The sequence below is a fragment of the Sarcophilus harrisii genome, chromosome X, assembly GCF_902635505.1.
Source record: "Sarcophilus harrisii chromosome X, mSarHar1.11, whole genome shotgun sequence".
In the NCBI taxonomy this organism is placed as follows: Eukaryota; Metazoa; Chordata; class Mammalia; order Dasyuromorphia; family Dasyuridae; genus Sarcophilus; species Sarcophilus harrisii.
The window spans coordinates 73,231,655-73,375,833 of NC_045432.1; the positions used below are offsets into that span (position 1 = coordinate 73,231,655).

General features: G+C 41.6%; 1 protein-coding gene across 1 annotated transcript; it reads right to left on the minus strand.

Annotated features, from left to right (window-relative positions):
• Nucleotides 1–678: 678 nt before the first annotated feature.
• WDR44 (WD repeat domain 44) lies at nucleotides 679–83,674 on the minus strand. The gene is made up of 20 exons (XM_003775020.4): nucleotides 83,570–83,674; nucleotides 57,073–57,106; nucleotides 45,562–45,636; nucleotides 39,163–39,802; nucleotides 38,827–38,957; nucleotides 36,928–37,020; nucleotides 35,516–35,652; nucleotides 33,161–33,244; nucleotides 26,521–26,627; nucleotides 24,418–24,569; nucleotides 21,382–21,520; nucleotides 20,175–20,239; nucleotides 19,251–19,364; nucleotides 14,471–14,593; nucleotides 11,079–11,270; nucleotides 10,857–10,958; nucleotides 10,543–10,658; nucleotides 9,018–9,145; nucleotides 8,573–8,707; nucleotides 679–1,764 (listed from the first exon to the last, which is right to left on the minus strand). Exons 1-20 carry the CDS (start codon nucleotides 83,653–83,655, stop codon nucleotides 1,670–1,672), a joined length of 2,748 nt encoding a protein of 915 aa, XP_003775068.1. The 5' UTR covers nucleotides 83,656–83,674; the 3' UTR covers nucleotides 679–1,669.
• Between the last annotated feature and the right edge of the window lie 60,505 nt (nucleotides 83,675–144,179).

A 144,179-nucleotide genomic window follows, 5' to 3' on the forward strand; every position in this document is an offset into this window, starting at 1 on the left:
GAAGACAACGCTGGCCATGGCTGGAATGCCAGCCAGGTGAGCCCAGAGCAGAGGGGGTACAGCAGCTTAGTTGGTCACCAGGCTCACCACGTGCCTACAAAACCTGAGTCAGGAGGGCCCAAGCCCCAAGCAATAAAGAAATCACAAGTCAATAGAAAAAGCTAGTGAGCGGGGCCAAGCTCTGGGGAAACGTCTCAGGGCCAGACTAAATCTTGGCTTCCTGGCAAACCCAGTCATCCACAACTCCTCAAAATTACCTGTTGCTCCTGAGGCCTCTGATGACTTTACAAGCTGAAGATGACGACGGTAGGTACCGTATGAAGTTCTTGTATCCCAAATGGTCATTTTGTAACTGATTCTTAACTCTCTACTCTTCATTTACCATCATGCCTTAAGATCTGGTTCTGAGCATTTTTGTCCTCAGTTAATAGATTCTACTTACCACAACAAATTCAGCTAAGTCGATTAACACAGTAGAGAGTTGTAGAGAGAAAAGAGGCCTTCAAGAAAACCTAAGCCAATCCCCCCCTTCTCAGATGAGGAAACATACTCCGAGTGTCCGAGAGCCTTGCCTCCGGTCACCAAAGTAGCTCAGGAACAAGGCTGGCACTAGAAACCAGGTGTTGCAGGCCTGCTATGAGAAACCTGAGTCATTTAAAAACAAAATGACATTTACCAAATGTTGGTGACCAACTTTTAATTATACATTTTACTTTCTGAGACATAGGCTAACCATCAACAACACGCTTGGGGTTCGGCTGCCCCGATGTTATTTCATTGGTACAGTAGAGCGATATTTACAAAGTCCTTCAAATTCAGCAACTCAAATCAAAACAGCTTAATTTTGGAAAACTCCAATGCCTTAAAAAAATGTAAACAAATTCATTTTTACAGTGTTGTAGAAAAGAATTTCTAACGAGTGCAGCTTTTTTTTTTCAAGTGAGCTCTCATAGAGCCTACTGCCCACAAATAAGGAATGAAAAGTGTTCTTTACATAGAAACATTGTGCTCCAGTGTGCAAAAATGAAGAAATGCTATTTCTATATACACATACAAAGAAAACCCTAAAATCCACAACAAGGCCACAAAAACAATTGTCCTCAAATTGGGAAATTTATAAAAACATTTACATGGAGTTGTTGATCTACTGGAAATCTGTATCATCTTCTCCAAGTCATTCAAGAGTCCAAAGGGACCACCATTAAAAAAAACAAAAAAACAAAACAAAAAAAGGAATTCTGTGCAAAAGAAAAGTTTTTTTGAAACGCTAAACCAAAACCATTTTCCTGTCACTGAACAGCCAAAACAGCCTCTGAAGCACTGAGTTGTTAAAATTCAGGGCATGTAACCAAAAAAAGGCACACACAGGAGATTCATAGATGAATATATTTCATGCAGAAACCTTCGCATGTTGACAACTATATAGCAAAACCACAACCAGTTTGAAAATGTGAAGCCAACCACTGGGCAACTCTCCTCTTGCACAAACATATCCTTTCTAGTGGCCCTGGCCCAGTTCCTAGCTTCCTGACACTGCCTCCCCAAACATATTAGCTCTGAACAGCTTAAAAACAATGTTAGCCTGCAATACTACTCCAATGCTTTTTCACTCAGGATGCCTAGAGAAAAGGACTCATCGATGTTTATTTCAAGTTGAGGTTGTCATAAGTCAAGCGACATATTTTTTTTTGTTAATAAACACTTTGATGGCTCCAGTGAAATCGGCAGAGAGAAGAACTTCGGTATGGTCGGTCTTCAGGGCACCTGAAAAACATAAAAAAACAAGAAAGAGGCATTCGTGAATTCGAAAGAAATAGGAAACCAAAAGCCTTCACAGCCCCCTTCTTCCCTTCTCCTCGCGGCCTAGCATACACCACACATAGGATTCTCTTCTCTGGGAGTCCTTCAGTTTACCACCAGCCTTTTTTGGGTGTCCCAAATCCCTGGGATCATGGGATAGGGAAGCCTATGTATGCTCCTCCTCCCGCTTATGTTCTTAAAATGCATAAAATACAGAAGGAAACCAAAGGTTAGTGAAACAGAATTGGCTGAACCACAAAGGCCCAAGGTCACAGGTTCTCTGAAATCTCTACATGATCTGCCTAAGGGTGCCTGTGAACCCCAAGCTACCACTCCCCTAGCTTGCTCATCATACCCTGCTCACAGGTTTACCTTGCCTGGGCTTTGTCTTAGCCAGTTTCCAAAGAACTGGAGACAAGCTGTATCTTGCTACAGTAATCAGAGTTTCTAAACCAAAAGTTGGAACAGAGCATGACCAGAGTCATTCTCCTTTTGTAGAGCCTCTTTTAGCAAGCCACTAGCTTTTATTTTTCTTCTTCTTCTTCTTCTTTTTTTTTCTGAGGCAATGGGGTTACATGATTTGCCCAGGGTCACACAGCTAGGGAGTGTTAAGTGTCTGAGGCCAGATTTGAACTCGGGTCCTCCTGACTGGTGCTCTTTCCACTGCGCCACCTAGTTGCTCCACCACGGGCTTTTCTTGCCCCAGAAAATGGAAGCTATTCCTCCATCCAAACATACAAAATCTCTAGTGCTCTTGCTCTCTCTCCCTCCTCAGTTTTTTTCTTCTGTCTCTGAAACCCTTCCCCCAAGTGTCCCCCTCGGATTATGGAATGGCTCTAGGGTTTATTCCATTTGACCACAGTTTAGAGTTTCCTAAGATGACAGGAAGTTAGAGGCTTTCTCAGCCATAGAGTCAGTGGCGGCACACCAAAGTGAGCTCTAGCCTTTGGGTTCCACGTATTTACACTGAAACTGGAAGGCAGACCCAGTGCAGCCACCATGAGGGACGGTGAAGTCATTGCAGTGCATCCTGGCTCCGCACCCAGTCACAAGTCAGTTCGCTAAGTCTAACAGCATTGGATCACAGACGCAAGAATGCTTGCAGTTCACAGGAGGGAAATCTACTCCTCCCGAAGAAGCAGGCTGGTTGTTCCAGGGGGCTGAAGGGGGCACGAGTGAGCCACTTGGCTCAGCTCTGTCACAGATCTATTCTGAGCATTTGAAAACGTTTTCCCTTTCAGCTTTGATCTCTGGAATAGGGCATAAGTCTTTGGGAAATGTGAAAGGGGAAGAGGAGCAAGGAGACGAACTGGAGTGACACTGAAGTTTCACTTTTCCTCCCCAGACATGGGCTGCCAGGAGTAGAAAAGAAAGAGATCGGATATAACTCTCTGTGCCAGACCCTGGGATCAGTCAGTCACCCTTAGTTGGCTGCCAAGGAACAAAAAGAAATTCCAGAAAATCTATGAAAAGTTCTGCCTCTTGTAAAGAGACCAGAATATCCCTGAGGTTCTGGGAAGTACCAAAGGTGGAATCAGGCCCCAGTCCGAATCCCGGCTCTGCCACTTACTACCTTCTCTAGGTCTCAGCTTCTTCTTTTTGGCAAATGAGGGGGTTAGACTGGATCAGAGGCTCACAGCCCGGAGTCCAAGAAAAGAATTCAGGGTGGTCCACGAAGGTGGACGGACAAAGCAATCCCATCGCCATTTTCACGACCTTCTTAACTCAAATGTGGCACTTGCTTCAATTAAGAATGTAGGAAAGAAGCGGGACTGTAAGCAGGGGTGGGTGCAGAGGCTTCTTCAGCTGCCTGACTCATTGAGGGCCTGGGATACACAGAAAAGTGAAGGACCCCTGGGGATGAGGTCATTTCCAAGCGCCCTTCAATCTTTCCATTGAATGATCTGGTAAATATGAAGTGTCAAGAAAAGCTGGCCAGCTTAGATAATGAAGAGGGGTTGCTGGGGGGCTTTCCTCACCCTCTAATTCATCCCAAGGAAAACCATGGCCATGAAAGGAATGATTAGGAAAGACGATGCCTTGAGAACAGTCGAGATGAAACTGGAAGAAACTGAGTTGAGAGTGTTTATCTAGACATGAATCAAGTACAAACTCATCAACTGATTGTCCTAATTTGAAGTGGATAATCATTCTGACAGAGGCAAAGCTGATGGTGACTTCTGCTAGAAAACAATTATTGCTCCCGTAGATGATACTGCAAAGGAAATATCTGAAATTCTTAGGAAAACGAAATCTTTGACTAGATGAGAATAGAATTTAACAGGGGTTAAAGCCCCAATGGGCGAGAGCCACTGCGTGAGAATGGAAAGACTTAGAAAACGAAACTGGCCCTGCCTTCAAAAAGTCTGGGCTCTATTAGGGAGAGGGGCAGAAGCGTAAGCAAATAAATACCAAGCTACCCGAGGGAAAGAACATGACCAACCAGATGCGGCCAGGTGAAGTGAGTCTGAAGGAAGCAAAGAAGTCAAAGTCGGGGATAAAGCAAGGGTGCAGCTTGTGCAAAGCCACAGAGGTGGGAGAGAGTGAACCAACCAGTATGGTCAATTTGATATGGACCTTGGTGGGTAAGAAGTTGGGAGGGCTGGTTTGGGGCCAGATGGTGGTGTGAGACCGGGAGAGGTCTGATGGGCCTTGGGCCTTGGGAAGCTCTGGACAGCTATGGGGCAGACGGCTAGGACACAGTGGAGAAGCAGGGAAAGGATTGCAAGAAGCAAACAGGCTGCTGTTTGGCTCCACCACACTGCTGTTCCCAAAGGAGAACTGGGCTGCCAGTGAGGAAGAAGGACAATCGGTAGGTAGTGATGGTGACAAAAAAGGAAAAGACTTTCAATGACACTTAAACATAGAAGAAAGCAGAAGACAGAAGCAGTTAAGAAAAAGCCTCCCACTCTCTCTTACACAGACAATCCTCTTTTTGGACCCTCTGCAAATCTTGAAACGTTCCCGTATGATGATGTCCATCACTCACTGACCTAAAGGTGGAGAACAGCGATTGGCTTCAACGGCATCACTGAGTTCGAACTGAACCGGCCCGGTGACTGGCAGGAAAGGAGTAGTCAAGAGTCAAGAAGGGCCCCCAGATTGCAAAGCTCAGTGACTGGGGAAATCTTGGGGAGGAAACGAGCAACGAGTAAGTTGGGAGAAAGGGCTCATCTGTTCTGTTTTAGGGGAAGAAGATGAGGTGGTTTGGGATAGCCTGATGGAAGGTCTGACTCTGCTATCCAGCAGCTGGCTGGTTAAGGCGAGGTGGGAGTTCAGGAGAAAGAATATTTCCAAGAATCAAAGTTTTTCCTGGCATCGGGAGCTTCTGATAAGGAAACACCCTTTGCCAACGCAGATGAGCACTTCCTATGCAATTTCTTAGAGAGCTCCCCGGTGGCCCCCAAGAAATTCAGGGACTTTCCCAGATCAAATAGCTAGAGATGCTAGATGCAGAATTTCAACACAGGTCTTCCTGACTTTAAGCTAAGTCCTCTACCCACAATGCCCCACTGCCTCTCATGAAAGGTTAAAAATGTTCTTGTAGATTTGGGAATGATGCACTAGTTGAGTCCATGTTGGTGGATGAGATCAAAGGAGAAGAGAAAGATACAAGGGTAGTGAGAAGTCAAGAAAACCCAGGACAAAGCCGTGCCCTCAGAAACAAGAATGATTAGTGCCAGGAGATGGGCGATGACCCACCGAGGAAGACACAAGAGACACTGATGGGGATGGGTTCAAAGGCATGTGTAGAGAAGTTGACATTAGCAAAAAAGACCACCTATCGCTTAGACAATGGAGCCCAGGATGGTCTTCATTTCCCCTATCAAGCAGGGATGAGACAGATACCATAAGGGGCCTCAAAGACACAGCTTTTGCACAATCAGGGGGAATGATAATCAACTGAGAGGAAAATAAAATGATTACAGTAGAAGCACTGAGGTCTCAGTTGAGCTTAGCTGGAAGATTAGTACCGAGTGAGGACCTAGTCATCAGTGGTGCAACTTCCTCCACAAGTACCCAAGTAGCAAAAGATAAATAAGATGGTAGAGGCGATCTAGAACTGGGCTTTGGTTAAGACATGAGGGCAATGCAAGATAGTCAAGTTTAAGACTGTGCTAACAGCTTTGGGGACATCCCTTCTATACAGATGAACTAGTAACTATGGTCTGAACTTTATGGATGTGACACAGTGAGGGCAGAACAGGGGGAATGAAAAAACCCAACGATGATAGTTTACCAAGGGTTTTACATATAGTGTCTCATTTAATGCTCACAATGATAATGATGATGATGATGATGACGAACATACCCATTTTACAAATGAGGAAACTAAAATTGACCAAGTTTAAATAACTTGTCCAGAGCTACCTAGCTAGTAAGGGTCTGAGGCAGATTCTAAGTCTAGAGCTCTATTTATCTGGGGAAAACAGGAGGAGACACATGCATTAGAGGTTATGTGATGATAAAGAGCAGATTTAGGAGGAGTGAAGACAGGGAAAGATGGAAGAAAAAGATGTCATGGTCAAGAGAGAGAAGCTTCGAAGTAGGAGAGGAGGAAAGTGGCCAAGGGATGGTCTGTGGGTGGCTGGGTTAATGAGCAAGGAAGAGATAAGGTCATTGGAGGGATCAACTAAGACATCCTTAAGTCCTCAAGCATATGGGCAGGGGAGGAGGCTGGAAGCTGGCTGCCCTCAAACACTCACAGTGTTGAGCAGGCTGCTCTATAACAAGGAAGAGTTGCCACTGCATGCATGGTAGCTAAGTGAGTATTTGCAGGCAACCAGCTTCCAACCTCCTCGCCTGGCTTCGTGCATCTAATTTCCAAAAATTGTAAAGCTATTCTCTAATTCAAAAAGCTTATCTTTTCAAATGGCCTCGCTTCTAGTTCGGTGACACTTGGGAGACTTTATCGTATTTCTTTCTTCCAATTTCTACCCTGTTTTGCCCCACTGCACTCGGCACAGTAAGTGGGAGACAGGAGGTGCCCAATAAATACTGCCGATTCATCCTTCTCCATTCCAGAGCAAAGTGTTGTGGATGCGACCACATCACCCCTCGTCCTTGGATGGCCCTCGTCATTCAGACGTGGCCATAGGCCACAGTTTCAGTAACAAGTAGCCCCTGATGTCACGTGGCTAGGGATCAGCTTCTGATCATCTGAATGTGGGATGCTCCTTGTACCAGAAGGACAGCTGGCAAAGAATGGGGCTGGAGCTCCAGTTTCACTTTGATTTCCTCTTCTTTTTCTTGGTCCCGCCTCTCCCTGGGGCTAGCTCTTTCCTAATCTCCAAAGTGCTTTACCTCTAGCCTCCCCCGGGCTGCCTGCACATAGGCCCATCTCTTCCCTCAGAGACAAAAGAATCTGGGTAGTCGCTATCCCTTCAAAGACCACTCACCACTTTTTCCCTTTTGCAGCCCAACTCTGAGAAAAGGCTACATGTGTGCCCCCTGCCTGCACTCATTCACGCCTCAAGCCCTTGTGGCTTGGCTTCCAGCTCCATGGCTCAACTCAAACGGCTGTCCCAAGTGGCCTGATGGAACAGGCTCTTCTTGGCCCTCTCCACTGACTTCTCCCTCATCCCTAGCGTTGCTGACTACCTGCATCCCCACTGTCCTCCCAGACTTTTGTCTGTCTTTTCCTCTAACCTGTCCAATTGTTCCTCCTCGGTCTCCATTGTGGAACTATCCAACCTCCACCCTCTGTTCCAGGCCCTCTTCCTTCTATTCTCTCTACCATTAACAAAACAAAACATCTCTATAGGAATTTCCCATGGGCAACTCCACCTCAACGTGTCTAAATGAAGATTACCTTCCCCTTCAAACTCAATTTCTATCTAACTTGTCTTGTGGCAAGGATACCACAATCCCTTCAATCAGCCATGTTTGCAAACTGTGAGTCATGCTGTCCCACATCCAATTAGTTGCCAAGTCTTGTCAATTATGCCTTCTATATATCTTTCAGAAGAGGCCCTTTATTTTCATTCAGTTACAACTCTTGGGCTCTCAGCACCTCTAGTCTAGGCTATAGCAATGGCCTAATTCATGGTTTCCCTACCTTTATTCTCATCCCCTTTCCAAACCATCCCACTCAGAGCTGCTGAACGGATCTTCCTAAAATATAGGCTGAGCACAGCACTACCTTCCTGAAGAAGTTCCAGTGGTTCCCTATGGCTTCATGATCAAACAAAGACTCCTCTGTTTGACACTCAGTCAGTCCCAATCTAGTTATCTTCCCAGAATGATTTCACTTTCATCTCCCTTATACGTTCTAGGTTCTAGGTTTGAGCCAAACTGGCAACTCCAGCTTCTGGGCTTTTGTCAAAATGAGCCCCCCGTTCCTCAGATGCTCCCTTCACAGCTGAGCTCATAGCATAGGCCTTCTAACAAGAGGCCCCTCCTGATCCCCCAGTTTTTAGTATTTTCTCCACTACCTCAAAATTCTGTAATCACTCTGTTTTGTATAATTATTGTATTCATTGATCTATGTACCCTTTTCCCCTAAGGAGAAAGTGAGGTCCTCGAAGATGGGACCGGCTTTCTTTGTTTCACCTGACACAAGGCCTGGCACCGAATGAGTGCTTAAATGCTTCAGGAACTGAATGAAAAGTGTATTTCTGAGAAATGCAAACCTGAGAGGATGGAGACATGTAGGGAAGTTATCAGGGCTTGATAAATTCACTGCCCTGAACAAGCACGAGCCATATTGTTCATAGACACCTCTTACCAAAGGGACCAAAGTGGTGAGGTCAAATTCAGCGTAAGCACCTACCAGAAGGGATGGGATCTGAAGCTTGAGAATCAGTATCTTTATCATTAGCTTCGGCCTTCTCAGACGGCAAGTCCAACGACAACATCAAACTCGGGTTCGGAGCAAAGATGGCTGATGTGACAACCGCATTGTGTGCTAGAGGGAAGAAAGCCATTTCGGGAAGATTAAGATGCCGCCAGAAAACAAAGGCAGACTTTGAAACACCGAATGTTCTGGTGTAAACTGTACCCCATTTCTATAAAAATGTTCCTCAAAGTCAGCCACGGAACCATTTCTAAACATGAAGCCATAAAAATTCTTGAAAGGAACCTCTGAAAAATTTCTGATGTTCTAATGCCATCGAATCTGAATGAACTCAATCAAACTTTTGTCCTTCCCCTTTAAGATTTTTAATTGAAAAAAGTGAGAACTACTAAAAGTAGAGAACACAAAAACAGGACTTTACCTTTAATACCTTCCCAGAAGTCATTGCGATCTCTTCTAACTGATGTAAACTTGCTGAGGTCGTGGTAAGTACTCCAAATATAAACATATTTATCTTCTGAACCACTAACAATGTATGTAAAATCGTGGCTAAATTAAAAGAAAAAAAAAAACACCCCCACATTTAGTATCTAGCAATAGGACTTTTTTCAAGGCAGCACTATAAAAGGATGTCTCCAAAGTCTTTTTTTCAAAATTGGAAGCTTTTTTTCCTTTGACTGGATGTAAACAAGTACCTTGACTTTCACAGAAGCCACCTCTACTAAAACCAGACCCGGCCCTGTGGTTTTATCTAAGTAGAGGAACTCTGGTACTGAAGCTCCCTATACCAGCTGGGGATTAGCAACTTCTCTCTTTTATAGTCTTCAAAAGTCATTGGGAACCCTTGGAGACTGACTAATCCACAATCACTCAGCAAGTAGATATATATATAATAGGAAATAGCTAGTAAAGACGACTTGAAATCAGGTTTTACTGATTCCAAGCCTGGCCCTCCATCTACTATTCTGATAGCTTAGCTTTATACTTTATGATGTCCAAAAGAGAGCTTACAGGCTACTGAGTGCCACCCACCTCCCTTATTTTTCAGAAGAGGAAACTGAGGTATATACACTCTAACCCTATCAAGTGACTCGCCCAGCATCACAAAGCTAATAAGTAGCTCAAGCTGATTTGAACCCAGCAAATCCAGGGCACTAGTGACTTATCTGGCTATCCTACCCGAAGAAGGAAATCCTTGGGATCATGTGAAACTGGGATTATGTTGTTAATAAGGCTGAGATCACTCTGAGACTTCAGTTTTTCAGATCAACTGACATCATTCACATAGTACTTCTAGTTTGTAAAGGATTTAATAAACATTACCCTGTAAAGCAGGTGCTCTGTAGGTATAGATTATCTCCATTTTAGAGATGAGGAAACTGAGGATGAGAGGCTAAGCCTTTGTCCACAGCAAAGCATATAGCTTAAGTGTTTTAGGATGAAAGGTAATCAAAGCCTCCATTAGAGAAAGTTCCCTCTGCATCATCTTACAATATACATCCACTCATCCAATCTGCTGCAGAAGCACGGACTGCCTCGGGCCCACAGGTTCAGTGACTTGCCTGAAGCTTCCCAGAGAAGTTGGGCAGAACTAGAAGATATCCCTGGGGGCACCTGCCCAGCCTGGAGCTCTCTTCTCTCCAAAAGGTCCTGGGTCTACCCTCTGTATACACAAGTGGAAAATGCAGGGCCAGAGTTTGCAATCCCAATTAGGGATTGTAGCCTCAATCTTGTCAGGATTGTCAGTGCCATCTGGGGCAGGGCCAATCTTCTCTAGACCTCAGTTTGCTCTCTCTGCAAAATGGGGATAGTTTGTTGCCTACCTACCATCGGTAGAATAAAATGAGATCAGTGATATGAAAGTGTTTGGAAATATCAGAAACACCTTACTTTAGGGGAGGGGAAATGCTCTGATCCCATCTGGCCATTTCCCATCACCAGTTTACCTGAAACTTGCTTTGATCTGGCTGCTGCTGTTGACATAGCCTTTGTATTTCATGGACAATGACAAATCTCTAAGGTCATATAGCCTAATTCTGGAGTCATTTGAGGTCACAAGTATCTAAAAAACATAACAAATGAAAAGTTAGATTAAAAGCTTAACTTTTGGAGGAGATGGACAGAATGAAAGAGAAAGAAGCCCCAACAAACACATGCATCCCATGCTTTGACGGAACAAAGGGAAAAGACTAATAAAGCCCTGGACTTCCCAGCGGAAGGCCAAGACTGGGCAGACATTGGGGATATAACAATAGAGTACCTTGTTTTCTCCAGGTAAAGGTTCAATGCCAGTAATTTTTCTTCCCACTCTGTTGCGTCCTCTGGTAGATCTTACATGTATTTGTGTATGATATTTCAAATGCTAAAAGGAGATTGTGAGTCTGTTAGTTGTGACAACCTTTGAAAGTAAAACCTAGAATTTTCTACCTTTCTACAATTAAACGGCTACTTCCTAATGCCGCCATAGCAGCAAAGCACTGACCTCAGTGTCATAGAAGATACATCGTCCATCATAAGTGCCGATGACAGCATATTTGCCATTCTGACAGAAATTGGCAGCCGTGATCAGCTTGGTTTGCCCGTCCACTTCATTCCACAATGCCACTTTTTTGTCAGGAATGTTCCAAAGTCGAAGTTTTCCATCCAAGGACCCACTCAGAAAATAGCGGTCATCCTAAAGAAGAACAGAACTTTTCTCTTACTGCAGCAAGAGCCCAACTCATGCAAATATTCACTCTAATTGGGTGTGAAGAAGTGCAGGGAAATGGAAAGAGTTAGGGAAACAACAGCCAAGTCTGAATTCTGCTTTTCTGTACGTCAACTATCTGAGTATGGACACTTCATCTAGCCTCTCTGAACCTCAGTTTACCTCAGTGGACTCATTATAGTTGATAACAAAATAAAACTGATATAATAAAACGAGAAAGGTAGGGACCTTTTAGATCCCTTTTAGTTTGGAATTTATGATAATCTTTGGTAGAAGAAAAAAAATAAAACTTAAAGAACAAGAATAACAAACTGGGAATGGGAATTCTTACTATACATGTACTCTGCTGAAGACATACTTGTTGATGGAATCAATCTTCAAGACGGAAGTTCATTTTTATTAATTATCACAGCATAGATTCAGGGCTGGAAGGGAACTGACAGACCAAGCTCAATTCTGTCAATTTACAGATAAGAAAAGGGAGGTCCAGGAGACTGAACTGACGTCACCCAATGATTTGAACCCAGGTCTTTGGATTTCAATTCCACTGTTCTTTAGGCTGCAGACCAAGGCCTATTCTATCTCGGGAAGAGTTTATAGTAAAGCTTCCTACACTTCTCTTTAAATTCTCTACCCTGAAAAAAATCAAATGATTGTGAACTTTCTTCTCTAGCTCTGACAATTCTACCTGATTCACTTTAAATGACACAACAACTTGAGAAAATGTCAACTAGAATCCAAGTCAGTCCCACTTAACCCATGTTTTCAAAACAAAAGCCTGTTTGAAGTTCTAAAAAATTAAATAAACTTAACTGGCAAGATCATGATGAGCCATTTGTGAGGGGTCCCATCAGCCAACTACTAGTAGGCTCCAAATGCTGCCTGCCCCCCTGAGGGGCATCCCTGGCTGTGAAATAGTCCCATTCCATCTGAAGGCCTTTAAGGGCCCCACAGCCACACCTAAACAAGTCTGAATAAAAGTAATTAATTTTTCTATAAAAATCATCTTAATAGAGTCCATAACCTTCAACAGCTCTTACTTACTGAGCCTTTCAAAGTTCAAAGGATAGATTTAAAGCTGGAAGGAACCACCGAGGTCAGGTAATTGAACTCCTACAGATGAGGTAACTGAGGCCCAGAGAAGAGAAAGGATTTATCCAAAGTCATAGAAAGTCATGGAAGAACCAGAATTTGAGCCCAAGTCTTTGAACTCCAAATCCAAGATTTTTTGTTTTATTTTATCTTTACCTACTTAACCACTCTATTGTCCTTTGGGACAATTGATACCTGTGCGGCCTTGCCAGAGAGGAAGTTTAAGAAGAAAAACAAAACAAAACAAAAAACAAAACCCCAAATCTTAATCCGCCCTCAAAAATGAGATGAAGGGAAAGAGAGCAGGTCTTTTTAATATCCTTTGTTTTTTTCATTTCAATGATAGGAAACCCAAACTCTGTGAGGGAAAGTGGGAATAAGTGACACATTTCTCAGAGGGGAAAAATTGCATTTCTATAGCATTGCAGCCCACTGTTGGGGCCTTTTAAGACATAGGCGTGAGATGCTTCTAAGATGTACTAAGGTTTCCAAAGCTTTGTCTCTTCATATTTGCCCCATGAAAGAGTTGAAAGAAAGCCAACCATTATAACTGATTCCCAGGCTTGTACTGCCCCTTCCCACCCAAAACTTAATCATCTGAGAAATCTATTCAACTTTATTATAACTTTAACAAAGCCTTGAACTTCCATGTACTTTATATAGACTTTTGTTTCCATCTCTTCACTCTCTTTCTTCAGAAAATTGCCTGTTTCATGTCATTTGACCATTTATCATTTAATTGGGGAATAGCTCTTTTAAAAAAAATAAATTTGACTCAGTTCCCTATACATTTGAGAAATGAAACTTTTATCAGAGAAACTTGCTTTAAAAATTTTTTATCTAGGGGCAGCTAGATGGTGCAATAGATAGAGAACCAGCCCTGAAGTCAGGAGGACCTGAGTTCAAATCTGAACTCAGACACTTAATACTTCCTAACTATGTGACCCTGGGCAAGTCACTTAACACCAGTTACACCTCAGCAAAAAAACAAACAAAAATTTTTATCAAGTTTCCTGGGTTTTTTTTTTTTTTCAAATTTTGGCTATATTAGTTTTATTTGTGCAAAATCTTTTTATTTCATGTAATCAAAATTGTTTTACTTGCTGTGATCCTCTCTTATCTCTTGTTTGTTTCTAAACTCTTCCCCTATCTGCATATGTGACAGGTGTATTTTCCCACGTTCTCCTAATTTTCTTCCTAAATCCTTTATCCATCTTGACCTTATCTTTGCATATGCTGTGAAATACTGGTCCATGTCTCATTTTTTCCAAATTAATTTCCAGTTTTCCCAGCAATTTTTATCAAATGGTGAGTTGTTACCCCCAAGTTCGCATCTTTGAGTCTATCAAACACTAAATTAATATGGTCATCAATTACTGTGTATTGTGTGAACCCAACTGGTCCACTGGTCCACCACTCTATTTCTTATTCAGTATCAGAAAGTTTCTGATTATTGCTCTGTAATACAGTTTGAAGATCTGGTACTGCTAAGCTGCCTTCACATTTTTTTCCTTCGATTCCCTTGATATTCTTGACTTTTTGTTCTTACAGGTGATTTTTGTTCATATTTTTTCTAGTTGTATAAAATGATTTTTGGTAGTTTGATTGGTGCAACATTAAAATAAGTAAATTAATTTAGGTAGAACTGTTATTTTTATTATATTGGCTCTGCCTACCCATGAACAATTAATAGCTTTCCAATCTTTAGATCTGTCTTTATTTGTGGGGAGAGTGTGTATATAAAGCACCTGGGTTTTCCTTGGCAGGTAGACTCCTAAGTATTTTATAGAGTCAGTCAATTATTTTAAATTTCTCTTTCCAGCTCTTCCTGCTGGGTTTTGTTAGTAATATCTAGAAATGCCATCCTTCTCTGCCTCCTTTCTCCTATAACTTTGTCACAACAGAGACGAAGTAATCTTTTGTGTTACATTTACTGACTACTTTTAGGTTAGCTGTGCTCAAAAAGCAGATAAAGCCGAAAAAGTTTTGTACTTGCATCCAGGCAAACGCTTCTCCATCCCTACCCCACACTGAATTATTGAAGGTTAGGGCTAGAGTCGGGAGGGTGCACTTACTCTTGGATGGAACGCAATAGCTGTGACGAAGTCTATATGTTGAAAACAGCAGAGGCATTCTCTTCTTGAAATGTGCCATAACCTGACGGTTTTATCCATGGAAGAAGACAACAAAAAGTAGTTCTATGGAGAGAACCCAGGAATTGTTTCAGTGCTCTGGTCATAAATTATGCACCTAATACAAAATATCTGCATATTTGCACAGAAGCTTCTTTTAAAGGGATGATCAGTAAAAGGATTATGGACATAAACCAAAAGTGAAACAAGTAAATAGGGTTCTTCTGGTGCTTCCTCTGGGGTTACTAGGACAGAGCATGGGAATGTAACTTTTCTAGCTCCCTCGCACCTTCTATTTTTCTTAGACTAAATAATGACTTTAAAAGGAAAAAAAATCAAGATTATGAACTTTTCCTCTAATTTGGCCCATCAACTGAGTGGTCACCAAAAGACTCTCTCTTCCAGTGAAATGGTGACTCTTTGTTCTGGACTAACCACTGGCTGAAAAATGCCAGTAAGAAACCCTGAACTCCCAATGAAGAGAAGATCTCCTAGACAGCTGAGGTTGGCCAAGTGACTCAACCGGGATTGGTGAGGATGGACTTGAGGCCAGGTCTTCTGCCTCCAGAATCAGCCTCCATCCAATAGGCCATGCTGCCATTCCAAAGTAATGAATACGGAACATCATCAACATCATGGCTGCTTTCTAGTAAGTAGACAATTTGTTGGACATAAAGGAGTCTACACAGGTTAAGTAGAACAAAAATCATCTGAGAATCTTGCTTGGATCTAGTATCAAATTCAAGATTTAATTTTTTTAACTTAGCAAACATTTCAGAAAAGCTTAGCGTAATGTTAACATGCCGGTTGACTGACAGGGAAGTGATATTTAAAAATTTGGAACTGCAAAGTGAAAAATAATGAATCCAAAGTAACATTTCAACCTTTTCCATTCAGTGGCACTCTTGGAAATTTCCTGACAACAAAGTACGGTTAGATTGAAAAGCACCACCTGTGTCCAATGCAAGTTCCAAAACGGTTTCTGATTCTGGAAGCTGGAGGAGGAGGGAAGATGGATTGGGTCCCCAACCAGAAACAAGCCCAGGAGAAGCTCCAAGTAGGGATTAATGGGGGCCATGTCGCCCACTTGCCAAAGGAGCCGGCAGCATGAGGTCTTAGTCACAAACTTGTACCCGTGGACACTGAACTAAACACAGCCAGGCACATTCACAATCCATGACAGGATTTGCTAATTCCGTTCAAACTTCTCAATTAAAAGCTTGTCTGCTTTCACTCTTCAATTTCTGAGCAGACTTTGCAACTTGAAGGAAAGCAAAGGCAAGACAGGTGCTAAGAAACCAATGACCAAATGCCTCTGACCCAAAGCATCCCTTGTTAAGCCACATAATTCCAGTGGTCAAAAGAACCCAGGAGATCTGAAATCATAGGGATAACTCTCCGTACTATTCTGTGCACTGGAATGTGAGCTGCTGGGAACCAGGCAACCCCGAGGTGGCCCCAGGGCCCTTGCCACCTCCTTTCCTTCCTAAGTCCCACCCAGACCTGGATCTGAGTAAGAATTCTCTCGACTACACCCAAGCCAGTAGAGGGAAAGGCCTTTGCTTGAAGAGGGGGATCCCATATACAGGCCTCTTTGTAATCTCCAGCCACTGCTCTTCAGTGTGTCCTTGGGGGCCACGCACAGTAAACCAGGTTAATCTTCCACAGGACAGCCAGCTCTTCAAACATAGGGAGATAGCTTCAGATGCTCCTCCAAGTCAGCTCTTACCCAAATTCCAGTCTTCATGAAGTATGTCATCCAGCCGATCCCATGGCCATCTTGGCCTCTGCCTTGCTAGCTCCTGGACTGTGAGAATCTAGACTCCGGAAGCCAAGCCCCCAGTCCATAGGGAAAAGAATCCATGAATTCATGAACAACTGCTCTGGGACGGAGCTTCCCTGCTTGGTGAGTGAGTCTCAGCTGCTCTAGTTAGCCAGTTCTAAACCAGACCATATTGAATATGCCATCGACGCTCAGATCCCAGACCCTCTTGTCACCTCCCCTGTCCACTTACTTTCCACCTTATGCTCTGGGCACAGTAACCGCACTGATACTGCTTCTGGAAAAAATGTGCCAGTCACACTTAGGCCTTAGGATCAACGCACCATCCCTGTGACTCTCTAGACTAAAACTTCCCTCCTTGGCCACCACGCTCCTCCAGACTCTCTAGTTTTAAGTGATTTGATCTGCCTCCAGTAGAAAGTAGCTTCCTTGCGGGTAGCAACTGTCTCACTTTTGCATTTGTACTTCCTGTGCTTAGCACAGTGCAATGGCATACAGTAAGAGCTTAATAAATGCCTTTTCACTCATCACCTCACGGCACTCACTATTATGTCAGCCCTTCTCTGAATGGGGTCTGGCTCATCTGTGTTTTTCCTCAAATGTGGAATCCTGAACTGAACACAAAGCTCCATATGAGCTCTGCCAAAAGCAGGATATATCCAGTTTGCCCATCCCACCCTGCCCCTAATCGCATGTGCTTCTCTTAATGTAGTGTGAGATCACAGTCACTGCTTCAGATATCGCACCAAACTGGCAAGCAGTTGAGTTAGCAAGGCCAAGGAAACCATCCAAGGCTTTTTCAAATGAACCACAGCGTCTAGCCACGGCCACCCGAGCACCTGGAAAGCCGATCTCTTGAACGCAAACTAAACTAGAATTTCACCTAATTAGATTTAGCCTAACACTCCACCAGCATGCTTGCTCCGCTGTCCAGCTTTGTGCCATCTATACCACCAAGATGAAGAACAACCAAGTCAGGGGGAAAATGTGATTTAGTGAACAGTAACTCACCAAATCGTTGACATCTAGTCCATCTTTCTCTGGCTCGTTCATGTGAATAACACGAGAAACATTATCAAATGCTCAGCACCAATCTAAGCCCCCAAAGCCCATCAGAAAAGGAGAGAAGGCAAGGCTGGCATCTCCTGTTTGGTTGGGGAGAAGGTCACAGTGATGGCTCTCTGTGGGACCACCGTTCCACCAGATGCTCACTAATGATTCCTTTTACAATTCTACATTTCTGTCCCGAATTCTGCTGGGGATCGAAGGCAAGCTCACTGGCCTAAAGTTCACAAAGTTACCTCTCTTCCCTTTTGGGAAAATGTAATATTCTCTTCTCTAAAGTGGGATGTTCTCTGGGTGCAAGTTTCTTAGGGGGCTTCTGGAGGCAGCCTTAGTTGCAGTTCTGTGTAATAATCACCTCAAATGCAGCCAGGAGTTAAAGTCCAAATCCTTTAATTTCTCTTTCCTTCACTTGGGGCTTGGCTAGCTTTTCTGGAGGCCTTCCGGATCTTGCTTTCAGTGTTCTCCACAGGGCAGCCTGCCACCACTTCTCTGTCTTCCTCAGTTCTGTCCGACTGCTGTCTCTGGCTTGTGAATCTCCTCAACTGAATCCTGACTTGTGAATCTCCCGGAGTCAATCCTGGTTGAAGCTCCTCCTTATAGATGCTCTCTTAAAGGTGTGAATCTTGCGGAACTGTAGTAAGTACTAAGTAAGTCTAGAGAACTCTTAAGCACCCTGCTAAACAACCATTGTCTCTATCAATTCCACTGACTTAGTACCGTGTAAGAATTCTAACAGGAAAATCAGGATCTTTGTCCTTCTCCAGGTCACCACGGCCTTTCCAGTATCAGTGATAGTGGCTGAGCAATCATATCTGCTATTTCTTTCAGGACCCTAGTATACTGGCGCCTAAGCATTTCCTTACAACTCCCACTTTCTTGGGTGCACGGACTCTCTAATTAGCTCTTTTGTTCTAGCTTTTCCAGTGTAAAGATCACTCTCCTTGAGAGAGACAACAGAAACAATATGAGAGTTGAGTAGCTCTGCTTCCTTTCCCACACTCAGCCCTTTTTGGTTAGCCTTAGCTTGCCTTCCCAGCCTCAGTTCACCCGGAGCTTTAGTACTGCTGGCACCACTCTCACAGGACTGGGCCAAACTTTCGTATTCATCCTGTACTCTCACAGTCTAAGTCGGTCAATGAGTTCCCCGTACATTTGTATTCGTCTCCTTAAACTCCATCTCCCGCTTCCCCACACTGTTTCCTCCTCAATGGGATTGTTTCTCTTCATGTTTTTAAAATTTCATTCCTGAGAGTCTGCTATCCTTTCCAGGCTGATTTCCCATGTGAGGATCGTTTCAGGCCAGGAGATCCTACCTATCCTCTCCTTAAATCCACTAAAAAACTCTCCCCAAATCCAGAGCACATGGCAGGCTCTCCTCTCTGCTCCTTTTCCACTCCAAATTCTCTCCCCCAGCCTCCCACTATTTCCATCTCAGCAACTCGCTGTTCTGTTTGGATGAGAATCAGCACCCACCATCTTTTGAAAGATAGAATTAGCTTCCAGTCTGGTCAGAAACTTTTGCACATTAGCCCCAAGAAGAACTGTGATTTGTAATTTATCTTAGACTTTGTATGGTAGGAACCAGATCCATTCTGCTGAAGACTACTGTAATTTTTTCAATTAAAAAAGACAAAAGGGATAGGAATATTTAGGCAGAGCTAAAAAGCCACTTCAGAGGGTAAAAATAACTTGGAAGCCTGAAGCTTTTGATTGTCTTTTCTTTGTAGCACAACCACAACATCCACAAAGCAATAAACACATGAACATAACACTTCATCTTTTTAAATAATCATACTAATGAAAAACAGTTGCTTAGATATCTTAAAATCCAAACGAAAAGAGCAAGGTTGTGTAGTTGAAATAAGCTTTTCTTACTTTAGACCAAGAAAGATCAAGGAGATCTGCTGTGTGTCCTTTATATTTACAAAAGGGCCGCTGCCGAAATGGTGCGTTCTTATCATCAGGGTCCTCGTCAGCACTACTGCAGACCTATTTGGGCACAAAAATCAAGAGGGACATTTTACAACTTCTGCAATCATATGGACAGGTACCTCTCATCCAGGTGACCCTGGGAGATGTCAATCCCCTCCCCTGCTGCCTGCTGGCCCTTCCCCTACTGTGGGGGGTGAGCTCACCTATGTGTGAAACCTCCTTCCTGTTTACTTCCTTGTATTTCATGGCCCTATGTGCTAGCTCACTCATTCCCTTAAGAGACCACATTCCCCTTGACCATATTCTGCCTTCAGTTACCAGATCTACATCCCCTAAATTAACAACATCTGGACCAAGTACCTCAGAGACTTTTGGAAGAAAAATATTGACTTGATCTATGTAAAGAGCAAATGGACTCTAAATACATAGCATGTTGGTGTGTAAATGTACGTAGTATACACATGCACTAACATATACTAATATGAATGACAGGGATCATAAGACACTTTCAAATTTCAGAAATCTGAAAGAGTATATTTATGGCAGGGAGATGAACCTTCATTTAGTCTTAGAAACATCCTATTCTTTATGACATTCTAGATCAAGGGTTCTTTACCTTTGTGGAGCCAAAGACTATACCCCTCCCCACTTTGCAGTCTCTTAAAGCCTCAAGACCCCTTCCTGCTCAGAATCATATGTTAAATGCACAAAAGAAAATACAGAGCATCAGAAAGGAAACCAATTATATTGAAATACAGCTATCAAAATATTAGAAAGAGACAAGTTCATGGACCCTAGGTTAAGAACGCTTGTTCTATATCATAATTTAACATTCTATGTAGAATTAAATATAAAAAAAAAGCGTACTCCTGCATCGGTATCGGATTTTGATGAATTCAGACTTTCTTGAGAAGGTGAAGGAGATACACGTCCTAAAAAGAACAATAACAAAAAAAATGTTGAAAAAGACACACAAGTGGGTGCCAATGTAAACCCAGTACAATCCCCACCTCATTGCCCTCACACTGTCAGGAAATGGGACAGATTCGGTGAATGAAAGAGGGAATTTTCCTTATAACTGATTTAAACTTTTAAACATCAAAGTCACCCTTAACCACTTAGAATGAAGCCTAAACCTCACTCCCTGTCATAGCAAATAAAGGCTAGAAAATCCTACAATCCTGAGGGTTGAATATACTAGTATTCATATGTTTCATTCATATACACAATAAAAACCCCAAAATGGACTGGCCACTAAAAGACCAGACTTTCCTGGGGTTACTGCTAACTAGTTGTGTGAACTTGACCAGCACATTACTAATCACATCCAGGCCTCAGTTTGACTGCACCACACAAAAGAAACATATCAGACTAGGCCATCTCTAAGTTCCTTCCAATTCAATGAGTATAGGAACAGCGGGATGGGCGACCTGTCCAGTGAATGGGGATATATGAAACGGGAGCCCAGGGACAGCTTCACTGGGGGTAACTAACGGTGAATTCTCCTTCACCAGTGGGACCAAAATATATGAAATGCCTGTTAATGGCAAGGAACAACAAGGACTTGTTGAACTCTCAATCTAATCTGAAGGTTTCTTGATGATTTAGATAGTTATTTCTAGTTATTACACGGTGTTGTGCTCACTTTAACCCTCGGGCATCTAGACTGTGCACTTTGAGAGTCATCAAGTCTGCCATTTGCCTCAGGGTCACCTGCTCTCTTCCCACTGTCACCGGGCCTTGGTCTCCTGCTTCCTCCTCTTTCACACTCTCAGGCAGTTGGCCCCTGATCTCCCATATTAACCCAAGAGTAGGAGGTTGCCAAGGGAAGCCCAATCACTTTGGACACAGTATCTGAGCAAGTCCTTTTTAATCTATGCCTGATGGCTATTCTATTGGGTTCCTGCTTGTTTTCTTCAAGCTTACATCCAGGGTGGGAGCCGCTCTGGCAAGGGACAATCCTTGCAGTGTGGCTTTGGGGGAGAGAAAAGGAAGTGCTTTTCCTGCACTCAGGAATCCAGAAAAAAGCTAAAGACCTCGTTAAGGAAAGTATCAGCCAAAAATGTCAAGATACCTTCTGTATTGTATTTCATTCGCATATTGTTGAAATAATCAAAAGCATTTTTTAATGCCCATATTCTCACTACATTGTCTTGTCCAGCTGAGGCAAGTAATCGACCACAGTGAGAAAACTTCATGGTCCAAACTGCTCCCTAGAGAAACAAAAGGAAAACACAAATTTAACAGGGAAGAAGTTGACATGGCCATTATATTTTGGTCAAACGTGAAGTGAGAAACGTGTGCTAAAATAAAGTACGCTATCACTACCACAAAAGGCGGAGAATCTGCCCAATGGCCCACAATCCAAGTACAAATGGTAATGAGAGAAGGGAATGGCAGAGACCGAGTTATACCAGGTTATACCAACTGGCACCTACCACGACTCAGGACTAGAAGACCCAAGGCCTTGCCCTGAAGGTATCATATGCCCAGCTGGGTTTCCGAGTGATTTGAAAGCACAGTGATTTATAATCCTAGTCCAAAGGGAATTGGGGGAGAGTGATTCCCAGCATTCCCAAGAGAGAGCCAGAGAATTAGAATTCTCACTTGAGTAGCAGCACCCATATACTCTGGGGCTGATTATGGGCTAAGAGGGCAGGGTGAAGATAATTCTAGTCCCTTTTCCAGAAGCGTGCATTTAATACCATGTGTCCTACCATCCCCAGGAACAGGCATGAAGCGAATAAGCTTACATCTCTCAAACAGATAATCCTCAGCTAGGTTCACATTATGGCAAAGAGCACAACCACCAAAGTCTCTTCATAATTCCTCATGCGGACAAAGTCTCTTGGCAAAGGTTGCCAAGCTGTAGGACAGTTCACGTTTACTACACCCAGGGTAGAATTAGTCTATTTCCTCGATCAAGGACAATTATAGAACTTTTAATACTGACAGGCCATTTCAAGATCCCGGAATGCCTTTTCAATATCCAAGGCCCCGCCACCAGCCTCTTTCACTTGTTAAGATAGAATTCAACTCTGCAAGAGACTTTCAAAAAGGTCACTATAGACTAGCACCTATAATATGGGAAAAGGCATCTTGAGGCTGCTCCTCTGACACATATGAGAGCATCTCATGATACACAACAGGTGCATTGCTATTTACACATACAAAGCTGGTTGGCTAGCTAAATGGTGATCTCTGGTGAACCTTTTCTAAGATGAAAGCTACCCCATGAATTTAGAAACTATGCTTTGAATGATGTTTTCTTAAAATGAGTCAAACCTGGAGTTTCCTTAACACTTTATTCACTTAATACAGAAATTTATTCAGAGATTTAATTGTACAGAAATGTTTCAGAAATTCAACATTGCAACTAAATGAATCCCTCTCTTGAGCTAAGTTCAAAAACTATGTTTCTAAGGAAAAAAGCAAGCTTTATATAATCCACTTTTTTCACTGAAATGAAATTAATCCTAAGAAATCACTTGATATCTTGATAAAAGATCTTCCCCAGGTGAGGGGACTAAGGAACCTAAAAAAACCCCATGGCAACTGAATTCTAAAGGCTGACTTTACAAGGTCAGGATGGGGAAGGCCCAGATAGACAGAAGTTTGTCTGAAAAAGAGTTGCAGCTTTCAACGGACAACAAAAGCTCATTAAGAGCTAGTAGCAGAATGGAGTAGCCCACAAAAGCTAAGGCAGCAAGCGATCATATGCTATGCCAGGGAAGGCCGAGCTCCTGGGATTAAGTAAGTGATCGTCTCTCTGGCCTCAGCCCTGGGCAAACTGCATCTGCAGCCTTAGGTTCAATTACAAGGGTAGCAGTTCAGGCTAGACAGTGACTAACAATTGTAGTTAATAATGGATTTTAGTTAATTAATACTGTATGTTAATTAGTTGATTAGGGATTAGTGTAACGGGGATAGGGATGTGCCTGGAGTCTGTGCCACCTTAGTATCAGATGAAGGAAGTGAGTCCACTTAGCCTAAAGAGAGGACAACTCAGTGACCATGACAGCCTTCTTCATATATCTGATGGAAGTGGGATTAGACATATGATGCTTAGTCCTAGAGGCCAGGACTGGGACCAACAGGGAAAAGCTCTGAAGAGTCTTCTCTATGACGTAGAGGTAGGAAGGGAGGGAGAGAATTTGGTACTCAATTTTTAAAATGAATGTTGAAAATTTTGTCTCTGTGTCTACATTTTTTGGGGAAGAAGAAAAACTATTAATAAAAAAAAAAACCCTAACAGCTCAAGTTATTTCTCATTTATACCAATAAATGTGCTATACCAATATCCATGGAAAGAAAAGAAACAAAACTAGAACACCCCACAATTACGCTGAAACCTGTCACTTGAGTAGACCTGGAAAAATTTCCCTCTCTCTCCCTTCAGGGGCACGAATTTTGGGTGACCTACTACACATATTACAAGACTTGGCTGAAGTGTTGGTTTTGTTTGCTAACTGCTGTTCTTGCCTCTTTTATTGTTTTTTATTATAAGAGATGATTTGCAGGGTGTTGGGCAAGGGAACTGTATATTTGAAAAATGGAGATTAGATAAAAACAAAAGATATCAATGAAATTAAATGTACTTGCTTATTGTGGCTAAAATCCATATAACAAATTTGTTAAACAGGAAATGAAAACTAAAAGCAATATCTTGAAATGCGGTTCCCTCATCCCCCCCAAAAAAGGCTCTGAAGAGGCCAACAAACTGGGTAGCAGGAATTGCTTCTTGCCAATTAGAACTCAGCTATCTTGGGAGATGGGCAGTTCCTCACTAGAAGACTTTAAGCAGAGGCTACATGGTCACCAGACCGATAAAGTGTTTTGGTTGTTGGGCAGCTAGATGGTGCTATAGTGGGTAGAGAACTGAGCCCCGAGTCAAGAATCACTCCTCTTTGGGAGTTCAACCTCAGAAACCAGCTGTGTAACCCCGAGCAAGTCCCTTCATCCTGTTTGTCTCAGTTTCCTCATCTGTAAAATTATCCCTGCCAAGAAAACCCCGGATGGGATCATAAAGAATCAGATACAAATGAAACAAGTGAAGAGCAACAAAACTGATTTTGAAATCCTCTCCAAGTCTCAAATTCTGCAAACTTACCATGTGTTCACCACTAAGATCCTGAACCACTTTGATCTGTTCAAAGTCATATGGCCCTTTGAATCCATGGGCCGCTTTAAATTTCACTGGTCTTGTATATGGCATTCCTTCATCATCACTTGAGGAAGGATCATCCTGATCAGTATGGAACACTATAGAGGAAAGAGAAACAGAAATGACTGCCGGCCACCATCACGAAGCAAGCAGCTCCCAAGATCTACTGGTCAGGAGAACACTTCAATGAATTTGAAATTTATTCACTTATTAAAGCAACTAGATAGCTCCAGAGTGCTGGGCTTGGAGTCAAGAAGACTTGACTTCAAATGTGACCTTGAATACTTACTGTGTGACTCTGGGCAAGCCACTTCACCTCTGCATCTGTTTCGTACTATTTGTAAAATAGTAACACTTATCTCACAAGGTTTTTGTGAGGATCAAATGATATATTATTTGTAAAAAGTATTTTGCTAACCTTGATGTCCTCTTGGGACAAGGTGTCCCAAAAGACTTAGTGAAGTTTTAAGCTTTAAGAGTTTCAAAAAGGCAAGTGCTACACAACTACAAAAAGCAACATTTGAAAAGTCAGCTATTAAAATGTTTGAAATATTGCTCAGTTTCTTATAAGAATCCAACCTAACCGCCGCCTTGTGCAACAGGTCACTCTGGTGGATTTTCAAACTTGGTAAAACCTTCTGTCAGCTGCTACTGCTCAGGAACTGGAAGGACAGCATTTGCAAACTTCACTTTAAGAGCATTTAAAGAATAACATGCTAATGCCTCCCTGACAGTTTTGATGACACCTTCACAAGAAAAAGTGCAATGGAGACCAATCAGGTGACTGCTATGGCCAAGCAAGAGGACTGCCTCTATTGAGCCACCAGTACAAGAAAGGGTCATCCCACAATTGTCATTCATGCGATACAGAATGATAGGTTGTCCCAGCCTAAAAAAATTATCATTCACAATTCATAAGACTCAATAAGTAGAAACAACATTCAAAGAATTAAACTGCCAATGATATTTTTGGTAAGTCTGTAGGAGTTATGCATCTCAAGTTGCTAAAGCTTAAAACTGCACTCATGACTTCTGGGACAACTGATTATAATAATTCATTTGAACTTGAAACCTCACAGAAAGACACTAAAGCAAAAATCATTTCTATTACTTTAAAATGCAGGGTGCCTAGAATTTGTGCAGATCTTGTCATTCTACTTCGTAATGGGAATGTTAAAAAGTTAGCTTTAAGCTAGGTTCAAATCCTGTCTTGGACACATACTGTGTGACACTGGGCAAGTCACTTACTTCCCTTCCTTTTCAGTAATCTAGGAAATTCTCTAAGTAGACAACGTGCACTGGTTAAGAGAGCTTCCTCATGCAGCGATCCTTACTTACATTAAGGAAATTCAAAGTCTGGGCCAAAAACTTGATGTGAATGACAATCTGTAGCTGCCATCACAGAGGCAGCGTGGTGTACCACAGAGGAATGTCGGGGCTCAGATTGGCCCCTGCCACTTTCTGGCCCAGCCAGTTCACTGTTCTGTGCCCCAAGGCAACTGATAAGATCTCAGCTAGAGTAGGGCTGCTGGCCATGGGGAGCTCACAAGTGCCTCAATAAAGTACCCATGGCCATTACTGTCATCTAGATTTGGAAGTGATCCCATGTGGGTTTTCCAATTCCATCCCTTTTGACCATATCACGGTTACCTCAGATATTTTAAGACAAAATATTCATTAAACAGCAAAGTCAAATGATTTTTTTTTGCAGGTGGAGATCATTAAACATTAGTCATTCTAAGTTTACTCCAGATATGAACTATGTGTGCTGTTCAGACATAAGATCTTTAGCCACAAAGTAGTTTATATACAAAAGAGATCAAACGCATATAGCCACAAAGGTGCCTAACCTTCTTCTCATTGTTCTGGGGATAGGCTTATATTATGTAATTTCTTTAAGTAATGGGCTTCTTATAAGAGCAACCCAATGTCTGATTCTGTAAAACAGACGTCAGGTGGGAAGAAATGAAATGATGTGCTAGTATTGCAAATTTTTAAGAAGCGTGAGAAATCCTCGATCCAACCTCTAAAACATTCTCTTTCACTCACCTTCATCTCGAACGCTTTTCACTTTATTTACGGCACGCTCCCCATATTCTTCAGCAAGATGTTTAGCTCTTTTCACTGATTTTCCCAAGAACTTTTTAAGTTGGGTCCTAAAAGCCAAAAATTATGCCTTACTAATTCATTACGTCTCCAGAGTAAGCTCATGTTCACATTTCCATCCATGCTCTTTAACCACTTAAAATGTTGAGACATAATTGAACATAAATGAGTAATGACCAAGTCTGAACGGTCCATGCCTTGGGGACTACATGCATCGTCCTGGATCGTAATAAGCTTGACTTAGAACATCTCTGTTTCTGGAAAATCTACTCTGTGGGAGTCTGACAATGCTACACTCCAACATGGAAAAGGAAGCAATGACTTTTCTTCCACACAAAATGGGGAAAAATTCTCTTCTCATCTAGGTACCTATAGTTCAATATTGGGCTGGGCTAGAGTTAGCCTACTTTGCTTAGTAAAATTATACTTCACAGTTTTCCTTGCACCATGAAAGCTCCCTGATGGCACAAAATAGGTGCTCAGGTGTTGGAATCTTTACAAACTGTTAAGCCATTAGAGTTGATAGAAACAATAATTATCTAATTTGGCATGGTTCAATATGATTGAATTAATCTTAGAAGGAGATATTTTGGGCCAGAACTTGAAACAAGGTACTAAGTACAACTGATGGAAACAATGCTTGTGTTCACACCTTTAGAGAGCTCATAAGTATCTAAGTACTCAATGGAGTTCATACGTTTGGGAGATTTCAGGGCTTAGTATGGCTTAGTATGAGATATCTGAATTCACACCTCCCTTAGGGCCAGAGAGCACTCTGGGAGATAACCCAGAATCCCTCTCTCTCCAGAAGGAGGAGTTAACCTTTGGGAGATCATATATTTACAGGAAGCTCTTAGAGCTTGAGAGAGTTACTTGGGAACATTCCCAGGAGTCAGAGAGGAGCACTCTGGAAGAAAGCCTACAAGCCCTATCTTCGAGGCAAGAGAGATTTCATTGCATCTTCTACCTTGGTGCTGGCTGGAGTTGAAAGGACAAACCTTTGGATTTGGAGACATTCGGGCGGAGCTCTTAGAACCAAGGGGAGAGATAGGCCTCTGAGCTAACTGGGCTATATTGAAGGACACAATAAAAGATCTGAACTTTTATCACCTGGCTGTGTTTTGGGGAAAAAAACACCAACACTCAGGAAACAGCAACTAAATTATTTGTGGAATTCCTCATAACTGTGATTCTCATGCCCAATTGTCTGTCAAGCTAATGAGATAAGAGATCACCAGTCATAAAAGTGTTTGATTTGTTATAGAAAAACGAGTCTATTATGTAAGTTAGCTTACACTGTGATCTGTGATCCAAACCTAGGAAAAATCCAAATGACTGGTCTACATCACTTGATTTTAAGGCACTACCATTTCCTCAGGTACAATTATCCGAGTCAGACGTGCTATCTGAGAAACTGGCCAGATTTGATGGCGTCAGCCACAGGTACTGAAATAACGATAAACATAGTCATTTAACCACTTTCTTGCACACTTGAATGCTATTGGAACCAATTTATAAAATTACTAAGATCACCTCTTTTCCCTAAGTCAAACTCTTGGCCGGATTATTTTAAAAACAATCTTGGTTCATTTTTTTTTTTTTTTGGGGGGGGGGAGAAATCCATTTACATATGACGGAAGACTAACTGCTAAGACTAGTTCTTATGGTCATGCACCGAGCACTCGGCTTACACAGTAATCCCCATGTGGGTCCAGGAGCACGTTTAGACATTCTGGGCCTGATCCCAGTCTGGTGACCAGGCGAACAGGCAGCCTGTTGATCAGTGAGTTGCAAGAACTGGGTTGTATTCAGAAGCCATAAGTCTACAAGAATCTCCTTTTTTTGGCTCGATTTCTTCTTTGCTGACTGAATTCCAGTGAGAGAAGAAACAATGGTACAAGGGGAGAAGCCCTGAGCTTTTCCCAAGCAAGGCTGATGCGCAACTTGGGAATATGGGCCTCTCTGCACATCACCACTGTGAGCTTATTTTTCATACTCCCTTCTAGATGAAGGAGAACTCTGAGAGGTCGTGTGAGCAAGTCAGTAGGAGATCTGAGAGTGGGGCTCACAACAGATTCTGTAGGCAGTCAGCCCACTGGTCACTGATGCCTCTCAAGGTATGCTTTCTTTGTCCCAGCTCTGTAGTATTGGGCCATATGTCTCATCCAATGGCTAGGCCGCACTTTGATGAAAAAATACACAAATAAAGCATTTATCAAGTACTTCCTACATACACAGCACCATGCTGAGCTCTGGGATACCAAAAGAAAAGTCAGATGGTCCCTGCTCTCACGGAGCTCCCATTCATATGAGACAAACCAGCTACAAGTCAGGCAGGAAGGTCCAATGGTCCACTTCTTTAATGGCATGTCCGTGGGTAACCATGTGACAGTGCCAAGGATCTACAGTAGCTGCATGAACACTTGCCAAGCTGCATGCCCCCAGGGTTCCCTTTTAGGCCACTGGGCTAGAAGCAATGCTCTTCCCAAGGCTCTTGGGCAGTCCCCCTAGAAGCTGTGGGGATGGTGGTCCAGGTGGTGGTGACTGGACTTGTGAGGGACATGTGTCTCCTGTCTCTCCCTCAGGAAGCTTAGCTTCTTTCCCTAGGTTGGCATGCATGCCCCCAAAAGAGTAGGTAGGTTTTGGCAGTTCTAGTTGTCTACTATCACATCTCACTATATCACCTTCTGAGATGGGTCCATGTAACTCTACTGCTCCACATGAAGACCACAGCCACATCCTAGAAGATTAATAGCTCCTGAAGTGCTCTAAATGTCAGGAGCATGGGGCCATTTCTGTGTTCAGCACTCCCCTTTTGGGGAAGAACACAGTTCCCTTCAATCCACTCCTGCTCTTTGTCCTCGGCAAGCCAGCATACACATCGACTTCCCCTCGTGTGTGGTGGCCTCCTCAAGCCCCATGACCCAGTACTGTACTGTGACTGACTCACCATGGATAGAGATTTAAAATCTTCATGTCACCTCCAACTATGAGACTTCAGTGAGCTTCAGCTCAAAAAAGTCTCCTCCCTGATCACTATCTCCTGTCCTTCCAGTGCTTCATCATTTCTCTTAAAACTTGTTTTCCCCATCACTATCACTTCCAGTCCCTCCATCCTGTCCTGTTTTTTGTATCTATCTCCACCACTCTGACCTTACATTCTTTTCAGACTCCTTTTCCTCCTTCATATAACGCCATGCTTGATCTGTCATTTCTTTTTTTTTTTAACTTATATTTTATATTTTTCCCATCTCTCTCTCCTCCTCACACCAAGAACAAAGGAAAAAAACAAAACCTTTGTTATAAACATATCGAGTAAAGCGAAATACATTTCTGCATCAGTCACGGCAGAAAATCAAAACAAACCCAAACAAAAAAGGTCCGTACTGTTCTGCACTGCGAGCCAGTCACCTCTTTGGCAGGAGGGACGTAGGGTACTTCATCATGAGTCCTCTGGCACTCGAGGCTGGTCGTTACACTAAATCCTTTCAAAGCTGGCTGTCGTTCCTATGGTTCGTCTTTGTATATACTGTTCTACTTCTCTTCCCTCTGCATCAGATCATTTAAATCTTCACAGGTTTCTCTGAAACCAGCTCCTTCATTATTTTTTCATTCAGATTCATTCCTACCACCTTCCTTCTGCACTGCAACTCCCAAACTAGTAGATGAAGTCTCACCTCTGGGTTACCTGCCTGACCCCAATTCCTGCCCAATCGTATTTGTTTTCCCATTTTCTGGCCCCATCTGTTAACACTGTGCTCACAAACTGTCCTCTCACTTCTTGCTCACGTGTACTATGCCATCTCTCGTATCCATAACTTTGTAGAAACTGTTCTCCACCTCATAAATGCCTTTTGCCCTTCTCATCTCTGCCTCTCAGAATTCATGTTCCCTCAAGGATTGGGGCAGGCACCTTGTTCCACAAAGTCTCTTCAATCAAGCCTTCCGTTTGTCAGCATACGCTTCTTTCCCCCGTTTCCTTGTACGAGGCTTGCCAGTGTCAATAATATTAATTTTGCTCCCTCACAGCCACATAATCTACTCGAGAACAGGGACACTTTTTACTTGTCTTGGTTAAGTCCAGAACCCTGCACGGGACGCACATTTAATAACGGGTGGCTGAACTGAATGGAACAAGCTTTCATATCTCTGAAATCTAGAAGCCTTTATCTCTGGGTTCCATTGACAAGGAAGATGGATTTTTTGTCTTCACGGTAGTTATACAATGGACCAGATGGGCTCAGCACAAGCTCCCTCTTGCTTACAAATCAGGCACTCTTTTTAAGTTGCTAAGGAACCTTTCAGTACACAGAAAGCCTAATGACTAAAGTTCCCTAGTTCTTCCGTGTTCAGAAAAGGCTCAGGAATACTCTCCACATGAAGGGAACCTGGCTTAAACAAAGCCCTGGGAAGGGACTGCTTAATTTCTGCCTTCCTCTCCCCGGGGCATGAATCAGAAGAGAAGGGGATGCGTGTGAATGGCTTATGAGCTGGACCACTGGGGGGAATGCCCACAGTGGGATCACAGACCCACTCAAATACACAATTCCACACAGTTGGTGATTAACTTCTGGCACTCATCACCCCCAGAGGCAGGCCCAAATTAGAAGCTTAAAAAAGGCATTCATAGCAGACCACCAATAATTTCCTATCATCTCTTCTTGAATCTTCCAGGAATGTTCTTTTAAAAAAGACAGCCAGAGATAAGCAATGCTGTACACTTGGAATAAAAAGCAGGCTAGTCCTTGATGAACTTTATTTAAAGCCAATCCTCCCTTTATACAAGTGAATGGTTTCCCCAGACTGTACATCAAATGATTTTTATGTAAGGTAAATTTGCACCTACCCACATAGCCTACATAACAAAGGCATACACACAATAAATCATAAAAGGTAGAAAAATGGAGACCTTAAGGAGTACCATGATAATAAATGGAATTATGAAATGAAAGGTAGAGTAAGAACTGTAATATATAGTATAGTTATCATAGGTATATAGGATGCCACCTTTTCTCCAACTACAGCACCTAGCCTTTATCACAGGGGATCAAATGCTACACCATTTCGCCTATGAAACTCCCAAGAGATATTTGAACAGGGGCTTTTGTTTTTCTCTTTGTATTATCTGAGAACTTTGGAGACAACCATGTGAAACGGGATTTGCTGGAACAGGACCGCCCAGCATGACGGGCCTACATCAAAGAAGGCACTCTGCTTTATGAGGAAAGCGGAATCCTACCCGGATGTAGGTTTGAGATGGCATTCTTTGATAAATCAGGTCAGTTTCATCTACACTAAAGGTCTGCTCTGGCAAGTAGGGACCTTCATCCACTGTTTTTTTGCAGGCACTTGGGGAACTTTTTTGCTATTTCAAAAGCTCCATTAGCAGCTTCTCCTGACACTTGTGAAATCCTGTATTATTTTTAAATCAGGCAAACCCACCACTGCTTGCTGTAAATCCCTATGTTTCTTCAGAGTACTTAACCTTTAAATCTTCAAAGGGACTTCAAGCCTTTGCTTGAATCGTCATGCATTGAATGAATTAATTGTCATCAATTAATCATTGAATTAAGCCATCATTAAGCTTAAGGGAATCTTCTTCTGAGCCTGGGCTTCTATGCAGTCAATAATTTCTCCCCCTCTAGAATAGCCCCTTCTCTTTGTTTCAAGAGATAAGTGGCCTTAGTGCAAGCATTGCCAGAATAAAGTGGCCCTTTATCTAGGCAGCAGCTCTCACTGTGGTGTGCACAGTCAACACTGTAAGACTAAGTTCACGTGCTACCAATCACAGTTTTTGTCTCCATATTTCTAATTATTTTCATTTTTATTTCCAAGTTTATCCGTTTGCATCTATGAGCTGGTTCACTTTTCGTCTCAGAGTGTGTTTGCTGCCACCAGCCACGGTGAAAGTTTAAGGATCACCACTGACACAGGGAGAGACACGCAGGAAGTGACACAGACATGTTTCTCAGCTTCCTACCGCCGTTTTGCTGGCCGGCATCTGCTTTGGGCAAGGAATTTTCAAAGACAAATTTGGAAAGTAGATTTCTCTCGGAATTCTTTATGTAAAGTCAAATGTGTACAATGGGAATTGATATAAAGTGAAGACGGTCTTATTAAGAAATGAAAGGACTATATGATTAACTTTTAAGGCTGATTTGTCTTTATATCTGTGCTGCTCCACAAAATAGGCCTGGCACTAGGTGGCACTACCTTTAGTCAAAAAGAACAGAGTTCCAATATGACCTCAGATGCTTATTAATAGCTAGGTGACCCTGGGCAAGTCACATAACCTATGTTGCCCTCAAGTCTCCTCATCTATGAAATGGGGCTAATAATAGCACCTACCTCCCAGGGTAGTCATGAGGGCCAAATAATATTTGTAAAGTACTTGACACAGTATCTAGCACACAGTCTTATATATAAATGTTATGAATATAACTATTATGCCACTATTATGATTGTTGTTGTTGTTATTATTGAAGAAAGAAAATTGGGGAAAATGCAGATATCTCAGAATATAATGATTCCCATCTTTTTATCACTACCTAAATAAGATGAAGTAAGAGCTAACCAAACTTACGTCTTCTGCTTTAGCCTTCCACCATCAGTATCCGTTGGCTGGGATTGGATCTTCTCTTCATCATCTGATTGGGCAGCATCATTACTGTAGAAAAAGGAGAAACAAATTTTGCCATTTTTAAAAATGTGTAACCGCCATCTTTTTCATTTGACCTTTACCCTCCTCTAGAACAAGTCCTCAGCAGCCAACCTTCATGGGTACTTACTTCCCTGTTATCAAGGACCAGGAAGTTGAAAGGGGTTAGAAAATCTGGAGGCCTGTGATTTAATCCAAGATACAGTGTAATAATTATTCCAAATGACCTTCCAGGGGCATCTTAAGCTTTGCAAAGTGCTTTATCTATACAGTACACAGTATCATCTGAGCTTCTCAACAGCCCTGTCATATGGGAGCTAGCATCCTCCTCATTTCATAGACTGAGTGAAGCTGCGACTTGACCAGAGTCCCAAAGCTGGTGAGTGGCAAAGGAGGCTGAGATTCCTCCAAGCACGTGGGCTGTCTAGTGGATATCCCTCCTTATCACATGACCAGGCCATCTGCTTTGAGCAGACATTTCCCTGATGATATAGATTCTTCTCCCTCCCCACCCCCATTCTTGTGATCATGAATTATTCCTAATGTAAAAGTTCATACATTTATTAAAACTGTTCCCTAGATAGCCAGAGTTTTCTCCCAAATTAGTTCCTCTAAAGTCATTTCTTTGACCTAAAGAGATGAAAAATTAGGAAAGATCAATGAATCTTAAAATAAAATTTTCAAGAGGAATGCACCGACTCCATTGTGACCCTCCCTCTGGTCTAACAGATGGATGACACTTCACTAGGGATCTCAGTACCTCTTAATTCTTTTCCAGTTTTAGAAATTAAATCTCTGATTTAGGTTTAGGTCCGTTACCTTTTGAAATCCTAAGAATTATGAACTGCACACAATGATCAACGTATACTTGATACTTTCCTAAAAAGTCATCTCTTTACTAGGAAATCTATACATATGTTTGTAACTTATAATAATTGCAGTTTTATTAAAATGTTGATGTAAATTTCTTCCAATTCAAATCAAGATATTTCATGTTTTGCTAAAAAAAAAATGTGACAACACAAAGAGAAGGATTACATTTTGACTCCAGATATACAAACTAGGAGAATAAAACTGAAAACTAAAGAAACTGAAAGCAGATTAAAATTATGTTGTCAAATATATTTCTACATATTATTGGTTTGACTAAAAATCTTTCTCTTTTTGCTTTTAAAAAAATCTTCTAAGGGATGGCTGAACAAGTTGTGGTGTATGATTGTGATAGAATACTATTGTGCAGTAAGAAATGGTGAGCAAGCCACTTGCAGAAAAACCTGAAGACTTACAGGAACTGATGCAAAGTGAAATAAGCAAAACCAGGAGAACATTATAACCAGGAATGGCAACATTTTAATGAAGATCAACCAGGAAAGACTTAGCTATTCTCAGAAATACAAAAATCTAAAACAATTCCAAAAGATTCATGATTAAAAAAAAATGCTATCTACCTCCAGAGAAAGAACTGAGAGAATCTGCATATAAACTAGCATGCTTTTTTATTTTTTTTCATTTGTGTGTTTTCTTCTGTAATAGTTTTACATGACTTCACATTTGTAATTAATACATATTGCTTGTTTTCTCAATGGGTACGGTAAGGATAGGGAGAGATTTTGGAACTCAAAATTGTAAAAATCAATAAAATTTTTTACATATAATAAAGAAATATTTAATAAAACAAAAAAAAAACCTTTTTTTCCAAGAGGATAGTTCAAATGGGTAGGGGGCAAAAGGAGGGATACGGGGGGAATTTTAGGTGGTATAAAAAAGAGATTGCAATAAAAATTTATTTTAAAAAAATTAACAAAATAAAATAAAAATCCAGCAGTGCACCCTAACCATCCCTGCACAGTCATCCATCTCCTAGCTTGACTTGCAGCTTACCCATGATTAATGCTTATGGCTTAATAAATGTATGTGGGGTCAACGTGCTTGTCCTGATTTCTTCATTTAAATGAATTCTTCAGTCTGCTGCTAACATTGTGGACAGCTTCCTACATGATGATACAAATTTTTAAAAATATTCTCTTAGGAAAACTGAAAGTGTAGGTCATCTTGAGAATTTCTTTGGAATGAACAGGGTCATTTTGTTACTACCCCATTAAATTTAATAAACACTTTCTAAAAAAATACTTTATGTAATGGAAAGTCAAGGCTTCATAGATGATCCTTTTATTAGTTCTTCTTTACAAACTGGAAGGCCTGAGGTAGTTGGTTCAGTTCAGAATAAAAAAAAAGTATTTAAAAAAGGAAATCTTTCTTATACAAATGATAAAGCCATACCTTACATATTCCTTGGTCCTTCTCATGATGTGTAGAGTGAGAGGATTAATTCCAGTAGGCAGTTTTTCTTCTGCAAGGCTCAAAGGTATTTCCTCTCCGGTATCAAGGTTCTTAATCATCACACTGGCAAGAATTTCCTAAAATTAAGAAGAATGCTTAGTACCAGACCCCCGATAATTTTCATATTTCTGCTTGAATCTTTCAGGAGGATTCTCTTAGAAAAAGAAATCCAGAGACATGCAATGGTATATATTTAAAATAGAAGAAACATGGCATATTGCTTGAAAAACAATCATGACTTAGGAAGCAGAAGCAATGAACACTGATCAATGTTTATAGTATACTAATAATGCTACGAAAGATGTAACCGTCACATGATGAGCTGTAATAGACAATGCCACATAAATAATGCCTCATAATCACAGTACTAAAAAGAACGAGCCAAAGAATCTACCAAGACAATCAAAGATAGATAGCCTTTCTTCCTATAGCCTCTGAATAGCAAAAATCTTGACATCTCTTTTCCTGCAATGATCTGGTTTCTGGATTACAGCTTTGCTGCTCCTCCCCTGTCACCCCGGCCTCTCTCCTCTTCTCCATTTCCCTGACTCTCTGTTCTAGACCATTCCCACCATGGCTCCACTCCAACCAGAAGGTTCCTATTCTGGTCCTGATTACCCTTCTCCAATTTCTCAGATCAGTTAATTCCTTTCTATTTTGGATGAAAGCACTCAAAAACAAAGCGTGTACACATCGCATGTTGTCTGGTATGGACAAAAGTAGGTGCCGGTAGTATCATTGGGTACTTAACTTTAGAACTAAGGTGGCCTTCTAGCATTCCTATAAACTAGGGCTTCTTAAACTTTTGCCACTTGGACCCCTTTTGCCCTGACTCCAGGCATAGAGGTATATAAAAAAGGAATTCAAAGATTTACTGAAGATAAACCATAATTTCATAACCCCCACATTCAGTCTCACTACCCTATATGGGATCGCAACCAACAGTTTAAGAAGCTGGCCTATAAATCATGTTGCTTTTTCTCAATTATCAAAACCATTATATGACATTGATTTCTTAAAAGAATGTATCATCACCATTTTTTTAACCTACTATGTGCCAGACACTATACCAAGCGCTTTACAAATATTATCCCATTTGATTCTCACCACCACTTTGGGAAGAGGCCGTTTACTTGATTTACAGATAAGGAAACTGAGGAATCAGAAGTTCAATGATTTGTCAAGGGACATGCAGTGTTAGGTCAAGGTCCCATTTTCCCTTTATGTTAAATAATCAAAAGACAGTTAGAGATGCCCTTTTAAAATTATTTTGAAGATCACCTCCAGCATTCTTCATTTATTTTGTATCATGATGCTTTTAACCATTTTTAAAAAGCCATTTTGACAGTTACCTCATCAGTGAGCTCTCTCCCGGAGTTGGACCTTGGTCTTTGAGGGCCCATCATTTCCCCAGTTGTCTGCCCATCAGATGATTTTCCATTTTCCTGAAGTTATAAGATTATAAAAAGCAAACCCAACAGACAATTTCAGAGAACTTTCAATTAGCCATTACCACACACAGCTGTGAAGAGTTTCAATATTTCTGATGATGAAATCTATTAAAATGGAAAATGGAAAACGTCCATTTTTGTGACTTAATGTTCCTAGCATGCTAAACACTGTCCATACTGACCCCTCCGTTGCCCACAAAGTAGCTGGTTCTTGAACCTTGACAAAAAAAGAAATGTGCTCCATCTGGACCCACCCAAAGAGAGTTTTAGCACTCTCCAAGGGGTAGGGTAACAGAGAAAAATAGGTCGGCTGCTGAGCGGGACTAAAAGGGCGTGGATGTGCTATATTCCACTGCCCTTTCGGCTCTGCCACCTGTTGTGCTCGATGCATGCTCACATTTGGAACACTCCAAACATGCCCCCACATTAGCTACTCGTCAGGTTTTCATGTTTTAAAAGATATGGTGAAAAAAATATCTGTTTGGGCAGAACTGCGTCAGGAATGTGAAGCATTGTCTCTCATTTTTTCAACATTCCCACGATGACGCTAAAACAGCCAGCTGGGCGGGACTGGTATGAAGAAAGCATGGAGAGAGACAGAAGGGGACTCAAGCTCCAATAGATGAGGGCCTAAGAATGAGAACAGGCAGCTCTCAACAGAAGAGAAAGCCAAGCTACCAACAAAAGTGAGGTGGAAAATTGCCCCATCGTTAATAATTAGAGAAATGCCAATTTAAAAAAAAATCTTGGTTTTCATTTCATATCCATTAGATGACTGGCAAATATCAGACAAAAATGGTAAATGCTGGCTATGGGAGGACAGATGCACGTGAGCACCACTGAGGGAATTATAAATTAATGAGTTCAACCATTGTGAAAAAGAATTTGGAATCTATAAGGAACTCGCTAAATCACGTTCCCACAATTCCAGCACTAGGTAAATACCCCAATACTCACAGACGGGAGGTAACGTCCCAACTACACCAATAAAGAACTTCCTTTCCAGTTCACCACACTCATTGGTTGGCACAAAACCCCAACAAATATGACAGGTTCTGAGGAACTTGGAAAGACTCATCAATAAGTCTGGCATTAAATAAGCAGAACCAGGAACACAATTTACACAACACCCACAATAACAAAGAAAGAACCCAAAAGACATCAGAACTCTGGCCAACGTAGTGACAATCCTGCCTGGGACACACAGACACACACACACACACAGCCAGAGATGACCAGGTTCTCTGAACTCTTCTCTGGCATAATGGAGAAGTCTATTTGGGAGAGTTAATGGGGAGTATAATTTCTCTGTAGTGATTTCTCAACATATACTCAACTTTTCAAGACTCTCTATTGCTTAAGACAAGGACTGATAAGGCCATCAACCAGAGGCACTCCTACCCCCAATGCAGCTCATTCTGAGATGCACACAGAAGGGTAAGTGACTTTCCTGGGGTTAAGCAGCTAGCAAGTATTGGAGGCGGAACATAATTCAGGTATTCCTGGCGTGATCCATGCTACACATGTACTTCAAGGTAACTCTCATGTACACAAGTAATCACGACAGCAGCTGCTCATATTTCTAAAAGGTCAACGTGTTCTGATGAAAATACAATAGTAACCTAAACATCAATTGTTTCCATAGCTTCCTTCCCTTCGGATGACCTAGAAGTCTCTGTTCAACATCAGACATGACTTTGGTGTGTGAGGTCAGAATAGAAAGCAACAAGTGAAGACCTTGTTTCTAGTTTCAGAGAAGTGAACAATTCTTCTTGTCTCAGTAAATGGGACTGCACTCACCTGATCAGTGACAACTTTTTCTCCACAGGTCGCGCTTGCCAAATCAAGGGAAGGTTGTATTTCCTTGGACTGGGATGTGGAAGACGAATTGGAAGTCAAAGCACTACCAGGTGCAAAATTCTCTCTAGGAACTACAAAAGACTCAGCATTAGAGAGACAATATCCACAACGTTTCCCATCAACCTTCCCAGCAGGAACATTCAAACACTAATTCTCAATTTCCTCTACTTAATATGACATGAGCTTCAATGTCTAGCACAATTGCTAGTCTTGCCTATCGATACTGCTTGAAGCTCCTGGTATCTAGACTTCAGAGTGGGCCTCCAGCACACTTGCCTTCTAGCTCCGCTGCTTTGAGAGTCTCCAGGTCTAACTCGTTTTTCTTTTTCCGGGGTGGGGCAGCAGGCCGGGCAGGAGGAGGTGGTCTAGGTGGAGGGTGATGGGCCGGGGGAGGAGGCCGAGCCGGGACGGGCTTCTTCGTGCTTGCCACGATATCCGGTTCTGCAGAAATATGTCTTGGGGGTTTCACAGGAGCTGCTTCTTCTGCTGTAGCTACCTCTTTGGGAGGGAAGAAGTCCATCGGTACCTGTTCTAAAATGTCAGTTGATTTTATTTCCTCTTTTTTGGTTGCTGCTGCTTCTTTTTCCATGACATTATGCTTATCTGAAGAACTGATTTCTGTTACGTGAGCCGCTTCACTCGCTTGTTTCTCGGTGGGATCTTCATAAGGACAAAGAGATTTGCCAGATTCAGGTTTGGTTTCCTTAAACGCAGTCTGTGTTTCTCTTTTGTTAACATCTTGTGACCCCTGATCTGTGGCTAGGAGTACAGGAATATTGCTCAGAAGGTCTGTTCCAACAACCAAGGTACCCACAGTTGACGGTGGATCCAAATGTTCTTTTTCCCTGGAATCCAAAGGTTCATCTTCAAGCTGCTGGCTTTCCTTCTGGCTTTCCTCAATAATACTTTCAATAATCTGGAAAAAAAAAAGAGCAAAGTTGAGATATTTCTGAAGGCATTCTTTGAACTTCTGAGCCAGTGCAGACTGCCCATGCAGGAATCATCAAGTTCAGCCCACTCTAGCTAAGCCCAACCAATCTTTCAAGTCGTTTGCATATTCGTGCTATATTAATTCAAACAACTGTTTAGATATTTATTAGCCCAGTTAACAAGGTGTTCAAACATCCATTTGAACCTTAATAACCTGCATTTATCTAGTGTGTTAATATTTATAAAGCACCTTGCTCACAAAGCTAGTGTAAGCATTATCTTCATTTTACAAGTGAGGGAACTGAGGCCAGACAGGTGTGATGACTTACCCATAGCCACACAACTAGTAAATGTCATAGCAGGATTTGAACTCAGGTGACAAAGAGCTAGACCCACAGCCAAGGAATCTGAGTTTCAAACCCTGGTTGTGCTGTATCACCCTGGCCTAGTATCTGTATGTCATGGGCCTCATGTATAAATGATGGGGCTGGGCTGGATACTATAATCCTAAGATTTTACCCAGTATTAATAACATTTAGGGAGCATGGCTACAGCAGTTTCAGGCTTTCAAAGCAATATATAAAATAGATATAGCTCCATAAAAGTAAACTCATTTGATCTTACAACAACCCTGGGAGGCAGATGCTATTATAATTCCCATTTTACAGATGAGGAAACTGAGGCAAACAAGGTTAAGTGACTCACCCAGGGTCACACAACTACTCTATATCCAAGGCTGGATTTGAACTCAGGTCTCCCTGATCCTAAGTCCATCCCATGTTCCCATCCACTGTGGTGCCACCTAACTTCTGGTACAAAAAGAAGGTTTCTGGTTTTATATACCTACTAAAGCCCCTAACGAGGAGAAAGTACCAGAATAGAAAGAAGGTCAAAAGATGCCAAGTCCCAAGTAGGTCTCCTCTTCCATAGCAAGGCCAAAGTCACATCTGGCTCAGCAACGTTTCTCGGACAACAATCAAAAACTAAGGGCCGAGGAAGCCTGCAGCTGATGCCAAGGCTGGAAGAATGGGAGCAGGAGATCACAACTGAGAGAGGAACAATAAGCATCACAATCCAGCTGGGAACTCGTCCACCAAACTCTCTACTCTTCCATGGATAAGGACACGGAACCCAAGCTTCTGAGTGAGAGGCTTCAAACGTAGGCCATACACAACTAAGATGAAGATGTGGCCCTGGTCAAGCCAGAACAACACGATCAGCTGTTTCAATGATTCCTTCACCATCCTTGACCATGTAAGATCTGTCAAACAGCAATCCCTACCAGTTCCTTTACCCTACTCTTGGCCCACAGAGGTGTTCCAGAGCAAATCACTGAACCACACTTATCGGGACCAGTACAAATTTCTGCCAAATTCCACAGGATATTCTGGGTACTCAGTAGTGGTCCCCAATCCCATCAACCCTCTCTTAGATGCAGAGTACTGGCCAATGCACAGCTATGTTTCCAAGCTTGTTCCATCTTCCTCAAAGTCTGAAGCTTACTCCAACATCCCTCTAAGCAGACAACCTTGCCTCATGCTTTACTGACAAGTTAGGGAATCTTAGATCAAGAGCTGAAGGGGACCTTAGAGCAACCCCCTTTTTACAGAAGAGGAAACTGAGGTCTAGGAAAGATAACATGAAGCCTGAGTTCTTTCTTGATCCAGCCGGTCTTCCTTTCCCAGCTGCTCTCTTCCCTATAGCTCACATTTCTGATTCAAGAATGCCCACTACCTCCCAATGACAAGGCCTGATCAGTCATGTTAGGAAACATGGCCCAAATACCATTCTGCCTTTCTCCATTAGTTCCCTCTACGGCTCCCAGACTGGCCTTTGCCCGACTTTGTGCTGAATCCAATGCTCTACTCAACCGCTCTTCCTTTACTGAGAACCACGGAGGAGTGGATTATCATCAAAACTGAAACAATTGGGATAGGTCAGCCATCAGGGTGGAATGCACTGGCAGCTTCCCTTCGCTTCCATGACGCTGCACTGACCAATCCATGCTCGATCAGCACCTCTTCCTGCCCCCAAAGTCCCAGCCACACCATTTCCCTCAGAGCTTCCCCTTGCTCACAGCTCTAGCCGTTACCTTCCAAATCCCTCTTCTCAAGAGCTACTCTTTCAGGAGGGAGCCAGTCAAGTTCTGGTTTTTGAACTAAATACATTCCAATGGAATTCATCATCACTCCCCACCCACAAACAATAACAGGCTTCTCTTGCTCAATTCTCTCCCGTTTCTGCCGGCCCCACACAAAACGGGCATCTAATAAATGTTCTCCAAGTCCTGTGACTCAGAAATGTGGGGTTAGTTGTGACTTTTCTCCTCTGCCATCCAGACTCGGGCACCGAATCGATCTGAAATGTCTCTATTTCGCACCCTGCTCTTGATTTCTGTCACTAGCCCTGTCTTTGAGGCCCTCAGCACCTTCTGGCTGTCTTATGACAAGCGCCTCTTAAAAAGCCTTCAGTATTCCCTGTGCATCATAGCCAAGTGCTGCCCGAGGTCCCTGGCAGCTCTGCCACTGAACAATGACTATTATATTCTGATGACTCAGTACAATTAATCTGCTTCCAAGACCTTTCATCATGTCCCTTCCAAGACTCCCCAATGCCTACTATGGCAAGTACAGAATCCTCATCCTGACATTCAAGGCCCTCCACAGATTTTCTCAGTATTTCCATATATGAAGAGATCTCTTCATTATCTCAAACACAAGCCTGTAAGCTTATTCCTAGTCCCAAGGCATGGCTCGGGTTGTTCGCTCTCCTCTCATCAAATCCAATTTAACCTTTAAGGTCCAATTCTGGCTGTCCCTCTGTAAAGCCTGCCTTTTAACTCATTTACCCAGAACCCTCCTTACATTAAATTCCTATGGTCACTTCTAATTGCTATCATGTGTTACCTAGTTTTTCAAATACATTTAGAATTAGTTTTGTGATCCAGTCTTTAAGAGACACTTGCAGAACTAATGCTGAAGATGCCATTAAGTCTGTCACATCCAGGAGCTTGTCCCTTCTCTCAATCCTCAACACCCAGTTCGCTTACAATCTATTTACCGGCGCTTTCCCTACAGTCAACAGATGTTCTAAGGCCTACTCCATTCTTTCAAGCCTCTTCACTGGCCATCCTGTCATCCCCTCGCATAACCATTCTTGATTCCTCCTCGCTTTCACCTCCAAATTCCAGGAAGGAACCGGCTTCCTTCATCACCCGGTTACTTCTCAACCTTTTGCTATTGGGCAAGTTGATCCCACTAACTGCTATGGCTGATACCAATGACAACCCTCCTTCCTCTTGGATAACTCCTCCCATAGTTCCCTCTTCATTAACCTCTTCTCTAGACCACTTTCTGTCTAGAAGAGCTTAGGAGACTAGATTCCCACATAGTCAAACCGTTCCTGGAGATGGGACTGAGGCAACAGGAATCTTTCAATAACCACTGACTAGCCAGGTTTACAGCCCAAAAGGGACAGTACCACGTCTGGAGTAGGAAGGCCCGAGTTCAAGTCCAGCCTCATACACTTCCCGGTGGTTTGACCTGGGTAAGTCCCTCAGTTTCCTCACTATAAAATGAGCTGGGGAAGGAAATGGCAAACCACTCCAGTATTTTTGCCAAGAATATTTGGGATCACAAAGAGTCAGACGTGGCTCAGCACTAGTCTTGGACACTCAACTGTCCTCAGATAGGCCTCCTTACCGCTTCTTCCAGGTTTAAATCTATGTCCCTAAATGACAGTCTGCTCCCTGGACTGCTTTTTAACTTTGTCCCCTAGCTTAGGAGCTCTCTCTTGGGATAGAGGGTTTGCTTTGTTGCTCACTCCCTATGACCATATCCTCTCCATTTCCCTTCATGGGAAACTGGGCAAGGGGTGGGGAAGGAAAGTCGTGTACTTCTCTCATTTTCCACTTTAGACCGCAGCTCCTAGCATTTTATCATCTACCCTTGAATACCTAGGGCCTCGAACACACCTTTAATTCTAGTTTCTGTAGTACTGCTGCTATTTCTCTACCAATTATCTACTCTTTCCCCAACCTTCCCCCCCCCCAATTAAACAGTTAATTTCAGGGGGAAAAAATGAAGCTAGAGAGCTTCCTTCCTAAGGACTAAGTCATGAATTTGGCTCAAGAATTCTCCCAAATCTCAAAGAGAACAAGATGGCTTCCAGAGCACTGGGTGGGAGATCCACTCTAAGCAACTCAGAAACTCCTCATATGGCACTCAAGGCCCATGACAGTGGACTTCTAGATTTCCATGCCATTCTTTTCTCTTTTCTCCCCCCCCCGCCCCCCATAGTATTGCAGGCCAACCAGTGAACTCTGAGTTCCTCAAAGGCAGCTTTGCACTGTGGCTCTCTGCACTTTAGCCCAGAGACTGTCTTCTATTCCTGGAATACAGTCCTTCTTCACTTCCCTCTCTTTAAAAACTTCATTTCCTTCTCTTATGGGGGGAGCTTTCCTGCTCCCAACTTGATCATGCTCTCTCCATCCTCAAATTAGATCCTATTTATTTTTTCACTTCCATGACAGAGTAGAGAGAATGCTGGACTCAGAGATGGGAAAAGCCAAATTCAAGCAATTTACTTGCTATGCGACCCCAGGCAAGTCACTGAACCTCTGCCTCAGTTTTTTCAGCTATGAATAGGGATAACAGCAGCACCTATCTTACCAGATTATTGAGATGAACAAATGGGATATGTGTAAAGTGCTTTACGAACTCTAAAGCTCTATATAAATTTTAGCTACTACTATTCCTATTATTGCTATTGTGAATGTTGTAAATCCCCCTCCTCCTCTTCCCACAATCATAAAGAGAAAGACATCTTTCTATTTTTGTCTTCACACCCCCATGCCTAACCCACTACCTAGTACATAGTAAGCACAAAACCTTGTGTAATAAACGGACAAATAAACATCTGGCTCTTACATAGTCACGGACTAAAAGCTGGAATCTAGTAATGGTTAGACAATTCACTACTCTGTTCAGTGATTTCTCTTGCTTTGGTTTTAAGCGGCAATTTTTTCTGAATTCCTTTATAGTGTGTATCACACACACACACATACACATGTATGTGACTATGCTGTGTACATATATGCATGTCAATACAACTATGCTACAACAATGTATACGCAGAGAAAGGGGAAGAGAACATGTGTGTATAACTATAGGCATGTATATTATATCTGTAGATACATACACACATGTCCATACACCTGATCTCCTCAAAGAGTTCACACACAGGGACCGTGTCCGATACAATGTTTGTCTCCCCCCAAATCTAGTCACTTGTAATACTGGTGCACCGAGCCCTCCCACGATCAGATTTTCTGGCTTGTTCTCCACACCTAAAAAAGCCAGGTCTCTGCTCCTTTTGATAAGAAGCATCTGAAGAAGGGTAGGAGTAAGCCCAAGATGACTGGGGAACACCAGGAGTCTAGCATACTTCTCACACATTGCACTTAACACCTGGTTCTAATTCCATTTCTATCCATGCACTTTTACCAATGCTATTTAAAAATTACTATTGTATTTGTCAAGTGTCAAGAAGTCATTTTAATAATAAAAAATGAGAAGATTTTTTAAAGACTGATACTTCTAAGAAAAATACATACTTTCACAGTACTAACAAATTCTACCAAAAAATGTATCAAATAGTTATGTATTCAACATGATACAAGAAAACATATTGGAGGAGAAAAACCATTCTCTTATTAAAGATGGCCAAAGTCGAAATTTAACTGACCTTTTTGGAATCATCTTGTTTCAGTTCTTGAACGAGGGGCTCATGTCCAGTTCTGTGTTTAAGGTTGTCTGTTTCCTGGAGCAACAACAAAATGACAAAGCTGAATGAGACTTCCATTTTTAAAAAAGAAAAGTAGGAAAAGATCAAAAAACTTTGGTATCTTTATTCCTAAAAGCGTCAATTTATATGCTAAATTATAGAAGTCTTAAAACCTTCAGAAGTCTACAGTCAACTTTTAGTTTTCTTTGTAGTAATCTTTAACACAAATATGCAATTCAGAAAGTGGAGATATGTGTATCTGTGTGAATGGATGTGTTTGGGATGATAAAAGACAGGAAGCAAAAACCTTAACATCACAACTATTTTATATCCATAAAATTATGGCAACATTAATGTGACTCCTAACCCTAGAATGGATTTCAAATTATGAGTCACCATATGCAAGCTATATTTGGCATTTGGGAGCAGTCTCCACTAAATACTCTGACTGATCTATGAGCTAAACTTATCAGCGTGGGTGATCCTGTCAGCAGATCACTTCCTACCCGTGCTGTTTCACCCCATGGGATTCATAGCCTTGACTTTTCATAAATTCTCCAAAGAATCTACCCAATAAAATCCCAACATGGTTCAAAGTTATTCTACGTAAAAACATGAAATAACACATTCTATATATAATGTAGTCAAAAAAGACTAGAGGTCTTCTAACATTTGTCAGACATGAAATTAGATACATGGATGGATGGATGAAGAGATATAACAAGAATTTATTAAGTACTATGTACCAGGCATTGTGATAAGGTATTACGACAACAAATATAAGCAAGACAGCCTGTCCTCGTGGAGCTTATATTCTAATGGGGGATGATAACATATGAAGGAAGATGAGTTGGGAAGGGGGTACAGATAAGAGCCCACAGTGTTTCCTGGGGTATAATTCAGGTTTGCCATAAGGAGGAGATAAAGAAGATGGCCTGCAACATGGCTAAAAAATGGCTGGGAAATATAATATTCTAGCTCATATTATATAGATACTGCCTTATATAATCATACATGTCTTTGAGATTGTCTTAACAATCTTTCTTCCTCAAGTCATCATTGATAATAGGCTGAAGTTACTGATATTCACAATGTAAGCTTGAGATTCTAGTGTTCAATGAGTCTTTTGCAACAGGGAACACTTTAAGGTTATAGAGGGTCAATCTCCCAAATGTAATCCAGGCTATGTCCTAACCAATGGCAGAGCCAGCTCATTTTCCACTCGCAAATGCCCAAGATATATGTGGTATTGTTGTTATTCAGTCGTTTCGGTCATGTCCAACTTTTTGTGACTTCTTCTGGGTTTTTCTTGGCAAAGAAACTGGAATGGTTTGCCATTTCCTTCTCCAACGATATATGTACTGATACAATAAATGGAGAGGCTGCCCAATAAAATATATGTCATCTGTGTAGCAATCCTTCTTCATTTATTTGGGTTTTGCTAGGTAACCTGCTGGCCCAATCTCCTCAAGCCAGCAGCATGACCAACACACAGAAATCCCTTCCTTTCTATGGCCAAGCAAATTTTATGTTTGTCATCTGGTACACAGATGGTTTCATTTTATTCCAATCACAATTTCTGGCACATGGTGTTTAATAAATGCCTGTTCTTTTAGACTTACTAAAATGTATTATTTCATGTTTTACTTAGAATAACTTTGGACCATGTTGGTATTACACTGGGTAGATCCTCAGAAGAATTTATGAAAAGTCTGAGGCTATGAATCCCATGGGATGAAATGGCATGGATAAGAAATGATCTGCCTCCTGATGCTGAGTGAAATGAGCAGGACCAGGAGATCATTATATACTTCAACAACAATATATATGATGACCAGTTCTGATGGACCTGGCCATCCTCAGCAACGAGATCAACCAAATCATTTCCAATGGAGCAGTAATGAACTGAACCAGCGACGCCCAGAGAAAGAACTCTGGGAGATGACTAAAAACCATTACATTGAATTCCCAATCCCTATATTTATGGCCACCTGCATTTTTGATTTCCTTCACAAGCTAATTGTACAATATTTCAGAGTCTGATTCTTTTTGTAGAGCAAAATAACGTTTTGGTCATGTAGACTTATTGTGTATCTAATTTATATTTTAATATATTTAACATCTACTGGTCATCCTGCCATCTGGGGGAGGGGGTGGGGGGTAAGAGGGAAAAAATTGGAACAAGAGGTTTGGCAATTGTTAATGCTGTAAAGTTACCCATGCATATAACCTGTAAATAAAAGACTATTAAATTAAAAAACAAACAAACAAATAAATAAATAAATAAATGATCTGCCCCACTCACAAGGATCACCTACACTATCAAGCTCAACTCATAAATCAGTGGAACCAACCCAGTCTGAGTCAGGTTTAAGCTTATTAAAAAAGCAGAAAAGTGTCCTAAGTGGAGAACTTTTTCTTAGTTGTTAATTGAATTTTATTTTTACTCCCAAGTTCTCTCCTCAAGGGGAAGGGACACTTCCCCTTGTCCCTTCCTTAACCCATTAAGAAAGCAAGAAATACAAAACCCATTACAGATATGAAGTCTCACAAAACAAATTTCCATATTAGTCATATTGTAGGGGGAAAAAACAAGAAAAAAAATGCTTCAATCTATTATCTGAGTCAATCAGTTCTCTAACTGGAGGTAGATCACACTTTTGGTTATGAGTCCTTTGGCATTGTGATTGAACCTTTTTGTTGATCAGAATTAATATTTTTTCTCAGTTGATTATCTTTACAGTATTGCTATTACTATATAAATTGTTTTCCTGGTTCTCACTTACTTCACTGTGTATCAGTTCATGTAAGTCTCTAGGTTTTTATCTGAAACTATTTTCTTCATCATTTATTATAGCACAATAGTATTCCATCAAATCCATATACCATAACTTATTTAGCCATTTCCCAAATGATGTGCATTCTCCTCTGTTTCCAACATTTTGTCACCACAAAAAAGTGCTACAAATATTTTTTGTATATATGAGTCCTTTTCCTTTTTCATTGAGCTCTTGCAGGCAGAGGCCTAGTAGCAGTATTGCTGGGGCAAAGGGCAAGCATAATTTAATAGTTTGGGGGGCATAGTTCAAATTGCTCTCCAGAATGGTTAATCTACTTCACAGATTCACCAAACAATGAAATAGTATACCTATTTTCCCATATCCCCTCTGACATTTACCATTTTCTTTTTCTGTCATGTCAGCCAATCTGATAAATATGTGGTGGTACCTGAGTGTTATTTTAATGTCTTTTTAATGATTAGTAGTTTAAAAGCATTTTCACATGACAACTGATAACTTTGATTTCTTCTTCTGAAAACTGCCTGTTCATATCCTTGAGCACTTAATGTAATCAATTGGGGAATGGCTCTCATTCTTATAAATTGTGGCTCAGTTTCCTATGTATTTGGGAAATGAAATCTTTATCAGAGAAATTTGATGCAAAGATTTTCCCCAGATTCCTACTTCTAAATTTTACATTAGTTTTGTTTGTGTAAAAACTTTTAAATTTTATAAAATGAAAATTACCTATGTTACCTTCCATGAACCTCTCTACCTTTTGTTTGGTCATGAATCTCCATCTACAGATCCGACAGATTATTTCTTCTATGGCTCACTAATTTGCTTATAAGATCATCCTATGTCTAAATCACATTAAGTTTTGAAGTTACCTTGATATATAATATGAGACATTGCTCTACATTTGGTTTCTTTCTAACAGACTACTTTCCAGTTTTCCCAGGAGTTTTTGACAATTAGTGAGTTTTTGTCCTGGTAATATCTACTAGTTGGGCAAAATTGCTTCTAAATACTTTGTTCATCTTCGTTGGTTTGTACATGCACCCTTTTCACTCTGTATAGTGATAAATTGGGATTCTTTTTAAAAACCAACTTACTGATTAATCAGTACATACAACAAACAAATGATTTATCTATTTTATTGTGAGTGGTTTTTTTTTTTAAATAAAAGCTCCTAGTTTTACTATGTCCATATATATGAGAATATTTACAACACTTTTTTGTGGTAACAAATGTTGGAAACAGGAGGGAATGCACATCATTTAGGAAATGGCCAAATAAGTTATGGTACATGGATTTGATGGAATACTACTATGCTATAAATGTTCAACGGTTTTTAATTTTCAATTTTATTAATCTCTCCTTTGATTTTCAGGATTTCTATTTTACTGTTTAGTTGAGGATTTAAATTTGTCTTCTTTATAATTTTTGTAACTGTCTTCCCACTTCACTGATCAATTATTTCTTTTACTGATTTAAGAATTTATAGATATAAATTACTACCTTCTGTCTTTTTTACTTCAGCTGAAGCATAATAGATTCTGCTCTAATTTTGAAATGCTGTCTTTCTGTTTCAAGTGTGTTCTTTGTAAACAATGTATTCTTGGATTCTGGTTTCTAATCCATTCTTTTCACTTCCACTCTAAGAAAATTCATCCCATTCACATTCAAAGTTGATTGATTAACTGTTTATTTCCCTCTATCCTATTTTCTTCAGTTTATCCTTCTCTTTTTAACACAGTGCCCACCTCAAGAGTCTGTTTTGCTTCTCACCACTACCTCTCAATCTACCATTCCCCACTCCTTTTACTTAGTCCATCCTACTTCCCTATTGGGTAGTATGAATTTCTATACCTAATTGTAGAGGAGAACCTTTAAGGTTACATTTTGCTCAGTCAAATGCTGTGTCTACATATGTACTTGTGCAAGTATGTATGTATGCACACGTGCACGTGGAATATACAGCTGAATGGATCTTGTATTCCTTATACCTTTCTCTCAACTATGTAAAATGAAGATGGAAAAGATATGAAAAACAGTCTGTGGAGATTGGCTAAGATGACAGGAAAAAATAATGATGATTGATGGAGGGGATGTGGGAAAACTGGGACATTGATTCATTGTTGGTGGAGTTGTGAACGAATCCAACCATTTTGGAGAGTAGTTTGGAACTATGCTCAAAAAGTTATCAAACTGTGCATACCCTTTGATCCAGCAGTGTTACTACTGGGATTATATCCCAAAGAGATTATAAAGAAGGGAAAGGGACCTGTATGTGCACGAATGTTTGTGGCAGCCCTTTTTGTAGTGGCTAGAAACTGGAAACTGAATGGATGTCCATCAGTTGGAGAATGGCTGAATAAATTGTGGTATATGAAAATTATGGAATATTACTGTTCTGTAAGAAATGACCAACAGGATGATTTCAGAAAGGCCTGGAGAGACTTACACGAACTGATGCTGAGTGAAATGAGCAGGACCAGGAGATCATTATATACTTCAACAACAATACTAGATGATGACCAGTTCTGATGGATCAGGCCATCCTCAGCAACGAGATCAACCAAATCATTTCTAATGGAGCAGTAATGAACTGAACTAGCTATACCCAGAAAAAGAACTCTGGGAGATGACTAAAAACCATTACATTGAATTCCCAATCCCTATATTTATGCCCACCTGCATTTTTGATTTTCTTCACAAGCTAATTGTACAATAATTCAGAGTCTGATTCTTTTTGTACAGCAAAATAACGTTTTGGTCATGTATACTTATTGTGTATCTAAGTTATATTTTAATATATTTAACATCTACTGGTCATCCTGCCATCTGGGGGAGGGGGTGAGGGGTAAGAGGTGAAAAATTGGAACAAGAGGTTTGGCAATTTTTAATGCTGTAAAGTTACCCATGTATATATCCTGTAAATAAAGGGCTATTAAATAAAAACAAACAAACAAAAAAAAAAACCAGTCTGTGGAAAAGATCCTCCCTATTATTTTTGTCAAAGTGCCCCTTGGACCATTCTTAAAGACTTTAAAAAAAGGTGAGAAAGCATGAGTCAATAGCTACTGAAGTCACACAGCAAAACTGTGGGCCCAGCTTTACCTCCAAGTTCCTGGTTCTTAGAGAGGTAGCAAGATGTGGACATTTGGAAAGTTACTTCACAGAATTTAAATAGGCAGATTTATTCCATATATGCTCCAGGTTCTCTCCAAGGCTTATCAAGATGGGTGAAAAGAAACCCAACCTCCCCGGACCCACAGCAATATAATGTAGTAGGAGGTGTCCAAAAAATAGGGGAGGAGGCAAAAACTGGCTGACATTTACTAGCTCTAAGAACCTTAGCAAGTTGTTTTATTACTCTGAGTCTCAGGTTCCTTCATCTATAAAACATGAATAATAATAATTCAACTCAACAAACACATAGTTTTTATACAACCCACCTCACTTGAAGCCTACTTAAGACTGAAATTTCTCATCTATAAAATTTATTTGGCCACTAAGTACTTAATAAGCACCTACTAATGTCCAGCACTATATAAAGTGCTAGAGACCAAGACAAAACTAAACCACCAAAGAATTCTTGACCCTCAATGTACTTAAAATCTATTGGGAGAAAACAACATGTAGCAAATAACTCCCTCTCTATTTTGTGGGAAGTGAACCTTAAAGGAAGACAGGAACTCAGTAAGAAACAAGAGAGGAAGTAGGGTTTTCCAGACAGAAGGGAAAGTCTACTGGTAACACTTCACAGAACAATTGTGAGGCTGAATTAAGCGAATATATGGAAAACACTTTAAAAAGTAACTCTCTCTATAAAAATTATTGTTCATAGTAGTAATAAAACATATGAGAAATACTTTCAACTATCCAACTAATTTCAATACTTAAAAGGATGTCAATTTTATTCATATGGGTATTCCTTTCACTGGAAGAGATTTCCATCCCTTTATGAAACTGAATAAAAAGTGTTAGAGAGTGGTTTTAGCCAAAAAAATCTTTCACTTGGTGGCCAACCTGGAGTTGAGACTCCCTGAACTTGAATATGCTGAAGCAAGAGATGTGCTCTCCAGCCCAAACTCCAAACTTTTCAAGCTTAATAGCATATGTCGAAGTTTCCCTGTGAGAGTCTTCAAGAACTCAAGGGACACATCAGTACTTCAATGAGATTCTAGAATAATGGATTACTGGTAGTCGTCCAGGAGCTCACTATTTTTATTCAACTGGTTCTTAAATAACTTGTTTTTTAAAATAAGGACAACATGGTAAAGACAATCAACTCTCAAAGACTTAGGAAATCCAATCAACACAAGGACAACCCGGTATTCCAAAGGGCTCCTGATGAAACATGCTGCTTATGGACTGCCAGAGAGGTGCCAGTCTCAAAATAGAAAATGGCGCACATATTTTTTGGATATGGTCAATGTAGGAATTTGTTTTCCTTGACCATGTATTATGCTACAATGGTTTTCTTTTTATTTTTGTCAAAGGGGATAGGTAAAAAAGAGAATGAAATGCAATAAACATCATTGAAAAAATGACCTTTAATTTTAAAATCTGAATTTTTCTGCAACATAACGCTGCATTTTCTATAATAACCTAAGTATCTATCCATATAATTATTCTACCTCAATTTACTTTATGTTTCAAAGGAATATTTGCTGTGGATAAACACTATCTGTAAATAAATCAGTGAAGCAGAGCTCCAAATACGAAGAGTATTCCCTCTTATTTCATAGTTAGAGATCGCTACTTAATGTTGGACTTAAACTAGAAACTTAATGAATAAAAAGTGACATGCAGGAAGTCATAAGCTTAATTCAGCACTACTTCATATTTTCCTAGTGCTTGAAGGCTTTGAAATGGATTTTCCTATGCTATTTCACTTGTGCCTCTAAGCTATCTTGTGATGGAGGTAGGGCAGCTCCTTTTCCTCCAATTCAAAACAGGGAAAAAAAGGTTTAAAAGTGGCTCAGTAACTTGTCCAAGAAACTAAAAGTACTCAAGTCATGACTTCTATTATAGTTATCTTTGCTCTTTACCACTTCACCTCTGACATGATATCCATCAATAGAGATTATGAATTTTATAAAGTGAAATTACTTAGAAGGCCTCTTATCCCAATAAATCTGAGAAGAGCCCAGTAGATAGAGCATGGGATTTGAAGACAGAAAAAGCAGTTTCAAATCCAACTTCAGCAGATATTTACTAACTGTATGAACCTGAGCCAGTCACTTAGCCTGATTTTCTCAATTTCCTCACCTGTAAAATGAGTAATCTACTTCCTAGGGTTGTGAGGATCAAAGAGCTCAGCACACACATAGAAGATACTTACTAAATGTTGGCTAGCATTACAGTCGCCTCATGATGAATCTTAATGCCTTAAACCACTGAAACTTGCTGCTACTTTTCATGAGGTTCAAGTTCTTCTACCACCTAACCCAAGTTTCAGCTTAACTACCCCCAAAGCTAAGTCCGCATCTGCAACCCCGGCCTTGGTCTAACTCGTCACTTCCTACTTGGCAGGGCTATCCCATCACTAAAGAACAGGGGTCCTCAATCTAGCTGCCTTCACACTTTGGCTAGTTGTCATCCAGCCAAACTCAGCCAGCAGACTTTGGGAACCTACGCCTTAATCAATTCAAAAGTATGGTAGGTGATCCAGATAGTTTTTTTCTTCATCCCTGGCATTACTGTTGATGTTGTTCAGTCTTGTCTGACTCTTCATGACCCCATTGGGGGTTTTCTTGGCCAAGACACTCAACTGACTTGCCATTTCCTTCTCTAGCTCATTTGACAGATGAGGAAACTGAGAAAAATAGGATTCAGTGACTTGCCCAGGGTCACACAGCTAAGAAGTGTCTGAGGCCACTTTTGGCCTGAGTCTTCCCGACGCCAGGCCCAGCACTTTCCACTATACCACCTAGCTGCCACTCTTGGCGCTACTGTTCTTCATTTATGTGGAGAATCAAAAGTTAGCTCTAGTACTATCATTAGAAGTTTCATATTCAGGCATTTGGAAATGAATGCTGTAGTTTAGAGCTAAGTCCTTATAATGGAACTATCCTATCCTAAGACTGATTTGCACATATATTATCTGCACAAAAACTTTGATACTGAATCAATGAAACCACTCAGCAAGCACTTAATAAACAGCTCCTCTCCCTGGGAACAAAGACCAAAAGTAAAGTTTCTGTCCTCAAAGAGTTGATAATCTTCTGGAAGGCTGAGAGGACACAGATGAGTAAATACAAATTATATACAAAGTAAACAAAGTGAGGAGGTAGAGAACTATAATATTTTCTATTGCATAAAACTGATGCTAAAGGCATTTTTAAAATTTAATTGGACTCGAAGCCTGGAAGACTGGAAGAGTTCAAACCCCATCTCCTTTTGTGAACATGGACAGGCCATTTCACCTGTGACTCAGATTCCTTATCTGTAAAAGGAGGATAATAAATGCTCCCACATTTCACAAATCAGCTCATAATGAGTTAATATTTGTGAAGTACTTTGCAAACCTTCAAACACTATGGAAATGTTAGCTAATATTAAGTTTGACAAGTCATATTCCATTTTTAGTGGAAGGGAAAAAACAGCGATTAATATTTCTACTAATGATTCTTAATACTAGGACAACTTTTGATAAAAGAGGAAAAATCTGACGTTACTCTAGCAATACAATTACTTCTGTCATGACATCTGGCTTTTAATAAAAAAAATATCAAAGGCATTTGCCCAAAAGAGAACAAAACTGGAACAACAGAAGGAAGTTGCTGAGCAGTAGAATGAGGCAGATTTCCACACACATTCACTTCCTAACAATCATATGCCAATTCAAAAAGGAGATGAACTGACCACCTTGGGAGGGCAAACAAAGGCTAGATGAACATACCAAGAACCTCTCAACTGGTTCCCCCCCCCCCAGTCTCTGCCCTTTCTGATCTATCCTATATATTGCTAGAAGATTAATCTTTCTTTTTCATTGCTCAGAAATCTTCAATGGATCCCTGTGTCTGACAGGCTAAAACTTTAATTGTCAGGACAGCATTCAAGACCTACACGATTCAGAGACAATATCCCTCTGTGAACAAACTTCTTAGCATCCTCCCTTTCCAAACCCCACATAGCCCCATCTGCTCACTCCTCCCCCAGACATCCCTTACTCATTCTTGTCTCTTTTTAAAAGCACACATTCTTATTATTTCTCAATGAGGAGTGTTCTCCTTTCTTCCTCAATTCAAAGGCCACTTCCTCTATCAAGTCTTCCCTGGCAATTCTAGGCCACAACTCCTAAGGAACCTCCTGCTTTAACAGACCAGAAAAGCCAAGTCCTGCTCTGTCACCTTCCAGGGTCTCTTTCTCTACCAACTCCCTTAGAATATTCTGAAGCTACTCAGGGGTTGGAACCATGGCTCACTTAATCATAGAACCCATGGCATCTCCTAGAGAACTGCAAATATAGCTGGTGGCCAAGATGTGAAGGTGAGCACTTATGACTCAAAATACTAAAAACAGCCAATGAAGGAAAAGTCATTAGTTTTCCTTCCTATGTTGAGCTGCTCTCTTATATACTAAAGATTAGAAACCAAAGGAAATTTGGACACATAGCTATATTCTTTATGATGGGATAAGTGAGCCAGTGTGATATAGACAGATCCAACCTTCATTAAGACTCTGCCATGATTAAACATGTATTTCAACACATGTAACATGTATTGGACTACCTGCCAGCTAGGGGAGAAGGTGAGGGGAAGGTAGGGAAAATTTGGAACAAAAGGTTTTGCAAGGGTCAATGTTGGAAAAATTACCCATGCATATGCTTTGTGAGGGAGGGAGGGAGGGAGGGAGGAAGAGAGGGAGGGAGAAAGAGAGGGAGGGAGAAAGAGAGGGAGGGAGGGAGGAAGGAAGGAAGGGGAGGAGGGAGGGAGGAAGGGAAGACTCTGCCATGTAACAGGAATTGTGCTAAATGCTGGGCATACAAACGTAAAAGGGATGGTTCTTGCCCTTAAAAAGCTTACATTCTAATGGCCAGCTAGCCAGCCTTGAAGCCAGGAAACCATTGGTTCAGACCTTGCCTCTGACACATACGCTTGACAACTTCTTAAGACACGATATTGGAGAGAAGGCATTTCCCTTAAGGGAGGGCAGGGAAGAGAAAGGGAAGGTCCTCACCAGGAAGTTCCCTATACCAATGAAGTTAGTTCAATCTTTATCCCTATCCTATATTAGCATGGACTATTTAATATTTAAGGTCAGATGTTTCTAGAGCACCTATTTATATATCCAGTAATAAATAATGTTTTAGGAGGCAGCTTTGTATATTGGGCAGAGGGCTGGCCTTGGAATAAAGAAGATCTAAGTTATACCAAATGTGGGCCCACTGGTAACTTGCCAATCTACACGGGGAAAAGAACTTTGCACACTAGAGCTCCTTACAGTAATGAAACCACAGGCCCAAACCAATAAATAAATGAACAAGTAACATAATAGTATACTAGCTGACAGTTGGGTACTGCTTTAATGTGCCGCTTGTGAGGCAAGCTGTGACATACAAAGGATTGTCAGGCCTATTAAATGTTGTTAGGGAGGAAAGGATGATCTAGAGAAAGTAGAAAGAAAAGAAGAAAGCTTGACAAAATCTAGAGATGCACACATCTGTTTAAGAACTTACCTTCAGGGATGGAAAACCCATCTTTGTTGGAGACCTGTTGACAAAACAAAAGCAAAAAGATGTAAGTGGGCGGGAAAACTCCAACACAGTCACTACTCCAAAATACAAAATGGAATCTTCAACAACATGTCATTATAGGTAACCCACCATTCTAGTTGGCGGAGTTTCTTTTTCCATCCTGATTGTCGGGCACAGCGTTAGCTCCCCCCCTCCCCCCCCCCCCCCCCCCCCCCCCCCCCCCCCCCCCCCCCCCGGCTTCGTGTCTCTAGGGACACAAGTATGCCAGCTAAGCTTTTATGTCAGGACTCAGATAACAAACTTTAAACAAAAGAGGGCCAAGCAGATTGCTAAGGGCCATCCACTAGACGTCTCCTTGAAAACATCCATTTACCCCTTAACAACCATGTGTGGGTTTACTAAAGCAAATCACCACCCACTGTGTGCCTCAGTGAAGAGGCTCTAGAGAATTGCACTGGCTAGAAAAACTCATCATCCCATGACCAAGCCAGCAAGGAGCCTCTCCCAAATTACCTTGGCCGGGCCTAACACCACAAACTTATGGGTCATCACCAGGCCTACGTAACAGTGAGATATTTATACACAGCTCTAATATTTAGAAACTGATTTACATTTTTAAAACCTGTCGGGTAATTAGCAATTCCTACTCTTACCTTACAGATGAGCAAACTGAGGTTCAAAGAGGTTATAAATAACTTATCTATGAACATACAGGCATCAGAACAAGGACTTGAAAGACAACTAGGTGACACAGTGGATAGAGCACTGGCCCTGGACTCAGCAGTTCTTGAGTTCAAACGTGGCCTTTCCATTCTTCCATTTTTAGTACCTTGCTAATGTTAACTTAGGATTTACTTCTAATGACAGCTTCATCACCACAAGGTTGGCCTACAGCTGACACTTTTTTTTTTTTAGTTTCCATCTACTAAGGTCTGAGTTCATAATGTTTGTCATTTTATGGACCCCTCTGACAATCTCTGGAGAAATCTATGGATCTCCTCTCTGAAAAATGCTTTTAAAAGCATAAAATAAAATGCACAGGATTACAAAGGAAATCGATTACAACAAAATACAGTTATCAAAATATATTTAAAAAAAACTTCCATAAACTCTAGGTTGGGTACTCTTTACTAAAATGTAGAAATTATCTGTTGAGTATAAACACTGAAGAAATCATAATTTAGAAAAACTTCCAAAAATGAAGTAACTTTTCTATGCAGTAAATATGTGGTTTCCCTGGGATTATCAGTTTCAGTTCTACAACCTCTCATAGATTTCAAACTCTCTCCTACATACATAAGAGATGACAACAAAGTTTGCATGCTAAAAACTGAACACAACCTTGAATCACTCCACAAAAATGAAAAGATCTCCACCAAGGGAACTTCCCTTAAGCTTCTAAGACACAGGATTCAGAGTTCTAAGAAACCTCTAAGACAGACTAATCCGATCCTCTCATTTTAGAGATGGGAAGTGACTTGTCCAAAGCCACACAACGAGGAAGTAGGAGACTCTTCTACATTAGCCAGAAAGAGGCGGGAACACTAACAATCAATATCATTTGAGTAACATCAATGGGAAGTAAACCAACATTCAAATAGATCTCCCTCCCATAAGAGGGGGCGATAAGAAGAGAAGGACAGTAGTTGCTGGCAGATGAGGAAGGTTCAGAAGGACACGTGCAAGAGGAGCACATGTGTAAGAAGAGAAAGAACCCTTGCTTCAGCTCACCAAAAAGAACCCATGAGATTGCTTAATCCCATCACATAAAAGCTCATCTATCTGAATAATTGTGAGAGGGTAGAATACCATCGCACATTTCTCTTATCACTGATTTTCTGGGTTGATGGAAGCCAGTCACTGGCCCAAAGGCTGCTAGTTCCCAGCTGGCACTGAAGAAGCTACATCTATATGGACGCCTTAATATGGTCACTGCTTCTCAACTACTTGGGCTGGGCATGTACCCCTGTGATCTCCTCAATATAGGGAGCTCCTGGTGAAGAAACTCTCTCTTCCATATGGATAGGGCAGCTCTTCAACAACTTAAAAAGTCTTGGGGAGGTGGGTGCCTAAGGAACTGAGAGGATTTGCCAGCCATGAGGTCTGATTGGAATCTAGGGCTCCCTGACCAAGAGGCTCTTTTTAATAAACTATGCACATCAAAGGCAAACAGATGGCCTAGCTCCCTGAGGAATCCATCCCAGAGCCCCAGGAGTTCTCTGGCAGCTGGCACTCAGCTTGGAGCCTGGGCTGTTTTTTCTGAGCTTGAGAAAAGGCCTACTTCAATCGTGTTTGGTTTTGCTCCATCCCCATCCAACACTAAGCCTCACACACTCAGGCTTCACGCCTAGAATATCGGAGGAAAGCTTCACGGAAAATCACAAGTGAGTTAGTTTTCTTATATATTTATCCAATTCAATAAACATCGAGTGGCTCCTCACTAATATGCAGAACACAACACTAGGTGCAGATCTGAAAGTGAATCACACAAAATCCCCGTCCTCCCAAGGTGCTCATGCTCTAGGAATTCACGTTTTACCAGACGATTAAGGTGAAAAGAAATCACAGCACTAAATCGCAATAGTTGAGCACTAGGGAAGTGCTGAAACCCCAGCTAGAAGATCCTAGGGCCTAAGGCACCCCTTGCTTACCCAGACCAGGCTTGAGTTTCAATTCTAAAGGAAGAGGTGACCAAATAGCCACAAGAACTCTTCCCCCAATGCCTGGCTCCTCCCACCACGTGTGATCTAGCAAGTTCCCTGAGCAGAAATGCTCAACCACTTCTTTCAAGCCTAGATAGAGTATTCAAGTCTTTTCTGTGAGCTCTCAGTCGCCACCCATAGTGCTTTCCCCTTCAATCAAGATGGATTCTGTCACATCCCAATCTCCCAGCCACTTTTCTTTCCTAGAATAGGGAGTCTGACTAAGGAATGATGGAGTTTCTGGTTGGCTCCTAGAGGCAAAGTAAATTCGGTGAGACGGGTACCTCCACATCATAATCACTTTCAAATTACAAACCACAAATTTTCTTTAAAATGGTATTTTGCTAAAGAGGGCATAATTAAGTTCTCCTTTGATCCATCAAAAGCATATTAGCAAGATGCACCAAATCAGTTCCAATAGAACAGTAATGAACTGAACCAGCGACACCCAGCGAAAGAACTCTGGGAGATGACTATGAACCACTACGTAGAATTCCCAATCCTTCTATTTTTGTCCGCCTGCATAATAGTACACTACTTCGAAGTCTGACTCTTTTTTTTTTTTTTTGAACAGCAAAACAACTGTTTGGACATGTATACATATATTGTATTTAACTTCTACTTTACCATATTTAACATGTGTTGGTCAACCTGCTGTCTGGGGGAGGGGGTGGGGGGAAGGAGGGAAAAAGTTGGAACAAAAGGTTTTGCAACTGTCAATGCTGAAAAATTCCCCATGCATATATCTTGTAAATAAAAAGCTGTAATTTAAAAAAAAAAAAGCATATTAGCTTCAGGGCAGTTAGGTGGTGCAGTGGATTGAGCATCAGGCCTGAAGTCAGGAGGACCCAAGTTCAAATGTGACCTCAGTCACTTAACACACTTCCTAGCTGTGTGATCCTGGGCAAGTCACTTAACCCCAGTTGCTTCAGCAAAAACAACAACAACAACAAAAACATATTAGCTTCTAGTCAAAAGTAGAGAGGGGATAGACATAATTTGCAAAGGTGACCATAGCAATTCATATGTGCCAAGAAAATCAAAGAGCAAAGAGAATGTAGAGTGAATGGGACCAGTCCTGGGTACCTACTCTTTTCATGTGATAAGTCTTTTTTGATATCCATCTTGAAATGATGGTTTACATAACTGCCTATTCCTGAAGCTGGCTGGGACTATGCCAGGGGAGTCAAATATTTGATGGGGTACAAGAAAATCAGATTAATATTCAATATACCTTTGAACTCATCTATTGGCAAAACTCAAGAAGCAGCCCAAAAGAGCAGTGCCAGGGAAGAGTGTTCTATACAAACACGCACCTCCTAGTAGACTCCGGATTAGCTCTTTTCTATTTGAATGCAATTTTCATCAAATCCATCTAAAATGAATTATACAGATCCCTGCTTTATTAAAGCAGGGTTTAACAACACAATTTCACCTTTTCTCAGTGACACATGGTCATTAAATTAAACTATCACATTAAATGAAAACATCAATTATTCTCAAATAGCACCTGAGGCCGTTACTGAACTCTGAAGCAGACTGAGATTTTATACTAAACAATTCCAAACTGTCTCCTCTTGTTTTTGGATGATCAATTGTCCCTTCTTGCTGTTATAAATGGTGCCTCTGAAAGATGACAGACTCTAATTTACCGCTTCCAATCTTTTCTGTGATGGAAAACCAAATAACTACAGAATGTTAGGATTTTATCTCAATTAAGATTTGATCAGCTGTGAATGAAGACCTGAGGGTCTCCAAACACATAGTAGGTGCTCTATAAATGGCGATTACCTCTCTTCCCTTTATTCTTAAAGGATTATGTGACTTCCATTTTGGCTGGCTGCTCAGAGGCCTTTTTCCTTATTATGCACATCTTGCATTTATACTGCCTAGGTGGACAAGCCCCTTCTTGCTCTGCTGTTTTCAAAGATGGAGAGAATGTAATGATGAGGTCTAGCGCTGGAAAGAATCTTAAAGATCAGTGCCGCTGTTTCTCCCATCCCCATTACTGATTACAAAACAAAGGTCATGGGGGAGAACTGAGATTTGAAGCCAATCTTTAGACTCCAGATCCAGTGCTCTTTCCTCTTGAGGATCAAGAGAGCAATAACTGAGCTGGAAATCAAACAAGATGATCTCTAGAAATCACCTCCGAACCCTTCAAGCACTCCAGGGATGGGCACTATGAGCAGAACTGGCTCCAACTATTAGGGCGAATAAGTGCAATTCTCATTCAGAACAGAAAAGAAAGGGCCCTGTTTGTGTCAAGAGACCCAGCCTCTAGCCTCGGTATGCCCATTGTTTTAACACAAGTTCTCAGAACCTATCAGCAGCACATGGAGACACCACTGGACCACTGGAAAGATCATTCAGCCATGTCACCTTTCTGGGATCTCAGTTGCCTCTTTTATAGAATGAGAGGAAAGAACTACATGAAGTCCCTTCCATCTCTGAAACTCTGAACCAATGACCAGATGGATCTCCACAGTGCCTCTGAAATCTAAAAGTTTACAATTTTCACGGTACTCATTTTTAAAAGGAGATATTAATTCCCAGAACCCAGATCAGTAGCAATTACTTGGGTGTTATGTACTCCCAATTCCTCCCACCCCACAGACTGCAGAAGTGGCAAGAGTTAGGAACAAATAAAGAGGGGAGGAGAGGTAAAAAATGGAAGAGTTGCCCAGGCCCAGACCCATGACTCCTGGAAGTTTTTGAATTTCACCTTGGTAGCCTTGGCCAATCTCTGGAACGGTTTAGTTTGCAGAGTATTTTTGATAATAATTTTATCTCAAGAAACAGGAAAGCTTATAAGAAAGAATTCCCTGAGAACAAGGGGTAGGGAGAATGTTTATTTCTTTGAAGCCCAAAGGGATGACAAACTACTGGGTACCAACCAAGGTCAATCAAACCAGAACGCTTTATTAAGTGCCTACTATGTACCAGGAACTACGGTTGATGCTGAGAACAGAGATAAAAGCGAACCAGCTCCTGCCCTCGGGAAGCTGACATTTTAATGAGAGAGACAAAGTGGATAATGGTACACACGTAACATATTCAAAAGGAATCCTATGGTTATAGCAGAGGGAGCATGCTAGTTGAAGTGCGAAGAGGCAGGAAAGACTTTCTGTATAAAGGGTCTTTAAAAGGTTATCTGAGAGGCAGCAGGGAGCCACTTGAGTTTCTTAAGCAGGGGGTAAAGCCATGAACAGATCTGTACTTTTTAAACAGCTTTGTAGAAGGCCTGAGGAGGGAGAAACATTTGAGGCAGGAAGGCTCTAACTAGGGTGGGAGGTATGTCTGAGCCCAGGAGGGGATGTATGAAAGTGACATGAAGACAGAAGCTTGAGGTTGAGGGTGTGTGAATGAGGGAGGAGTCATGGCAACTGGATGATTAGGCTTGTGGGGCCCTATATAGTAACAGGGAAGCAGGAAGGGGGTGGAGAGAAGAAAGATCCCAATTCTGTTTTCGACAGCTAAATTTGAAATGCCTATAGGTAATCCAAATGGAAAAGTCTGGTATCCAGTTAGTGATTGAGGAGTAGCACTCAGGGGAGAGATAAGAGCTGGATGTATAGACCAATCAACACCATAGAGATTATAACTGAACTCAAGGCAGCTAAAGAGACCACCAAGTGACAGTGAGAAGAGAGAACAGGGCTAACTCAGAGGGTGTGATCCCAGGGAGGTCACTGCCAGCAAGACAGGAGCTAAGATCACACTGGACAGATGGTAGACTAAAGATAGAGTAAAGGTAAAAAAAAAAAAAAAAAAAAAAAAAAAAAAAAAAAGCTAGATATCCTGGACCTTTGGTGGGCATCTAGGTAAGAGGTAACTCTGTGGAGATGGGAAAAGGAGAGGAATAGGGCCTGCAAGACAGAAAACATTCGATTTCAGGGATGCAAGGAATTTTCACCCTGTTGAAGTGCCAACCACGATGTGAAGCTTACCAGTATTTAGATAAACCCGCTATACTTGGAACCTTAGCACCATGAGATAGTCAGGGGGCCACACACTGATCATTTGATTCCTTTCAATTTGGGTTCTCCTCCCCCAATATGGCCACATACAAACTGGGGAAAGCACATAAAGAGCCAAAATTGGAAAGGCATTCTCTTTTTATATCTAAAAAATTAGCTGGGAAAATCTGCAATGAAACAGTTCCCACGTACAGCAAACTGGATTCCATCTTCTTATGGGCTAAAGATCTGTACATTTTCCTGGAAAAAGGCCCAAATCTTTGTCGTAACCTCTTTCATCCCAGCTGAGGCCATGTTTCTACTAAACAAGCACCACAATTAATTCCAGTTATGCCTGAAAGTATAATGGGCCTCACTTGGAGAAAATGCCACATATAAAAGGTTAAAACTACAGAAAATTGATAAAGATTATGATTTCGATTCCAAAAAGATTAAAGATGGAGACCACACACACAGATCAGGCACTTTACCCAATTTGCTCCATTTCAAGCCTCTCAACAGTGTTCTGAGTATCTTTGGTCCCTTGTAGTGACTGACTCACTGAACCCAGAGAATGCTCCATGTGGCTTGCGACATGCTGCTATAGCCCAAGGGTAATGGGGACCCTCACTACAACCAGTGAGCCTATAACAAGAAAAACCAGTTTTTGATGCTGCTTTCAGAGAAAATCTACATTAAAAATAAGTCTCGGTCAATGATGGGACTCAATTCCTGGTCTTTGTTGTACCTGGAGGTAGCACCGGTTTTTAGAGAAGGAAACCGAGGTCCAGAGAGGTGAAATAACGTGCCCAAAGTTGCACGGGTATCAAAGGCAGGAAGGGAGCAAGCATTTATTAGCTGCCTCCTATGTGTCAGGCACCATGTTAAGCACTTTATAAACAGCATCGAATTTGCTCAACGTCCAACTCTGGGAGCTACTGTTAGCTCCTTTTAAAACTGAAAAAAAAAAAACTGAGGCAGCCAGAGAAGATAAGGGACTCATCCAGAGTCACACAGCTAATATCTGAGGCCACATCTGAACTCGTGTTCCTGAGCTCTATCTCCTATCCTACCCAGCCCTATCAAAAAAGCATCTATAGAGGGCTTTACCGGGCCACATGGGGGATACAAAGAAGTGGCAAAAGAATTCCTGCCCTGAAGTTTGCATTTTAACGGGGGAGACAAGATAGAAGCAAACAGGTACATGTAAAATAACACAGGGTAGGTGGAAGGTGATCTAGGAGGGAAGGGCTAGTGGCGACTCGGCTGAGTCGCAAAAGCAGATCGGCATTCGGAGAGCCTGAAGGAAAGCATACTGCAGGGATGTGAGGGAGCCAGGTCAAAGGCAGATGGGCACCCTGGGAGACAGCACTCGTTCTAGCAGGATTAGAGTATGTGTGCAGGACAGCCAGTGGGCGAAAACCAGGGAGCTAAAAGGATTAGCTTGCACTCTTCAATGGAAAGGTCTAAACTTGAGGACAATCACTTGGGCAGCTGTGCGGACAATTGCTGAAGCTACGCAAGATGAGGCTGTAGAAAATCATTTGAGCATCCACGGGAAGGTACCTGAGGTGCAGAGATCAAATAGGAGGCTGTTGCAATAGGCCGGGTGAGAGAGGAGGAGGAGGATGTAAAGTAGGGACTTGTCTGTGTGGGTGGAGAGAAGAGGACATACATATGAGGGACAGTAAGAAGGGAAAAGTACCAAGATCTGGCAATGGATGGGATAGGTGGAGTGAGGGTGAGGAGTCAAACCTGCCCGGGGCCAGGAGGATGAGGCTGCCCCAGACAATGATAGGACAGTTTGGAAGGGGAAAGTGCAGGCAAAGAAGCATTCAGTTGTGAATATGTAGAATGTAACACAGCCCTGAGATATTAAGCTATATATGGGATAGCAGAACATCTAACAGGCTTTATTGGAGAGATCAGGAGAGGGGTCAGGGCTGTTAAATCTGGGAGTCACCCTCAGGCATACAATCACTGAATCTGTGGAAACTACACCGAGTCAGACTACACAGAACAAAAAAAGAAAAGGGCCCAGGACAGAGGGAGTTAAATGGTAGAGTTGGGATTCCCCTCCTGGCATGCCCCCCCCCCCGCTCATACCTCTGCTCCCAAAGTCCACTTTGCACTGAAGTCACCCAATATTAACAAACATATATACATGTGTGTGTGTGGATGTCACCCACACATATTTAGAGAGAGAGACAGAGAGAGACACATACACTTGGCTTGGAAGATTTGGATAAGTCCTTTAAATATTTCCTCTTTCCTAATCCATTATAACAGATGGTCCAGCATAAACTACAGTTATCTTCGGGGTGGTCTTCTTACACTTATCTAAACACTATGAAATGAGATGACAAAGTATCCCATGGTTCTAATGTTTCTTCAGCACCCTTAGGAGAACTTGGATGCCATCTTTCCAGGTAGTGCCAAGTTCCTTATCTCTTCTGGTTTCATTTATAATGAGAATGGCAAGAGTGCTAAGATTCATTTTCCTCAGTAGTATACTGACCCATTAGTCTCTGGACCAGCATCTCAAGTTTAGAATAGCAAAAATAAAGTGAATGTTTAAAGATGGCCTAAAAACCGGGATCCTTAGAACCGTCTGCCCGTCTTCCTGCCATACGGCTGCCATGATTGCAGAAACAGGAGAAGGCCACCCGAAGAGTGTCCACTATTCTAAGGAAAATGCCCGGGATAACCACGTCTTCATTCCTCCCTGGGCTCCACTCCTGACTCACTGGACTTTCTTAACCATGCCACTCAAAGTTCACCCTGGAAAGGTCACTCCCTTCTACCTCGGGACTTCTCAGTTGTGCAGTTGTTTCAGTCACATTCAGCTCTCTCAGGACTCCATTTGGGGTTTTCTAGGGAAATACTGGAGTGGTTGGCCATTTCCTTCTCCACATCATTTTACTGATGAGGAAACTAAGGGTTAAATAATCTGTCCAGGGTCACACAGCTAGGAAGTGTCTGAGACCAGGTTTGAACTCAGGACTTCCTGACTACAGACCCGGAGTTTTATTCACTGTACCACCAAGCTGACCAAGGATTTCCACTGTTCCTACTAGCAACAACTCTCCAAATTCTGTTTCAGTTTCTGCCTCTCTCTAGCCATTAAGATGGTACCTTCCTCTACCCTTAGACTTCCCTCATCATAAGCTCCTTGAGGACAGGGACTGTCTTTCACTAGAATTTGAATTCTCAGGGCTAAGCTCTGTCTGACACAAGGTAAGCACTAAATAAAATGCTTGCTGACTTGCCTAAGGGTGGCCATTTTGTATTTCTTTGATTCAAAAGTAGCTGTGACCAAAGACTTGTTTTCTAGTGTCCAGCCAAGGGATGAACCTGTACCTAATTGTGTGAGTCTTCAAACAGCAAATAACTGGGCCCATATTTAAAACATTTCCAGCATGATAGAATTTGCCAGACTTTCTACTCTTACCGGCGTAATGCGTGAGACCACGTAAGAAGTCACCTCTACACCATGATGCAGCAAATGAGTAGGACTTTCATAAAGGACAATGCCCTGTGCTAAAAGCCAGCATCTATTAAAATGCACCACACCATCAGTGTGGAATCAACCACATTGGCGTTCCGATTGCTCCAGGTAGACGAAAGACCTCCAAAAACCCCACCACTATGCTGCTTCAGGCAGACCCATTTCACGACTAATATACATATATATATATATATATATATTTATATATTGTCCTCATTTATCAAAGGCTCAGAACAACTTAGAAAGATTTTAATGCTCGCTTCATTGGGCTCGGCTCACTATGGCATCAAGCACAGTCCCATCGTCTCTTGATAAACAAATGGAATCCAATGTATTATTTATAGAAGACTCGAGAGGTTAAAAGTTACACAGTGAATGTGTCCAAAATAAAACTGAACTACAGATAAGCCAAATAATGATTTCTGAAAATCTGGTTTTTGCTAAACTAAGTTATTTATAAAGTGTATCATGCCATGCAATCATTCTGAGAATCATTCATTTATGAAATAAGATACAATGGTTGGAAATCAGCTAGTCAGGAGGCCTGGCTTAAAATCTCAGCCTGGCCTCTTAAGGGGATCAATGGGCCTTCCAGCAGATTTCTTCCTCTCTCGGCCTAAAACGAGAGGGTTGAACAAGATTACATCTAGCGTGTCTTTCAGTTTGTCATCTATGATTCTATGAACTGTTTCCACCATGAAGCCTCTAGAATGATAGAAAAGTACCATCTAAAGTTTGTCCCTGCATCTCAGTCAGTTCCCCACTAACTGAAGCACACAGCAGCAAAGGAGCACAGACCAAGAACTCGTCTAACACAGCAAGGCCCGAACCTAATGAGAGCCTAGTTACATACAAGAGAAATGGATTTTGAAAAAAAGCTGTCACCAGCAAAATGAAAGGACTAATTACTGAGTGGTAAGCTGAAATGTGATAGTAGGAGTCCCAGGATTTCCTGATTCTTAGAACTACCTATTCACCTCACAAGGAGCCTTGAATGGTAGAGAAGAGACCAGGTTTTTAAAAGGAAGCTTAAGATAGAGATCCAGCTCTCAGGAACTGTGGATGTTTGCCCTTCTTTCCTCGAAGCCCTTTCCTTGGCCCCTTGCATCTCTGGAAGGAAAAGGGCACACCGGATGGAAGGTTTAAATACCTTCCTTTTGCTAAGTTGTTAAGTTGGATTCCAATTACAAAGTATTTAGTCAGGTTATGGGATGCTCAGTGGATAAAGGTACCACCCATCTCAAGTTATTCAATACAAACTGGGTATTGATAAGGAAGAAGACAAGAGCACAGCTAGGGGAGCAGGAGGCCAGTTGGGTGCCTGGCAAACTTATTTCTTGGCTAGAAAGAGACCACTGGGCACAATATCTGAACACGCACCCGAGGTGGGGGCTTTTTACCCATCTTTTTTTTTTCACAAAGCAAACAAGAAGAAAAACTCTAAAGGGGCTTTTCAGAAACTCAGCTGCGTGGGGCTGAACACTGGTCCAAAGAAGGTGTTTGGAGCAGGACAGACAGAACTAAAGGCCAAGCTAAAGTAATTAGAGTAAGCCGGCAATTAAAGGCTTTTGATGCCGGAAGCCAAAAGGAACAAGCTAAAGCGGTGAGCTGTTGACACAGAGCCAAAGCCCCAGCACCAACCAGCAGAACTGGGGCTGGGAGCCACAAGGTTCCAGATCTCAAGACAAGGTTGTTTTTGGCTTAATTCTAGGGGGAGAGGGAGAGGAAGCCTGGTAAGCAGCCATCAAGAAGAGGTGACTGGGACAGAGAAGATGCTAGAGCTTCCCTAAGCTTTGGAAAATTCTTTAAATCTTGTCCTAAGGCTTATCCTGTCAAGCTACTATGCAAATATTGATCACTAACATTGATGTGTTTATCCTGGTTTTCTTAAAGTTATTCTTATGGCATTAATTGGTTCATATTCTAAATGCTCAAGGTATCATGATGTAGCAAAAAGAGCTTCCAATGAGGAGAGATCTGGGATCTTCCACTGGCTCAAATCCCTTGCTTTCTAAGCCTCAGTTTCATGTCATCTGACCATCAGCTACCCAACTTTGGAGGGTGACAGGAAAAAACCTTGGGGCAAAGAGAGCAATTTCTTCAGGACCAGGAGTCGAGGCTAAACAGTGCCTAGCTGCCAACCTGATGATGCTCTCTACAAAATGAGCTGTTAAGCTGATAAACTACAGGTCTTAATGCATGGCCTTTGGTAACCTTTCAAGTACCACCTAAAGTACCTAGCTATTACAACTTCTCAAAGCTTTAGAAAAAGCTTTGTTCACATCCAGCCCAGAAGGCAAGGACTGCAAATATGATTATTGGAGACCTCAGGACGAGCTGTCTCTTTGATACAAACACAGAAGCTGGGCTCAGGGCCCAGGTGGTTCTGACGTCAATGCCAGTGCCGGGATCGGCAGGTTGAGTAGTTATAGGGCAAACTGCAGAAAATGTATCTAGTTAGCATGCTATGACTTTTATATTTATCTAATAAATCATATTTCATAGGAATCTGGTCAGTAAAAATACTGGCAACTTTTAAACTCACGATGACTGAAGATAAACATAGGGGCTGAAGGAAAATGTGGCAGGTATCTGGTTGCCACTGGTGCCTCCGGAACCAAATGGCACTTCTGCCAAGCATCGCCAAAGCAATAGTTTGATTACACAGGTGCAAACCAGTCCATCCATGTCTTTCTCCATTCTTCCTTCACTCCACCAAAAGATGGGCAAGGGAATGAAATGAAATACATTAGATTGTATTTTGTTTGGTGATTGTCTTAATCATCCTTCCTGTCCTTCAATATGGTAGATAATAGAAAACTGGAAGTATTGTAATCAGACATTATACTGCAACAATGTAGATCTTATCTACACTTCTGTGTCTTAACACTGTATTCTTACCACTGAATTTAGGGTTAATATCTTAATTGCTTATATGTAAAACCCACAAATTTGGGAGGCAAAAGATCTATTACTTTGTAGTTTTCCAATCCCACCCCACGTTATTTTACAGATGAAGAAATTAGGCCCGGAGAGAGAGAAGTGCCATATTCACATGCACTAAGAGAGAAGAGCCCAGATTCAAATTCAAGGACTGATTCCAAATTCAGGGCACTTAAAAAATTCATACCCTTGGCTTCCTTTCATTAAAGGTAAGGGAGATATGTGAGCTGTAGGGAGAATCAGCCTTACACAGAATTCTAGAGGTTCCATTTAAATAATAAAATCAGAGCAGCTTCCAAGCTTCTAGACAATCTCACCTTGCAAAGGTTTGCACGTTCATAGGATGACAATTTGCCGAAGGGTACCAACTGGTGTGCGCTTTCTGGAGAACTGCCATGTAACACCTTTCAGTATCAGAAGAAATTGGCAACATAAGGCAATAGTAAGAGTGTAAGGCAGTCTCCCCCAAGGCCTCCGTGATACCATAAACGTTCATTTATTTACTAAGCATTTACTAGGCAGTCTTCTCTTCTTCCATCACAAGCAACCCTGGCTTAAGGAGCCATGTTTTGGTGTCTTTTGAAGGCCACAAAACAAATCCCCAAACCAGAAGCTGTCAAAATATCAGGGGGTTCAGAAAGGGGAGCTCAACTTGGGTTCGGACACCTGGGTTCCAAGGCTCAGCGGGGCTGGGCTGCTTACATGAGAACCCTCATTTACTCCAAATATCTTCACCATGATCTGTTTAAAAGGATTTGCCGGCTTCATCATTAAGAATTTACACAGATTTATACAGACAGAGCAAGGGAGCTTTGAATTCATCTAAACAGGTACTCTTCCCTTCCACAGGTTACAAAGAGAAAAAAAATTCTCTTATTTGAAAACCCTGGGAAGTCCCCTAATCTGTATGCTCATCACTCCTTTTTCCTAAAAGATAGCTAGCTATAGGAATTTTCTGAAGTTGCAATTGCTGTCCCCAAACTGGGTCTTCCATCTTTGGGTCCTCTCGTAAGGGGATGTGACTAGGAAGGGGGAAGACTTGAAATGGATTATTAATCTAAATGTTTTGGTAACCCCTGCACTTGCATATACATACATATAGAGAGATGTACATATATATATATATATATATATATATATATATATATATATGTATATATTTCATATACACACATATACTATCAAATACTCATCCATGATAATCAAAATTTTTAAAAATACATTTTTGATAATCATTGATACCCAAAAGACAAAACTGAGAACAGCAGCTATTGATGCAATAGTCTTACTTTTCTGACAAAGTAAAAGGATATGAGCCTCTCTCTAAACACAGGGCATCTGCACTGAGAACATTAATCGGGACCAGGCAGACTTTCACAAGAGAGATTCCACAGCAGAGCACAATGTTACTGCCATACAAGTGATTGAAAAACACAGAGGATGCACAATTACCCTGTGCTTCTTCTCTGTTATAAAACAGTAAGTACCTCCTGTCCTGACAGCAAAATTGTTGAAAATTTCTTGAAAACTCTAATAGAGATGGTCTATAGTAGGTGAGGCACAATACAGAACTGTATCCTTTCACTAAAGCTGTCCACTTCACAATCTAAACTGAAGAGAGTTTCCCTCTGGCTAGTGAAGCTTTCCAGATGCTACTGTTTGTGAAAGATGTCATGCTGGTTTTCCATCAAGCCCCCAAATCTAGCAGACACTCCTCCAAAGAGACCTAAAGCAGTTACAAGAGTTGTGCCTAACTATTCACATGGGTAAAATCAAGTGGTTAAAGACTATTTTCTGAATTATAATGCACAGTGCTACCTATAACTTCTGCAGTTCCTCCATCAGCATATGGACAATGTCTTGGACAGCCAGAACTGATGACTGCGTCTGCTCCTGAACCAGAAGAGAAGCTGGTTGGTTGGTTGGCCTTTAGGAAACCGCAAAGTTTTTTTAATGACCGGCAGCTTTTCCCAGAAATAGAGATCCAACTTTTTGATACCAATATTCTAGCTCATGAATTAATAATTTTGAGCATTTTGAACCAGGAGGGCCTGGGGGGCATTGGGGGTGAAAGTGTGGTACAAGGAGGAGAAGGCCACTTGGGGATGTATAAAATGCACAACATACCGCTTTAATATAACAACGATCCCTCTGTTTAATTTAATTTAAATTATAATAATAATTTAATAATATATTATTATACATTATTATATTATGAGCATTAAACGTATGGATTTTATTGCTTGCACAGACAATTTTACACTTATTACAGGCAAAACCTTGAAGGACAAGGGCAGTTCCTAAGGTCTACCTGTTGTTATTATGGAGTTTCTTAGTTTTTTTAATAAATTTTTAGTCTAATCTTTCGATTGTCCCATCACTGTATCCTTTCTCCCCTTCCTTCAAAGCCACCATTCCTGACATTAAAGAGGGAGGGGAGGGTGGGGGGGGAACTCTGTTATAGGCAATGTTCCACACCCAGGGTCCCCTTACCTCTGCCAAGAAAGGGAAGGAGTGAGAAAGTTTTCCAATTAAAGTGGTATAATCACTTTGTAGAACTGCCTAATTCCCTTCGCATCACTTCACACAGACTCTCTCAAGCTTCTCTGTATTGATCGTGTTTGTTCCTTCTCAGAGCAATTGTGTTCATGTACACATTCATCCGATTGTCCATTCCCCAGTAAATGGGTCTCTAAAACTCCCTTGTTTAAATAGAGCCTTTTAGGGTCCAAGTTAAATGGAAGAGAATACAAGAATGCTCCGTTCACAAACCGCATTTGAGATTACTGCCAGAAATATCACTTATCCCTTTCCTGGCTACTTGATAACTTGGATGCCTGTTTCTGAAAAAGTGAGTTTGAATATAGCAAGAAGCTCTATAATTGGTTCCCTAGAAAGCTGATCTGGAGTTTATACAAAACACAGACAATTCAATGAGTGCTAAACTGGCACATTCTATTAACATTAGGGTATAGCCACTGCTTACTCTGAGTGAGCAGGCTGTCTCTCAGAAAAGGTATCCAAAAAAGGATTTATTCAGAGCTTCCAAGGATGCTATACTTAACCTCACACTACAAGAAGACTGGGTGTGAGCTCTTCATGATTAAGATTACCAAAGGGAGCAAAAGTATAGCTCATAAGCTTCTATGTGTAATTAAAATAAGTTTGGGTTAGAAGTATAAGCAGGATTTGACCACAGCTTGCCCAAAATTTAAAGTGCATCGGTTTAAATTATACTTTACATAAGGATTCAAAATACTAGGCAAGAAGACTTGATTTAATCTACTTACTATGTATGTAACCTAAGGAACTAGGTGGTACACATTCAGGGTTAGAGGGCTCAGGAAAACCTGAGTTCCAATAGAGTTTTGTTGTCTTGTCCTTTGTTATGAAGAGGACCAAGACTTCGGGGCCGCGATGCCATGATATGCAAGTGAAGTGGATTTAAGTGAGACAGGGCTGTACAAAGTCAGCAGTCTCACTTTCTCCTCTGGAGCCATCTGGGTCCATTGGCCAGAGAAAGAGATCGGAATGACTAGAGATGGCCCTGGATGCAGAGGGAGACCTTGGCCTTTTTAAGCTAAGGTCTTTAACAGGTCTCAGTCTGACTGAGGCCTCACCCATTCAGTGATTAAGGCTGGGTAAGAAAGAATGAGACAGAGAATGACCTCTTTTACCTTGTCCAAAAAAAAAAAATCCATATGGGAGGGTTGTTAAGGTGTGCCCTTGGTTTTTCAATACAGTTTTATACATTTATTAGTTGTGTGGCCCTGGACAAGTCACTTGGTCTCAATTCGCTTTAGTTTCCCTCACTGTAAAATGAGGCTAATATCACCCACTTAACAGGGAATTGTGAGGATCAAATGAAATATTCCAGCATTTAGTACAGTGTCTACCCCAGAAATACTTGTTTCCCTCCCTTCCCTTCCCCTCCATGTGACTCTAGGCTGATCACAGTGTCTCTGAGCCTCAGTTTCCTTTTCTGGAAGGAGAGTTGCAGTGGAAAAGCACCGTGTAACCATCCAAAGGTCACTGAAATCTGTCTACCAAAGAACAAACTGCTTTCTGTCTCTTTAGCTTGAAGGTTAAGTAAATTTCAGTCTACAAAAGCATAAGCCCCAAATCCTAAAGTTAAGGTGATTTTTTTTTCAGATGAAAAAAATCTCATTCTGATGTGGTATTTACTTAAACTCATTAAAAACAGTCAAGTCACTAAGGATGCACTGCCTCTGATGTAATTAACAGAGGTGAATGTGGGGAATCTGGGGATATTTTTTTGCTATGTTAAATATTCCAGTAAACAACCACTAAGTGATAACTAAATGTATTTAACTAAAATAAGTATTTTATTTTATTTAATATTTAATTAAAATTTAAATAATTAATTTAAATGTTAACTAAATTAACATTTAAATAATTAATTATTGAAATTTTGCCGTTGATTTAGATACAAATTAAATAAATAAAAAATAAAATTTTAATTAAAATAAAATTAATGAAATAAATGTATGTTCTTAAAATTGTAGCAAACAAGTGCATTGTTAAACTCCTTTAATGACCTAATATTAATTTCAAACTTCATAGTGCAGTCTGAAAGGCCAAAAACTGAATGTAAAGTAGGTAATACTGAATTATAAATCAAATTTAGTCTTCATCTTCCTTTTCCTGTTTATTCCAAGACTTGAAATAATTTGCTTTTTCCTTTTGTCAACTCCTAAATACTTCATCAATTTAGAATGAATTGCTGCAAAGACATAGACATTTTCTCTAAAGTACATAAATTACTGCTATTACAAGTTGGATCATCATATCACTGATTAGCAGGTCAGATGAATCCTCCTAGTTCACTGAGGTGAATGACCCTCTAAAACCTCCAGCCTATTCTTTAAGTGCTATCCCCGGGGTCATGACTCTGCTGGGGTAAGGAGGCAGGTGAAAGCGTCTAAGAGTTGTTGGCCCAGTCAAGTAGAGAGCTCTAGTGCCCAGGGAAATGGCAGGAGGAACTAGAAAGCTTTGGCAGAACCAGACTGAAGACTGGGTAACCAAGATAAACATAATGGGGGCAAAGATGGAAGGTGAGATCTGTCAGAGGCCATTATAATGGTTTTCGCCTGCTCAGTTTTATACAAAGACTTAAAAATTAGCTCTAGGGACCTGATGAGAGAAAAGGACTCCCAGTAAAACAGCAGAGTATGCTGTCATACCTACATCCAACTCCTCTTCATCACCACAAAACAAGAAATACAATAGAATCAAAATTCTCCAAAAAGAGAAATGATCAAAGCATAAAAATAAACAGTTTTTCAAAAGAAGCAACATAATCAGCAATCATCTGAAAAGCACTTTTAAAGAATCTCACTCATCATTACTGATCACAAAATAGAAAATTTCGATTATACCAAACTGAAAAGTTTTTGTACAAACAAAACTAATGCAGACAAGATTAGAAGGGAAGCAATAAACTGGGAAAATATTTTTACAGTCAAAGGTTCTGATAAAGGCCTCATTTCCAAAATATATAGAGAATTAACTCTAATTTATAAAAAATCAAGCCATTCTCCAATTGAAAAATGGTCAAAGGATATGAACAGACAATTCTCAGATGAAGAAATTGAAACTATTTCTAGTCATATGAAAAGATGCTCCAAGTCATTATTAATCAGAGAAATGCAAATTAAGACAACTCTAAGATACCACTACACACCTGTCAGATTGGCTAAGATGACAGGAAAAAATAATGATGATTGTTGGAGGGGATGTGGGAAAACTGGGACATTGATTCATTGTTGGTGGAGTTGTGAACGAATCCAACCATTTTGGAGAGTAGTTTGGATCTATGCTCAAAAGTTATCAAACTGTGCATACCCTTTGATCCAGCAGTGTTACTACTGGGATTATATCCCAAAGAGATTATAAAGAAGGGAAAGGGACCTGTATGCATTCAATGTTTGTGGCAGCCCTTTTGTAGTGGCTAGAAACTGGAAACTGAATGGATGTCCATCAGTTGGAGAATGGCTGAATAAATTGTGGTATATGAAAATTATGGAATATTACTGTTCTGTAAGAAATGACCAACAGGATGATTTCAGAAAGGCCTGGAGAGACTTAACGAACTGATGCTGAGTGAAATGAGCAGGACCAGGAGATCATTATATACTTCAACAACAATACTAGATGATCACCAGTTCTGATGGATCAGGCCATCCTCAGCAACGAGATCAACCAAATCATTTCTAATGGAGCAGTAATGAACTGAACTAGCTATACCCAGAAAAGAACTCTGGGAGATGACTAAAACCATTACATTGAATTCCCAATCCCTATATTTATGCCCACCTGCATTTTTGATTTCCTTCACAAGCTAATTGTACAATAATTCAGAGTCTGATTCTTTTTGTACAGCAAAATAATGTTTTGGTCATGTATACTTATTGTGTATCTAAGTTATATTTTAATATATTTAACATCTACTGGTCATCCTGCCATTTAGGGGAGGGGGTGGGGGGGGTAAGAGGTGAAAAATTGGAACAAGAGGTTTGGCAATTGTTAATGCTGTAAAGTTACCCATGTATATATCCTGTAAATAAAAGGCTATTAAATAAATTAAAAAAAAAAAAAAAAGAATCTCACTCATGAGAACTAGGAAACAAAAACCCGAGGTACCACGATGCCTGTATCAAAAAGATGAGGGGAAATTCAATGTTGGAGGGGCTTTGTGAAGAAGGGCATACTAATCCACTACCAGTGGCAAAATATGAACGAATCCAATCATTTAGGAAAACAAAGTGGAACTATGCAATTGAAGTTACCAAATTGTTCATACCCTTGGACCCAGCAGTCAAACAACTAGAATGTCACCTTAGGGAGTTTTAATGATAGCAAGAAGACAAACAAGATTCACAGAAGTGCGATTTTTCATAACAAAAAGCTAGAAATGAAGTATGTTCCCCAAAACAGGGGAATGGCTAAAGACATTTTGCATATAAAGAGAATGGAGAATGAAAGTTATTACAGTCAAATCACTTGTCCAACATCCCTGTTCATTTACAATCCAAGATGCTACATTTAAAACCTGCATTTATTTTATTCTGCCAATTTTACCCCCAGTTCATAAGGACGCATTACATGGTTGAGACAAGGGAAGATGAGGTTTAGAAATGTTCTTCTACTAAACTGATGTACAATGAAAAACCAAGTTAAATTGATGATGTGATCATTTACCCATCGCTTTAAGGAACCTCTCTCAAAGTTCTCCAATCATCACATGCAATGAAAGAATACCACTAAAAGGAGTGACACTTTCCATGAACAAGGACATACTGCCGCTGTCTATTCTGACAGGAGAACCGGCATTTCCCACCGAGGCAGCTAAAGTAAGTTTTTAATTCTTGCAGGCTAGCTAATTCTTCAGGACAGCTTAGCCTCGGTTCCCAATGTTGAAAAAGTAGGATAGAATGTTCATCTGCTATTCAAAGCTAAGGATAGTAGGCTATTTTCAAACTCAAAAGAAGAGAAACCAAAAAATGAAAAATAAAACTCTAAGCAAACAGAAACCTTTGGCTCCCATGGGCCACATAATACCATTAGACCTTTTTAAACCTACAGTGAGGAAGATTAATTGGCAGAATTTAGAAGTGGCTAGGTAGGCCTCAAGGCCATGGCAAAAAGTCCTGGGCACCAGCTCCTGTGAGCTCAGTTAGAACAAAAGGCTTTGTGCTAGCTCTGGTTAGACCCTCAGAGGGGCTTAGCAAGGAGACACAAGCTCAGGACAGCTAAGCCAAAAATGCAAATCAGAGTTGCCCAGCAACACTTGCACTTGGAAAGCAAGCACCTTCATTTTTTCAGGCCATCAGAAAAAAGTTGGGCCGCCCCAAAAGAACATTGGGAGCGACTGAGAGTCCTCCTTTATGTAGAGACAAAATGCCACCTCTCAAAGACCTCAGGACATGTCTGAATAATCAATACTAATTAGCAGGAGAGACTGTCCAAGGATATACATACAGCTTACCCAGCAAGAAATAGGGCTCAAACCAGGAACAGAAAGACAAGAAGGTCCTGAAACTGTAATACAAAAACGCTTTGAAAAAGACTCTGGTTCTCATCCAGTGTTTCAACCAAATGCTTGACAGCAACAGCACATGAATAAGAGAAAACTGATTATAAATCCTTGAAAATTACTCAGTCCAACTCCCTCATTTTACAGAAAGAGAAACTGAGGCCCACGGGGGAGGGGGGGACTTGTGTGAAATGATGACAATGAGTTTACTGTGGGACAAGCAGGCCACCGGAGTTGTCCTGAATTCCTACAGTTCCCCCTTTCCACTCCCCAGCCCTATCCATCTTCCGGGCATCTATTTGCTTAAGTTAACCATACCTAGGCACTTAGGCAATGTTGGAAGTGAGCTGATACAAAAGCACTCGGTTTAGAATAATGGGCTCTTGGAGTTGGCAGGGACCTGAACAACTGCCCCAACCCAGGCAGAAATCATTCCACAACATCCCGGAGATGTTGTCCAGGCTCTGTGAATACATCTGGTGACAAGAAACCCCCCCCCTCCCCATTCTGAAGACAGACGACTCCATTTGGGGGATATCTTTGCTCTTCTCTAGAGCTGAGTCAAAACCTGCCTTCTTTCCCCGGCACCCCTGTGGGGGGGTCCTCCCGTTCTCCCCGGCTTCACAGGCTGCCCTTGATGCAGGAGTCCTCAGGCTGACTGCCATTAAAAAAGGGTCACAAGGTTCTGCCTGACCCCAGAAGGCAAACCAGGGGCAACCAATGGGTGCAAGTGGCAAGAGGGCAGTTTAATGTTGACCAAACCCGCTCCCCCAATCATTAAAAGCCATTACAAAGTGGAAAGAGCTCCTAGAGACTCCACTCATCTCTACACTGAGCCCTAATCTCTCTCCTAAGCTCTGGCCTTGAAGCACCAACTGTCTAGTGGACATTCCAAAACGGATTTCCCATAGACATCTTAAACTTTACATGTGGAAACCGAACTTATCTTTCCCTGAAAATATTCTTCCCTTCTGATACATCAAGAGCATCGTCATCACCTTTTCAGTCACCCAGGGCCACAATGGAGTGGCCCTCCTCACCTCCTCACTTTCACTCCCCACAACTAATCTGGTGCCAAGTCCTACTATTGACTCTACTTTGGAAATTCTACTTTGATTCTACACTCCCTTGACTTGTGAAATTATCCATCATCCCCAAAGACTTTTAGGCCCAGACCAAACTGATCACTTGCTGGGTATGCTGCAGAAGGGTTACCCTCTGAACTTTTTCTAGTCTGTTTGTGTCGCTCTAAAATATGGCTGTGCAGAACTCCAGACATGGAGTCATCAGTGAAAAGACGGCAGGCTTATCATACTCCTTGTTCTCTGAGTACATTGCTTCCATTAATGAAGCCCCAATTGCATTAGCTTTTAGGACAGCCATGTTTCACTGTTACCTCGTATTGAAGCCGATGGCCAACTAACCGACCAGACTATCCCATCTCTCGATGTATTTCCTCTTCAGGAAGTGAAGGAAGGAGCTATATTATCAGGAATGTAATTTTCCCTATTATAGAACAGGGCGGGGGCAGAAAAGGCCTAGAGAACACTGGGACAATCTGACAGTTACTGTCTCAGAATGTGTGTGGACACTAGAACCTCACGTTAAGATGAGTTGGGAAGGATTAAGTCATGTGAATTTTTAATCAAATCCAATAAAACAAAATGAATGGCACCACTGGCACATCCCCTGGCCAGTTCACACTTCTGTGATCCCGGTTCCCCCCATATAAGATAGGAGAAGGCTGGCCATCATCTCCCAAGATCCCTTCCAACCCAAACATTGACTCTCTGATCCGAATTTACCCAATTACAAAAGTGCTTCCCAACAGGCTTCCCATTCCATTCAGGGTATACCTACTAACATTCCTCAAAGGGCAACAATAGCGAATGCTGATATGCCCTATACCCACAGGGCCTGAAAGGGCTGTTTCCTGTTTCCAAGTTGAGAATAAGATCAGGTTCTCTCTGCCCAACAGGGTCCCAAGCCAGGTTGTGCTCTCGGGCCTCCTGGGTAGGCAGGCCTCCAGTATAATGGTGTGCTCTGACTCACCAATGTCAAAACACACAAATGAAAGTTCCCTTCCAAACTGGATTGCTTTCCTGTAAGTATAAACAGCAGGCCTCACATATGTGACACTGAGCTTTTGAGCATTTTCACAAGGCAGAGAGCATCTCCAACCTTATCAGAAAATTACAGCACATTAGAACAACAGTGGATAAAAACACAAGAAAGCCATTAACTTTAGACAAAAAAAGTTGTATGTAATAGTACTGGGCTGATTTCTCACAGATAATCAATTCAATAAGTATCTTCTATTTGCTAAGGCACTGGGAATATGAAGACAAAAAAGCAATAAAATCACCATATCGGAAATTCAGGGATCTTAGAAACTGTCTAGTTCAACTCTTTCACTTTTTAAAAAATAAAGAAAGAACTAAGACCCAAAGAAGGAACTTGCCCATGGTAAGTAAGCAGAAGAGTCAAAGTTCAAACACAGGGCCCCCAACTCCAAATCCAATTCAACCTCCACTATGATGAGACATTCTATGATGATCACTTTTAGCTCCTGATGATTCAATTTAAAATATATATATATATATATATATCCTCAAACAAAAAGCTAGCACACTTTGGTTTCTGAAGTACCCACATTTAACCTACTGTTCTCTGGAGGTTGATCAACATTATCCTGACTCGTACCGAGTACCAGGTAGGCTCTACCTAGTGAGCTAGGAGAGGAAATACAAAATGTTCCTCCAAAGTACTTTGGACTGAGTCCTTGGGAGAAAGAAGTCCTCTGGAGTTCCAAAGCCTCTTTCCCTTCTCAGCTACTGCTACAACAAGGAGAAGTGAAATCAACAGAGAGACAACACTGTGCAGCTCTAACTATAGAACTGTACATGGTGAGGAGTCAGGGCAGGTTTGGGTTAAAAATAGGAAGCTATGTCTCAAGAGACATTTACTTCTCAAGTACCAGAGTTATCAAAGAGCTTGAAAAGCTACAGTGTCCTGAGGGAAGAAATTATTGAGCAAAACTAATCAGTCTCATTTTGATGACAAGTTAATGAACCGACTAGTTAGCCACAAATTCTGGATTCTATTGAAGAAAAACAGAATAGGGGAATTGGAAGAGACATTAGTGGCCATCTAATCGGACCCAAGCCCCAAAGCCCCCAATGTAACAGATGCCTCTGCTCTAAGACCTAAGACTAGAAAGTGGAGGGGAAGGGGTGAAGGAAGGACCACCAGCTCTCCAGGTTTTCTTAATCAACTCTAAATTGGCCTCAGCGAATGACCCTCTCACCCCAATAATCCAGGTTCTGCCTTTTGGCCCAAACAGAACAAGTCTAACCTCCCTTTCACAGGGCAGCCCTTCAATAGCTTAAGAGAGCCATCAAGTTCATCCTGCTTCCCCTTCCCCCCTCCCCCAGTCTTCTCTAGGATAAACATCCTTAGATTTTTTTTCAAAAGATCCATGGATTCAAGGCCCTTCACCATCCTGGTTTCTCAACTCTAATAAGTCCCTTTTGCCTCATCTATGTCAATCCTAAAATGTGGCCCCCGGAATTTAATACTATGCTCCTGAGGAGATCTGAGGAAGGTAGAAAACAGACTATATCACCTTCCTATTCCTGGAAGACCAGCAATGGAGCCTAAGATCACTGCATTACTATGACTTAATATTTTCAAGAAATTCAACTGTCACCTCAAATGCGGCAGCTTCAGACTGAGAGTGGCGAAAATGGGAGCGTCTGGTGCAGTCCAAGGAGTGCTGGGTTTGGAATCGGAGGGCTGGGGTCCAAATCCCACCTGGCCACTCACTTATTAGCTGGGTGACCTTGGTCAAATAACCTCAGCGTGTCTCGGTCCCATCTGTCAAAGGAGAGGCTTGGCCGGGACTGCCTTAAAGGGTCCCTCCTAACTCAAAATCTAAGAAACTGAGATCTTTTTTTCAAGGAGGCAAACTCTGAAAATGGTGATTATGGAAACGGAGGACATTTGCTATGCTCTTGGATCTGAGGATGCACCGCACCTGTCTTAGCCCCCGAACTTAAACAAAAGCAGCCGCGCCGACCGTTCCACAGCAACGATTTCAGAACGCTGAAAGGACACAGACCGGGCAGGGCTGGAAGCGTTCCTGCTCATGGCTGTACACCTTCGAGCAGCCCAAGAACAGAATCCAGTAACTTGGACTGTGGCTGTTGCCGCACCATCTGCATATTTTAAAACTGCACATCTTCTGTGTCGAAAGAAGCCTAGAACCTTTCAGAACAGAAGATCTCAGAGCGCTTTGCAACTGGCATTTTTAAACCAGTCTAGTACCTGCCAGGCACAATAGGTACTCGGACAATCAACAGTTCCTATTTACTTACAAATGAGACAAAGGCGGTCTAAGAGGCATAACTGCACAAGTGACAAACAGATGCAAAGTGGAACAATTCCAGAGCCTAAAAGCTTCCACACCAATACAAACAAGGAGGGAGGGGGCACTTCCTGGCTCCAAGCTAGAGCCTTGGGGGGCTTCGAGTAGTTTGGAAATCAAAGAAACAGACTCTAGCTCCAGAAACGAAACAGAAGCGCTAAGGACCTATTCAAAAAAGCCAAAATAGAACTACAATAGAATCACTCAACGTCTTTTTTCCAGATACCCGGGCACCTAAACATCTGGCAAAATTCAGGAGAAAAAAGTACAAAGCTGTGGCTGTCCTTGCAACCACCGGATTACTCAGCACTTGTTTATATCTCAGTTGGCTGGGACTCGAATACATTTATAGTTATCTCGTCTCCCCTTTTATTTAGATCGCCTTTCCCCCTATAGAGTAAGGAAACTAGTGGTCAAGTTCCTCTGCCTCCCGGGAGCGTTTAAGAAATGATCCTGACAGACAGGAGCAGCAGTTACCAGCTCCTGGGAGAAGCAAAGCCCCAAAGTCGCTTCCCATCGCTGTCCTTAAGTGCACTGCAGTGGATGGGAAAAAGTTCGTTACCTCGGGACTATCAAAACAGGTTAACAGTTCGGAGAACTGGAGGGGGGGGGGCAAGCGCAAACTCGGGGCTCCCAAGCTCTCCCCTTCAGACCCCACCAGGGCGAAAGCTAAAGCGGAAAGTCAAACCCCGGGCACCTGAGTTAAGGCGCACCCCTAACCCCTTCGGGTCCGGAAGCAAAGGAGGAGAGACCTGAGCGAACCTAGCTCCCGAGCCCGTGGGCGCGGGCTTCGGGGAAAGCATTTGTCCCTCCCAGACGGGGGTCTACGAGTGGGAGGGACAGGGGTGGGGTGGGGAGAGGGAAGACAGGGTGGGCTCTTCTTACCCGGCAGGGTAGGCACCCCCCAGGTGCACGTCCTCGGGAGCATCGGGAGCATCGTAGAACTCCTCCGTGTCGCTATCTGACGCCATTTGTGGGACACACCCCGGGAGGGGGGAGCAGTGGGTCCTCCTCCTCCTCGTCCCCTTCCTCCTCCTCCTCCTCCTCCTGCCCCCGGCAGTGGAGAGACAGCGGCCCGGCCCGCCGGGTCTAGGGAAGAAGGGACGGACGGAGAGGCGGAGACGGGAGGGAACCGGCCGGCCGGAGGGAGGATGCTCTGCCGGCGGCGGCGGCCGCTGCGGGCGGGCTGCCCGGCAGACTCAGCCCGGGGCGAGCGAGCAGCACTCAGCTGGTCCCCAGATTGACGGGGCGGCGACGGCGGCCGAGGAAGCGCGGGGGCTCCCGGCCGCTCCGGCCCAGAGAGGGGCGGGGAGGAAGAGGGGGCGGCCCCGGCTAGGGCTCGGACTCCGCGCCGCGGGGGAGGGCGGGGGCGCAGGCGGCAGCTCCAGCTTCCACCGCAGGCACAGCCGTGGCGGCGGTAGCAGCTGAGAGAAGGGGCCCCACCAAATACCGACCGGCGTAGGGCCTCGCGAGAGTTCGAGAGCCAGCCGAGGGATGACCGGGGCGGGGGAGGAGGGAAAAGGAGGAGAAGGCGGGGAGCGGCCGGCCTCCCACGGCTCCTTCCCGAGGAGACGGGAAAGCCAACAGGCAGAACGCCTGCGTGATGACGGCATAAAGGGGGGGGGCCGCCGGAAGGAACCAAGAGGGGGGGGTGGGGGGAGCAGAGCAGAGAGGAGTGGGGCGGGGCGGGGCGGGGCCGGACCTGTCCAAGCTGGCCTGGAGGAGGGGGGGTGGCAAGGCTCCGCGGCAGGGAGCGCGCACCCCCCTCCCCCCCGGAGAGGGAGATGTCACGGAGGGGGCGGAGCCTTGCGCACCTTCCAAAGACCAACTAGCAATAACTTTCTGGAGTTTGAAAGCGCGCTCTGGGGAAAGGGCCGGGGCCGGGCCGGGAGGGCAGGGCTGGGGGTGGGAGAAGCCGTTTTGTGGCCCCATTCGTCCTTTTAAACTTTTTCCGGGCTGGAAAATCCTGCCTGGGGGCTTAGACTGGAGACCATCCGCTGGGCGGGGCTAAGAGACCGGCCCCGCTAGGCTAGCCACCCAGAAGTGATGCCTTGCCATCCCTTCCTGGATGTTGGGGTGGGGCGGGGCCAGAGCCAGCCACATCCTCCTAAGTGTGGGCTGTGTAGCCCTAAAGTCCTCAGCCCCCACCCCCCGTTACCCTAAGGCGCAGCCCTCGCACTGCGTGAGTGTGGGTCCGTCGGTTCAGTCCCAGACTGCCGGCACCTTGCGTTGGGGCGATGCCGCCGCCCCGCCCCAAACTGCCGGGCTAGTCCGTAGGCAGGCTGTCACTTTCCCCGCTACCGACCTGGCCACCATATTGGTCAGGGCCGAAAAGGGAAAAAAAACCGGGGCAACAAAGTCATCTGGAGGCGGTGTGTCAGCGAGCCCTGGCTGTGAGATTACACCTTCACGCCGCGGGGATGTATTAGGCTCTTACTGTGTGCCGCCGCTGTGCCGAGTGCTTGGCGTGCAAAGAAAGGTTAAAGACGTGGCCCTTCTGCGTCCGAGAGCTCCCCTTCCCAGAGCCCACTGGCGAGTGAGCACGCACAGACAGGAAGTCTCCCGCCTCCCGGCTTCTGCTGCCCCAAACTAGGGCTATTCGCTCTTCCCTCCTCTGCCTCTTAAAAAGCCGCACTGTCCTGAAAAGGCCATTTCGAATGCTAACTTAGAATTGTATATTTCCCAAAACACCAGTTTTAACACACAGTCACACAGTCTGTCTCTGTCTCTACTTCTGTCTCTGCCACTGTCTCTCTCTCCTTCCTTTCCTCCCCCTGCCTTCTCCTCTCTGTCTGTCTCTCTTCTCCTTCTCCTCCTCCTCTCTCCTTCCTTCTTTCCTTTCCTTCCTTCCTTCTTTCCTTTCCTCCCTTCCTCCTCCTCTCTATGTCTCTCTGTCTGTCTCCCCCCTCCTTCCCTGTCTCTGTCTGTCTCTGTCTCTCCCCACTTCCCTGTCTCTGTGTGTCTCTGCCTAGGTCTGTCTGCCTGTCTCTCTCCCTCCCTCTCTCTCTTTTTATGTCTCTCCCCCCCTCCCTCCCTCCCTCTCTTTCTCTCCCTCCTCCCTCCCATTCCCTCTGTCTCTCTCTCCCTTTCTCTCCCCCTCTCCTTCCCTGTCTCTCTGTATTTCTATGTCTGTCTGTCTGTTTCTCTCTCTCTCTCTGTATCTGTCTCTCTCTTCCTCCCCACCCTCATCTCTCTTTTGAAAATACTTTTTATTTAATGATCAGGTGAGTTTCTTGGGGCAAGGGCAATTTGGTTTTTTGACTTTATGTCATCAGTCAATAAATGTTTGTCTACTATGTACCAGGAACTGAATTTATTAACTGTCTAATATGTACTAAGAATTGTTCTGAACCGGGAACACAAAGGAAAGCAAAGGACAGTCCCTGCCCTGGGGAATGAAAGGAACAGTGGGTGCAAATGCCCACAGCTGAGAGATGGAAAGTTCTGTTCAATGACTTAGCATCAGTGTCTTGAACATTTTGGACACTTGATATTGGTCTAATTGGATCAGGTAAGAACACAGCTTCCTTCCAATAAAACCCACACAACTTTCCCATGGCCAGACAGGATTTGTACTTTGGCCTGGGTGTACCTTCCTAACGATTCAGTGGCACTCAGACACTCAGAAATGTTTACAGCTGCAGCAAGCCTCACATGGATTCCTTCAATAAACATTCAACAGATACTCATCATCTCCTATACTGGTTGTAAGAGGCAACACTGAACAGTGAATAGAGAGTTGGTCTCCAAGCCAATGAGACCTGGGATCAAGTCTTACTTCTTACATACTGTGACCGTGGACAAGTAACTTGACTCGAGTCCCAGTGTCCCCATCCCCCAAACAACTCCCAGGCCTATCCAATCCAGAGAAGGCAGAGACTAGGGTTTCTTGACTCTGGAGTTGAACATCAATGAAGAAATCAGAAATCCAATCCCTGTCCCTATACCTACACCTTTGTTGACTCTGGAAGAGACACTGTTTAGACAAGCTAGGGGATCTGCTTTCTCAGTGTTTACACTCTAGTAAGGGGCTGAGAAAGTCTGAAATATGGAAAACTATACCGTGACATAAGTATATGAAAATCTGACCAAGTGTTTTAAGAGGTCCCGGGCAAATAAATATCACTATTGATTAAGTAGATCATAGGGAGGTCTCATAGTTTGACTCAGTTTTCATAAATAAGTAGGAATTCTATAGGTATAAAGAGGAGGCCTCTGTAGACCCTGCTGAAATGTCAAGTGCGTGGAACAGTGTGATTCAGGTAAGGCCAGAAGGAACAGCTGGGACTAGAACAGAGAGGGCCTTTGCTGAGGAATCAGGACTGTGTTCCCAAATCAATGGGAACCCCCTGGAGATTTCTGAGCAGAGAGGTTCTATGACCAAGAAGGGCCTTGACTGGCAGTATTATGAAGGGTGGCAAAATGAAGTCATAGGACTTGACCCTCTTCTAAGGTTAGGTTGGAGGACTGGGAATCGAGTAGAGGCAGAAAGACCCATTCAGAGGCTATCATAGTGGTCAGCTGTGATGTATTTGGTTCTTTTTAGCAGCGGGGTGATTCTGGGCAATGGACTTGTGACAGAGGGTACAGAGAGAGAATTATGGAGACTGGGTATAGATCAAGGCACAGTATTTTCACCTTTTGTTTTTGTGGTGGTTGTTGTTTGTTTGCTTGCTTTTTTTTTCCTTTCTCATGTTGTTTCTCTTTTGATCCGAATTTTCTTACACAGCAGGGCCAAAGTAGAGGCGGTTTTAGAAGAACTGTACGTGTTCCACCCGTATCGCCTTGCTCACTGTCTTTTGGAGGGGAAAGGGAGGATGGGAGGGAGAAAAATCTGGAACACAGGGTTTTACAGGAGTGAATGTTGAGGGTTTTCTTTGCATGTATTTGGAAAAATAAAATACTATTAAAAAGAAGCTATCACAGTAGTTCAGAGTGGTGACAGAAGGAAGAGAAAGAAAAAGGGAAAGATGAGACAACTTTGGAAGGATGAGGGGTGAGGGAGCACCATGGGCCTGCACACTGGGAGCAGTATGGATGATGGGCACCCAAATAGGAACAGTGATACCAGAAGGAAAAACAGGATGAGGGTGAAAGGTAACAAGAACTCTCATTAAATTGGAGGTTTTGCTGGAACCAGCTAAGTGGAACTGTCCCATGAGCAAGTGGAGATATGAGTCTGGAAGCAGAAGATATTTAAGGGCATAGAGCCAACTGCATAAAGTTGTTAGCGGAAGCTGTCAAGAGTGAATGGGACTCCCCTCAATTCCAGGTGGTGATGAGATTAGCGGTAATAAGCGAGTTGTTAAAAATCCCCTTTCAATCGGCTGCAGGTTTAAAGTGAAAGAATTCACTTATTCCCAAATTATTAATTACAAAATGAAAGTTTATTATTGGATAGAAACCAGTTTGCTAAGAGACTGGCAAAGTCCTATTGGGGAAATGGAATCTTACGCAGAGAATGCTCAGCGGGCAGGGTGCTAGCAAACTGCTTGGCCCTCTACAAGGAGTGAGTTTAAGGGAACCTGTTATGTGGGTATCTTGGTGGGGGGCTGGGACAGCCTGAGCTGATCAGACCAAGATTTCTCAATTGAATGAGAATTCAGAATTTCAAAAAGATCAATGGGAGCTAATTTGCCCTTGAATAGTGTTGCTTCTCTCATCCTGGGAAGAAGGGCCCTCTCTTTAGACTGCTTGGAGCCTGGGAGATACTGAGCTCTGAGATCAAAAAGAGGACACAATTTAATTTTAAAGGGAACACAGTTTAGTGATAATCTTAAAGGGAACAAAGCTTCAGTAAAGGGAACAGTTTCCCTCACCCTTCAGGACGGCCAATCCATAAGCAATCATTTCTGAAGTGTCCAAAGTGGATATTGTATTAATTGAGCCTCCTGGCTCAAAGTAAACCATCAGTTTGAGGAAGAGGGGAAAATGTAAAATACTTGGCAGGGAGTATTTTCTGGTTTGTCCTTATATCTCCTACACTAGGCAAAGAGCTTTGCAAAGTATTAGTTACTTAGTAAATGTTTCTTGAATTTAATCGAGTTCCAATTTTTGTCTTTAAGAATGATTTCTTAAAGGACTTTCACAAGGAAACATTTTGAGCAAGGCACAGGGGGAAGTGTTTTTAAACAATAACAGCTATCTCCTCAGAGATGAATTTAATGCCATTCTTGAATCTGCAGTTGACTAACTCCTTTATCATATACAAAATCATTCCCCTTTGGTCTTAGATTTTATTTTGTCCATTTAAACGCAGGGCAGAAGAGAGTTAATATTATGTTCATAGAAAAAGGTTATATCAGTAAAATTCCTATTATAGTCACTAACTCATTATCACTGGGTCATAAAATAACACTGTGTTCAGGTTAGCATCGGAACAAGGCCTCTTAAAAGCATAGAACATGCAATACCCAAGCTTCAAGAAGTGCTGGTCTGCCAAGGATTGCAAATGACCAAATCAAAGCAATGACAAATTTAAACCAGAAGGGAGTTCACAGATCACCTATGTCAAGTCTCTCATTTTCCAGAGAAGGAAACTAAGGTCCAAGAGGTAAGGTCTCAGATGGAACAGATAACAGAGCTGGAAATTGAAGGTGGGCCTGTGCTTGAAAATCCAGCAATGACTCTTTGGAAGCCTTAATATATTAAGAGAAATTAAATTATGCAATGATCAGAACACTGCCTAAGTAGCAATTTCCCCCTCAAAAAAAAAAAAATCAAACCATCCCACATTGAGCAAAGCTTAAGAAATCAATAACTTCTTAAATTCAGTTTTTAAGCACAGGGCCAACTTAAGTGGTTAGCACTGAAATATTCTTGAAAGGTTTGTTTATATTTTCAATGAAAAGTCAAATTTAGGGGATTGTAACAAGGTCACATTGTGTTTTAGAAGCTTTTTCCTTAATTGAATTCTTGAGATCAAGTGGGTCATTTAATTACAGAAATGCAAGCTACTTAAGGGCAGAGGCTGGTTCCATTTTGTCTCAGTATCCTCTCTGGGCTCTCCAGGTAGCTCTAGGTTATTGTTGTTGTTGTTGTTGTTGTTGTTGTTGCTGCTGTTATTGCTATTGTTACTGTTGATGCTGTTGGCTGTTGTTGTTTCTGTTGCTGTTTCCAGTCCAATCTGACTGTGTGGAGTTTCCTTGGCAGGAATACTGACGTCATTGGCCATTTCCTTCTCCGGATCATTTTACAGATGAGGAAACTGACTCAAACATGGTCAAGTGACTTGCCCGAGATCACACAACTAGTAAGAATCTGAGGTCATATTTGAACTCTGAAGAGTAAGTCTTCTGATTCCAGACCCAATACTCTGTCCACTTCACCACCTAATTGCCCAACACAGTCTCTCCCATGCCCAAAATCTTCAACCTGAAACTCACTCCAGCCTAGAATTCCAGTTCTTAGAGAAGTGACTGGCATATAATAAATGCTTAACAAACACTCATTTACTTGTTCACTTTGTCTTCCATCATCTTGTGCAGTGCCTTGAATTTTAGGTGCTGAAACAACGGTTTGGTCATGTATACTTATTGTGTATCTAATTTATATTTTAATATATTTAACATCTACTGGTCATCCTGCCATCTGGGGGAGGGGGAGGGGGTAAGAGGTGAAAAATTGGAACAAGAGGTTTGGCAGTTGTTAATGCTGTAAAGTTACCCATGCATATAACCTGTAAATAAAAGGCTATTAAATAAAAAAATAAAAATAAAAAAAAGAATTTTAGGTGCTGAAAAATTTATTTAAAACTCTAATAGTGGTCACTCTGAAAGTCAGTGACATTACCTACTGTAATACCTATCTTTACAATACACAAGCAAAAAGGTATAAAAGCTTCCCTTTTCCTCCATAGTTGGTTTCTTTAAACACTGATATCAAAAACACAATATGGCAACTTATGTGGAAAATTCATTGTGTTTCAAGGTGTCCCAGGTGATGATAACAGGGGGGTCATGGATCGACATTTAACCATTATGGATCTCAATTTGGAATTGTTCAAGAAAAACTATTTGGTATGGCAAAGAACTGGAAATAAAGTGGGTGATATGGACTTTGAAACAAGCTTATTTTCTTCCCAGATCAGGAAGAAGCCCATCCAGCTATTCTTTGGCATAAACAAGTCCCAGAATATCTTGTTTGTATAGAGTTATATAAGGATGGAACTTTCTATCAGCCTCCAAGTTCCAGACTATGGGGGGGGGGGGGGTAGCGGCTCTATTATCTATCCCTCCAAACTCTGAACAACCTTTGACATATTCATTAGCATATCTTTAAACTGGTCTGGGATCAGATCATTCCTCCTTGATCCCTCCCTCTGAGCTACCAAATTAAATTATTTCCTGGTATTTCCCCTCCTCCCCTGAGAAACCCCCAAGGTTATATTTCCCCAATAAAAGTTTAATGCATGATGAAAATCTTTGCTAAGTCCTTTTGTGGCCTAAGGCTACAATGAGGTAGTCTCATGCTCTCTCTCTCTCTCTCTCTCTCTCTCTCTCTCTCTCTCATAGTCTCTTCCCTTTAATGGTATCTTTCTCTTTACTCCAGCTAGCTCTAGTCAGTCTGCTATAATCCTCTATGGATCTAATCTGCCAGTCAATGGCACACTCAGGCCTCACAGAATATTCCTTTAATGGCCTCTTCCAAACTCCTTTCCTTGGTAACCCTCTCACTCTCCCAAATTTCTTACATATTTACCACTGCTGCTGCCTATTTTACCTCTTCATTTTGTCTGTGAGCTTTTTTTGAAATAAATGTCCCTTTTGGCAAAGCGGAAGGCCATTGCAAATTTGTCACGTGTATATTTCAAACTAGGAAATACTACCCTGACCTCATGGTTAATGCCATCAACTGGACAAGTGGCTGAAAAATCTGTCTGTAATAAAAATGTTATTGTACAATAAATGAGATAGGAATTCAGAGAAACGAACTCGGTGCAAAATGATGAATGATGTTCTCTTATTCTTCTAAGTGTGTGACTGTGAATGGTACCAGGTGAACATTTCTCAAAAAGTCTTTGAGATGGAGTGGATCAGATCTGAGGCCCACAGGTCTAACACATGATTCCCAGGGGTCTGTAGGGCAGGAAAGGTCAAACCCTCCATCTAAGCTTTAGGAAATGACATGACACACAGGAAGCAGACAACATTGTTGACCATTGGTCAGTAATGGCTACTTCCTTTTCAGTCCATCCAGTGAAAAGATTTGGGTATTTTTCTATTTAACCAGACTCACTATTTCCAGCTCACTGAGCCAGACACTTGCTGGGAGACGGGAACTGAGAATGTCTGCTTGGGTGTGCTTGGGCCTCTCCTTGCAAGGACTGAATAAATGCTTTCTCTTTGTGTCTGAAGATGTCTCTGATTAATCAATTTGGATAAGGGGTCTAGCATCCGTCCCACACAACTGAATCCCTCCTCTTTTTTCTCATATACAGATTGTGAGCTCTCCAAGGGCAGAATTATCTTTTGCCTCATTTTACATTTCCAGAATTTAGCACTGTATCTCTCATTTAATGGGTGCTTAATAGATGTTTACTGGCTGACTCATACATATCTTCAATAAAATCTTTTATGCTACTTCCTGCATTATTGGTAAAATATTACATGTTGCTTAGGTTAAAAATGTAAACTCTTTGGTGTTGGAAGTTTCATTTTTATCTTTTGAGTCCCCAGGTCCTAGCAGTGTGTCGCACATAACAGGTGATTAATAAATGCTTGATGATTTGAATGGAATTCAGTCTCTTGACCTTTGGACCACGTGCATTTTTAATTTTTCAGAGATTATTGTATTCCACGATCTATAGACAAAGTCATTTCTGCTACTTCAGCAGGAAAAGAATGGTGTTAAAAAATGTGCTCTTGCAATGACAAGCACTTTGAGATCATTCCCAAATGTAACCCAATCTGATCTCTTCCTGTTCCTTCCCCTCCTCTTCCTCCTTCCCAACCTGGGCTCATTCTGTTATCTTTAAAGGAGATACAAAGATTAAGACATTAAGAAATGGTAACTAGTTCCAAGGAACTTCCTGACAGCTTACAGAGACTCAAGAGTTTTTTTTAGTGAGAATTTATTACTAATTGGTAATTGTTTTGTAATTTAAACATTGTTTAGTAATTTGGACACTGAGAGCAATTGTTCAATAAACGAACAATTTCATCATTTCACGTGCCAGGAAAATTATGCTCAGGATTCTGCAAGCGAGTCTTCAGCAAAACTGATAATTATCAGAAGTGTAGGCTGGTTTTCAAAGAAGGAGAGGAACTAGAGACCAAATTGCTAATATTTGCTGGATTATGGACAAAGCAATGGAGTTCCAGAAAAACATCTACTTCTGCTTCAAATCTTTGACTATGTGGATCACCACAAAATGTTTCAAATCCTCAAAGAGATGGGAGGGCTGGATCATCTTGTCTTCTAAGGAACTTATATGCTGGTCAAGAAGCAATAGTTAGAACCAAACATAGAACTGATTGGTTTAAGATTGGAAAAGGAATATGACGGCTGTATATTGTCACTTTATTTATTTAACTTATATGCAGAGTACATCATGTGAAATGCCAGGCTGGATGAATCAAAAGCTGGAATGAAGGTTGCTGGGAGAAATGTCAACCATCTCAAAAATAGTAATGACGGAAAGTAAAGAGGAATTACAAAGCCTCTTGATGAGAGTGAAAGAGGAAAGGTGTAAAGGCCTTAACATCAAAAAAACAAAAAACAAACAAACAAAAAAAAAAAAAACCCTAAGCTCTTAGCAACTGGTTTCATTACTTTTGCCATATAGAAGGAAAAGAAATGGATTTTATACTCAGACTCAAAGATCAATGCAGATGGCAAGTGCAGCCATACAATTTAAAAAATGCTTTCTCCTTGGAAGGAAAGCTCTGACAAATCTGGGTAGCCGACTAAAAAGCAGAGACGTCACCATGCTGACAAAGGGCCACATAGTCAAAGCTATGGTTTTTCCAGTAGCGATGTATGGCTGGGAGAGTTGGACGAGAAGGAAGCTGAGCTCCACAGAAGTGATGCCTTTGAATCACGATGCCAGAGAAGACTTTGGAGAGTCCCTTGGTCCGCAAGGAGAACAAATCAACCAATACTTAAAGAAATTAACTAGGTACTCATGGGAAGGACAAACACTGAAGCTAAAGCTTAAATATTTTGGCCACATAATATGAAGACAGAACTCAGTGAAAAAGACCCTGATGTTGGGAAAGATTAAAGACTATCAAAAGGGGGGACAGCCAAGGATGAGATGGATGGATAATGTCATAGAAACAATGAACACGAACATGGACAGATTTTATAAGATAGTGGAGGGTAGAAGGGCCTGGCATGCTATGGTCCATGAGATCACGAAGAGTCAGAACAGCTGAATGAACAGCACAACAAAAATAATTTCTTTAATAATAGCAGGCAGATAGGCATATTGGATAGAGACTTGGACCTAGAGCTGGAAAGATCTGAATTCAAATCCCACCTCAGACACTTAATAGCAATGTGACCCTGGGCAAGTCAATTCACCTGTCTGCCTCAGTTTCCTCATTTATAAAATTAGGATTATAATAATATCTACTTCCCAGGATTGTTATGAGGATAAAATAAGATAATGTTTGACTTACAATCTTAAAGTACTACATGAATGCTAGTTTTATTTAATAAAAATACATACTATAAGCCCCATCCCCTTCTATTAAGTGCTAACTGAAGGGTACAGACAGGAAGGACTTCCTGAGATGAGGACAGAGATATGTCATTGGAAGATGAGGGTAGAGAACTGAAGGGGAATTTCCTAAAGGAAACAGGCCCAAAGGTTGAGCAAGGTTAGCTTAGCAGAGGAGTAGGGAGCTATGGCACTCCAGTGGGAGGCAGAGCTTCAGCAAAGGTTTAGGGCAGAAATTAGCAAAGCACATTTGAGTAGAAATGAATAGAACAAGCAGACTAAGAATTGTGGTTGCCAGGTAGAGAAGTTTACTCAGAGAGAATGGGACTTGATAGAGGGTTGGACTTGAAAACAAGTTAGAATATGTGCTTCATCCTCTATGAAGGGAAGCCCTTGACAAATTGAGAGCAGAGAAATGATATGATGAATTGGTGTATGAGGAAGATTGGTCTGGTAGCAGTGATCAACAGAGGAAAGAGGCTGGAGGCATGGAGGCCCTTAGAAGTCTGTTGTGGAAGATCAAACTGTGAGATAAGAAGAGCTTAAAAGAGAATGGTTTGGGGAGGGGCAATGAAAAGGAAGGCATATAAAAGATATTACAAGGGCAGAACTGACTGATCCTGGCAACTGAGCAAATATAGGGAACAAGAGAAAGGGAAGAGTCAAAAATTACTGATATCCTGACCCTGGCTCGCGAGAGAAAAATAGTATTAATTGAATAAGGAAGTTAGAAAGAGGAACTGTTTTGGAAGGAAGATGAAGCCTTTGGTCTTAGCCTTGTTGAATTACGGCCAAATACACATGTGAAAATGACTAGGACAGGGAGACATTTCACAGGAACTCATTCACGAGGTCAGGGCTAGAGATCCAGAATATGGAATATGGACCAGTTTGCATGGAGGGGAAAATGGAGACTGTGGGAGTGAATGACTTTTCAAAGGCAGAATGTCAAAAGAGAAGCTTTTTCTTTGGCTTATTTGACGTTGATCTCCTCCAGGAATTCTTAATCTGAGGCCCAAAATTTCATGAGACCCGTGAACTTGGATGGGGAAAAAAACATACATCTGCACAGTCACTAATGCCTAACTAAAATCTAGTCTCTTCTTTAATTATTTAAAATTAAATGATTAATTATTTAAAAACCATTCTCTGAGAAGGGGTCCGTAGGCTTCTCCAGAAGACCCAGGGGTCCAGGACACACACACAAAAGACAAAGAACTCCTTTGTTTGGTATCCATAGGTTCCTAATAGTTCACCTTAAGAAACATTTATTAAGGGTTCTATGCCAGGGGACGTGGGTACTGAAACAGAACAGAGATCCTAGGAGAGACCGGGAATTTGCTTGATTTGATAAGTACTTAACAAGTTTTGAGTAAAGGAATGGCATTATCAGAACTGGGCATTCTGAAGTTGTCCAGGGCAGCAAAGGGGAGTAACTGGAGTCAAGAAGACCCATTTGGAGGCCATCTGAGAATGTTAATGTATGGAGTAGAAGTAGAGAGGAAGGGACAAATGGGAGAGATATGGCCAAGATAGGATTGGCAGGACTTGGGCAACTTTTTGGACATGTGATATAAGGGAGATGGGGACAGAAGAGATTAGAAGCTCCCGATTTTTGATTCTGGGGACAGGGTGGTAAAATTGAGAGGAGGAAGACTCTAACTTTGAGGAACCAGGCAGACATCTACATGGAGATATCTAGCAAGCAATTGGAAAGATGGAACTGGAGCTCTGAGGAGATGTCAAGGGGCAGAGAGACGTTGATTTAGGGGTTTTCTGGATACAGGTAACCCTTGAAGCTAGTAGTAGGTCTTGAGGTCTCCGGTGGAGAGGGTATAAAGAAAGAGGAGAATGGGAAAATTCTGGACCTTTGCAAACCACTGATATTTAAGCAGAAGGGACCGCCGAGAGAAGTTGGCAAAAGAAATAAAGTAGCACTGATGATTTTGGAGAGAACTGTACCGAGAAAGTTGTGGGTGTATATGTGTAGAATCCAGATAGCTAGGGCTTGAGGAATGAGTGGGTGGTGAGGGGTCACAGGAAGCAAATGCAAACAATTCTCTCTCTGTCTCTGTTTCTATGGATCTGTTTCTCTTTGTGTGTTTATCTTTCTGTCTGTCTCTGTTTCTCTGTATGTCTGTCTTTGTCTCTCTCTGCTTCTCTCTGTGTGTTTCTCTATCTTTCTGTCTGTCTTTCTGTCTCTCAGTTTATCAACTCAAATATACCTTGTTTCTCAAAGCTAAGGTCCGGTAAGCACACTGTGCCCTGAGTTTGGCATAACAATAGTCCCTTTGGGCCTTTTGTGAGAATGATCTCCTTCTGGGAAAGTGTCATTAAGGGATTTACCTCCCCTTATTTCCTAGGGCCACCTATCACATGTTCACTGACAGGTACTGCACCCTGCTCCAATCACAGAGCTCTAGTTTTGTGCTCCCCCCAGGGTGGCCAAATCCTAAGATTTGAGGAAAGGATAGTATCCACAGTGAGGATGCTGTTAGCCCCCTATGTGGGTTCTGATCAGATCACACTGGTGTTGAGATCTGGCTGCTCTATTCTAGGAGGGACATTAACAAAATTAGAGTACCTCCAGAGGACAGCAAGCATGGTTTGAAACCCTGTCTTATATGAATAGGGTAAAGAAATTAGAAAACTTTATCCTGAAGAAGAAACGACTCAAAATTGTCTTTTTAACACTTTCTTTCTAATTATAAAATCTAGTGACCTTTTCTTAATCAACAAGCATTTATTAAACACCTAATATGTGCCAGGCCCTGTGTTGGACCCTGGATGCAAAAAAAGTTCTTGCATTCAAAGTAGGATACAAGACATATACAAAGTAAATAAAAGGAAAGGCACTAGCAGGTGACAGGAATGGGGAAGGCCTCCTACAGGGAATGGGTGGTATTTGAGCTGCAACTTAAAGGAAAACAATCTTCATTTTCCTTGATCTCTAACACTGACCAATGTGACTTTCTTGAAACCCTTTTTTCCTTTAGCCTCCATTCAACTGGTGCTCCTTCTACCTCTTTGACTGTTCCTTCATGATCTGGTCTCAAGCTACTCTTTCAGCCCCATCATCCACTGCTACCTTTCAACCACACTGAACTGATTTAAAAACATTTTAAAATTTTTGACTTTAACCAACACACACAAAATAACAGCAATAACCACATTTCTTTATATGAATTAGAATAGAAAAGGGGGGACTAGGTGAAAATGCAAATTTCTATTAGGGTCAGTTTGCTCATATATATACATACACAGAGAATACATAACATCTTAGTACACAGAACTATATGTTTATTCATATTTATACACATATACATTATATATATATGTCTACTATATTATATATTTATACGTGCTTTAATATAACAGGTTTATTTATATATATATACATATATATTTAATATAACATATTACTTTCAAATTATCTTCCTTCTCTGTGCTTCCTGAATTTTCTTTTCTTCTATTTTGTGATTTTCAAAAAAAAGTTTCAAAGATCATTCTTACAATATTAATGGTAACAGTGTCGCTAGTTCCCTCTTTTTCCTCTCCAGCCCCACCAATTTATAAGTGTTGGCAAACACAATAAATCCACCCATTTGTCATATCCTAAAATGTGTATCTCATTCTGTGCTTTGACCTTGCCATTATGTCAGGGGGAGGGTACCCTGCTTTCTTTTTGGTCCTAAGAAGTCATGGTTTTGAGTTTGGTTTTTTCTTTTAATGATATTAGTGATCCTTTTTTTGGAGAGCTTTTTACATCACTCATTCCCTGGGCCCTTATCCATAAGAACCCTCCCTTGTAGCAAAAAGATTCTTTTACTGCTATTATCTTTTTATTGATCATTTTTTTAAACTTCCCCCAAAGCCTAAATAAGAGTATAGTTTTATAATATGGCTTTGTCCAGCCCACTTTAATGATGACATTTGAGCTCGAAAGATACAAGTTCTCTTTTCTCCTTCTGCTCTTCCTCCTCTTTTCTTTCACCTTATAGGTGATCTAGTCTTGGCAGTTCCCTTTCCCACAAATTCCTCCTTCAAACTCCTGGCTCTTTTGTTCTCTGTGACCTTTATACTGGGAGAAATTGAAAAGCTACCACAGTCTTATCACTTCCTTGCCATATGTAAACACTGAGTCATCCTTCATGTATTACTTGCATGCAAATAGAGATTACCTTGTTAGGTTGAAGGTGTTTGGTCAGTTCTCATGTCAAAGACTCTGTCCAGTTCTGTATTTCTCACCAGGAAGGAATTAGATTTTCTGACCCCTTAAATGAAAAATAGTTTTCTCATAATAAATATGTACATTTCACTACATAGGTAATTTGGGTGTACAGGCCAACTTTCCATTCTTTTCAGTTTATGAGATTCTAGCTTCTCCTTTAATTTCTTTTCATTGAAAAGTTTTGTCTAGCTCAAATTGGTGCCTCTTTTTAAAAAAAAAATTTTGGCAAGGCAATTGAGATTATGTCTTGCCTAGGGTCACACAACTAGTAAATATTAAGTGTCTGAGTTTGGTTTTGAACTCACATCTTCCTGACTTCAATGCCAGTACTCTCTCCACTCCACCATGTAACTGCCCCTCAAACTGGTACCTCTTGAGAAGTAAATTGCTTCCTCCGTGCAGCCCATATGTTTGCAAGAGAATATAATAGCTCTGAAATTTATTGATTACATTTCTGATAGAGTTGATCTGAAAATTCTCAGTGTCACATGAATTCCATTTGCTTTCTTTTTCTTGCTTCAAATACTTCTGAACAATTTTCTGATGTGAATTCCTATGAAAGGAATTCCTTTGTCCTCCTTTTTATTTTTCTGGGAGATCAGTAATTCTCAGTCCTATTGAGTTTTCTCCTTCTTTATTTTAGTTTGTAGAGTTCTAAATTTTTCCTCCAGTCTTTGTCATTTGGCAGCTTTTTTTCTGTTACTTATTCTTCCACCAATGTCTTTCTTGATTCTGGCTGAGTTCCTGTGAAATTCCTACTTGGCTGAGATTTTTCCACAATCTCTTTTATGTTGTTGATTCTTATGTCCTTTTCCTTAAATGCTATGTCCAATCTTATTGATACCAGCTATTCCCTTATGTCTCTTATTGCAGAGCTAAGTCATTCTGATAATTTGTGTAGAATGACTATTCGCTCTTCTAGAGGTGTAGTTGTATTATTTTCTTTCTGGAAATTTCTCCTTGCTTTGCATTTCTTCTATGTTTTTTTGTTTTTTGACTCATTTCTTTGACTTGTTAATTTTCCTACAAGAGTTTCTTTCCATCCTCTTTTTTTTGCCATGGTTGATGTTCTGTTTTTGTTTTGTTGTTGTTGTTGGTTTATTTGTGATGTCTGCTAATGCTTTGAGTTGGTTTAGCCATAACCATTCACTCTACCTTTGAGTTGGTTTAGTCATAACTAATCACTTCACCATCTTTCTGGATCTCTGGAGGAAGGTTTTTAGTCATCATTAAGGTCAACAAGGGGGATGAAGAAAGCCCCACAGTGACATCGGAGGAACAAAACACCACAGTGACAGTTAGGGGGAGTTTCCGTGACTGTCCAGCTGGAGCAGCCTTTCATGAGTGAGGAATCTATCTATGATCTCAGTTACCTCCTATAGGATAGTTTTCTAGGTTGCCGCCCAGTAGTTAGTGGTGCCCTTCCAAAATATTTTGGATATATATATATATATATATTATTTATAGTTATATTTTATATATTTTACTTATCTATAAGATATTTACTTATCTATAGACGTATAGCTTAATGTAAGCACCTTAAGAGCATGAAAGAGCTCAGCGTCTATCCATAGAAAGTGCCTGATAAATGCTTGTTGAATTGTCAAAAAGGATGTCAAGAATCCAAAATTCATACTTATGCTGACTCTGATAAACTGAATGGCCCTGCTGGCAATTGGATATGATTCCTCTTAGTGATAGTTATGTCTCATATCCCCCTTGAAAAGAAGTATAAAAGAGACAGAGAGTAGGAAGGAAAAGAACAAGAAGAAAGAACAAGAAGAAACGATGCAAATCACAATAGCTAAAAGAAATTAGTTCATAAGCTTTAAACTCTTAGAACAAATTGAATATCAATTTGTTGATACTGTAAATGCTTTCTGGAATTTCATACAACTAAGGAACTAGTAGAATATCTTGTCCTCCAAAAACACATGATTTTATTTTTAGATAAAAAGCCAATATCCCTGTCTATAGGAATACAAATAAATATATGATGTTATTAGGCATGTTATGTGTTGTGATATTCAAGTATAATAGGAAGGATTAAGAATAGAAAGTTTCAATCTTAATTCTTAATTTATAGCCTATAGGTTTATGGAGACATATCTTTATAGTCATTTATATAGAGTTTTTTCCATGGTTTAATTTTAACTGTGTATTACTGATCCTAATTCAAATGTCAGAGTCTTAGATTAAGCAGCTAAAGGAGGAAGTAAATTATGGGTCTCTGCTGTTTGCAGCTTGCCTGATTTATCAAGAGCAGTAAAGCCTGAATTATAGCCTTGCTATGCACTCTAAGACCATGACTAATAATAATAATGGTTGCCATCCCTAAATCAGTAACTTACTTGAGTGGAAATGAGATTTAGTCCTTCCAAAGGAAGAGAGAGGAGGAGAAAATGGTAATTTGCACGTTACTCAAGGAACGAGATGCAGGGGTATGTTCAAAATGCTCAGTGCCCTGTTACTTAAAAGGCATCACATAACGGGGGGAGGAGGGAAGGGAGAGAGAGAGAGAGAGAAAGAGAGAGAGAGAGCCAGAGAGGATAAAAATGAATGAAATGGAGATGTCCAAACTGGTAGTTTCCCCATGTCCCTTAGACATGCCTCTCTACTTTCAATACAATTTTAGGTAACATTTGTAGGAATCCTGGGTGTGGAAAAAGGTTATAACATGTTTATAGTTCTGGGTTAACGTGTCAGAATATTACTCATTACTCAATCCCTTCCCTGACTACTCCACTCAAGTATTCTGGAGTAATCAAAGGGATATTCTTCTCTCAGATCAATCCTTCTTGAATAATCAAAGATGATCCTTTCTTTTGGTAGGTCAAAGGTCAATAGACAAACATTAAATTTGGTTATTGACCATAATCCCTATTTCCAAAACCTTGGTCTTTTTTCTTGATCTTTCACATATTTTCCTAACGGAAAAGTGAGGAAAAGGTTTTTGGCTAAAAGAAATATTATTTTTTAATTTTCCCTTTTGTTACTTAGTCTTTGTTACACTCCACAAAAATCCCAATTTACAAAAATTAAATGAGAATCATGCAACTATTTTTAAGCATACTTTTTCCCCTTTAAAAAATTCTCTCCCTTCTATTCCTCCCTATCCCATGTTTTAGAACTGCGTTAGTTCCTGAGATTTTGGGGGGCAGGTAGATTCCTAAGGATATTATACTAGATGTAGTTATTTAAAATGCAACTTCTCTTTCTCTTTCTGCTGAGTTTTGTTGCTTACATACAGAAATGCTGATAATTGGTGTGGGCTTATTTTATATTCTTCAACTCTGCTGTAGTTATGAATTATTTCAACTAAGGACTCTCTAAGCAAACCATCAAAAAAAGCAAATGTTTTGTTTTCTCATTGCCTATGCTTATTCTTTCTATTTCTTTTTCTTGTCTTTTTGCAACAGCTAGCATTTCTAGTGCAATATTGAAGAGTAATGGCGATAATGGACATCTTTGTTTCACCTCAAATCATACTGGGAAAGTTTCTAGCTTATTCCCATTATAGATAATGCTTTCTCTTGCCTTTGGATAGATACTAATTATCATTTTTAGGGCAGTAAATCCATCTGGTCATGTTTTTTTCCTTAGTAATCTCATTTATGGCTTGTTCAATTTCTTTGTCTAAGACAAGGTTATTTATATTTGCTGTTCTGTTAATCTAGATATTTCATATTTTTGTAAATATTTAAATCATCAATTTTATTGGCATATGGTTGGGCAAAATAGCTCCTGATAATTGTTTTAATTTCCTCTTAATGAAAAGGAAAGCAATGGGTTGTGAATTAACTTTTTTCATTTTTGATACTGATAATTTGGTCTCCTTTCTTAAAAAAAAATCAAATTAGTTGATGGTTTGTCTGTTTTTTTTAAAATCTTAGTTTTATTTGTTTAATTTCTTTTTACTTTCAATTCCCTTTTTCATTCAATCTCTCTTTTTAGTTTCAGAATTTATATTTTGGTATTTAATTTGGGGTTTTGAGTTCATTGGTTTTCTAGGATTTTTAAAGTCATATGCGCAATTAATTGATCTGCCCTTTCTCTCTTTTATTGATATGTGTTTAAAGATAAAAATTTTTTTCCTAAGTACTGTGTTTTGGCTGCATCCCACAAATTTTGTTAGCTTGTTTCATTGCTGTCACTATCTTCTTTTCGTTATCATTATTTCTTCCTTCAATCAGACTAGTGGAACAGATCTGCCTGCCTGCCAGCCAGCCACCTGCTATATCTCAGGGATTCATGGAGGAAAAAGAGATCACAATAAAGGAATAGGAAAGTGATGAAATGTTGTCAAATAATCTTCCCGATGGTCAGGTGCTCTTTGACAGATTCATTTTAATTTTACCCGGAAGTAATAAAGTTACTTGAATAAAATTAATATGTTTTCAGTGCCATTGAAATGATTGTTTTCTTAAAAGTCCATTTGCATGCTATATAATCTATACTTGCATAATGTATATAATCTGTATACTTATATTGCTACATAAGTTCATTTTATGGGTCCAATTGTACCTTTAACCAGAAAAAAATATAAAATTAATCAGGCTTTAAATGTTTAGCTTAAATCTGAAACTTTTTAATTAAAGGAGTCTTGGTAAAACAACCAAAATACTTAGATAAGTATTTTTTATAAAAATGTTAATGAAGTTTTGGTTATTAAATTAATAATTAATAAATAGTAAGATCTTTTAAGTTATTTAAAAAAAATTTCCACTAGTATTTATTTAGTTTTACAAAGTGGTATACAGCAGAGAGGCCAACATTTATGAGCAACTTCATGAGAAGGTTATGCTAAATATTTAAAAATATGAATTAATAATGCATAATTTGGGAATATTGTGCATATAATTTATAAAATTAAAATAGTTCATGTATAAACTATTCAAGATGTAAATAAACTTGGAGCTTTATTAAATTGTTTTAAATTTTCTTTATTTTTCTTGCCTTTTTCTTTTTGGAACATGGCTAATGCAGCAATATTGTTTTTTATGACTTCATATTTATAATGGATATTACATTTCTTGCTTTCCCAAGAGGTAGGGATGGGGGTGGAGGGAGGGAGAGAATTTGAAATAGAAAATGAAAGGAAAATTTAAATTCAAAAAGTCAAAAACAAAAAGATAGGTGTATTACTTTCTATTCTTGTCCAATAGTCTCCTGAGGTTTATTATATCTAAATTTTAAATTTTTTCTATTTATCTCCTTAACCTTCTTTCTTATTTCTTTTAAGTTTAGATTTACCTACACCTGAGAGGAGGTAAGTTGAGATCCTTTACTGATATAGTTTTATTTTCTACTTACCACTGTAGCTCATTTCTTTTCATTTAAGAATTTGGATGTTTTGTCATGTAGTACATATATGTTTAGTATTAATATTAATTCATTATATTACTTTCAGCTTATACCTTTTAATTAGGTCTATTTTTGCTTTTGCTTTTTCTGAGAAGTGTTACCCCTGCCTTTTCTACTTTAGCTGAAACACAATAGAATCTGCTCCAGCCCCTTATTTTAATTCTTTGTGTATCTTTGCATTTTAAGTGTGTTTCTTATACACAACATATTTTTGGATTCTGGTTTCTAATTCATTTTACTATCCTCCTTCATTTTATGGGTGAGTTTATTCCATTTACATCCACAGCTATGATGGCTAATTGTGCATTTCCCTCCATTCTTTTCACTTATATTTATCCATCCTCAAGAATCTGTTTTGTTTCTGATTATTTCTTCTCTTGATCTACCCTTCCTCTTTTCTGTCCTAACACACTGCCCCAAGTCTTCTCAAGACTAAACATTGTCAGTTCCCATAATTTATTTTCACTTTCACCCAGATTCTCTTTAGATAACTCTTCTTTCTCAGCTTCCAAATTGTCACCTTGAGAAATTTCTGCTCTGAGTTCTCATTTTCTCATTGGTGACTCATTCCCTGAAATCACTATTTTTGGAAAGACCCCACTTTTGCCTGGATTCTTTCTGAATTATGCATTCTCCTCCTTCATTAGAATGTAAACTCCTTGGGGATATGGATATCTTGCTTGTATTTGTATCTCTAGGCATAGTGTCTGGCACATAGTAAGTGCTTAATAAATGCTTTATGTGTCCTTGACATGATCATGGACTACTTTCAGTATTCTGACCACATGACTGTAATGCTATTCAACTTTTGTTGTTGTTGTTGAGTTGTTTTCTAGTCGTGTCCCACTTAATATGACCCCTTTCTGTGGTTTTCTTGATAAAGATACTAGAGTAGTTTGCCATTTCCTTTTGTAGTTCATTTGACAGGTGAGAAAACTGAGGCAAACAGTGTTAGTGACTTACCCAGGGTCACACAGGTAAGACGGATCTGAGCCAGCTTTGAACTCTGGAAAGTGAGTTTTTCTAACTTGAGGTCCAACACTCTTATCTACTGCACCACTTATCCTCCCCTGCTATTCAATTTATTTTTCCTTGAAACTCCAAGAATTGGATTTATACTCCAGATGTAATCTAAGGTAGAATATAGAAATTCTAGTACCTCTCTAGTCATGGACACCTATGCTTCCCTTAATGCAACATCCATCAGATCCACTGGAGAAGGAAATAGCAAACCACTCCAGTATCTTTGCCAAGAAAACCCCAAATGGCATTATAAAGGGTTGGACATGACTGAAACGACTGAACAAAAACAATGTAACATCCATAGGATTATATCTACTTTTTTCATTACCTTGGCCCATTTTTGACTTAGATTGAGCTTGTGGTCCACTAAAACTCCAAATCTTTTTTCAGATGAACTGCTTTCTTTCCTTCCTTTTCCAATTGTGTACTAGTCTAACACAGATGAACTGCTGCTAGAGGTGTATGGCTGGGACATCTGCCCCTCTCTGACCTGTAGGCCAGACATATAATTCTGAACTGGGCTCAGTTCTAGGGAAGACTTTCCTTTAATTATGGAGGTTTGGCTCCCTTCTCTCACACTCATTGGATCATGAAATATCACCTCCATGTCCTGGGGACAATGTTAATTTTGACCCCCCAAACACAGGCCATTTAATGTACACTGTAGTCAGGGTATGGGACAGGATGTCTGTTTCTCCTCAAAAAAGGAATGTTTAACAGAGAGAGAATCATAGTATTCATTAAGATAAAGATCAAAACCAGACTCAGTAACTTGTCGCTTAATTAGTTACCATCATTTGTAAAGATAATATTCATCAACAGATTCAATAAATGTTTCACTTCAACACTGGGCACTATGTGATTACATTGATTTTTTAATAGCGAAACTCCAAAGCAGAAAATCCCTCCATGGGCAGCTACTGTCACTACAAAAACATCACCTCTGCTCCTTCCCAGGACATTCAGGATTCACAAGGTCACCATCAATCCTGGACACACACACACACCTTGGGATACTTGCTCCACTTAAGGTCAGGAAGGACCAATCCCAAAGAATTGTGTAGGCCAGGTGGGGGACATTCAAAATGTGCATGTGTGTGCAGTGTGCAGTGAAGTTGTGCGATGAAACATGGGCAAGCACTGCCAGAAAAACCTCAGATTCATTACGTGTTTGATTTTGAATTAATTTTTGGTTGTTGAGTTTAGAAACCTTTTACTGTTGCCAAATTATTTGCAACCCACATCCAGTTATGCTACCCTTATGCAGTTGTGACCCATAGTTTAAGAAGCTTTGATCTATGTGGACTCTTCAGCCTGGCATGTAAGGCCTCCTCAAACTGACTCCAACCTTCTTTTCCAACTTTTTATGCTACTTCCTTTCATGTGGACTTCTAGAGCAAGTTTCTAATAAAATTGGATTACTTACTGTTGTCTGAACTTGTGCTGCTATCTGTGTATTTTCATATCATCAGTTCCCTCCTTCTTCATCTTTTTTGGTTGAAATCCTTTTCTTCCTTTGATACCCACTTGAGGTGCCTAATACATGATGAATTTTTGTGTAGATGCCACTTGATGCTGAAAAAAGCAGCATTCTGTTCCCATTCAGTTTTTTCCAAAGGTCTGCCATATCTATTTTTCTAATATTCTATTCACCTCCTTAGTTCTTTCTTGTTTATTCTTTTGGTTCAATTTAGCAAGTTCAGAGAGGGAACAGTAGAGGTCCCATACTAGTTTAATTTTATTGTCTATTTCTTCCCAAAACTCAACTTCTTTAAGGATGTGGATGCTACGCCACTTGGTGCACATGTGTTTGATATTAATATGACTTCATTGTCTGTGATACCCTTTAGCAAGATGCAGTTTCCTTCCTTATCTCTTTTAATGAGGTCTACTTTTGCTTTTACTTTGAGATCAGGATTGCTACCCTGATTTTTTTTTAACTTCAGTTGAAGCATAATAGATTTCTTTATTCTGTGTGTCTCTCTGCCTCAAGTGTGTTTCTTATAAATAACATATTGTAGGATTCTAGTTTTTGATAAAGTCTGCTATCTGCTTCCATTTTATGGGAGAGTTTATCTCATTTACATTCACATTTATGATTACTAACTGTGTATCTCCCTCAATTCTAGTTTTTCTTTCATTTGTCATCTCTTTTCACCCTTTCTCTTCTCAACAATGTTTTGCTTCTGTCTATCACCTCCCCAGGTCGGCCTTTTCTTCTGACACTCCCCCCTCACCTTGATATAATATCCTCCCTTTCTATTTTCCTGTTGAGTAAGGTAGATTTCTATATTCAATTACTTGTATATATTATTCCCCCTTTGAGCCAGTTCTGATGAGAGTAACAATCAAATGGTGCTACACACACATACACACACACACACACACACACACACTTGGAAATTGAATAGCTGCCATTTGAATTGTCTTAGGAGAATGCTAAAAATCACCTGGCAAGATAAGATACCAGACACTGAGGTCCTTTCTCAAACTAAACTTCCAAGCATTCCAACTGTACTGCAGGAAACACAGCTCTGTTGGGCTGGCCACATTGGTCAAATGCCAAATGTATGGTTGCCAAAAAGACTATTTTATGGGGAACTCACATAGGACAAGAACGCACAAGGGATCTGAAAAAGCTAAAAAGGACGACACCTCAAGGTTTCTCTTAAAAACTTTAGAAGTTATTGTATGACATAGGAGACACTGGCACAGGACTGCCCAGCATGGCATGCCCTCATCAGAGAAGGCGCTGTGCTCTGAGAGCAAAGAAAAATTGAATTAGCTCAGAAGAAATGGGACATGCACAAAGTCAGAGACTCCATCTCAAAAGTTCATAGGGACTATTTGTGTCTGACCTGTGGCAGAGCATTCTGAGCTTGTATTGGCCTGACCAGCCACCCTTGGACACAATGTAACTCGATTCTAACATAGTGGTGTCATTTTAGTGCTCTTTGAGAATGAAGGACAACAACCTACTATTAGTGGTCAGAGCATGTGCAGGAAGAGAAAGAAAGAGAGAAAGAGACAGAGAGAGGCAGAGAGAGGCAAGAAGGGAGGGAGAGAGGGAGGGAAGAAAGGTCTTAGTTTGACTCATTCAGGGATAAAGGTTGGATAAGAAAGAAATGAGGCAAAGAATATTAGCCTGTTAAAGACCTTAGCTTAAAAAGGCCAAGGTTTCGCATTGTGTCCAGGGCCATATCCAATTATCCCAATCTCTCTCTGGCCACTGGACCCAGGTGGCTCTGGAGGGGAAAGTGAGGTCGGTGACCTTGCCCAGCCCTCCTTCACTTCAATCCAATTCACTTGCAGGTTAAGGCATCCCCTCCATGATATCATGATCCTCTTTGAGAATGAAGGACAAACAAAACTATTAGTGGTATAGTTGTTAGGAATTACAAGTATCACCTCATGTGGGATGTAAAGAGTTCAACTCCATTGAGTGAGACAGGCCTTTCCTACCAATCTTGGAAGTTTCTTGGGCTGAAAGACAATTTCATCCCATCTTTTTCCTAGTTCTGGTGTTCCCAGAATTTTTTTAGGGGCCCTATTTTATTGTTGTTTAGAGGTGAATATGCGAGAGTTATAGAGATTTACTGTTTACTCCGCCATTTTGGCTCCCAGAAGCTGGCTCCAGGCTTTTTTTTGCTGCTGCTCTGAGAGCTAGTTCTGAGGGTCTGCAAGTTTTCAGTTCTTCCAGGGTGGTATGATCTAAGGGGAGATATGATCACTGTGATCTGGTCTGTGAGTGACCACAAGCACTTTTTTCCACCCTGGAACTGTGACTCCACTCCCCTATGGCTGCAAGCTCTGGTGTTCTAGTGCTCCTCCTTGTCCTGCGACTATTACTCACATCTGTGTACTACCTCTAGTGCAACATCAGTCCTGCCTCTAGTGCCATCAAAGGGATTCTGGAAATTTCCTTCTGGACAGTTGTCCAATCTCCCTTGCTGTCTGTGGGCTGAGAGTTCCTGAAGCCATTGTCACTATTAATTCAATAGCCCCAAGCCTGCCTGTGCTGAACTGAACTCAACTCTCACCCTGGGTGCAACAACCTTACATGCCAACCTTCCAAGTTGTCTTGGACTGGAAAATTATTTTCCCCCTGTCCTTTTGTGGATTCTGCCACTCCAGAATTCCTTTTGAGGCATTATTTAAAGTTGCTTGGAAGGAAATTTAGTAAATGCAGGTAAGTTTTTGCCTTTTCTCTGCCACCTTGGCTTTCTCCTTCAGTCTCACCTGTTTTGTTCTTTTCTTTTTTTTTTTTAAGGCAATTGGGGTTAAGTGACTTGCCTAGGGTCACACAGCTAGGAAGTGTTAAGGGTCTGAGGCCAGATTTGAACTCAGGTCCTTCTGACTTCAGGGCTGGTGCTCTATCCACTGTGCTGCCTAGCTGCCTTGCAATCTCAGTTTTAAAGATGCAGTCAATCAAAAGAAGCTACCCCTAATCTACACCATAGGGGATGCAACTAGTTCAATGTTAGGCAATCTGGACGTGTTCTAAAAACCCCATGAAGGCCTGGAAAGGCCTTCTTAGAGAAATTAAGCATGCTCAGAGAAGCCTAGGTTTTATGTATGTATGTATGTATGTATGTATATTGTATGTATATACACACACATCTAATCTATTTACCTTCACACCATTGTTTTTGCTTTTTTGTCCTTGTAAACCCAGCACCTGGTCCAGTGCTTTGCACATACTAAATCCTTTTTGAATGGGTTGGTTGGGTGGTTGTTGGCCTTTGTTCTTGAAGATTACCCAAATGACATCATTCTATTAGGGTCAAGTTGGTGTGTCTGACTATGGCTGATCAGACCACTATAAGCTTGGAGTGCTCTGTCACAGGTCAGACACAAATAGTCCCTATCAGCATTTGGGGTGCTTCCCTAACTTGGCACATCTCGCGTTTCTTCTGGGCTACTTCAATTCTGCTTTGCCCATATAGCACAGCACCTTCTCTGAAGAGGGCACGCCATGGTGGGTGGTCCTATGTCTCTCAGGTCAGATAATCTTTTTTTTTATTTAATAGCCTTTTATTTACAGGATATATGCATGGGTAACTTTACAGCATTAACAACTGCCAAACCTCTTGTTCCAATTTTTCACCTCTTACCCCCTCCCCCCTCCCCCAGATGGCAGGATGACCAGTAGATGTTAAATATATTAAAATATAAATTAGATACACAATAAGTATACATGCAGGTCAGATAATCTTAAGAGAGACCTTGAGAATGTCCCTGTATCCCTTTTTCTGACCACCTTGTGAACACTTGCCCTGTGTGAGTTCGCCATAAAATATTTTTTGGGGCAAGTGTACATTTGGCATCTGAACAATGTGGCCAGCCCAATGGAGTCGCGTTCTCTGCAGTAGAGTTGGAATGCTGGGTAGTTTAGTCTGAGCAAGGACCTCCGAGTCTGGTATCTTATCTTGCCAGGTGATTTTCAGCATTCTCCTAAGACAATTCAAATGGAAGCCATTGAGTTTTCTGGCTTGGAGCCGGTAGATTGTCCAGGTTTCACAGGTCAGTACAAGGCTCCATAGACCATCAGTTTGGTAGTCTGTCTAATACCTCTCCTCTCTCACACTTTCCTTTGAATTGTACTGAGTTCCAAGAATATCAGTGAAGTATCGACTATGTGTGAGGTAGAAAATTTAGGTTGGACTTGGGTCCTATTGACCAATGGCGCTATTCTTTGGTAGCATCTTATAGCTTAGAGGCTAAGAAAGAAAATATTTCAGACACCAATTACAAGCACCCTCTTTTCCTTGGCACTGAGAGAACTTTAAAGTTTGCTTCATTTGTATTATAGCTAAGAAACAAGAGCCACTGGGACCACATCTCCAGTGTCCAAGTGATAATGAAAGGAGAAAGAGTTTATTCAAGAGCAGTCCCCTTTAGAGCATACTCTGCAGAAATACAGCCCTGGTTCAACATTTGCTGATAGTGTGACTAGAAAATACAGTGTTCCCAGCATCCCTTTCCCAGGGCTATAATGTCCTATCTAGGGAAGGCACAGGGAACAGCTAGAGAGGGTTCTCCTTGGGAATGCTCCTCCCCACCCACTCATCCCCATCTTGGGAGCTGGTAGCCTGCCAAGTGACACAGTTGCTAGTGCAGTCTCAGGAGGCAGCTGGCTGATTCTGGGTCCGGAAATGTGAGGGAACTACTGTCTCTGGCTCTCTAACAAGCAAAATGAAATACATTGGTTGAATGTGTTTTAGAGATCTCGAGGAGAGAATAGGGCACAAACCTTCTCTTCCCCCACCCCCTGCCCCTTCCAAGAAGAAGCAGTTTGTGTTTGTGGTCTGGGACAGAAGCCAGGCTGGAAAACGCAGAAGCCCCCAGAGGTCAGTAAATGAGTAATAAGGCCCAGAATAAAAAAACATTCACATTTACAAACTACTTTCCCATTACAAAGCTCTTTTTTCAACAAACCAAGCAAGGAGAAGCATTTATTAAGCACCTACTCTTTGCAGAGCTCCATGACTAGAAATAGAAACGTGAAGTTTGGATAAGCTGTGTTCCTGCCCTTAAGGTACTTACATTGTGTGTGTGTGTGTGTGTGTGTGTGTGTGTGTGTAACAATATATACACATAAAACTAAATGCAAAATATAAAACAAATAAGAGATAATGTGGGTGTTGGAAGAAGTACTAGTGTGAAAGACCTCAGTAGGAGGCAATGTTTAAACTGAGACTTGAAGGAAATTAGGTCTAAGAGATGGAGGTGAGGAGGAACAGCATTCTAAGTCATGGGTCACAGGTTGTGCAAATGTCCATAGGTGGGAGATTTTAAGCATCAGGAGCAGCAAGTCACCTGGTTTGGTTGAAGCACAGAGTGAACAAAGGGAAGTGATGTGCAACAAACCCAAAAGGTGATGGTACTTTAAAGTTGGTGAACCACTTTCCTCTCAACAAGCTCATGACACAGTGTGAGGAAACTCTAGGCACAGAGAGGCGGACTGTCTTGTCTGGGGTCCCACAGTTAATGAAGGTCAGAGGTGCATCCTAAGCCAAAAAATGGTAAGAAACTTAGAAGTTTCCATCACATTGAGTGAGCCTCTTCTGGGGAATTTCTAGGCTGATATGGTCACTCAGGGTAACAAGGGGTGGATAGCTTGTAATCTGCACCATCGACGGGAGTAGCCAATTCACAAGATCACAGAACTATTGAAATATCTGCTGGGAGAGAAGATTGCATGAATATCCCAGATATGGTGGATTTTAATTTGATCAAAGCATTGAATTTATTGTGTCTATCTGTACCTACCATCTATAAAACAAAGGGTCAGACTACATACCCTCCAAGTCCCTGCCAGCTTTGACATTCTTGGCCATATGGATAAGATAGAGAAGTGGAGACTGAACGGGTTTCCCCTTCGGTGAGTTCGCAGCTTTCCAAGCGGCAGTACCCAAGTAGGATTGACGAATAGCCGTGTCTAAACTTGGGAGCTCCCCATTGGGTGTGTCTGAGGATGACATCTAGATCAATGTTTTTATTATTGACTTGAATAAAGACCTAGAAGACACGGTTGGAGACTTTGCATGGGAGCGATAGCTAGCCTAAGAGATAACAGCATCCTGGTCCAGAGTAAGCTCAATTGATTGGAAAGACAAACTGAAATCCACACTGGGAAGTGAACAGAGAAAGGTAAAGTCCTGTTTTCAGGCTCAAAAAATGGTCCAAGTCATTAGAACTATATATAACTAGTTTCTTTACTATTCCAGCAGGCGCCTTAAATGACTCCTTACTACCACTTCCTCCCTGCTCCACCCAACTTTTGCCACAGACTATTTGCTTTCAAAAAGAGAAAGTATTCCTTTTCCCCACAAAGTTCTTATGAAAGGATATTTAAATAGCACACAGGGCTATTCAGTGACATCTTCACAGTCCTCTCCCTGTCTCTCAGCTCTCTTCCCTCCCTACACCCCTTCACAATTCATGTCTCCAGCAAACAGAAAGCTTGAATGAAACAAAAAACCTGCACGTCTAGGCCATGTCTGTGTGAATAGATGGGCTGAATTTGATTCCATATAATAAGCCTCTGTGATAGATTGCAAACGATACAAAGAATTACTGTACTTTCCCTTAAGGGGCTTACATTCTACTGGGGGAGAGGGAAGGGGAATAAAATGAGTAAACAGATAAGTAGAGAGATGATTATTTTGAGTATTTAGAACACAAGGCCTTCCTGCAGGAGGTGGCACCCACCCCAGGACTTGAAGGAAACACTGCAAGTGTTTTAAGAAAGTGAAAATGTTCAGAGTTGAGAGATGAAAAGTCGTTTTGAGAGGAATAGCTGGGTGGTCAGTGTCAGTGGATTGAAGTGTATGCAAAGGGAAGGAAGGTGTGAGAAAACTGAAAAGGTAGGTAGTGATCAGGTTTTGTTCAGTTGTGTCCAGCTCTTAATAACCCAAGTGGGGTTTTCTTGGCAGAGATACTGGAGTGGTTTGCCATTTCCTTCTCTGGCTCATTTTATACATGAGGAAACTGAGGAAAATGGTATAAGTGACTTGCTCATGGTCATTTAGCTAGGAAGTATATGAGGCTGGATTTGAATTCATGGAGACAAGTCTTCCTGATTCCAAGTCCAGTGCTCTACTCATTGTATCACTCATCTGTTCAGGTTACAGAGACTTAAAAACCAGACAGGATTTTCTGTTTGATCCTGGAGCTAACAGGGAACCACTGGAGTATTTTGAACAGTATGGTCAGACTTGTGCTTACATCAAGAACTGGTTTTGAACTCTACTTATGACTTTAGCTGTGTGATCCTGGGCACGTAAAGTTATTCAAACTCTCTGAGCCTCAGTTTTGTCACTTGTAAAATGGGATAGACACACCTAGTGTCTATCTCTTAGGCTGGTGGTTGTGAGACCCAAATAAAATAATGTACCAAGATCCTATAGAAAGGTCAGTTTTTCCTTTCAATCTGTTTCTTCTTTCACAGCTGTGACTTATATGAAATTTTTTTTTTGTTTTTGTTTTTATTTTTATTTATTTATTTTTTTTTTTGAAAATATGTTTTATATGATAGCACATGCATAACCTATATCAGATTGCCCGCCATTTTCAGAAGGGGGGGGGGATTTGGAACTCAAAATCTTATAGAAATGAATGCTAAAAATGGTCTTGACATGTAATTGGGGGAAAAACCATGAAAAGAATAAAGTAAGTGAAAAAAGTATGTTTCTATCTGCATTCAGAGTCCATCAGCTCTTTATCTGAATGTGGATAGCACTGAGTCCTTTGTACTTGTATTGACTCATTGTCACTGGGGAGAAATTTGTAGTTGATCCTCACACGGTGTTGCTGATAAACCGTATACAATGTTTTCTTGCTTCTACTCTTTTCACTTTGTATCAGTTCGTACAAGTCTTTGCAGATTTTTCAGAAGGAGAATGAATGCTCCGCCTTCAAGTACATCTCCTAAGTCCCTGTGATGGTATGGGAAGGACACTAAAAGGAAGAGACTCAGTTCCTGATTGTGGTTTTTCCACACTACTTGTATGATCTCTGTCATGTCGGATCCCTTCTCAGCTCCTCAATTTTTCTATTTGTAAAATGAACTAAATTGCAAGAGATTATCCCTAAGATTTCTTCCCAGCTCTAACCAGCATTTTCCTACTCCAGGCTGGGCCAAACAGCTGGTCAGGGCAGTAGAGTTCAATGTCTCGGAGGCCCACCTCCACCCCATCTCCTCTCTCCCCAAAGACTTTTCTGGGAAGGTTCTGATCCCTGCTTTGGAGAAACGCTGACCTAAAATGATTCTTTAATATTTAGCTCATGCTTCACTTAATTATTTTAGTGAGAAAGAAGTGCACGACCCATGTTGAAAAGCCCGTTCCCTTGGCATTAGACAAAGTGAGACCTTCCATTCTTCTAGCCAGCACATGGCTCTGTTCCATACCAGCAACAGGATTTTGAGTTATGATTATGGCACGTCTCTACTTTCATTAGCAATAATGATCCCACTCCTGGGTACATTTCCCAAAGCTACAATCTATTGCCACATAATGCTGCCATAGTATAATTATTCCATATCTCGGGTCTGGAGACTCTCTCTGTTCCAAAGGACTTTGCTTTGTACAAAGGTTACTTCTGTGAAGCCTGATCTCAGCCCTGCAGCTTGAACTTGACACAGAGCACATCTGTAGGCTTATTGGAATCCCTGCTGACTTCTCCACAAGGTTTTTGCATTTGTATAAGAAGACGTAATCCAGAGTTTAAGAAGAAATTCTGAAAATCGTACTCCTGTGATCGGTGGGAGAAACAGACCAGAGAATTCTTTCCCTGTCTCTTGGGCATCTTTTTTTTTTTCCCTTCCAGTTACCATGCCGGCGATCTAACAGTTGTGCTATCACTGTAAACTGCCTGGATTAGTGCTTCTCCTTCAAAATCAACAAAGCCGGCATTATCCAATTACAGGCCAAGAAAGGCCTAATCTTCCTGACCAGCTGCCGAAGGACAGCACAAACATCTCTTTAATCAGAATTATATCATCTCATTCTTTCCTCTTTGCTCATCATGAGGATGGAAGTATTTAGTGAGTTGAGAAGGAAATATCTGCTTTAGGCATCTTTAGTGAGTAGCTTTTTCCAGTGGGCTTGATATTCTGTAAAATCATGCTAAGCTCTTGGGACATTTACTTGCAAAAAAATATTGTTTTCAATATCCTTTTCTCATTCTCTTCTTGTTGGGTTGAAATGATCAAAAGCAGATGAAAGTTGGAGATAGTCCTACGACTCTTGAGTGAGGACTTGAAATGATCCCAATAGAGTTAGAAATCTGCACCAAATGTATGCAACTTTGTAATCCGTGTGCCCTAAAAAGAGTTTCCTTGGCATTTCGAAACAGGTGAAGTTAGCTTTTGGGTCCTTTACATCCAGGGTCAACCAGGGCAGGGCAAAATTTAGAGGATCTGACAGTACTGGTCCTCCGTTCCACAACTAAATTCCACTAACATTTTCTAAGTAGTCCTTATGAGTCGGGTTCATGGAAAGGCCAGGGGAGTACAGTGAATAGAGGCTAGCCTTGGCACAAAATGGCTGTGATAATCCTGGGCAGATCTTCTAACTTCCATTTACCCAGGAAACTCTGAGACTTGAAGTTATGGACAAGTTGGAGGGATTTTAAAAGTTGGGAGTTCCCTGAACAAATAATATCACAACGTTTTTGTTCTGGACCATAACTCCATAAATTTTTGCCAGATACTGTGCTAGGGACTGAGAATACAAAGAAAAAAATCAAAACAGGCCCTGATCTCAAAGGCTTTACCTTTTGTTGGAGTAGAAACAGTATGTATACAGATAAATCAATATAAAATGTATACAACTTAAATTTTGTGGAGGGGAGAATCTGAGACAGGAGGTAGTATTTGAAGAGAGCCTTAAGTGGATGTAGGAATTCTAATGCTCATCATTACCATCATAATAATAGAATAATGATAATATAATGATATGTAATATGTGATAACAGCAAGAGGCATTTACATAACACTTTAAGGTTTTAAAGTGTGTTATATCTGTTGTCTCATTTGATCCTCAAACCATCCTGGGAAGCAAATATTATCCCCATTTTAGAGATGAAAAAACTGAGACTGAAAAAAGGTTAAAGGACTTGCCTGGAGTCACATAGTCAGGCAGTGTCTGAGACAGGTCTTGATTGCTGAGTCTTGTTGGTCCCATGCCTGGTCCTGTCTCTACTGCCTTGCAAGAAAGAGGTGATGGGGAGGAATAGTCTAGGCATCCCATTCTAGTCTCTCAAATTTCCAAACTCCGGAAGTCACAGGAACTGGGATCTACACATAGGTTTCTTTTAACTCTATGCACAGCAATCTTTCCACATCCCCCCCCCCCTTTTCTCTCTCCAACTTGTTTCTGCCCAGTTTTAAATCCAAGACCTTTCTGAGTTAAGCACTATATGGATACCTACTACCTAGACTGTGGGAATCGCATTCTTTTTCAGTTGGTTGTCGGCAGGCAAGGCGCTTTGGTTTGAGTGACTGAAATTGACTGTCTTCCCTCCCCTCTGTGCTATTGAAATCCAGCATTCAGAGAAGATGATATCTTAAACCAAAGGAACACATGGCAACTGGGAAGCGCTTGGAGGGAGGCCTCCAGAAGATAGATTTGGGGGATAATAGTCTTTCCTCCATATGTGACCACCTACTGCTAAGAACGTCTCTGAATGGAAGCTTCATGATAGATAGAACTAAATATCACCAGTCAGATCCACGTTGTCATCATGAGATTTTTTGACCGGGTTTCCTTTAAAAAAATTGATGCGTATCTTTTCTTTTTTACATTTTACTTTCATTTCTAATCAGATCCCCTCCACTTTCCCCTCACCAGAGAGCCAATCCTTGTAACAAAGAACAAAAACAAATTAAGAGGGGGGAAAATTCTAGTTCAACAAAACCAGCAAATGCATCAGCTAAGTCTGACGAATGAATATGTGACATTTCAAGCCCAGAGCCCCCTACTTCTTCAAAGAAAGGAAGGAGTTTCATTTTTTTTTTCCCTTTCTTCTTGGGACTAAGCTTGGTCATTATTATTGCATAGCACCCAGTTTCAATTTTTGAAACTTTCCACACTTTCTATGCAGATTGTTTGTGTTTTCCTGGATCTACTTCCTTTTTGCTTTGGTTCATGGCAATCTTCCCATGCTTCTCTGTATTCTTCATAGTGTTTCTCATAGCACAATAATATTCCATTACCTTCACGTACCATTTGTTTAGTCATTGCCGGATTGATGGGTATCTATTTTATTTACAATTTTTAACGCACAAAAAGTGCTACTATAAACATTTTGGAGCGCAGGTGACCCTTTTTTCCCTGTGTTTCAAGTCCTTCAGATACCTCGCAGAGTTATTTCTGGGTAAAATAGACACTTTCATCACTTTCTTAGCATAATTCCAAAGTACTTTCTAGAATGATTGGACCCATTCACAGCTCTCCCAACAATGGATTAGTGTTCCCGGCTTTCTACAACCCCACTAACATTGACTATTCCCATCATTTGTGCTTTATGTACTTATTTTATCACAGAGTCATGGATTTGAAGATGTAAAACACCAAAGAGGCCACTGAGTATATTGCCCTCCTCCATTTTGCAGATGAAAAAAATAGGCAGAGAGAGGTCCGGGGTCATGCAACTAGTATGTCTCCTTTGCCAATTTGCTGGCTATGAGGGGAAACCTCACAGTTGCTTTGATTTGACTTTTTATTTGTGATGTGGAGCACTCTTTCTACATATGGTTGATAATTGCTCATCTCCTTTGATGTCATCCATTAGGGAATGGCTCTATATTTACACCAGTTCCCAAGCTATTTTAGTGATAATCTTTTTAATAGAGAACTTCCAGAGGCTGGAGATAGGTCCATAAACATTTATTAAGAACTTAAAATATATGAGGACCAATCCAATTCAATTCGAATTTTCAATAGCTATCAAATGCCTACTATGTGCAAGTGCTGGGGATGGATACAAAGGCAGCAACAAAATAGTTCCTCTTTTCAAGAAAGCATACAGTCTACTGGGTAGTGAGTGGTACCTGGGTTGATTGGTTTCTAGTAGCGAGAGGTCATTATTTTAGTTGAGCAAAACAAAAATCAGGTCATAATCGTAACTTCTGCTCTCTGAACCTCTTATTGTCCCTGTTAGCACACAGTGTTCACTTGTAAAAGTTAATTTAAGAAATGAAAGTGAAGCAAACCATTGGTGGCAGGAAGGCTTAGAACACTTAGAACACCTGAAGGCCTTAACTAGAGCTGAGTACAAAAGAATTCAAGATGGTGAAAAAGACTCCAATGGAATTCAGCATTGAATTTAAAATGTTATAAAATGTGACTTATTATTATTAAGAATAAAATGGGGCAGAGAAGAGATTGTAGTAAATTAAACTCATGGGAACCTAACTCTAGATCTAGAATGGACCTTAAAGATCATTTAATCCAATTTCTTGGGAAATTGAGACCAAGAGGGATAAATGACTTATCCAAGGTTTCGAATAACTTGCTAGTGTGTGAGGTAGGACTTGAATTCAGGACTCCCTGATGCCAGGTCCAGTGTGCCATTTATGATTATCTCCTACCATATACCACATACTTAGGGTGATAGCCCATTGCCAGTATGCTTTCAAAATCGGCAGGGTCTTTTCCCCTCAAAGCTGCATGAAACCTGACTATCCATCATCCCTATTGCCTGTTAGGTCCAAGGCATTGCTTCTGATTATCAAAGGGTTAACTTACAATTTGGGTGGAGCAGAACACTGGACAGGGATGGGGAGTCAAGAAAAGGTGGGGCACAGGTGACAAATAGCAGATAGGGAAGTAGCTGTCAGTGGAGAGCAAGCCCACATTGGCCAGCCTAGCTCAAGCAAGGAGCTCCAGTTGGGATAAGAAGCTTACTGACTAAAGAACACCACAGGTATAGTCCAGAGGGGTGGGGCCAAGCCAATTCCTTTCCCCCTCCCAGGGCTATAATCCACTTGGGAGGCCTAGGCTCTGGAAATTCTAAAGAAAAGTCATGAACATCCCCTTCCTACCCCCCCCCCCCCACCTTGAGAAATGGAGAGTCAGAGGTCAAACCTTGAAGGCTTGGACTAAATCCAAAGTCAAGGTCACGAGAGCCTTGAGGCAGAGTGAGTGATGGGGTGGGGTTGGTCATGGCAACCTGCTTGCCAGGCAGGAACTTCAAGAAATTGGTGGCAGTACCTCCTCAGGCCATATGCTCTATTTAAGAGGCCGTTGGTTCTAAGAGGCGCATGGGGCCTTCTGGGAGCCACCCTGCACTCGGCCTGGCAGCCCTCAGAATCAAGAAGGAAGGGACCAGGGAGGATTATTCGCCTGAAACAAAAACATTCCTGGATAATAACAGCTGTCCTATATATGTTTGCAAAGTAATTTTCAGATATCTCATTTGATTCACACAATTCTGAGAGGTAGGTACTATTATTATCCTCAAGTTTGTGGAGGAGGAAACTGAAGCAGATGGGTAAAATGACTTACCCAGCTACTCTCTGTCTGAGGCTGTATTTGAACTCGGCTCTTCCTGACTCCATGTTGACCATTCCAGTCATTATTCTACCTAGATGACCGAACAGTAATGACTGGAAAAAACATTTCCAAGAAAAGTCTTCTCCTTAATTTTTCCATGACTCAATCCAAAAATCCTTGGGTTTTCAAAGGACGTAGCTGACTTCCTTACCAGAGGAGATGCTGTACTAATGACTTGGCATATTTGCCTTCCTGTTCCCATTCAAAGGCCATTCGGTTCCACTGCCATCTTGCTGTACTGGCCCGAGGGTTGATCTCTTTTGAAATGCAAAGATTGAACCAAATATATTTATTTGCTCATCTGATTTTGTTTCCACTCAGATTTCATTTACTTCCATCCACAGATGGTGTTATTGGACTTACTTCTCTGTTCATATCTTTCCAATTATACAAAATATCTCCCGGACTTGAAAATGTGGAGTGATGAGCTTCCCCCATTCAACAAGCACTTATTAAACACCTATTGTTTGCTGGCCAAGAGAGTTGGGCATTCTGGTTCAAATCCTGACAGTGCTGGGCACATACTGGGCAAGTTGCTTAACCACTCCTTATCCCAGGCAGTAAGCGGAAGGCCTGGTGCCAGATGATAGACATACAAGACAGAAAGGAAAGGGTTTGCTTTGAAGAAACCGACACTAGCAACAGGAAGGGTACATTTGACAATATGTAAAATTCAGTCTTCCAAATCTCAAAATGTGTGGCTTGGGCAAATGGTTTTCTAAATGTTCTAAATTCTAGGCATCTAATTGGTTCTGTGAGCTTCCTTTTTCATATCTTTTCACTCAGAATTAACTTTTTTTTTCAGAAATAGTCAAAGAAAAGCTCACTTTCTTTGCCTAAAAGACTGTGTATCCCTCTCCCTCCCCTACTTTCACATCTGAGCCCTTGGTTCTGAACTTGGAACCGGTGGGGTGGTCATCAGGGAGAAAGAACTTAAGGTGCACTGTCAAAGGGCAATGCAGGATGGGGTACATGGCAGCAGGCTGCAACATGGCACAGGTAGAGAGGGGGTGGAAAGGATGCTATGAGAGAAAGAAGACAGGCAAGTTACATAGCAAAAAGAAGAGACGGAAAGGCCCGCTCCAGACTCCCATGGCACTCATCATGAAAGGCAAGGCATCTAGAGCAAGGCCTGTTGTAGAAGATTCAGCAGGATTGGGCAAGACTCAAACAAGATGAGGCAGCATAGATGGATTGTGGGTCTCACAGAGGAATGGGTTCCCTCTGTGAAGAGATTGCTTAACACTTCTAGGATATTGGTCAGGTCCCTTGAAACCTTGGGAGACCTCATTTTAATTGGGAGCTGGAAGGCTCCAAATCTCCAATACGTTAAATCATTTACATAACGCTTTCTCACAACAATCGTGTAGGTGATCCAAGAGGCAGTATGGGATTTGTGGGCTGCAGTTAAGAAGATCTGGATTCCAATCCTGTTTCAAACACACACTGGCTATGTGACGCTGGTCAAGTCACTTTAACCTCTGTTTGCCTCCGTTTCCTCCTCTGTTAATCGAGGGAGTTGGGCCCCAAAGTCCCTCTTAGCTCCTTTTGAACACAACTGAAGGAACAGTCAAACCTGTTTTCCTGCCTCCACCTCAGCAATCTCTTATATTCCAGCCCCTTGGGCTGTCACCTCTGTGTGGCTTCAGCTTGCCTTTCTAGTCTCCTCTCGCTAGAAATGCTTTGTCTAGTCCTCGAAGCGGATTGGTATGTGGGAGCTGGGGCTGTTACCCCCTTTGTAAATGCTCCCATTCTGGCTAGACTGGTGTAGCTGGCCCATCTCAGTCTTGTGTTGCCCTTTCCCCAGCCCAGCACACGGGCCACAGGTCTCATCCCTCTTCCCACTCAGGCCTGGCTTTCCCAGCCTCAGCAGTGGTTTCCCAGACTTCTTGTTCTTTCCCTTCTTCAGGCTGTTGGGCCAGTCCAAGGCACTCCCAGCCTGGGGATGAAGAAGTGGAAAGAACAACAAAGATGCACGTGACTGTCCGGTTCTAGGAAACTGTTTCTCCTCTGGGGAGGCAGCGTGGTCCTAGTTTGAGTCCGTGTCACACTACCTTGTGACATCAGACAAACTGACCCTCTCCCTCTCATGGTGGGCCTCAGTTTTTTTCTCTTTAAAACTCGAGGGTTGAATTTAATGACCCCAGAGGTCACGCCAATTTTTCAGCTCTGATTTTCAATCTAGTCTACTCCTCCAATTCAGACATGGTGGGCCTAAGTAGGCTGCTGCGTATTCCCAGTGATGGCTTCAAAGCCACAAGTGGCATAAAAGGTATAATCCAGGAAATACGCAGCCAGACAACAAGATGAGCAGTGCCAGGAACAAGAGTGGGAGATCACTGAAGGGCAGGCTGAGTGCAGCCCTGGGACCTGGTGGCCAGGGAAAGCTAAACAACCCAAAAGGAGGCCCTCATCGTGTTGGGAAATCCTTCTAGGAAGGATTTCCTAGAGGATGTGGATGAGTCACAAAGGGCAAAAAGGCCAAGAGTCTCCTCTGTGCCACAGGAGAGGGTGGCCCCCGCTGTGAGATTACAAATTCATTGGTTTATTTCAATATCTTTCCCTTTATGAAATGGACTGGAATAATCAATGAAGACTTTGGAGAGCTCCCTTCATTATTTGGAAGCTAGTACTTCTTTGAATTGCAAACCAGAGGGGATTTTCCAGTGTCTGCATTGGGGATAGTTACCTCCTGAAGTTCATAGAATCTGCAAAAACAGAAGCTGTACTCTCTGAATGGTTCTTAATGTGAAAGGAAGCACTCTTTTCAGCATATTTTCAAGTAATAGATCCGATGAGGGAGGTGGACATGGATAAGTAGATGATCAGGAATGAAGAGCTGGTTCAGGAGCTCAGGCACCAGGCTTCCCATACAAAATCTGCACAGCACCGAGTTGTAGCAAAGCTAGGAAGGGGGGGGGAGTAGAGGTATTAATCCGACTAACAAGGAGATGGGCCTTCTTTGCTCGTTTGAAAATGACCCTGGAAAGGCCTGCGCCTTAGACTCATATGTTCATTCGTTCCTCTATTTAGTCAACAAGTATTTATTAATGATCACCCATGTGCCGGGTAGTGTGTGATAGCCAGCAGGGATATAAAAATAAAAGGCAAACCAAATTGCCCCCTGTCCATAAAGGGCTCGCAGATGAAAAATTCCAGGTCGTTAACTCTAGCATGGCCCCAAAGCCCAGACTTCAAATCCTGTCTCTGTTACTTTCTAGCTATGTGTCTCTTTGCACGTAATTTTCTCTCTCTGAGCCTTAGCCATCAAATGGGAATAATGAGGCCTCTGGGGCTATACCTCCCAGGATTGTTGAGAGGATCAAATGAGCCAATATTTGTAAAGCACCTTGTGAACTAACTTTAACATGCCACAGAGATCCTGATTATTTGCTCTATTTCCCCAACTTGCTTATGTATGTCCCTCACTCCCCAACCCTTAATTCCTCGGAGGGAGGGGATGTCTCCGGTTGGTATTTTCATTCTTGACACCCAACATAGTTAGGAAATGCTGAAGAAATACTTGTCGATAGCTTAGTTGCCCGAATGACTTTTTCTTAGCCACTGGGAAGAGTCAAGGCTTGCGTTCCTGGCTCAGGTATATGTTTTAGTCCAACAATCGAGTGAAATGTGTCGGTCTGAGCTGAATTCCATTCTGACCATCTGGTACGATGGAAAATCTGATCAGATGGCAGAAGGTGAGCAAGCTGCCAAGGAGAGACTGCATTTGGAGCAATGTCGCAGCCAGCAGCCTTTCGGTGCCATCCCGGGGAGTCTTGAGACGAAACATTCACTGAGTAGTCGAGGGGCTTAAGTGAGGAAGAGGAAACGAAGGGGGTGTACATATGTGTGTCAGTGTGTGTGTGTGTGTGTGTGTGTGCGCGGGTGAGCTGGGGTGGATGTCAGGGAAGTTTTCTATGGCCTGAGTCTTCAAAATACCACCAGTGGGTGGAGCTCTGTCCTCACCCAAGTTCCCTAGCTGTTTCAATTATCAACTCTTGACACTTTAGGGTAAGGCAGGGCAGGGAGACAAGGAATCAGGTGGTTGGTTAACATTGAGTGTTAGTAGCACACCCTGAAGTCAAAGAATGTCACTTTGGGGTGTGTGTATGTGTGTGTACGTGTGTGTCTGTGTGTGAGTCCATATGCGGGTGAGAGAGTGGATGTCATGTGTGTGTCTGTGAATGTGTGTGAGTGCATGTGTCTATAAGTCTCTCTATGTGTGAACACATGTGTTTCTCTGTGTATATATATGTATCTGTGTATGTGATGTGTATGGTTGGGTGTGTTAGTGTATGTGTCTCTGTGTATTTATATGTGAGTCGGTGAGTATGCACTTGTATGTTTACATGTGTATGTGTCTCTCTGTGTGTGAATGTGTGTATGTCTGTGTGTGTTTTTTGTATATGTGTGTATATGTGTCTCTGTGCATGTGTGTGTGTGTGTGTGTGTACTTGTATGTTAAACAAGAGTTTGGGACTCAGATGACCTTTAAGTCCTTTCCAACTCAAGATCGTTGCTCCCATAGGAAAGCTTCCTACCATAAGCTCTGAAATCGCTGCCCTATGACCTTGGGTTCAGATCCTGTGCCTCCACTACCTGTATAAACTTGGGCAAATCATGTAACTACCCTAAACCTCAGTTTCCTCATTTGTAAAATGGGGAAGGAGGTTAGGTAGTCCCTGGGATCCCTTTCAGGTCTAAATCTATGACCCTCTGACTCACTTCTGAATAAAATCTTCCTTTTTAACTTGTAATAAAGTACAGCTCAGCAAAACAAGCCACACTTGATGGATGAAATGTCCATCCTTGGGAACCTCAAATCCACCAGCATCTCCATGAAGAGAAGAGAGAGTGATTTGATCATCAGCCTCCTGACATCCCATCCAGTTACTGTGTTGATCAGACTTTGCAAGTCTCCCACTATTTATCTTTACATTCACAAAATTGAACCTACAATTTCCTGACTTTATGCCCCTCATTTGAAATGCAGTTTAAAGTACCACAGAGCTAGAAAAGACATCATCAAGAGCAACTCCAGTTATGCAGTGGAGGAAACTGAAGTCTAGAGGCACCGAAGGGTTTGCCCAAGGTCACACAAGTAATAGTAATTAGCAGAATGTGGCTGCTACCAAATTCAGTGCACCATCCAGTGCACAAATCACTTCTCTGGCTAAAGGAAGTCCCAGTGATCCCATCTACTGGATAAGATGGATTCTGGTATCCCAAGTCATTTTTTCCATTTTGTTGAGCAAGTTCATGTTTCAGGGTGACTGGCTTTATTTTGAAACATAGGTTTTTGCAGGCCAATTCTATTTTCCTGACCTATTTTTTCCTTCTCTTCTGCTTGTCTCTTGGCCAATTGCAAGCCTTAGCTGTGGAGCAAGGCCCCAGGGGGCTCCGATGATCACTGAATGGGTCACTGGCTTGCTATGTGATCTTGGCCAAGGCGCTTAACAGATGAGGCCCACGTAGGTTAAGTGGGGTTAGAAGGATTCAGAGTACTGACCTGCCTCACCACATTTTTGTTTGCATCAACACTCTTCGCTGACAAATGCAAACGGCCGTCTCTCCTCCCCGCGGTTCAAGTCAGCAAGAACATATAAAGTGCCTGCTGGCTGTCAAGTACAATACTTGGCACTGGGGATGCAAAGACAAGCATCAAACAGTCCCTGTCCTCGGGGAGCTCACTCCCTTCCCCCTCAAACGATCTTATATTTACCTCTCTGTGCACATGTGTGTCTTGTATTGCCCAGGAGAATGTAAGTACCCTAACAAAGAAGGACATTTAAAGAAAATAAATCAACACATTGGCCACATTTGATACTATCTGCCTTGTTTTGCCTCACTTTTAGTGCTCTGACGTCACAACTCAACTCCTGTCCTTATTAATAATGGCATTTATATAATGAGTAAAGATTTACAAAACACTTTATAAATATTATCTCATTTGGTCCTCACAACAACTCTGGGAGGTAGCTTCTATTTTTATTCCTATTTTACAGATAGGGAAACTGAGGTAGTCATGGTGAGGTGACTTGCCCAAGGTCAGACACCTAAGAATTATGAGATCAAATTTGAAGTAAGGTCTTGCTGATCCAGAACTTTGTGCACCATGGTGGCACCTAACACCCACATTTCCATTCAAGAGAAGTTTTAATACAGTGGAACTTAGAAATGAAAGGTTCGGTCTTAGAATCGATTTGTAGTGAAGAAAATGGTATTTTGAAGAACGTGTCAAGTATTTTCGAAGTCTTTTGAATATTTATTCTAGACCTACTCACATAGTATTTGACTTCCCTTAATCAGAGGATAAAATTCATAAAAAGCCCAGCCAATAGGTAAATCCAAAGGCATTTCTTAGCGTCCGATAATAATCCAATGGATCTGGGAACCCACCATCACGGATGCTTCTTCCACCAATGCAGGCTTAAGTCCATTGCTTCCCATACACCCACAAGAGGCACCTTCTTTGACTTCAAAAAACATCCTGCTGATGAAGTTCCTTGGCTGTCTACTTTGTCTCTCACTCTCATTGCATGATCAATTCATTCTATTTGCTCCCATTGTATGATCATGAAGTTTCTATTCATAAAACTTCCATACTCAACTGGGTATTTTGATCAAGTTCACATAAAGTCTATTTCTCATATTTTTGTGGAAAGATTTATTTTCCTTCCAGGAAAGAATGATGGTCACACATGGCTCAGCCTAGTCTTTCACAAGTCAAGTCCTTCAAGCAGCTGGAGTGAAATCATAAGCTTCAGAAGATAAGGATGCCCAGTGGAAGATCTGGATGCAGACGTGAAGTCCAGTAATATTTTTTTTTCCGAAATGGCTGGGAATAAAACTTGGGCTGCGGGGTGCAGTTCAGGGGAAGGGCAAACTCTGACATGGTTGACCAGGCAGAGCATCAGGTTCCAAAGAATGTCTGTGACTTCCCCTGATTTACCTGGAAGGAAAATTTCTGTGGAAAAGAAGCTGATAAAGTCCTCTAAGGACAAAGACTCGGGGGTTTCCCTTTCAAGCAGGAGAATATAGCGAAGGATAGTGGGATGGTGCAATGGAAAGAGATCTAAAGGCAGAAGATGTGGGTTCAAGTCAGAGCTTTGCCACTTACTACCTACATGAACTTGGGCAAAGTTCTTCATTTCTCAGCCTCAGTTTCTTTTTAGGTAAAGTGAAGAGGGTTGGTTAGATGAGTTCTAAAGTAATTTAATTTACCCTGCATTTATTTCATATATGTTTATCTGTAAAAGGGCAATAAGAGTGCTGGACCTGGAGTCAAGAAGACTGTTTCTCCTGAATTCAAATCCAGATCCAGACACTTATGTGTCTATATGACTTGAATAAATCATTTCATCTTGTTTGCCTGAGTTTCCTTATCTATAAAATGAGCTGAAGAAAGAAATGGCAAACTACTCTGTTACCTTTGCCAAGAAAATCCCAAATAGGATCACAAAGTCAGATATGACAGAAAAACGATTCAATTATCGGTGTATCAGTTGTCTTCCCAAAAGGATGGAAGCTCCTTGAGGGCAGGGACTTTTAAATTTCTGTCTCTATATCCTCAGCACCTGACACATAGTAGGTGTTTCATCGATGTTGGTTGATTGATTAAAGGTCCCCTCCAGCTTTACGTGTCCTATCTTCTGGTTTGTTGATGAGAAAGGAAACCCAAAGCTCCCACCAGCATGGAGGCAGGTTGTCAAAAAAAACGGCCTAATTAGAGGTCCCTCATTTATTATGACATTTGTGGAAGAATCTGGTATCTGGAGATGAACAAGAAAGAGTAGTTTCTTGAAAATAGAGCCTGCTTCCCTTGTCTCTGCATGGCCCAGAGATGGCAGGGTGCCAACTGTGTACAGCTGCCTGAGAACATAAACAAGGGACTCCTCAGATCCTTGTTCCCCTCCCTGTCCATCTGAAGAAGAGCACCGGTAGGAAGGTGATGGAAAGGCTGCTGGGATTCCACTCTTCAATCAAGTGCCAAAGGGCCAGGGAGCAGCCTGTGGAGATTACTCAGTTTACCTCTTTTGTTTACTCAATTCAAGGCCAATTTCTTAGACACCACCTACCTGACTGCTGATTTTATATGCCCAGTTTCATTTCCTTTGGAAATAATTAGCTCTTAGTTTCTTTAACCTTCCCAACTGTATGTATGATTGGAAAGTCATTCAGTTGGGGAGGGAGAAGGAATTATTACTTCTCGTAACCTTTTCCAAGCAAAAAAGAGAGAGTTACCTCATTTTAGCCAGGAACACTTCCTTTCATCCTAGTAATAGAAGCGGTGGATGGAGTGCCGGAGATGAGAAGACCTGAGGTGGAGTCCTGCCTCTTACAAACACTGGGTTGTGTGAGTTTGGCCAACTCCCATAGTGTAGTTCTCATTGAAAAGGTCAACTGGGTGACAGTGAGGGTAGAATCAGACTTAACAGGATTGTCCTTCCCCCACCTAAGTTTTCAAGAACTAGGTGATCTAATAAGCCTTGCCGGCTAAAAATTAGGAAGAACCCATTTGAAACTGTGAGTAAAAGAAAATCAGAATCACAGAGCTTTTGGGTTGGATGGGACTTGAAAAGTCATCTAGTCCAGCCCATGCCTTCCCAGGAATTTTCTTCACTCTGGCTTTCCATCTGTTCACCTGATCTGACCATCTCTGCGAATTCTTATCCTACATCTTTCCTCCTTTCTAGGAAATTCTTTGAAAAAACCATCTTTCCTAGGTACCTTCATTTCCCCTCCTCTCGTTCCCTTCTAAATCCTCTGCCCTCTGGCTTCTGACTCTATCATTTGGCTAAAAGTGTTCTCTCCAAAGTAACCAGTGATCTCTCAGTCACCAAATCCAATGGTTTTTTCTTCAATCCTCATACTCCTAGATCTCTTTGCAACCTTTGATGCCATTAATCACTCTCCCCTCCTTGATACTCTCTTCTCTCTAGGAATAGTGCTCGCTCTCCTGGTTTTCCTCCTTCCTATCTGACTACTCCTCAGTCCCCTTTGGTGGATCCTTATCCATGTTATACTTATTTATCATGAATGCCCCCAAAGATTCTGTCCTGGGCCTTCCATTTTACATAATATACAATGTGTGTGTGTGTGTGTGTGTGTGTGTGTGTATACGTACACATACATATGTATGTATATATATCCATAGATGTGTACATAAATATATGTATGTGTGTATAACATATACTCTCTTCTCTCTGTGTCTTGTCGCTGTTTCTCTCTCTCGTTCTGGCTTTCTCTCTCTCTTTCTCTCACAGTCTCCCTCTCCCTTTTCCTTTCCCTCTCATATGTCCCAGGGTGATGTCTGGGCATTTTGCCCTGGAGTTACTGCTGAATACATAAGTGCACCTGTTAGGTCAATGTACAGAACTGACCCATGTGGGGAGGTCAGTCTATCTCCTTTAAGATGGCCACATTCCTTTTTTACACCCCACCTTCCCCAAGGTCTCACTGGATTTTCATTCCAAATATCTGCTCTTTCAGTTTGATTCAAGACTTTATAACTGTAGAAGATGGATTTTAAATGAATTTTAACATTAATTATGGGAGCTCCATAGGAAGGCTGTATACAGCTTTGAAAGGATCTAGCACCAAGAATAACAAACTAACATGGTTGCTAGAGTCACATTACATACAATTTGTAGAAAATTAACAAATGTTGAGCCAATGCATATAAACAAAAAAGGGCTTAGAGGAGCCTCTCCATGGAAACATATTCATGATTTGGAAGCCAACATCTGGCCCTCCAACCAATGAATCAGTACCATAGGTACTCTAAATCTCTTACCTCCAATTAACCATTTATTCTGTAATAACTTATTGATTTTCCTTGTCTGGTTAAATAAAAAGAAGCTTATATTGCAAATGACGCCCTCATTATTTTTTTTATGTTTAATTTATTCTGACCCAAAATCAGCCACAAACCAAGAACCCAGTCTGATGATCACAATTATTTGGAACTAAGAAGGAGTTGAACTGTCACACTCCCAAGTCCGAGGCCAGACAAATATTGGAACTGAGTGGATGTGGCTCATTTACCGTGCCACACTCACAGGGAAATGAAATATTAGTCTTCTAATTCAAGTGTTTGCTCTTGGACCCATAATAGTAACACAAACATATGTGCTCAGAAAAGAAAAGTTACAGGAAATGAAAAATGACTTTTTCTCTCCCCTTTGGAGAGTGTGTGCACCAGAATGAAGCAATTAGTAAATGAATGTAAATGTGATGTTCACTTCTTCCTTTAGAGCTGGAAGGACAAGATGAAGGCCCAGAGAGTAACATCTCCAAGGTCATGCACACCATAAGCGGCAGAAGGCAACCCAAGTCTTCTAACTCCAGATCCACTGCACCATGTCAACTTGGGCTGAGTTTGATGGCCTGCTTTCAATTTTAGGTATAGTTCCTTCTGTTTCTAACTAGGTAGGGTACTTGAGTATTTAAATCTTCATCAATAACTTTTCTTTGTACATCACCTTCATTTTCCAATGTATTCCCAGATATTTGATGTATGATAATCTGCCCATTTGTTTCAGTTTACTGCTGCTTCTTCCACCCCCACCCCCACCTTCTGTTACCTACCCCAGGGAGCCATATTTTATTACAAGTAATAAAAATGAGGGGAAAAAAACAGTTTGGCAAAGCTATCCAAGACATCGCCCAAAGCCGACATCATGTACAGAGTTCTATATCCTTAGAGCTTCCGCTTTTGCCAAGAAGGGATGGGGAGGCATCATCCTATGTCTATTCTTGGGGAGACTTTTCAGGTTCATTGTTGTTTCTCTTTCCATTAGTGCTTTACTCATTGTATACAGTGTTTTCCTGGCTCTGAGGACTTTGCTTGGCATCAGATCATATAGAAATTCAAGTATTAAAAAGAGTGAATATTTCTTAATCACAGACAATTTCCATTAGGTGAATTTATGCCCTTTAAAGCTGCCTGTTATAAAAAGTCAATATTCTTGTGGCGATATTGTACGGCTGCAAGGCACAGAATGCCTAAGTATCTGAGGAATTGAAGTTAAGGATAACCTAAAGGGCAACAAGAAGGAGCACATGGTGGGTGTGAGCTGGCTTTGATACCTTACAAACAAGGACATGAGGCAGGATAAGTAGCATAACAGATGGCATCAAAGACTGTGGGATCCAGAATGAAAAGGGCCTCAGATCACATGCTAGATTCAGGGGTAAGCAATGGGCAGACCAAGTGTGCTGTCTTAGGGACCTCTGGATGTCCACAAACTTGAGGAATGTCCCCAGATCCATTGGGTTGACCCCTTGGGCCAAACTTCTAGGAGGAGCTGGACATGAGTGGCTGTTCCAAATCCCTGGGAAAAATAGCCCAGATGGAGCACACCACGGATTTATTGGAGGATCAAAGGATAAACATGTCACTGATTTTATATGTTTGCATTTTGCGGGCATTTAAAAAATGAACTATCAGTTTTCTTACAGTGTATATGTTTTTATTATATGTACATGTATACACATACATACATATGTATATACTCATATCTATATGGAGAGAGACAGAGACAAAGACAGAGAGAGAGAGTGAAACACAGAGAGAGACAGAGAAAGAGAGAGAGTGAAACAGAGAGACAGACAGAGAGTGGGAGGGAGGGAGGCAGGAAGGGAAGGAAGGAGAGAGATAGAGATGGACAGAGGCAGAAAGACAGTGACATACACACACAGTCGAGGGGAGGGGAGGGAGGGAAAATTCAGGTAACTTAAAATTGCCTTCACCAATGGAGAAGTCAAAGTTAGACTAGAATTCTGCCAGGTGCAGAGCTAATTCTCCTATGACTCACAGTTGAGTGAGTTAGAACAGAAAGAGATATCAATCTGTAGATGGAAATCTGAGCCAAGAGAGCTTTTATGCTATCTAATCTTTAGAGCAGCACTATTTAAATGTCCCATCTAGCTTGGCCTGAGCTCCTGTGGTCTGACACAGGAAGCACACTGCCCCTTGATTAGTCTGCAGGCTTTTTTCAAGTTATACAGAGCTAGAAAGAAGCCATCTGTCTCCATCTAAGCCCTAGGAGGTCACACTTGCTTCCCATGGCTCTAATGGCCTCGGGACCCTTCCAAATCACAAGAATGCGACACAGATGCTGAGCTTGCCACACGTAAGGCTGGAGTTCAATTCTGACTAAGGTGGAAGGCCATGGAGTGCTATGGCTTCAAAGGGGTGTCCCAAAGCAACATAGACAAAAGAAACTTGGCTTTGGTTCAACCCTTTGGCTTTGGTACATGCAAGCCAAGAAAGATGTATTGCCTCTCAGCCTAGACTTCCACAACACTATGACTGTCTTTGTATTTATCAAGGCCGCTGGTTTCACCTTTACTTTGAATTAAATTTCGAGTAACAGGAAAAATAGCCAGCAGTGACTGTTAGTGACAACAGAGCCCTCCCAGAAGTTGTGGTCACACTGACTAGGGGTAGCCAAGGGAAGGTCTTCGGGCCCTGTTTTTTCCCTGCTTTATTTTGTTTTGTTAGGATGATAATAAGGACTCTTGATTCTAGAGCGAATTCTGCTTTGTGGACTTATCGGCCAAAAGAGTCACTTGCTTTGTGGAATGGTTATGGGAAAACCAAGCCTGTTTGCCCATTGTAGAGACATCACTAAAAGCTTCCTCTAGGCAGTGCAAGTAGAAGGGGAAATGTAAGTGGCCTCAATTCATGAAGTCTTTGCTAGTAGAGCATCAGTTCTGAAAGTTTCCTCCAAAGCTAGGTCATATGAGTATGACCGCCATAATTAGTTGTACATGTCAGGTCTGAGGACCAATCGACTTCATTATAGAAAGACTCCTCATCAAGGAGCTATAGTAGGGTAATGACTCACACAGTGATTCTTTAAGAGCATCTACTAACAGAGGGGTTATGAACAATCTTGGTGGAAGGGATACCCACATTGATGCCATAACAGGATTAGTAGCTAGCTGGCTCAACGGATAGAATACTGACCCAGGAGTCAGGAGGACCTGAATCCAGCCTCAGACACATACTAGCTATGTGACCCTAGGCAAGTCATTTCATCCTGTTCGCCTCAGTTTCTCTTCAGTAAAGTGCGATGGAGAAGCTAACCATTCCATTATCCCTGCCAAGGAAATCCCAAATGGGGTCACAAAGAGCATGGAGGACATGACTGAACAACAACAACGACAAAGGGAAAAAAAATCATATGTACACTAATACATTGTTGGTGAAGCTATTGGCTTTTTTGACTTAACTGTCTTTCTTTGTAACAAGGGAACACCATCTCCAATTTCTCAGACCCAAACACCTCTCCCCAATTACTTCTCTCTTAAATGAGTTATTTTCCTTATTAAAGTAAAAGTTAAAGGACGATCTTGTTTTTTGCATTTGGATCTTCAGTATTTAACATGATGCCTGATGCATAAGCTCTTGATAAAATGACTTTATTAGTACAATGTTTAAGATGATTCCATTGTACAATGTAAATGTATAATGTACAAATGTACAGAATGTACAATGTAAAATGATTGTATGACCCATATCGCTTGCTGTCTTGGGGACAGGAGAGGTAAAGGGAAGAGGAAAAAAAATTGGGAATTCATCTAGCAAAAATGAATGTTGAAAAATATCTTTACATGTAATTGGAAAAATAAAGTACTATTGAAAATTTTAAAATAAGTAAATAAATAAATAACCCCAATATAAATAAATAAAACAATAAAATGAATTTATTATATTAAGATTATATCATTATAAATGCTATAACATTATACTTGTACTTAATTTATTAATCTAGTTTCAATTATTAATCTATTCATTCATTTTTTCCATTCATTTAAGGGAAGATTTCACTGGGGAGAAGGGGGAAGGTCATATATCCAAAAATGACTATGACAGAAAAGCTAAAGATAAGAATAAAACTCCTTTAAAACTCCTTTCTATTTCTTTGCCTGACTTCAGGGACCCAGAGAAACAAGCACAATCTCCTCAGGCATTGCCTGCTGCTCCTGTCTCCAGACTCTTCCTGCCTCCCTCCTTCCCATCAAGTGACCGGGATGACACGCTTTACATTTTAGCCCCTTCACGCATTCTTCATGGCAGCCAAACTGATCTGCCACCTGTTCCCTAATCTTGACATTCCATCTCCCACAAGAGGCCGGGTGACAGATGCAGTGGGAGAGAATGTTTGGAGACTGAGGACGTGGCTTCAGATCCCATCCCTGACCCTTAGTCTCTGTGGAACTTTGAGCAAGCAAGTCCTTGGGCTTAGGTGTCCCCTCTGAAATATGACCTCTGAAGTTTCTTCCATTGCCAGATGACCCTATGAATGATCGGAGTATTCTTCAAGGCTGTCCCCCATGCCTGAAATCCACTCGTTCCTCAAAGCTACCCACCCAGAGCCTGCAGCCATCATCCAGGCTTATCAAGGCGTGAGCTTCCAGCTGTTTCTACATGGGCCCTCACCCCTGCCTCCTCAGAGACACACCTATTAAGGAAGAATGTGGCCAGTGTGGAAATCTGTTTTAACTCTTCACATTAATGACAAGAATTTGGGGGGGTTTGTTGTGATTTTTTTCAGTTGATGAGGGAGGCAGGCTTAGCCCCCTCCCTACTCTTTCCCCAGAGAAGTAAACAGAAGGTGCTGTCATTCAATCTTTTCAGTCATGCTCTACTCTTCATGTGGGACCCTCACTAGGGTTTTCTTGACAAAGATACCAAAGTGGTTGGCCATTTCCTTCTCCAGCTCATTTTACAAATGAGGAAAACTGAGGCACACAACATAAAGTGACTTGCCTGGGGTCACATCTCTAATAAGTTTTTGAGGCCAGATCTGAACTCGGGAAGATGAGTCTTGCCGACCCCAGGCTCTATATTCTACAAGAAGTAATCACGGATGACCCAGACAGCACTCTGTGCAATGGAAATTCAGTTTCAGATGTGATCTTCTGCTCCAAAATATATACATAATGCTCATTTTATTTGGTGTTTGTTAAAGTCAGAATTTAAAAAATAAGATAAAATGAAAAAAAAATTAGTTTTCGTTACTTAGTCCTTAGCACTTCCAAATAGTTCTATGTAAGAAAGAGACGTGGCTTTGTCAATGAAGCGACATTAAAGACAAGGCGGTACTATCTGCCTTGCTGCCTCCCCTTAAGGACCACTGGATCTTGCCTCTGACTTGCTACTGAAACCTCTTCTATATATGATCTCCCCCTTGGTAGAATGTGAGCTCTTTGAGAGCAGGGATTGTCTTGCTTTTTAATTCATATCCCTAGCATTTTGCCTGTACTAAACACTTAATATTTGCTTTTTTTATTCATCCACCCATTCATTCGTCATCTTACTTGATGAAATCTTTGAACAACTTGAGTGCTCCGTCCTATTGGAAGCATTTCTTTATTCCTTCTCCCAATTGTTAGCTCTCTGTCTCTCTGTTTCTCTCTGCGTCTCTCTCTGTGTCTGTGTCTATTTCTGTGTCTGTGTCTGTGTCTGTCTCTCTCCTACATCTTATAAATATAACCCAATGATAACCCTTCTACCAATTCAGTAGCCCTGATGATTCCAGAGGAGCAGAACCAGACAAAAGTGCATCTGGGGTTGGGGGAGGACTAGCACCTCTGGGGTGATGGCTTGCTGACCCTTTTTGGGGCTGCTCATCAACCTTTGGTGTCCATCTGTCACCTAATTTTCACCCAAGGCTCCAAGGCGCTGTAGCATGCAGAGGTACATGCAGAGGTACACCCCAGCAAAACCATCTCAGCAGATGGGCAAAACCTGGTTCAGGGAAAGCGATAAAGCTCAAATCTATCAGTGAGTTGAGGGGTATCTATACCAACAATGTGAAGATTTCCCTGGTGGAATGAGTGAATGAGGCGGCTGAAGCAGGCACCGTGGAACATTTAGAGTTTGGGCCAGCGAGACCGAGGCCTTCTACTCTGAGTCCATCGCCAATGGTCTTGACTTTCTTCCTGCCTCTGGACTTCAGTGATTCAGGTAGAGAGAATAGGGCTGATGACTTTGGGCAACTCTGTGTCACTTAAATCCAATTCCCACACAAGTGGAATGTCGCCCTGTGACGTCATCGTTCTTCCTTGAAACAAATGGCGAACTACAATAACAATCTAACAAACTGCTTGGTGCTACAGAAAATGCCTTAAGAGATACAGAGTAAAAAGAGAGTCTTTGCAAGGTGACCCGGAAGCATGTGGGTGCCCCTGCCTGGACCTGGGCACAGAGAGTCCCAACAGCTCCAATTTCCCTATTCCAGGGTGCAAGGTGGGGTCTGTCAATCTAGGAACATGTGGACAACATTCTTTCCCTGAATGGATCCCAAAGTCCCTGACATCCGGGAGAAGAGATTTAGGTAGCTCTCAGGGGCTGTGTGGAAAACCTTCAACAGCTGGGGTTTGCCCCTGGGCCTCCTCACCGGCTCCCATGGGGCCCAGGATGCCAGCTGAGCCCCTGACTCTGGAGGGGCTTGATTGCTATTTCAGGATGAAATCCTCCCCTTTTCCCAAGGCATCTGCAAAGACAGGTTGGAGTGGGAAGGAACTAGGGCAGCTGACTCCTGAGAAAGCAGACCTGAAGCTTCAGAGTAGCCAGAGATGGAAAGAGATGATTTGGAGGCAAGTTGAGGAAGGACAGGGTTTGGGCCATTTGGACCAATAACAGGCCAGCAGTCCCTCTCCGGCCTTTCAGTTTTACGATGAGATGTAGCTGTCCAGAAGAATGTAAGCTCCTCAAGGCCAGGGACTGTGATTTCTTTTTTTGTTTTTCCCAGAGCCATCACACAGGGCTTAACACTACTGTATCACTGAAGGAACCAAGCACTTACTAAGCACTTACTCTTTGCCAAATACTGTCCTAAGCACTGGGAAAGCCAAGAGAAACACAAGCAGTCTCTGCTCCCAGGGAGATGGCATTCTAAGAGGAGAAAACAACATGTAGTAGGTGCTCAGTCAATGCTTGCACCGAATCCTGGTCCACTCAGCCAAAGTTGGTTTTTGTGCCATAATCAGCTGCTCTGGCCACTCACAGAGCTCTGAGGTCAGCCCTGTCCCTCAATGGCTCTTAGTACACTTCTGATAACACTGACCTATGTGCCCTGGACAGGGAGGACAGAAGTCATGTGTGGGGCAGCCAGCCTCCACTCTCCAATCAAGGACGGAGCCCTTCTTGTATGGGACCCTTCTCTCTTTCTCCCTCCCCTGGCCTGGCCTCTGCCTCATTTGGAGTCTGTTCCCTGCTTGCTCCCTCGAGGCCTGTCTCTGTGCAGTCATCCAAGGTGCCCACTGGCCTTTCTGCCTAGATTTGGCTTCCCATCTGTTTTAAGAGCACTTTGTAAATTACAAATTAGTCTCTCAATGGAGACTAATGCTATTCCAGTCCACTGGATCTGGCTACAGACTTTGGACTGTATACTTGAACTTCATTCCCTAATTGTCCCCTCTTGGCACCATGGAGGCCGAGACTCTGAACTGTTTTTCCCTGTCCTTATTGACTTCCTGGTTTGGAGTTTGGGTCAATTAGTTTTATACTATCAGGCCTCTCTTAGTTAGACTTCCAGGCCCAACCCTCAGGGTCTGTCTTACCCCCAAACTGCCTACCACCTGATGATGGCAACAAGTCCATTCCTTCAAGATCTTCCTAGGTGGATTATTTTTTTTTCTTTTGTATTAAGTTGTAAATATTTGGTAATGTCTTCATGTATCATCTCCTTCTATAGCGAATTGGTGAGTTCACAAACAAGAATAAGACATGTCTACTTGGTAATCATTGGGATACGTGTCAATTATATTCTACTAAATCAAATTCAATGTGGTAGGAGAAAATATTGAGTGTGTGTGTGTCATAATAAGAGTTTATATTGTTTCTGCCGGAAGTAGTAGCTGATGTAAATACTTCAGACACCATGACTAGCCTTTGGCTACAAGGGTCTTTTGCCACCATTCTTCTCACATTGAGCTGCTGGTGCTACCTTGCCCTGCCTTGCTTTCCCAAATAGGATAGTAGTGTCCTTTGACTCAAGCCTAGCACTCCATCTTCTGTGTTAGGTTGCCTCCACCTACTGCCAAAACCTTGGCTACCAGAGGAGGTATCATTGGACTTGCCTAAAGCTACTTGAAATGACTTAAAGCTGACCATAATGTAATTGGGGCTCTGTTACACATCTTGCGCCATAACTAGTGCCATGAGCAAAGAAATGACAAGGGTTTGGCCAGTGGTACCTGGTCACTGTAAAGGGGGATGAGTCGGCCTTCTTCTGGAAAAAGCCAGTTTCCCCCTTCAGTGGCCCCTCTCCCATTTGCTTTGGAAGTCTAGCCAGACTGTCAAAGAAGTGATCGCTTAGTCAGTCTTTTATAAGCCTTGAAAAAATGAGTCAGCTAAAGGACCAGCTAAAGGATCCCAAGTGAACGAAAGACCAATGGCCAGCTAGCTTCACTTTGGGAAAGTCACAAAAGACATAGACTAAGGCCTGGCCCCAGTGGCAATGTTGGGTCTAAGAGACATGTTTTAATTCAATTCAACAAGGATTGATTAAGGACTTGTTAGGTGTCATGTGCTGTGCCCAACATTATGGTTCAAAGACAAAAGAAAAATCGATTCTGCTCTCAAGGGATTCCCATTCTATTGGGGGAAACAACTGGAAACTGTTGTTTCCAACAACAGTTGGAATAAATAAAATGTATTTATTTGTAATAAATAAATATTTATCAAATATTAATAATTTAATATTTAAATTAGATATTAAAGAGAAAGAAATAAATAATAAAGAGGGAGGAAATGTCTGCAGAATAAATACAAAGTAATTTTTGTGGAAAAGAGATGGAGACTGATAACTGGGAGAACAGGAAAGAATTTGTGTAGGAGGAGGCCCTGGAAATGATCCTAGAAGGGAGCTGGGACAGCATTTCAAACAGGAGGTAGAATGTCGTGTAAATGGAACACTAGTCTGTCAGTAAATACGTATTATTCTGTGGCATTTCTATGTGTCAGATACTATGCTGAGAGCCCTGGAGAATACAAAGAAGGGTAAAGGATGGCCCCTGCTCTCAGGGAGTTCACAGTCTACTCAGGGACACAGATATGCAAACAACTATGTACAAACAAGATTTTGTCGGGATCAATTGGAGATGATCACAAGAGGGAAGCCACTAAAATTGGTGGTGGTGGGGGATTGGGAAAGACTTTCTGATGGGAATTGAAGGAATCCAGGAGAGGCAGAGGTAAAGAGGGAGAGGATTCCAGGCATGGGGGGGGGATGGACAAAAAGTGGATGGGGAGCAATACTTTGCAATAATCTTGGGAAGGTAGGCTGGGGCTGGATTGGAAAGCATTTAAATGTAGAGAAGTTTATTTCATCCCAGAGGCAACAAGGAGCTTCTTGAGCAGAAGAAGCAAGTCACGTTTAGAGAGACAGTAAGGAAAAAGGAAGACTTTGCATCTATATTGTTTTCCCCAGCATTCCCCCAAATGTTGGAAATGCTCACTTCCCTCTAAAAGACACCCAGAGCCACATACTTCCCATTCTGTTTAGCTCAGCATTATTATCCCAAGATTACAGACCCTCCAAATATCACGGAACCTTGGAAGTGTATCCACTCCTTAGCGAGAGCCTCATGGTGTCTAATATCACACTCCCCGATTACACCTTGAGCCTTTGGGAAGGAATATCTTTTCCTCTTCTAGCTATTGACTCAGACAGACTATGTTTATAGGGCTTGCCCACATGTTCCGGGGGTATCTTTGAAATGGCAAGAGAAGGATAGGGAGACATTGATTACACTGTTTTGGATCGACAGGGATCATGGTGAACTGATTAGAGGACAAGGATAAGAGATAAAGGCTCAGCAGGCTTGGAGGAGTGGCTATTTGTATTGTTGAAGGGAGTACTCATACCAGTGAGATCATAGATTACTGGAATATTTGGGCTGGGTAAAAGCCATAAAGCCTGGCCCAAAGGGCTGATGGTATTCAATTGCAACCACAGAATTTGGCTGTGGGTTTGTTTTTCCTTTAATGAGAGCTGGCTTTCTGCCCTATACCAGTGGACTCTTTTGAAGAAAGAGAATAGATAATAACAGCCTTTCTCTGTGTTTCAGCCAAATTGGCTGTTAGGGAGTTTCCAGAAGTTCGCACTCCATCTTGCCTCCTTGCCTTTGTACAGGCGTACTCGCACACCTCCATTCTCAACTCTACCTCTTTGGCTTCTTCTTGACTCATTCTCTCATTTATTTTCATGGCTGCGACTCTCAGTTTTTTGCAGATGAATCATCAAATTTGAATCTCCACCTGCCAAGTAGATATTTCCCCTAACACTCAACTGTTACCTCAAATACAATAAGTCTCAAATGGAATTCCTCTCCATCCTTGCTCCCTTACATTTCCCTCTGACTTCCTGGCTTAGTTTTCCTATCACAGTCATTCTTCTTCCAGACTTTGGATTATTTTTAAGTTCTCCTAGGTACTTCACTTATAGTTTAGTCTGCCACTGAGTTCTGTTCTTTCTTGCTTCATGATGATATCTCACTTCCATTTCATAGAATCTTGGAGTCAGAAGGGGAACCTCTAATTGAGTAAGAATCCCTCTGTGGCATCCATAACCACTGGTCCTCCAATCTTTTCTTGATGACTCGTGAGGGGTGACCTACTTCTTTCCAAGGTGGTCCATTCTACTTTGGTAATAATTCTCAAGGTTAAGGAGTTTTTTGGAAATCCAGTCTGAATCTGCCTCTCTGCCCCTAGTTCTGCACTCCAGGGTCAAATCGAACAAAGCTAATCCTTTTTCTTTATGACAACCCTTGAAATAATTCTAGCTATCATGTGGCCCCCTAAGTTTCCTCTTCTCTAGGTCCAATATCCCTAATTCTTTGACTGGTCCTTATATATCATGATCTCAAGACCCTTCACCATTCTGAACTCCCTCTTCCGGACATTTTCCCGTTTTTCAACGTCCCTCCATGGTCCACAGACTCAAACACAACATTCTTGATAGAGTCCCAGCAGGGCAAAGGATGGTGAGACATCACTTCCCTTGATCTGGATACTGTCACTCTTTACACGGCCCAAGATTATGTTAGTCTTTTTGACTACTAGAACACACCATTAACTTCATGAATCTGCAGGCCACCAAAGGTCCCAAATTTTTTTCAGATGCTCTATTTCCTCTCCGCTCTCACCTTTCCCTTCCGTCTTGTACTTCTAAAAGTGGAAGACTTTACATCTGTCCTATTTACACTCTCATCAACACTGTAGCCTCAGAATTGGATACACCAGCGCCATTCTTTCCCCTCACCTCAGTCAATTCCACATAGCAGTGAGTCTTCCTAAAGGACTTCTTTTATCATGTTACTTCCCTGCTCCAAAACTCCCATCCCCTCCCCCACCCCCCTGCCCCAATCATTCAGGGAATAAAGCCCAAACTCTTTGGCCTGGCATTCTAGGCCCTCTGCAGCCACTCCAATCTACTTTACAACCTAACATCCTCTTATGATCCAACAAAAACGTTCTGTCCCAAGTCTCATGATCTGATCTCTCAGTCCTTAACTGTGCCCTGCTCATTTTATTTTACTTTTAATGTTCCCCCTTTTTTTTGGAAACATACTCTGCCCTCCCACTTGAAATTATCTCTCCTCTCTCTTCTGCCTGTCCAAATTTCCCCAATCATTCAGGAACATTGCCTACTCTATGAAGTTTCCACTGCTCACCTTGCCCATGATGATCCTTCCTTCCTCTTGGTGCCCATAACACTTAATTCGTGCCAACCATTAGTCTCATATCATGTCTTTGTAGAGAGTCGGAGGTTGCATTTTATAGTTTTGACTTGATTCTCTAGCTACCATGGCAGGAATTAGATACCTTAGTTCAACCTTTCCATTTTACAGATGAAGACGCTGAGGTCCAAAGACATTTGCAATTCCTTCTACAGAGTAACTTGCCCGAAATCAAATAGCCCTTCGGTGGCAGAGAAGAGATTACAATTCTGTGCCAAAGGATGGCATTATAAAGTTGCAAGACTTGAATGAATCTGTAAGCCTAGATGTACTTTAACTCTCTGGACAATAATACCAATGATGATGATGGTGGAAGAAATGTGTATGGTACTCAAAAGTTTATAGAGCCTTTTGATACATCATCTCATTCAGTTAAAAGGGACTTCAGTAGCTATCCAGCTCAACTTCTTTATTTAACAGATGGGGAAACTGAGTAAATTTCTAAGGTGACAAGTAGTAGAGACAGGATGTTGACTATAGGCTTTTTTTTAAAAGCCTTAATAAGCCTAAAAGTTAGCATATATACGGTATCAGGTGAATTCCACAAGGAAATTTCTGAGGGGGAAGTTGAACAAAGCCACATTTGAGACCAATGGAGCCTTGTCGGTTTCATGGCATCCACAAGGTGTTAGGAGAAGTGGCTTCATCTGCTCCGGTGTCAGCTCCCCAGATCTGGGGCTCTGCCTGGAATGATACCAGAAATGAAAGAAGAAGAAGTCCCCAATGTGGCCATCGGCACACAGTCTACTTTCCACAGAGCACTTGGGAGTGTGTGACTTTCCACGTCAGCATGTCTCCAGCTGCTGAAAACTGTTGGTAGGAGAGTGTAGGCGGGGCTGCCCTCACACTGACTCGGGCCCCTTCCCAGTAGCCTGTGGGTTCCTCTGTACTTTTTGTACTTTTCAGATTTGGGGCTAGTGGGTGGCAAGGACTAATCCATCAGGTGTCATGTAAACCTGATTCATTTGAGGCAAGTCTGATTCTGATGACCCCAGACCCTCTGAGACAAGACACCTTTAAAATGTATCCCCGACGTGCTCTCCTCCTGCTTGCTGTGTAATCTGCCCCGGATAGCTTCTTGTGAAAGCTATGGGTATTTCAGAGGAATCTCAGAGGGGATCAGCTGGTAATTGGAGCTCCCAGGAGTGACACACCCCTGGCACCCCAGGCAAGAAAGCAGGCTTAAAGACCACTGACCGTTTTGGTTGGGCCAAATGCATTTGGTCTGGTCCATCCATGAAGATGATAATCCAGGGATGAAGATCAGGGAGAGAACTAGGTATTTCTGTGCACAGACACAGCCTCAGTGGTGATTATTGCTTTGTTTAACTGCTATGTTTACTGTTAATTGTTATATGTTCTCCCAAATCTATTTCATATTTACTATTCCTGGTGCCTGCTTTACCTCTTCATTTTGTCTGTGACCTCTTCTTACAAATAAACCTACTTTTTGCCCAAAAAAAAGAAAAGAAAAGAAATGTTATGTTAAGTAAAGTAGCAAAAGTGGAAAAAGACATGCTAGTGGCCTTCCATGTGGAGGTCCCAAGGAAATGAGAGCCTGTTCCTTTGCTTGGGAAATAACTCAGTGCTTCAGATGAACTTGTAGCCTCTTCCAAAAATAAAGGAAGGCACATCTTTAAAATACTTAATTTTTACTTTTCAGGTAACACATTTTTTTTATTAATCTGTCCCTCCCACTAGCACTCTCGGGCCTCCACGCCCTACCAAGATCAAATTTAAAAAATAAACAAGCAAACTTGAAAAAGAAATCACATATAGCTACAAAAAGAATACAGAGCTACAGAGTCTGGCAAAACAAGTTCCCACATTAGCTATTGTAGTGTTCTGGTTAGTTTTCTGGAGGTCTCTGGACCAGCCTTTGTTTCAGCAGAGTAATCACCACGAGAATAGCCAGGGATAAAGTTCAATTTTTTATTATCTACTTCAAAGTCTGTCTCCTTCACTTGGGGCCTTGCTAGCTTTCTGGAGGTCCCTCAGACAGGACTTGGTTTCAGTGGTGAAATGAAGGAGAGCCACCAGGAGCCTGAACAAAGATGAAATGTCTTGAGTCCTAGCCTCTAGCCAATGCAAAGGTGGGAGATAGAATGAATGAATGTAGCTGAGTGTGTCCCAGCTTATATACTCTATTATAAATACATCATCATAGGCATGAATCTTGTAGAATAGGTGTCAATCTTGTAGAACGATATCAAGTACTAAGTACATGTACTGAACTAGAGAACTGTTATCATCATGCTAAACTAAGATAACCATTGTCTATCAATTCCACTGGCTTAACACCTTGTATGAATCCTTATTTCAGAGTGCTGGCCCATTACAAACCATGCCCCAAAATCTCTTTCTGCATTTAAGTTCATCACTTTTCTC

Coding starts and splice junctions, on each gene's coding strand:
- WDR44 (XM_003775020.4), bottom strand. CDS start 83,655: ATGGCGTCAGATAGCGACACGGAGGAGTTCTACGATGCTCCCGATGCT. Junction 39,803..45,561: donor AACAAGATGATTCCAAAAAG/GTCAGTTAAATT, acceptor TTTTTTTTCCAG/ATTATTGAAAGTATTATTGA. Junction 1,765..8,572: donor TTCAGATCCCATCCCTTCTG/GTAGGTGCTTAC, acceptor TATGTTTTTCAG/GTGCCCTGAAGACCGACCAT.